The sequence below is a fragment of the Acipenser ruthenus genome, chromosome 10 (genome assembly GCF_902713425.1).
Source record: "Acipenser ruthenus chromosome 10, fAciRut3.2 maternal haplotype, whole genome shotgun sequence".
NCBI classification, from domain to species: domain Eukaryota; kingdom Metazoa; phylum Chordata; class Actinopteri; order Acipenseriformes; family Acipenseridae; genus Acipenser; species Acipenser ruthenus.
In genome coordinates, this window is record NC_081198.1 from 40,140,627 (window position 1) to 40,284,805 (window position 144,179).

At 35.9% G+C, this 144,179-nt stretch overlaps 7 protein-coding genes across 11 annotated transcripts; all 7 read right to left on the minus strand.

Annotated features, from left to right (window-relative positions):
- Nucleotides 1–61,460: 61,460 nt before the first annotated feature.
- LOC117402818 (metaxin-2) lies at nucleotides 61,461–79,293 on the minus strand. 4 transcript variants are annotated; one of them, XM_034004319.3, is made up of 10 exons: nucleotides 79,078–79,287; nucleotides 75,523–75,570; nucleotides 74,690–74,736; nucleotides 70,269–70,341; nucleotides 68,228–68,304; nucleotides 65,789–65,881; nucleotides 64,098–64,136; nucleotides 63,532–63,657; nucleotides 63,004–63,080; nucleotides 61,461–61,963 (listed from the first exon to the last, which is right to left on the minus strand). In XM_034004319.3, exons 1-10 carry the CDS (start codon nucleotides 79,115–79,117, stop codon nucleotides 61,753–61,755), a joined length of 831 nt encoding a protein of 276 aa, XP_033860210.1. In that variant the 5' UTR covers nucleotides 79,118–79,287; the 3' UTR covers nucleotides 61,461–61,752. The 4 variants fall into 4 exon arrangements, 3 of the variants coding, with proteins under 3 accessions (XP_033860210.1, XP_058888212.1, XP_058888213.1); XR_004544510.3 differs by having other exon boundaries at nucleotides 61,826–61,963; nucleotides 63,004–63,094; nucleotides 79,078–79,293; XM_059032230.1 differs by lacking the exon at nucleotides 63,004–63,080 and having other exon boundaries at nucleotides 61,821–61,963; nucleotides 79,078–79,293.
- A 14,295-nt stretch (nucleotides 79,294–93,588) lies between these two features.
- LOC117414215 (homeobox protein Hox-D1-like) lies at nucleotides 93,589–95,859 on the minus strand. Its single transcript, XM_034024026.3, has 2 exons — nucleotides 95,234–95,859; nucleotides 93,589–94,879 (listed from the first exon to the last, which is right to left on the minus strand). The coding sequence occupies exons 1-2, from the start codon at nucleotides 95,805–95,807 to the stop codon at nucleotides 94,563–94,565; spliced, it is 891 nt and encodes a 296-aa protein (XP_033879917.1). The 5' UTR covers nucleotides 95,808–95,859; the 3' UTR covers nucleotides 93,589–94,562.
- Nucleotides 95,860–98,543: 2,684 nt separating this feature from the next.
- On the minus strand, nucleotides 98,544–100,396 carry LOC117405287 (homeobox protein Hox-A2-like). The gene is made up of 2 exons (XM_034008233.2): nucleotides 99,816–100,396; nucleotides 98,544–99,477 (listed from the first exon to the last, which is right to left on the minus strand). Exons 1-2 carry the CDS (start codon nucleotides 100,153–100,155, stop codon nucleotides 98,786–98,788), a joined length of 1,032 nt encoding a protein of 343 aa, XP_033864124.2. The 5' UTR covers nucleotides 100,156–100,396; the 3' UTR covers nucleotides 98,544–98,785.
- Nucleotides 100,397–101,340: 944 nt separating this feature from the next.
- Nucleotides 101,341–112,884, minus strand: LOC117405260 (homeobox protein Hox-D3a-like). Of its 2 annotated transcripts, none has more exons than XM_034008189.3 (4): nucleotides 112,523–112,884; nucleotides 109,619–109,693; nucleotides 104,861–105,410; nucleotides 101,341–103,085 (listed from the first exon to the last, which is right to left on the minus strand). In XM_034008189.3, the coding sequence occupies exons 3-4, from the start codon at nucleotides 105,306–105,308 to the stop codon at nucleotides 102,334–102,336; spliced, it is 1,200 nt and encodes a 399-aa protein (XP_033864080.1). In that variant the 5' UTR covers nucleotides 105,309–105,410; nucleotides 109,619–109,693; nucleotides 112,523–112,884; the 3' UTR covers nucleotides 101,341–102,333. The 2 variants fall into 2 exon arrangements, with proteins under 2 accessions (XP_033864080.1, XP_033864111.1); XM_034008220.3 differs by having other exon boundaries at nucleotides 101,351–103,082; nucleotides 112,523–112,875.
- A 6,974-nt stretch (nucleotides 112,885–119,858) lies between these two features.
- LOC117405308 (homeobox protein Hox-D4a-like) lies at nucleotides 119,859–121,992 on the minus strand. The gene is made up of 2 exons (XM_034008265.3): nucleotides 121,280–121,992; nucleotides 119,859–120,744 (listed from the first exon to the last, which is right to left on the minus strand). The coding sequence occupies exons 1-2, from the start codon at nucleotides 121,686–121,688 to the stop codon at nucleotides 120,443–120,445; spliced, it is 711 nt and encodes a 236-aa protein (XP_033864156.1). The 5' UTR covers nucleotides 121,689–121,992; the 3' UTR covers nucleotides 119,859–120,442.
- A 12,241-nt stretch (nucleotides 121,993–134,233) lies between these two features.
- LOC117405316 (homeobox protein Hox-D8-like) lies at nucleotides 134,234–136,045 on the minus strand. Its single transcript, XM_034008276.3, has 2 exons — nucleotides 135,164–136,045; nucleotides 134,234–135,000 (listed from the first exon to the last, which is right to left on the minus strand). The coding sequence occupies exons 1-2, from the start codon at nucleotides 135,582–135,584 to the stop codon at nucleotides 134,711–134,713; spliced, it is 711 nt and encodes a 236-aa protein (XP_033864167.1). The 5' UTR covers nucleotides 135,585–136,045; the 3' UTR covers nucleotides 134,234–134,710.
- A 3,480-nt stretch (nucleotides 136,046–139,525) lies between these two features.
- On the minus strand, nucleotides 139,526–141,907 carry LOC117405293 (homeobox protein Hox-D9-like). The gene is made up of 2 exons (XM_034008246.3): nucleotides 141,284–141,907; nucleotides 139,526–141,002 (listed from the first exon to the last, which is right to left on the minus strand). The coding sequence occupies exons 1-2, from the start codon at nucleotides 141,840–141,842 to the stop codon at nucleotides 140,758–140,760; spliced, it is 804 nt and encodes a 267-aa protein (XP_033864137.1). The 5' UTR covers nucleotides 141,843–141,907; the 3' UTR covers nucleotides 139,526–140,757.
- Between the last annotated feature and the right edge of the window lie 2,272 nt (nucleotides 141,908–144,179).

The following is a 144,179-nucleotide window of genomic DNA, read 5'->3' on the forward strand; positions in this document are numbered from 1 at the left end:
GGCCAGGATAGTGTCCACGCACTTTGAGAACGTACAAGGAGCTAGGGAGAGGCCGAATGGCAGCAGAGCGAACTCGTAAACGCTTCCCTGAAAGGCGAAGTGGAGATACTTCATGTGCTCTGGACGAATGGGAACGTGAAAGTACGTGTCCCGTAAGTCCACGGTGGTGAACCATTTCATTAGCTTAACCTTCTATTGTTCTTTTATTATCTGTTTTACTTTGAAAGCTTATTGATAAATCATTTAAACTCCCAACTGTGCAAGCACTCCAACTGTATTTATATACTAAAAATGAGTCACCCCAAAAATGACTTAATTCTCAAATCTTAGCTCAAAAATTAGCTATTTCTACGCCAAAACCGAAAATGCAAAAATCCTGTAAAAGTGATTAAGGTGATAATAACTTTCATTCAGCCAGGACTTTTCCTTTTTAAAAGAAGGGTTGCTATGAAGAATAACTTGTATTGTCACAACTATAAAAAACTGGAGGGTTTGTTTTCTAAATTAATTTACTTACTATATACTAATGAGGTCTTGCAAACATGATTCATCTATAAAGTACCCTTGATACAGTAAAAACCTGTTCTTTTAACATTCAATCTGAAAATACTGTAATTGATTAAATTCTGAATATGTTAATTAACAACAACACATCTCATTTGCTGGATATTTTCAGAATGTATTCTTCCAAGGTTATTATTTGCTTAATGAGAAATATTGGCTTAGATATTTGTAGTCCTACTGTGACATCATAAGCATTTACTATTAGAGATAGAGTTACCAGGGCTGTGTTCGGGTGGGCATGAAACATGGAAGGGACCTGGATTAGGATTTGGATATTCCTTCTAGAATTTAGAGCGTTTTTTTTTTTTTTTATATCTAGCTGTTTAATTCCCAATCTTAACCTCAGTCCTGTTTGTGTTTCATATCCATCCACTGTATTAAACTACGTAAACAGGAGTAAACCAAACATTTAATGTTTCCTCCCGAACAGCCATGTGTTGTACTTATGGAGACACAGTAATTCAGCCATAGTACTTCATTTGTCAAAAGTAAGAAAAGCCCATTTTAATTGAGAATCCTATTTCTATGTTCTATGAACCCTAGCCTCTGCTGTGTTTCTCAACAGCACAGACATTCTCCAATTCAATCATTAGAAAAGCATTAAACAGGGAAATAAAACCGGTATATGCTTACTGTTAGAGAAATCTAATATTCAATGATTTTTTCTTATCTCTGAGAGTAACCGGAAAGTTCAGTAATGGAAGGAAGGGCAGGTAAATGATAAACTGTATTAGCTTGCTGGTGACAGAAAAATCTTTACTTTGCATTATAATGCAAACAAAGAAGATACACTTTGGGCTTCTATTCACCAGCTAATACAATTATAAAATGATATAAGCCTTCAGTACAAAATACAGAATTGAATTCAACAAAATAAATAGAAAAGATACACATCAGAGAGATAAAATGAAGAGAAAGAAAAGAAGTCCAGTTAGCTTGAGCCTTTCATTAAACTCAGTATGAGGACCGATTATGAAACAGCAAACTATGTAGTCTTTCAATGCTTTTTAACAGCTATCGGCAACAGGCAGGTCTCATCTCAGTATTTTTATGGAGCTGCTTTTTTTTGCCAGTTGGCTTTTTATTTCATTATACCTTTATAATTAATAGATAGCATACTGTATGCAGCATGCTAAGATATGACTGTCAATCTCATATAATGGTTTATTGCACATAGTTTTGTTGCACCAAGTTTATGGGAGTAAAACGTTATTGATGACTACTTTGTAAGCAATACATTTTCATAGACTTTTTCAAGGAATAAATAAAAATAAATCAAAACTTCAATGTTAACAGGTATGTATTCTGCATATATGTATGCAATGCCTTGTGTTACAAATGAGTGTTTAACATAATGTAAAACCCTCTATATTAATGTCACAATTGACAATATAGGACAAACAATACAACAGTTGTATTCCATTTATATACTGTTCTGCTCAAATGGCAGCCATTTAAATCAGTGATTAAATAGACATTAAACAGTGATAAAACAGCCAAATGAATGCCTTGCAAATAAAAGATTAAAGTCAAACTAAATTGTAACTATTACACCCTGCGTTATTAGAAGTGAAAGGCTGTAATTAGTATCCTCTGCCAACATTTCAATGCCATATTCTTAAAACACCATGAGAGCATAGAAAAATGAAACAAGAAGCATGTACCCACACTCCTGCTAAATGATTTTCATGCAGGGGTGTTGCTTTGTACAGCCATCCATGGTAATTCCACTTGGCAGAAAACAAAGGCCAACACAAAATATAAATATTAAAATAAATGCATTGATATGTTTTGTTGATGATCTGCATCACACAGTAATTATATGAATATGGACTGGTGTAAAACACTTTGTTCCAGTATAAAATAGTAGTGCATTAGGAAGAACATTGCTGTGTGGTGTTTTAGGACGTGTAGCTGCCCATTGGGGGTGGGTGGATTGCTAAAGAGCTGGACAGCCACAGGACTGGCTGCTAATCAGGTGTCTTATTCAACCAACAGTGGACATATTTGAGGTAGGAGCTAGTTGTGGGGGTAGGGAGCGAGTCTGTGATCAATTAGAAATGACATCCAAGATCTATTGTACAGATCATTTTGTTCTGCTTATGGGTTAAATCATGAATTGCATTATAATAAAGAAAATCTGTTTACTATACAATGCAGGCTTTTGCAGCACAAATATATATATATATATATATATATATATATCTATATATATATATATATATATATATATATATATATATATATATATATATATATATATATATATACACACACATATATATATATATATATACACACACATATATATATATATATATATATATATATATATATATATATATATATACACACACATATATATATATATATATACACACACATATATATATATATATATATATATATATATATATATATATATATATATATATATATATTCGTTTATTAGTTTTAGCCTACAGATAAAATACCTTTTAGGAATATAAACAGGAACATAATGTTGCTGAGGGGAAAAGGGCCTGCGTTCAACACAAATGTTTATAACATTCCAGCGTGTGATAAAATCTCTTCACCAGATGCACTATCTGTCTCCTGTGTAGTTTGTAGGAGCATCTTCAAGGCTCTGTGCCCATTTATTTCTTATAATTGCCACCAGTACATACACCTCGGGGTGCTCTAATTCCCTGCTTTATTTCAGCCACTGCAAGGGATACCATCTGTCCTCTCTGCACTCTCTTCACTTTATTGCCACTGCAGAAATGAACAGTTTAGCCCTGCAGAACACACAGGCAGTTGAAAGGGTTTGTCATTGAAGGCTATTTCCCCTGCCTTTGTCTGCAGTGTTTCAGTTAAGGGAAATAAACTGCCATCAGTAGATGTATATCACGAATCACCTAAAGAACCATTACCCTTTTCTGACTATGTAGCAGATTAACTGAAAAGGGAGTTACACTATTTAATTACAGGATACACCACGATGGACATTTTGTGACCAAATGTAGAGTTATAAAGAGTAATACGTATAAGGAAAAATAAGGTAGCCCTCAGAGATGGTAAATATGTGTTTATATATAAACTCTTCTGCATTTGAATGGGTCCAGGATTCAAGGCCAGAAAGTGATGTGTATAGTGATTAAGTATAATTTTGGCATTTAATATCTTTCTTACTGATTTAGGCAATAATAAAAAGAAAACTTCCTGGTCTGTGGTCAGAGTTGAAAGCTAGTGTCTCCCTGACATATCTGTATGGAATTATGCAGGTTTTAATTAAGATTTTTGTCAATATTTTAAACTCTAAAATAAATAATGAACTCAACAAAACCGCATCTAATAGCATTGTAATAGACTGATATTGATAACAGGCTTGATTGCAGTGTAAGGCACTTTCAAAATACCCAGAAGATGGCAGTAGACTGTTTAAATGGACTTTTATTCGTCAGATAAAATTTAAATATATATAGAAGACTCTGCTATTGATGTGATACAGCCATCTGAAATTTATTTTTTATTTCAGATACTTTGTATCAGATGGAAATGACATTACATTAATAAACTAATGCAAACTAACACAAATATTTTTACTAGTTGTTTTTTCTTTCCAACATTTGGGATCGACAAACCTGGAGAAGCATATATTACTACAAGGTCTGCTTTTTATACTGGAATCACAGCAGTAAATCCCAAATGGCTGGCTATTATATTTGCTTGTTTATTTGTTAATTTCTCATTAGTTTTAAGCCCTTATGGCATACTTTCCAGAATTTTTCAGAAACTATCAGCCACAAAATATGAATATTAACATAAAGAGTTAAGGCAGATAAAGCCAATGGCTTTTCTTAAGTGGCTTGCTTTGCACCAGCCTTGAAGGTTCATTAATGTTTCATTCAAGGACTCATATTTACTTCAGCCAGCAATATCTGCAGTCCGCTATGTTTTACAATATATTATTCCCTTAAAAATAATTATAAGTACATATTCTTGAGAACATAAGAAAGAGAACTTACAAAAACAAGAAGAATGTTATTAAATATAATATAGACATACAAAACCTACAATGTTAGTCAATGTCACAATTTCAATGACTTTTTAAAAATCTTTTACATGTTTCAAATACTGTACATGTAAACTACTGATTTATCTCTGTACTTGTTAGGTATTCTATTTACTCACCCTCCTTTACGGGTTTGTAGATGAATTGTTGATACAATTACCATATTACATTGACATGCTGTACTTTCAGGTAGTCTGCACATGCGCACTATTAGGTAATTTCATCTCAGAAATGTCTATGGGATCATCAGGCGAAGTTTTAACAATTCAATTTTTTCTGCTGATGTGTTTTTACTATCTTAAAATATACAGGCATCCCTGTTTTTTTTTATAACTGAGAAATGTACAATACAATTATTTCTCAACAAAACTGTTCTCCAAGGGCTTAAAATGCACCCTCCTTTTTTGGAAGCTGCTCATTTTAATTATTAACTTTATATTTTTATAATTTATAGAATATTGTCCGATAATACAGCAATATGTTTTTTGCTTTAAAAATATGGGGGTTGGTCAGGCTGCAGAAATAGATCTTAAACTCAATGCGAAATATTTACTGTATTATAAAGAGATAACTGTAAGGCAGAACCATTTCTCTTAAAAACATTTCCGACATTAAAATAGACCCGATAAGTAAAAGCAGAGGTGTCCTACAATCGTATTTGTTTTACATAAAAGTACAATTTTTTGGTGTGAATTGTGTTTTTGTTATAATGATCATGTTTTACAGGAAGGGAAGAGCCTTCTTAATTTCGTAAGGCTGTTTTTAAAATCACAAGGAGAATTGCACCTTTAACTAGCAATAGAATTGAATCTATATTCTGTATGTGCTTGTCTATTTGTTGGACTATTAACAATGTTATAGATCTATCTATCTATCTATCTATCTATACATACATAAACTAATCAAGAAGCCACACCTGTGTATTTCCTCATTGAAGCAGTTTGTTTATACTACTGGCATTTTCGAAAATAAAAGAACAATTTGCATATTTAAAAAGTCTTTAACAAAACTGCAGGCTTAGTTTATTCTGAATGGATCAAAAATATTTGTATGAAGTTATACAAATTCATGAATACATTAACATTTGGATCAAAATTCTCCAGCATGTCAGGCAATAAATTGTATAAATGCTCTAGATTTGCGATAAATAATTGTCCATTAATACCCTGGCATGGTGCAGCAAATTAAAGTCTCGCTTCAATGAGCACAGCTGTAGCTCCCTGGATTTAAATACTGCTGGGACAGAGAAGTGTAAACTTTCCTTATTAACTTTTATTTTTACTCATGTGTAACTTGGATTACATCTTATACTATTAAATCTTTTGAAAAGAAAGTAAACTTGTTTGTCATAAAAGTTTCTGCTTTATGGGAAGCCTGAATTCCCACATACTTTATATTTTGCATTTACTGAAGATTGATATTCTTAGGTCAACACTGAATGTAATAAATGATTTTACTTATTTGAACGGGTCAGCTTTTCAATACCTAAGCCTTCATTAAAATATTGAATGAAATATCAGCAATTGTTTTTTTGCTGTTCATGCAATGAACAGTTCAGGCACATGGATGAGTTAGGTTTGACACAGCATTAACATTTACAAACCAAAAATAATAAAAAGTCATATAGTACAGTTCTATGCACATCATTCATGTTTTCCTATCAGGAATATGAAACCAGTAAGAGCTTCAAATCTCATTTCAAAACTAGCTCCAATCACCCTGACACATTATGCAAGCAACACTTTCTGCATATCAACGATCTTCAATTGTGCCAAAGTCTGTGCTTAATAACACTGCTGAGGAAAGGGAGGAGGGTAACTCGGCAAAATCTGGAACAAACTGAGCCATGAGCAAGATTGTCCAGGAAATGAAAAAGCAATAACATCTCACTCATGTAGTTTTAACATTAAAAAGCTATCATCAGTCATAAACTTATCTGCATCTTTACTTGAAAGAGAAAAAAAGGATTGTACTTTTTTTCCTTTGAATTTAAATGACCACATTTAGCAGGTCAAATTTGTGATATTTTTCACAATTTAGGGAAAAACTGCAAAAAAGAATACGCAAATGAAGTTATATAAACATTGATTTGTAAAAACAGTAATAATTATTGTGGGCTTTCTGTTGTGTATAATCTGTTATAGAGCAATACTGGTTTTAGTGAAATGAGTGTGAAATATTTTGTTGAAACAAGCATACTTAGAAAAACAACACTAATGCATGGACAGGTTTCACTTTTTCAATCAAATTATTTATTCCATAACGATATTTATTCTAGTGGCTTAAACAAAGAAGTTATTATTGTAATAACGGTCTAGTTCATCTTATTTAACTCGTTTTAGAGGGATATATATATATATATATATATATGTTGGAAATTATCAACATGCTGGTGTATTGTTCATTTTTAAATATTAGCATCATCTTCTACAAAATCTGAAGCAGCCCATCACAGCTATAGGGCCAAAAAAGCTATTAAGGGTACAATCTTCAAATAGCCTTTAGCTCGACACTGATGTCTTACTGATGAAGCAGGTTGCTTTTCTTGTATGCACACCATGACCTCTTTAAATTCACATAATCTAATAATACCAAGCTGCATACATTATCTCGCAATCTCAATGCTGTGATGAGGCAGCCATCTGGTCTAATACCACTGCGGCAGATATAACATTGCATGCTTGGTCTACTGTATAGAAGAGAGCATATTTTAAAATGTCAGGATGAATCAGCTCTGTATTTTGTATTATTTGCATTCATGAAAATGAATTGTGTTGTGTATACATCACAATCCGAAGCCCAATATTGTACAGTATGTGGCTTGAAGATACATTGATTTTATTTTTTGTGGACCCTATAACATCTATACGTTGCAATGTAAAGGATGTAGGTGTTCAATGTCTAATACAGCTATACAGCTGAGCATTTAAAATATATTACTCTGCATGGTTAAAGTGTGTGTGTGTGTGTGTGATGATGATCCATGTTAGTACCACAATTCTTCCCCTTTACTTCTCAACCTTGTGCTGCACTGGTTCCCTAATCGGTTATGTTGGTCTACATTTTTCTGTCTCTGTCTGTTGCTGTGCGTAAGAGTTGATCACATTTCTTTTGTGTTGAATATTTGCTGTCCTCATTTTGCAAAGTTTTATTTTCTTTTTTTTAGTTGTGTTGCTGTTTTACTATTGGGAATATCTCATTCCTATTAGTTATTATCTATAATATGTTATAAAGTAAGCTATAAACTATCAGATGAATAATTATAGCATACTTTATAACATATTTATAGATAATAACTAATAGGAATGAGATATTCCCAATAGTGAAACAGCAACTAAAAAAAGAAAATGAAACTTTGCAAAATGAGGACAGCAGTGTGGAGTGGTGGTTAGGGGCTCTGGACTCTTGACCGGAGGGTCGTGGGTTCAATCCCAGGTGGGGGACACTGCTGCTGTACCCTTGAGCAAGGTACTTTACCTAGATTGCTCCAGTAAAAACCCAACTGTATAAATGGGTAATTGTATGTAAAAAAATAATGTGATATCTGTATAATGTGAAATAATGTGTATAATGTGACATCTTGTAACAATTGTAAGTCGCCCTGGATAAGGGCGTCTGCTAATAAATAAATAATAATAATAATAATAATATAGCAGGATATAGTGGTACACATATGTAACTTAGCCAAGACAGCATCCATAATGTACACATACTGGACACTTGTGAAAATGATATTGAACACTGGGATTGTGCTTCTCAGTGAATGTCTATTGTGAAAAATCTGCCAGTATTATTAATCTGATTGGGTTAGGCTTTCTTTGAAGTGATACTGTTTAACCGACCCTATAAGAGAACACTGTACTCATGCCTGTCAGTATTTTATAAGATATTAAGGTTTTTTTTTTTTTTTTTTTTAAATAAAACAAAAAAATTATATACAGATATGCTCAAATTTGTTGGTACCCCTCCACAAAAAACGAAGAATGCACAATTTTCTCTGAAATAACTTGAAACTGACAAAAGTAATTGGCATCCACCAATTGTTTATTCCATATTTAATAGAAATCAGACTTTGCTTTACATAATATTGTAAATAATAAAACAAATGAAAATGGCATGGACAAAAATGATGGGACCGCTAACCTAATATTTTGTTGCACAACCTTTAGAGGCAATCATTGCAATCAAACGTTTTCTGTAGCTCTCAATGAGACTTCTGCACCTGTTAACAGGTAGTTTGGCCCACTCTTCCTGAGCAAACTGCTCCAGCTGTCTCAGGTTTAATGGGTGCTTTCTCCAGACTGCAAGTTTCAGCTCTTTCCATAGATGTTCGATAGGATTCAGATCAGGACTCATAGAAGGCCACTTCAGAATAGTCCAATGTTTTGTTCTTATCCATTCTTTGGTGCTTTTAGCTGTGTGTTTTGGGTCATTATCCTGGTGGAGGACCCATGACCTGCGACTGAGACAGAGCTTTCTGACACTGGGCAGTACGTTTCGCTCCAGAATGCCTTGATAGTCTTGAGATTTCATTGTGCCCTGCACAGATTCAGGGCACCCTGTGCCAGTCGCAGCAAAGCAGCCCCAAAACATAACCGAGCCGTCTCCATGTTTCACTGTAGGTATGGTGTTCTTTTCTTTGAAAGCTTCATTTTTTCGTCTGTGAACATAGAGCTGATGTGACTTGCCAAAAAGCTCCAGTTTTGACTCATCTGTCCAAAGGACATTCTCCCAGAAGGATTGTGGCTGTCAATATGCATTTTAGCAAATTCCAGTCTGGCTTTTTTATGTTTTTCTTTCCAAAGTGGAGTCCTCCTGGGTCTTCTTCCATGGAGCCCACTTTCGCTCAAAAAGCGACGGATGGTGCGATCAGAAACTGACGTACCTTCAGCTTGGAGTTCAGCTTGTATCTCTTTGGCAGTTATCCTTGGTTCTTTTTCTACCATTCGCACTATCCTTCTGTTCAATCTGGGGTCGATTTTCCTCTTGTGGCCGCGCCCAGGGAGGTTGGCTACAGTTCCATGGACCTTAAACTTCTTAATAATATTTGCAACTGTTGTCACAGGAACATCAAGCTGCTTGGAGATGGTCTTATAGCCTTTACCTTTACCATGCTTGTCTATTATTTTCTTTCTGATCTCCTCAGACAACTCTCTCCTTTGCTTTCTCTGGTCCATGTTCAGTGTGGTGCACACAATGATACCAAACAGCACAGTGACTACTTTTCTCCATTTTAAATAGGCTGAATGACTGATTACAAGATTGGAGACATGTGTGATACTAATTAAAGAAACTAATTAGTTTGAAATATCACTATAATCCAATTATTTATTATATTTTCTAAGGGGTACCAACAAATGCGTCCAGACCATTTTAGAATATCTTTGTAGAATAAGCAATAATTCATCTCTTTTCACAGCTTCTTTGCTTTATTCTATGACATACCAAAGGCATGCAAGTATACATCATAAAATAGCTTTTAATTTCATCACTTTTCAGGAGGAATGAAGCATTATTTCAATGAGCTGTAAGGGTACCAACAAATTTGAGCATGTCTGTATATATATATATATATATATATATATATATATATATATATATATATATATATATATATATATATATAATTAAGTATTACTATTGACAGGAACTCATTTCCCCAAACTATTTTTCAGGTTGCCACGGAGACCCCCTCCTGAGATTGAAAATGCAATTGACTTCTACATCCTGTTTCTCCTCATCTCCTACTGTTCAGGAGAGGTATTATATTAGTGAAGAACCTAGGGTAGGCTCTGGTCTTTATCAAAACAACTTTTTTTACAGGCAAATGACAGGACCAATACTTTCTTATGGAGACTGTCAGTTCTGAGGTTCATAAACATCCTCAAACATTTGCAAAAAATTATAGGCCAAACGATGTCTCAGCAGGGGGCTGAGAGACCCCTTAGTTAGGAAACCTACAGACATGCCTGTGTGTACAAAATGTATTAGCCTTAACCCTTGCATGCATGGAATATTGAAAGTAGCTGAAAAAGAGTAGCGTTGGACACGTAATACATATATTTTTCATTGAAAATGGCTTTATATGGGGAAGAAATGGCATCCTCATATGTCTCCATAAAGACTAGAAGAGAGTTTTTCTTTCCGTCCCCATATGAGGTCACCATGCATGACAGGGTTAACTTAAGGGATATTACACACATATAGCAAAGACACAAAACAATACAAATAGCTATATAGTATTTCATCAAATAAACAATATTAATTTATTTTTAAATGGTAATTTATTTGTGAATACAGCTATCGATTAAAACAATGTAAATCCCCACACAGTTCAGTGTACTATATGTTTTCCTCTCACAGTTATATATTTTTCCTCAGAGTCTCTAGTGTCTAGTTACATTGTTTGGTCAGCATTCTAAACTAAATGCATCCTTCCATTTTGTCATGCAGTTTCTGTAACCAAGAATGCTTAATCATTATAACTTAGTTTTAATGAGATGCTGTACTGTACATACAATCCCAGTGGAAATCCACTGACTGCCTTACCTAGAATTCTTCCACATGTTATCCACTGCATGGAATAAAAAGGAAGAAGAAAATCACTTTTCACTGTTCACATTACAACTATACATTTAAACATTAAGGTTAATGATACATATGCAAAAACAGAGAAAGTGTTAGTTTAATTAAGATATTTACTCATTTCTATTTTGAGAAAGTAAATAGCTTTTCTATAACAGAATGTTAAAGAAGAACACACAAATGAGAGATTCTTTGACTGTGGAGAAACAACACATTGGAACTATGGTGGACCTTTCCTTAAAGTGAAATACCAAATGTCAATAACTATGATCATGCTGTTTCTTTATTTAATGCAAACTCGGCATCATAAAAATAGAGACACAATAATTCACAAGTCCAAAAAATGTCGTTTTCCATGGATTTCAGCCACTAAGGTTAGATCTGGTCATCAGTTTGTTGTTATGGTCAATGTCCTAATATATTTTGAAATATTTATAGCCCACCAGCTGGTGAATGAAAACAGAATCCAGGCTCTCGGTTTATTGTGATTTGTTGTACATTCACAAAATGTCAAAGCGATGTACTGTATTAGTAAACTGATATTGTTGAAAAAAAAAAGTATTACCTTAGAGTCAGCTGCTACCTCACTCACCATCAAAACCTTCACCGGTGGTCATTACAAAAACAGTGCACACAGGATAAGAAGTGTGGTAAAGGGTCTCGAGAACAAGCAACAGCTCAAATGGAACATGTGTTTGAAAGAATGTAGCACAGTTTTACATTGTCTTGTCTTTCTGCACCAGGTAAAGAGCGTGACCTGTCCTTCTGCACCTATGCCAGAAAACCATGGAACCATGGTTCAGAAAACATGGCGCGTTATTTGCAAAGCATTAACCAGTGAACCAAGTCTACTGTAAACCAGTTAGAAAACGCTGATGTTAAAAAGATTAAAATAAATAACTCAGGAGGTGAATGTAATACTTCTGAAACATTAACATGGTGATAAATGCTTGTATGGTCCAGCATCTGTTATAATAGACTACAATGGCTGCATTATTTTCTACATCAGACTAAAATCTGAACTCAAATGCTACAGTACAAACAATACAGTGCATTTTAGATTGCATCAGTATTCATATTACTTGCAGTATGGTTCAGTTTTTTTTTTTTTTTTCAAATGGTCTCAATATTAATTTGATAAACATATTGTAAACCCCAACTTCAAACTGACATTTTTTAATATGCATGTCAATTGATAGTTGACAATATGCCCTTTTCTTTAACCACTGGACCACATTTTTTTAATAAATTAATGATTTATATATATATATATATATATATATATATATATATATATATATATATATATATATATATATATATATACAGACACTGTCTAAAGAATAAGCATGAATTACACCAAATCATTGATTATATATAAAGGAAAACTCATGGTATTTAAATGGAAAAATAGGTCGCAAGAGACCCAAGGTGGTTTCAGGTAAGGCTGTAAAGGGATTATGAGGGTTAAGAGCTAATATGAATTACTGATAACATTTTTCCATGCACTGCTAACCAACAAGTTAATATATTTTAAACAAGAGTAGATTGATAGGTTTTATGAGTGACATATTGGGGTCATGGTCGCAAACCACTGGGACGCATGGTGGTAATCTGATTAGATTACGGAAAAAAAATGGAAAATGTCGGTTATGCCCAATGTTAATAGGAAATGAAAGGTCCTGGTACACTCCTTGTTAGCTATTCTTTGTTTCCAAAGGCCATGCATTGCTGACTGCCATGTGAACACGTTCTAGTTAATTATTATTTCCACAAGCAAGGTACAGGAAATAATTGTATCACGATTTTTTTTAACCCAATTATTTATGCAGCTGCTATTCCCTAAGGACCAGACCAATTTGTCGAGCTCAGAAATAAGGGTCTCCGAATCTTTTTTCCACAGATTGTTGAAAAAAAAAACTAACTAATGAAAAGAACACACAGGAAGCTTATTATTATTTCATCATTCTCACCTACTGGGATCTGGCAGCTAAGGAAGAACCTTTTTTTGTACTGAAGCATTCTATGGTGGTTTGCCACATTGAGATTTCCTCTCCATTCATTGAGTAGGAATTTGGCTCCCATTTCCTGCAAGAAATGGCCCAGTATTCAACACATGCAGTGCCAAGCTTCTATTTATGTAACCACATACTGGGATTGATTCATGTAGAACAAGCTATCACTGTAAACAGTATTCCATTAATGTACTATAACAGTTCATTATTCAAATACAGCAACATTTAATTTAGATGCTGTTTAATGATAAATATCCCTTAAAAGATTCATAAATACAATAATAATAATAATAATAATAATAATAATAATAATAATAATAATAATAATAATAATAATAATAATTTGGTTTAAAATATCCACACCATGGCATCAATCAATCAGATAAAAAACAGTTAAATAATGACTACACACGTACATACATAAATGGCAATTTGGAAATATATAATAAACAATTTAAACATCTGACATTTTACAAGAGACAACCCAGAAGAATGCTACCTGCAATTCCACAAAATGATTTGAACCCCCTTTGCAGTAGTTACAGTATATATAGTATTTATTTATTTATATTTATTTATATAGCGCCTTTAACCAAGGCGCTGAACAATTTTTAAACTAAACGGTACATTCAAAAGAAAAGGCTGAAGGAAGAAGGTACGTTTATTGGGCAAGGGTGGGTAAGTAGAGTGGTGCTACAGTGAGAACAGAGGCTAGGGCAGGGTTGAGCAAGCAAGCAAGAGTCCTGACCGGGGGTTAGGGGCTAGGACACGCAGTGGGATGGGCTAGGGTGAAAAGATGAGTTTTAAGGGAGGAGCGAAAACTGCGTAGTGTAGGGGACTGTTTTAAATGAAGTGGGAGTTTATTCCAATGAAAGGGAGCCAGGAGGGAAAAGGAACGGAAAGAGGATTGGGCACAGGGCGAGAGTGGGACCGAGAGGGACAACAGAGTTTGAGAACGTAAGGGACGGGAGTGAACATAGTAAGTGATAAGTGCAGCTAGATAGGGTGGGGCGAGACCATGGAGGGATTTGAAGACTAGGGTAAGGAATTTAAATAAGCAGCGATAGTAAACAGGAAGCCAGTGTAGCTGGTGGAGAAGAGGGGAGGTATGAGAGGAGTGGGGGAGGTTGAATATGATACAGGCAGAGGCGTTTTGAATTTGCTGTAGTGGTGTGAAGGCGTAGGAGGGAAGGCCAAGGAGGAGGGAGCTGCAGTAATCGAGGCGGGTGAAGATGAGAGTATGAACCAGGAGTTTAGTGGCAGATAAAGAGATGGAGGGGCGTATTTTGCGGATGTTGAATAGGTGGAATCGGCAGGTGCGTGTAGTGGCCGAGATATGATCAGCAAGGGAAAGGGTCGCGTCAAAGATGAAGCCGAGGTTGCGAGCAGAATTAACCGGAATGAGGGACAGGGGAGCAAATGAAATGGTGGGAGTGGGAGGGGGAGAAGAAGGGGAGGGGAAGAAAAGGATTTCAGTTTTTGATGGGTTGATGAGGAGGAATTGGTGTGCCATCCAAGATTGGATAGCAGTCAAACAAGCAGTTATACGGGCGGAAAGGTCAGGGGTGAAGGAAGGGAAGGAAAAGAAAATCTGGGTGTCGTCAGCAAAGAAATGGTGGGGGAAGTTAAAAGAAGAGATTAGAGTTTCAAGAGGTGAGGTGTACAGAGAGAATAACAAGGGTCCGAGGACAGAGCCCTGGGGAACACCAACAGTCAGAGGGGAGGGGGGAGAAGTGAAGCTGTTGAAAGCAACAGCAGAGGTGCGGGAAGATAGGTATGAGTGCAGCCAGCTAAGGGGTGTTCCAGAAATGCCGAGGTTAGAATATATATAGGTATATATAGAGTATATATATAGGTTGTGCAGAACCTGTGAACAAGTATTTGCAATGAGATTTGATTTAACATGTTGTCATCAGTAATGTGTTTTTACATCTATGGACATGGATATGTATGTTACACTTTATTACTACAGTGAATCACTCCAATGAAAAAAAAAAGAAAACCTGGAATTAGAAATATTAATTAGCGTCAAGGTTGCCCAAAATCACCACAAGTTCTACTGTTCACAGGCAGTTTTAGAACTGGCAAATGTATCTAAATGGAATCTTGTCTTACATATAATGACCTGTTCATTAAACACATATGTATGTAAATGAAACAAAAACAGGTATTACAGTTACTGAAACTACAGTCAATCAAATGCCTGCTGGAACAACATGTTGTAGCATCAACAACAACATGAATGTGTGTTTCCCAAGAAAAGATAGTGGCTTAATATGCTGCCAACATTAAGCAGTGAACTGATTTACAAACACATACTGTTCTCCAGATGTGATCCATAGCTTCTGTTCTGTGCCTGTAAATCTGTAAGCAACATTTTAGTCTACTCCTGCATTCCTGCCTACAGCATGCAGACTGGCATCTGACTAAAACACTGTGTCTAGTCTGTGCAGATGGCTTCATCACAGTGGAATTCCCCTTAACTCAATGAAGAATCGTAATAAATCAACAAGCCCCCCTCTGCTTGATTTCATTGCCACACAGACATGCTCAAGATTTTTCAACACTAACTAGTTAACCAGCAGTCAAAAGCATATGCATTTCTTTAAAGAGTTCTGTTTCTAATGAGTCTTGTTTCTTGTGCAGTGCAGAATGCACACCTCACACTGTTACCTTTCCACATAGTTAGTCAATACTGCTAGGCCTACATGTGTTTGGGTTGGTTGTATCCGACTTGTCCTTCATAGATTCCACAAAAGAAATATGTATCACACAGTTATGAAGGTACACAAAACTTTATTATAATCATAAAGCTACTGCGGTAGGAATAATAATAAAAAAAAAGTACAATGACATCACAATCAATAACCTCTGTAGAAATAACCTTGTCATGTTTTATGTTGTTATATGGCTTAAAAAATATATATTCTCCATAAGGTTTTTCATTCAGTCGTACTGCATGCTGATTCCACTTCAACAGTAACTAGATGGTGCAAGTGTATAATACAGGAAAGTAATCAAATTCCCAGGTGGATGAAGAAACAAGGGTGACTTGGGATAGTTGACCACCAATATCCCCCAATAATAATCTTTTTTTTTTTAATATACAGTTCTGGAATTATATGTAACTGTGTTATAAACATGTATAACATAGTTTGATATTTTGCTAAATATTTAGACACTTTAAGGGGATCCAAATCCCATTATAAACATATTGCTATTTAAAATATTCATACTAGAGCATGATATACTATGGAAAATGATATTTCAGGATCATTAAATACAATATAGCATTGATAATGATGCATCTCTACACCCTGCTTTAATGCTATCATTCTCCTTAATTCTACATGTTATATAACTCAATATTGTAAAGTTAAATAGGTTTGTTTATTTCTCGAAAATAATAATTCCAGTCCTCTTGATGTGATTTTCAATAAATACAGTTCAATTCTGAGACAAAAAGGAAATCCAGTGTACAGAACGTAAACATGTATGAACTGCACGGACAAATCTTCAAACAAAATAATACTGTAGGTTTAACCCTACAGGACCCTTCAGTGCCATCAGGTGAGCTTGATTAAAGAGTACAGAAATAAATAGGTTTAAATAGAAGGCAAAACCAGCCCCCCTTCTTGGGAGTCGTCCAGCAGAAGTCTTTGAAGATCATGCCGAGCCAGGCTTGAGACTTGTACCTGTGATCGTAATCAGTATTTTAATTAGCAAAGCAATTTATACATGATCAGGGGTACTCAGCCCAAGGTAACAACTACTCTTTATGCCATAAAATAAACCAGTTATTTGGTGTCATGGTAACAACACTAACAAAACAAAAGGTCCATTGAACCATCAAAAGAACCCGATCTTATCCTGTGTTACAGACAGACCTTTTAGCTGTGTGCGAGGTTACTTCTTATAACCGGAGAATTGTAAAATGATTAATACAATATTTTAAATCTTACAATATAGTACAGTATGTTAGCTTGTTTTTGTTGCACAAACTCCAGTCCATAGCTTGAACAAACAACATTACAGTATTACATTGTAATCTAGTCATTTTATATTATATAACATTGCTATTAACTTAATCTGAGCATAAACTGTTACATTTAATTTTACAAAGTATACAAAAAATGACATAGTTTAAATTCCATGTTAAAATATGCTTCTGAAGGTTTATTTAACACTTCCCATTAAGTAGCAATATAATGGTTTATATTTTCATAATTGCAGATCTATTCATCATCTATGTAAAGCATTTTAGTGCCAATTTACAGTTTGTTCTATAACGCTTTATTAGTAAACTATAACACATATATTAAGCATCTATAACATGTTAATACATCATTTTAAGACACCTTAAATGACTAATTAAGGTTTCACCAGCTTTCACCAAGATAAACTGAGATAATAGTGGAGCGAACCAACCAAGACATAGCTTTGCTTTAATAGACTTGCCTTCAGTAATGTGGATTTCCTATTGATGACTGAAATGTAATGCTGGCTCCAGGGATCAGCCTATTTGTGGCCTCCCTGGTGCATCAGCATAGCAACCATCTGCAATGGGCTCAAAAACAAATTACTGCAATGCAAAGGCTTTGCTAGAAAGCTTGTTAAGTTCCATCGATGTCCAACCAAAAAATGATAACTGACTACTATTTCGATTCAACCTTATTTGTTGTCTATTTGTGTTTGTATTACATTTTTGTAAAAAAAAAAAAAAAAAAAAAAAATGAAAGACATAGCAAAAATGCTTTGCTAGCCATAAACCATGAACAAGCTATATACCAGTATAAATTCTTGCTCCCGTAAGTTCTTCCTCCTGTGAAGTTCATCTTTCTTGGCAGGCTAGATGCAATCTCGTCTACCTTAACAACCTGCCCTTTTAATCACAGTGGCTGCTGCTTGTGTTGTTTTGACCAGGCCTCACTATGTAGTAAAATGTCATGTTCTCTACTGCTGAAACGTTCATCAAATCTTATTGCTAGGCATGGTGCCAGCATTTTCTAATGTCAGAGGGTGGTTCTTGTTGAAAGATGGATGGCATTTTTACAGTGAAATTTTCCTAACCGATTGCAGGGCAGGATTAATGCATAGACAAACTAGGCATGTGCCAAGGGCCTGAACTCAAGGGGGGAGGGGTCATGTTTTTTTGTTTGTTTGTTTGTTTTGTTTTTACATATACAGATTTGCACCTAAACTGGAACAAACTTCACTCACTGACATTCGAACCAAGGCATGCATCTCAAAATCAAATTGTTCTGACAGATTTATGTAACCACACATGATTCCTTGCCTCTGCAGATGCAGTTTTTCAAAGATCGCTGGATCAATCAATGACTCAATCAATATTTATTTTATATAGCGCCTTTCATAGTGGACCACCATCACAAAGCGCTTTACAAGATAGTGAGGAACAATGCATAATACATTAAATACAGTGAAATACAGGGCATAGTACATTAAATACAAACATTAAAAAAACAATGCAAATACATTAAATATAGGCATAATACATTAAATAAAAGGATGTGCACGCGTGATATTTCTGTGCCCGCACCCTGATGTGCTCTCAAGCACTGCCATTGACTTCTGCTGCAGCTTGCAACAAATATTGTAAACAAGACAAAACTAATTCTGTGCAAAATAAAACATTTAACACCACTGATTTTCTAGATATACAGTACGTTCAGTCTCCTGCATTGCTCAATACACGAAACCCTTGATTTAAAGTAACCTTATAAAAGTTTTTTTTCTTTTTAAAACACATTTTCATTTTATTACATGTAAATACTGTTCAGAAACATCAAGCGTTCACGTCCAGCCATCTTTGAAAAAATGCAGCTGTGTCTGCGTGGAATCATCAAGGGTACAGAATTCTATACGGTACAGACCTCTACCATATGTAACACCTAAACTTACTTGTATGACAAAACATTGGCGATTTCTCTGTTCTGGAGAAAAATGCATTTTCTTTAATGAAGCGAGTCAAAACCCATCTGATCAACAAAAAAAAAAAAACAAGGAAACATTATTGCCGATTTTACATTCAGTAAACTGTAACGTACTTGACTACACAACAGGTATGTTTGTTTTTTACTATTTATTTTTGTGGACTATTGTGGAGCTACTGTTAGTGAATAAAAGTTTGAGCAACCTTCTATATATTACCCTTTTTCAACTTCCTATGGTGTTCCTTGTTTGTTTGAACTGTTGCCTTTTTATTCAGTAAATCAGGAAAAGTCATTGTCCAGCGGTGCTACAGGATTTAACATAGGCTTCAGTTTTTTCCTGCTTTATTTTGAAATGCATTTAGCACATCCCCTACATTTTAATTTTCTGTCAGATTCATTCATAATAACTTAAAACTGAGAAGTATACCTGTTGTAAGAGGGAGGAGGGCTAATTATAAAGGCTATGTATATAGAGGTATGTGTGTATGTGTATGTGTGTATGCATATGTGTGTGGCTGTTTTTTCAGGGGTACCAGCCCGCAAGTTTATGCTTGCCTGGGGCCAGTGATGGGTTAATCCGGCCCTGGGTACACGTCTAATTTACTCTAGTGTGTGGATTTTAAAATAAGACTGCGTTAACAGTGGTGATTTATCTAAGCCCTTCACATCTCACACCGAATCTCAGCTTTCAAGGATAAGATCACAGGAAAGGGTTTCCTTTTCATAATATGATAATATGGTACATTTCACATTTGACATTTTTAGATGCAGAAACTAGAATATAACCGGGCAACATTAAGTATAATCACATCGGTCCCACTTTATAAAATATCTATAATTGTGTGATTAAAGATATTGATGATTATCAACAAGGAATGACAGTTTATTACTATGAATGACATAAGTCATATTATACAGTAATTCTGAGGTTTTTTTTATCAATGCCTTCTTATAACACTGTCTAGCCTGTTAAAACTATCAACTGTATAATAATATGTTTCCTGAAGACCCTACTGACTTTGTACTTATTTATAAATGACTTTATTTCTGAATAGATCCCCATTTTCTCCATTGATATCCATTTTTGGATCACTTGCCCACAAAATTCCATTGATGACTAGAGCTTCGACATTAGGGTCTATTCAATGTATGTAAATTGTGGTGAATCTAAATACTTAAGGACCCATCTGGTGTTTTCCATTTTTTACAGAGAGAAATGCACTGAATAGATTCCCATACACTGTTGAATGTTAGATTTTTGTAATCTTGTTACACTCATCTTAATGATCCACCAATTTTTATGATCAATTAAATAGACCCCACTTGGCAACTGCAGTACATTAACTGTATAATAACATAGACAATAGGGATGTATTTTATGATTTTTAACTTATTTTACCACAAGACTAATTTTTTATATATATATATATATATATATATATATATATATATATATATATATATATATATATATATATATATATATATATTAAACTACATTTTATAGGTTTGATAAACAGCATGCTTAATATTCACAGATAAATATTGTTACATTTTATGGCAGCTTTGCCACAAAAGTGCAAGTTGTTTAAAGAGACACTGTAAATGTGTTCTTTATAAAGTAGTATTACTTTGTTGCAGCATTAGGTCACATTACAATAAACAGCTTGTCAAAATGTTTTATTTAAGACTGAACAAATACAGTCCTTTAGAAATGTTTATGATCATGACTGGGCAGTTATGTACAATTGCCATTTTATAACAAAAAATACAGTATAATATTTACTTCAGTACTTCAGTACTTCAGTAGTATAGATAAAGGCAGTGAGCAGTCATTAAATCCATCAACCACCAGGGGGAGGTCAACAAACCTTCATGTACCTTCAAGTCTAGACCAGAGGTGGCAAACTGTGGCTCACGAGTATGAGGCTTTAAGCCAGAATGGGAGGAAGAGTTTGCTTTCACTGAAAACTGGTAAACCTGTGTCTCATCTCCAACAAATCGCTTACACCGTAGTCTGCACAAGGCGAGAATCCTCAAACGTCATTATGAAACATATCACAACACATTTTCAGCTGAATATGCTCTTGGAGCAGACAAGGAGAAACAAGCTAGGCTCTTTAAAAGCAGGCCTCAGCAGCCAGCAGATGCTCCTTTCGGCGTTCAGTAAAGAAGCTGGTTAAAAAAAATGTAAAACAATGCTAGTATTTACAATGCCTTGCTCACAAACATTTCACGTTTTACAGTATGTGTCTTGCGGCTCTCAGCCATATGAAAATGTTGGTATGCGGTTCGTAAGGTCAGGAAGTTTGGCCACCCCTGGTCTAGACCTAAGCTCAAGCTCATGCTTGACTGATGGATGGCAAAGGAATTTCATCTCACAGCGGTCTGACACAGAGTTATCACTCTCTTCACACACTGCTACACTGCTGTCTTTAGTCAATGTGCTGGATGTAAAACCTTTATTATAGGTAAAATGTACCATCGAAGGAGTTTCAGTGGAGGTGGCTATATGCATTTACGTTGTACGCATTGTATGCTGTTGTATATCGAACTGCTCATCAGATTGGGATGAAACTAGGTTGGTTTTCTTTGGCACAAGATCATGACAACTTAAAGTGTGGTCTCTAATTGGATGGACTAATAAAAGCTAAAAGTTGAAGGCTATAATGAAGACAAGCTATGTTACCTACAAAATGTGTTATTTTTTAAGCAGCTATTAGTTTCTAGAAAACAATCATAACAATTGGTGAAACAGATGAAAACAGTGCACTCACATACAGAAGGTCCTCATAAGCGCATACAAGTTGCACAGCCAAATGAAATATCGAAGTGTATGATAAAGATTGCTTTGGTGAAGACTGGTGCAAAATACAGGCATGTTCACCTTATATGACAGACAGACAGGCAGGCAGACAGACAGAAGAATGGACACCATCAGTACATAAGAGTTTGAATGAGGACCCTGAATATGTCAAACTAAAACAGCATGGCAGACAACATAGTTCTTAGAGAAATTGTTGAGATAATAATTCATGTTGCAACATGATATTAATATTGTTTGTGGCACTAAACAACATATATTTTCTTAAAGTGCATAATTGGTTACAAGCTACACAGCTAGGAATTGTACTGATTCATATGAAATATCAAATCTGCAATTACATTGCTATGTTTAGAAATATTCGGCACATTTGAATGTCTGCAGTTTCCAGAATATTGTTATTAAATTGCTTTGCAATGCACACACTTAAAATCCTAACAGTTTGTTTATTATTTGAATTACATTTTTGCATTTTTATTGTATGTTCAGTATAGCTTTTCTCTTACATTCAGAACAACAAAGAAATAACAAGTAATTACTGAATAAAAGCAGTGTAATATATATAATCTGAAACAGTGAGCTAGCTTTATTGAAAAACAAATCTTCCTTATCATCTAACAGTGGTATCACCCAAGGCCTGTGGTTAATTTATATGTTAATGCTGCATTTCACACAGTGGACTATTTATCTCCAGGCTCCAACTATTTTATTTAATTGTTCTGTGAAAGAAAAAAAAATACAGCAGTTACAGAACTACAGAGACCAGCATGTATATGTATCTGTTCCTATGTAACAAGATCATTTGCAGTTTTCTTTCGCTATTACGAGCGTGCTCTTTCCTACACGCTGCTATGCTAGTACCATGGTATACTGCAGTAAGCTTGCAGCTTGTCTCCTCAAGATGGGGTCCCAAGTTTCAATGTGGTCTTGGCTGCAGTAATAAAAAGCTATGCTGGACTGTTGGTAATTTGGGTAAGAGGTCATCCTAGAGCAGCTCAAAACCACACCCTATCTCAGAGCTTCTCTCAAGTATGCACTAGAAGACTAGCTCTACCTCCGCTACGCTCCCCTGCCTCCAGAGCCCGCTCCTTCTCCACCCTTGCTCCGCAGTGGTGGAATGACCTTCCTACAGATGTGAGGACTGCCCAGTCCCTGACCACATTCCGGCGCCTCCTTAAGACTCACCTCTTCAAAGAGCACCTGTAGAACTCCTCTGTTTGTATCCTGGGACACTATCACCCTTCATGTAAATGTGCTTTATTTTGCTCTTATCTGCCCCCTATTTTACTGCATTTAATCCTGTACTTCAGAATACTGTAATCTGCCAAGTGTTTAACCTGTAGTACTTTGTATTTAATCATATCCTGATGTAACTATCACTATTTAATCATATCCTGATGTAACTATCACTATTATCTGCTGTATTATTGAATTGTGGTTTGTCACACTTATACTTTGCTTGAACAAAAGTTATTGTATTTCTTGCTCTTATTGTATTACTTGTATTGTAACACTTGAAATGTATTTGCTTACGATTGTAAGTCGCCCTGGATAAGGGCGTCTGCTAAGAAATAAATAATAATAATAATAATAATAATAATAATGTCATAAATAAACCAGGAGTGGAGTGTAACATAGCAAGGCAGGTATTAAGAGGGTTGTGGTGCATTGTCTGGAGAGACTCCCCACCCACAATATCTATACCCTAAGGTTTCCACTGCTATCATTCCTGTTTTTATACACTGTGGTTTTTCACATTATTATTGTTATTTGTTTATTTAGCAGACGCCTTTATCCAAGGCGACTTACAGAGACTAGGTTGTGAGAACTATGCATCAGCTGCAGAGTCACTTAAGACTACGTCTCACCAGAAAGACGGAGGTTAAGTGACTTACTCAGGGTCACACAATGAGTCAGTGGCTGAGGTGGGATTTGAACCGGGGACCTCCTGGTTACAAGCCCTTTTCTTTAACCACTGGACCACACAGCCTCCTATGCATGTGGCACGACAGAAAGCACATGGATATCAAAAAGTTTTTTTTTAAATCATTAAGGATATTGGTTTATATACTTTCTGTTACCAATGAAGCAGGAAATCATGTTTGCAATGTATATCTGATAAATGCAGAAAAAAACTGTAGGTATTTTGGTGCAAATGTATTGAAACAGTAATACGTTTAGTAGAAAACATGCAACATAATCTGTTGTGCCTTGAAGGTACCCCAGATATAGATTCACACAGATATAAAAGAATAATTTAATTTGCGGGTCTCTGTTGGAAATCAATTTTTCCAATATTTACGAAAATAAACCAGCAGAAGAAAATGCCTCGGAGACCTAATGTGACAGTTGAAAGCAATATTTTGAGAATTGCTTTAACGTGGCATTAGGTTATCATTTTTAAGCTGTTACTTTATTACTTGTTTCTCAGTCTGTTAGCTCTGCTGCTAAAAGCCCACTGTTTTCAGTGTCTGGCAGCAATGATTAGTGTTTTGCAAACTGACCAATTATTCAGAATTAATTCCCGAATTTTGCCACAAGGGGGTGCAGTGCTACAGCCAAATTAGCAGCTGCAAAAGGAACAGGCTTTGGACAGCTCAACTGCATATGTTATCATATGCAATAAAATACTCATCTCATAGAGGTAGAAAAACTGACAATCCCTTTAGTATTATTTATAAGGAGGTACATGGAATGGTTAAGGTAGACTTTTTCCATCTTTATTCATAACATAAAATATTTTTATTTAGTCATAGTTAGTGGTATTAATATGTATTATTTAATAGGTAAGGCTTATAAGGTATCCAATTTGTTTTCGTACTGCAATTAAAACTAACACATAACTGCCTTTCTCCATACAAAGAGAACTGATTTATGTGCTGTTTATTAAGTCAAGAAGTCCAGGGCCTTCAGCAGAGCAATAATCATGTATTAATCATTATACAGTAATACTGAAGGCACAAGCTGAAATGTTAGCTTGGCGACTAGATGCCATCTTGATGTAGTCATGTGACCTTCTACTGATGCAACATATGCATTCTTGTTTCTTAGTTCAATCTAAATTGGGTAGCAATATTTTAGCTGTTCTGAGATCAAATATATCTAAAAAATGTTTCCAGTTTCACATTTATACTTCATACATGTAATAATCTGGTCCCATTTAGTTTACTGTCTGCATATCATATTGTATTATTTTAATAACAATGCTTTTGTATGCAAATTAACAACTGCTTTCAGTTTAAGCCGTTTCAGCACATAACATCTAAAGCCAAATATGCATAAATACTGTAAGTTCATACCTATACACATTGGGGATGAATCTAACAAATGATCCTTCATGAAAATCTGCTGAAAATGTATATGAAAACCAATATAAACCAATGACAAAAAGGTACAGATGCAGGCATCTGCAACACTAGCTATATGACAGCCATATAATTGACAACACTGACCAGATAAGTAAGAAAATACAGTATTGGTTTAATAAAAAGTTCAAGTGACTAGATTTCAGTCTTCCTGCAAATAAACAAAAAAAAAAACCCCAAAAAACAAATTGGCAGCAGTTTAGCTTCCTGTGCATTTCAATGGGATGAGAAAGCCATCCATTTTGGTGAACAGGTCCCATCTATCGAGCTATGAAAGCTCTTTCAACAAATTGTTCGAAGAGCGGCATTGTTACCAGTGTAATCAGGGAGTATGTTGCCTTCAGATAAGTACGTGCTGAAATGTTCAAGACTGCAGAATACTGCTTTGGAATACTCGTGTCAGTGCACTTTGTAAAACAGAATGCTATACATTATATTTAGTTACGGTTTAAAATGTATGTTACACTTTATTATCCTTTTTATCTGTTTTATGTAGCATAAAGAAAAAAACTTTAAGCATGGTTTATGAACTTAATTGGGTTCTATGACTTGTGTTCATACTGGCATTTGTTCCCTTGAATACTACTACTACTATGACTACTACTACTACTACTACTACTACTAATACTACAGTAGTTCTGTACAGAATGATGAAAAGAGACTTCCTGTATTGCAAGACAAAAAATGCAACTTCCTTCTTGTGGTGACATTTCTACAGAAATATGTGGCAAGTTGTTGATCAAGAGTGATGAAAATTTTGATAGAGATTTTATAAGGCCATAATCCCAGCGGAAGTATACATTTTAACAAAGGGTGAACAGTTGCTGATTAGTCTTGGGCAACAAGCGAAAACAGACATAGGTCTTGAATCTAGTCGTGATTCTGTATTCTTAAGTCAAAGATACAAAGATGTTGGGCCCTTCATGTTGCAACAGGGAGCATGATGGGAATGAACCAGTCAACATGCACTCTTCAAGCAACCCTTTTAATCACTGCACCAAAGAACCAAGCAAAAGAGCATTTACAGAGCATAAAAGGGCATGACTCCCTAACAGGCAGTGCAACAGACAACAACACCTATTGCAACGACCAGCCAATATTTTTCAGCAGACATTTTCATACTTTTTGTGATGTAGTATTTCTGTCAGTGTACAATGTGGAGATGATGGAGGCTGAAAAGGAAACAGATGCATAATTTCAGCCAACACTAAAAAACAAAAAATGTGAGAAAAGATGAGAGGAATACATTTGTCCAGCTCTGTGTCTGAATTGGCAAGATGAATTCATACTACTATAACCAACTGCGTTCTTCTTTCTATAAAACAAGATTACAATCAAGCGATCAGTAAGTCAGTACCTCACTGTATGTGGAAAATGTCTTCTTAAGCCACTTAGAGAAAGACAAGATAACTAAAAAAGTGTTGAGAGTCCAATCAAAGTACAAAGGTCTATGCAACTGCGTTAAATTGACAAGCAAAAAGATTAAAAATGTGACGTATGTAATAGAAACATTGAGATGTACAGGTACAAGACACATGCAAAATTGAAAACAAGCACAGAACCTGCACTCAGAGCAACCTGATAACACCTGATAAACAGTTGTGAAGCTAAAAACATTCAGTCTTAAATGTATAAAGTCTGTATCAGTGACTTAGGAGAAAAAAAAAAACACTTCTACCAAAACTGTGGAGGTATTAAAACATTAAAATCATTTTTGCCAAAGGTTGTTTGTGTTGCACAAATGCTTAAGGCTGTTTTACAATAAATGATGTTTTAGTACCAGTAACAGGCTACATTTATTGTTATTTTTCTGAAGAGGTTTAAGTAATCAGACTACCTTCATGACTATTCCTATTACCGCACTTAACGTTATGTACATTTCTAATTGTATCTGTTTCTTTCATTACAGTAAAACCTCCTTGGTGTGTGTGCCGCATTCCTGGGTATGTGTTTCCCCTGTGATTGACAGCAGTGTCTTGGCCGGTCAGTCAGCCTGTCAGACTCAGCAAATGGGGCCTACATGACAGGCTGTGTAAGTGAAGAGCACATAAACAACAGCATCCACTACAAAACAAACAGTGCACTGATAAGAAGCATTTAGTGAGGAAACAGAACCCTTTGATAGTCCTGAGCAGCCCTTTTTAGCAGACACACACAACCCCAGTGACAGTTTTCTTCCACAATCACTATGATTTTACACATGCTTGATTAACCACGTACATTTTAACAGAATGTATTTGCATAATGTCAATAAATTCCATTATGTGTCACAAATAGATTTTCACCATAACAATAATAAAGCAAATATTTACCGTTTTTGTTAGGATTGGGACTACAAAAGCCTGGAGCACTGTATTAAAACAACAACACATGACTCTTAGCAAGGTCAACCATACGCAAGAATGTAAAAAAAAAAAAAAAAGGAGCTTACCGTATTTCTTGGAAAAAAGTAATACACCAAGTAATGAAATATTTAAAATGTTTGTAGAAATGTAAAAAGTCACATTAACAAATCGCTGTACATTTATCTGCTATTTAATTGGGTTAATGCAGTTGGAATACATAAGGTTGTGGGGGAGGGACCACTGTTGTATAAAGTTCCATTAATCTTTATTATCGCCCCATAAGCGACAGGTAAAAGAAGTGTTTACTATAGGCTTGTGTGTTTACTTAGATGCAATATAATTCACTGTACTTGCAAATAATAACAGTTGTATCACATAACTATTGCCGAGCTATATGTGTGAATCGCTATTTCCCTATTTCTAATGTAGCACGTCATCACATCAGTGAGGATTTTTTTTCTGGACATTCTTTTTTTCATAGGTGGTATATTTCACCAGGGCCATACAAAAAAAAAAAAAAAAAAAAAAAAAATTAAAAAGAGAGACTACTGACAAACTGCCAGGAGTTTTGTAGGCTTGTAAACATTAAAGTGCACCAGTAACATTTTATTAAGTGCTAAAACGTCATATAAAGTCCAACAATGCAAACTCTCATGTTTTTACTGTCCCCACCAAATGGTGAAAATGCTGTCCATAGTAAAATTTTATTAGCATGTAATAGTTAGTTAAGCAATACAGTCAACGTTGTAAAGAGGATATAATAAAGATTTTACTAAGTGCATAACAGCAGGACTTAATACACGGAATATTATATAGCAACCTACTTCAGAAAGGCGCATGTTACACAAAGGAAGCACTGGGCGAGTTTGTACTGCATGCTTTACTGCCAGGATAACAAAAACTGAGCCGTTTCCTATTCAGAATGAGTTTCCGGCATTTATCTTTGTGTCCACTAGGTCGCGCTGCAAGTCCAACAATCTGCATGAAACCAATGCACTGCTATACAATTAAGCATTTTTAGGATTACCAATTAAATATATTACAATATCTTAATCACAGTATTACATTATGTAGGGTAATGTATGTTGTAAATACACTTCGTAACATATTGATTTTACAGTTCTCCATAAATGCTTATTTTCATTTTATTTCAACAGCTGATCGGTATCAGTAGGTCTACAGCACGTCTTATATGTGTATAAGCACTGGTAAACAACAAATGACCAGAAAAAAAACAACAAAAACAAGCAAATCGATTTTTTTTTTTTTTAGGATCCGTATGTGTTTTTCTTTATTTGCTGATTTATATAGTAAACTGGAATTCTAAACACATCTAATTCTATTTTTTTTTAAAACGTATTTATTTATTTATTTATTTATTTATTTATTTAGTTTTAAGCAACACGTTATTGGAGAATGCACACACCTGAAATTAAGGTAAAGACCAGTCTTGTACGAGATCACGCTTTACACAAAAATGATTCAAATTCTGTTACTGTTAATTTAACTTGATCATTATTATTTCAATTTACCAAGTTCTGTCATTCAGTTTTTGTAAATAAATACTGAAGTGCCAGACTTTGCATTAAGTTTTTTTTTTTTTTTCCTTGCAAGAAGTATCGTTATCTGTTTCGTGTATTTAACATTTTTCTAGCTGGAAAAGTTCTGTTAAACCGCATAAGGGAGCATAGATATTCATTTTCAAAATTATTCCATTATATAGTATTTTATTGAATATATATATATATATATATATATATATATATATATATATATATATATATATATATATATTAACCTCTAATTGTTTCTTAAAACAGCGTCTAAATAAAAACAAACAAAAATAAAGGAAACGTATTTTCCTTATACGTGTTTCCTCTGGATCTGTCAAGACTTTAACTCAGTCTTAATAGCATCTTACTCTTTTTGAGATTAAAAAAAAGAATAAAACAGGATTTGCAAACTGACAAATAAGTCAATATATATATATATTATATATATATATATATATATATATATATATATATATATATATATATATATATATATATATATGAGACAGATCATCTGTTTAATTGTATTAGTTTCTTCCTGTGAGAGTCAGAGGTTGGTACTGCAGGTGTAAAATACATGCATGCCACAGCCAGCAGCTGAATACTGCGCTTTCTTGGTGATTTGATCCAAGTTCCTCAGAGCAGGGCCTAAAGCCATAGGGCCATCTGGGCCTGAGGTGGTTGGAAACGAATGGAATGACTTAGTGAATTGCTGTAAATCAACGCGTTTAGTGAAGGAAAAGCCAGTTACTGGGGTTGACTGAAGCACTGCACTTAAAAGCAATATCCTACACTTAAAATACTACTACTACTACTACTACTATATAATAATAATAATAATAATAATAATAATAATAATAATAATAATAATAATAATAATAATAATAATAAAACCTGTAAAAAAATCTGGATAAATGAAGCAGTTACAGACAAGTATTTTATAGTATGTAGTTATGTAGTAATATAGTTTCCAATTGTGTAGCAGTCATATATTATTGTTGCTTCTTGCTTGCTTTTGCTAGTTTGCATTGGATTCAAAATATCAGATACATTTAAATGAGTTTTGATCAACCAAATGGACACAGTTATCAAGAATGTAACTGACGCAGACCTGTCCTTGCTATTAATAATCTAGAGCATTGAGGCACAATTCTGAACTGGCATATTTATTTCTACTAACATAAAAAACAAGTAAATATCAACTGCATTACATTAACCACTTTATAAAGTGTCAACATGAACATCTCATGAAAATATACCAGTAGCTAAATGAATAAGGGGGATCAAGTAAGTTACATTCTACTATTCTACTATCAAAAGGTAGCTTAGCTTACCATACTAATCAACATATAAATCTAATTTCCTAAGACTTAAGTATGTATATTTGCTTTTTCCAGAGCAGAAGCTAACCTTTGAATGTTTGCAGGTATCCTTTTATGTAAAAGATGAAAGTAGCAGCACAGAGAATAGCCAGAACAGAACAGTTCAAATGATTTGATTTGAAACACCAGAACACCATACACATACTCGTTACACTCTGTCGAAGCATAGCCCTGTGCTGCTCATTATCTTAGTAAACGTAATCAAAACATCTCAATTAAAAATGACTCCTTTAAAACCTGTCGGGCAATATTTCTTGAGTCTTTAACTCCTATTTATTAAAAAAGTGAAAATTCAGTTTTAATGTTATAAGACAAAAGACAAAAGTGAGAGTGCTTAAGAGGCAGTGCATTCGTTTGGTTCAAGTTTTTGTCAAACAAACAACTGTTTTTTTCCATGGTTTGCACTGTGTTTTGTAGAACTCCTCTGTGGAAGTTTGCTCTGTATCCACTTATCCAAGTAGAAAAAGTAGAATCTATTTTATGCTAAGCAGATATGAACATATTTCTTAATAAAACACATAGTACATTCATGTATTTTGTAGTTAACAGTAACATCTGTTACTCCTGGGAGACCTACTGTTACAACAGTCAGTGGTTTGTCATGGTAAATCCAGCTCATAATGAATGTAGCTTTAGACTGTGAAGAATTCTATAAGCTTTCAATAAAAAACCAAAAAAAAACAAAAAAAAACTAATCAACTGATGAAAGACTTATGTGGTTTCTTGGTACATGTTGCAAATATTTGGCTGAAACCACATGCTAGGAACTATGTCTTATCTCTTAAATTATTGCAATTAAATTGAAGCCATCAAAGGAAGTGCTCAACAGTTGGGACAGGACACAAGCCCTTTTTGTGGGTATAGTGCTCAAATACTGGCATCTGTCATCTAACATCATCATTGTCTGGTAAGGATGTGACTTTCACATTAGGCTGAGAAATTAGACTTTAGGTAGGTTGGGTTGCTATTTGTAAAAAAGTGTTTACAAGTATATGAAACCTGTGCTGATGATACAGGCCGTCCCTGGAGGTAAATAGTAGGTACCTGATCATAGCACACTATCTTATTATGACAGAAATTATGGTTCCTAACAACCAAAGTAAAGATACTTTATAAAAATGACAACATTTGATTTATCACACAAGGCATATAAATGCATGTTATTACCAGCACTCTTTCTGTGAGCTAAACCTATGCCTATCGCTTACCTCTGATCACAAAGAGAACCAACATAAAAATTATGTTACTTCTGCTTTCATGTACTGTATCGGCATTTACCATCAACTGAAATTTTAATACACAGTAATAATGCTACATATGCAAGCATTTCTTTAATGAAATTTGCATTGATTCCCAACAAGCATTCGTTGAGCAAAGCGAGCAAAACAAGTGAAATGCATTTTTTACAAGAAGCATGTTGAAGCAACACATTACTGGTATGCAAAGTTACATCGTACCGGATCTGTTGTTTGAAACATGAATGGGTCTTTCATCTTCCAGGTTTGTAAAGCTAAGTCATTTAATAAGACTAATAAATGATTGTTCTGTCTTGCTTTCTATTAATCCAATGAGTCTATTTCACCAGCAAGACCTGGCCCTAATTTACCTATCCAAACCTCGATAAAGGGCTAGGTGTTAAAGGCACTTACTGACCAGATCCCATTTACCAGACAAACCCACTGATACAATGTGCGATCCCTGTGTTCACTCAAAGGGCACTGCTGCCGTGATGTATGACCAGTGTCAGGTACAGAATTCCCTTTTTGAGATGAAGGCATGCCACCTCCACTACAGTAGCATGATGAATAACTGAAAGCAGCAATTTTCCTCTCCTCTGTCTCGTTAAATTTGTCTTGCTTTGTGGGAGCTATCAGTATTTAAAGGCGTAGCATTCTCTGTTTTCAAACAGTACAACTCATTCTAAAATAAAGTATTTGCTGGTTGAATTCCTTCTGCTGTACATTCAACCCATTTTGTTTAGATGCTGTGTTTTGCTGGTATCTTCAGGGTATGTTGTTCCATGACCTCCGAATGAACCCCAAAATGGTCATTTCTGCACAATATGAAGATTGATGTGCTTACTGTAATTCATGAGTAATGATGTCAACACAGCTTACAGCACTAATAGCCTTTATTATTATCTCCACTTTGAACTGACAAGTATGTACAATCTTATATTAAATATACCAGAATTTATAAAATGAACAGTAGGTGGATAATGTACAGTATTTCAAAACTAATAAATGTGAGTTAATGCTGTGTTCAAATCTTTGGCTACCATCTACTTATTATGAACTACAATTTAAAGTTCAAATTCACCACCTGTTACTGCTTTATGAATATCATGGGCTGTATTTAAAAAAATATTTACCACCGTGCAAAGTATAGTATATTCTATACATAAAATAAAAAACATGAATGTTAAAAAAAGCTTCAGATATATGACACAGGAGGGTTGTTTAAGAGGTGGTTGTTTAGCTGTTTCTTGTTAGTTCTGTAGCATAGTTTTATGTTTGTTTGTTTTACAATAAAAGGTGAAAACTTCACCATGGAAAATGCTTTCTGATAGTGGCCCTTGTCTTTATACTGTATTCCCCTTCAAACTTAGCAAATACATTTTTTATTAAATAAAGTTTATTTTCATTCTTGAAATAAATACTGATGCTTTTATATAAATTGAAATCTGAACATTATGGGCATTAGAATGGAAAAGTGGTTTGACTTACCCAGGGGCGCTGGAACCAGGGGTGCTTGGGGTGCGGTAGCACCCCTGGCTTTGCATGGCTTCCATCATATACAGGGGTTACCGTTTTGTTCAATGGCTTTCAGCACCCCACTATAAAAATTGTTCCAGTGCCACCTGACTTACCTGTGTGAAATATAATGCTGCTCCCATTACATTTGAGAGTATGAATGATATCCTCAATCTGGTCTGCTGACAAGCTGCAAAACATACTGTGATGAACAGGGAACCTTAATCTCAATACATATCACAACTAGGCAATCGATCAGGGATGTTTTCAGGTGAGATAATGTATATCACAATGAAAAAACAGCAGCAACAACATAGAAAATGTGTTTAATGTTTTATGTCATACTGCCACTCTGTTCAATGAACATAAGAGATTTGTGTCTTGATGCTCAGAATGGCTCCTAGCAGACTCATCACAGTGCAGTTCAAAATCAAACTTTCATTTTAAGACCTGATTTATCTTAACATGTGATGTAAATGCAGACTTCATAATCCATATTCTTTTTGAAATGTGCAATGACAATGGAAGGCATCCCATATAGATCAATAGAACAGACACGTCCACATAAACAGAGGCAGTCAAAGCAGCTCTGTGACCCTTTCGTGAACTTTCTGGGAGACGAAAAGACCATTTGAAATGGCAAAGGTCAGTGTTCATGCTGGTCACAAACAATAATCAGAATTACCAATGCAAAGAAGGATGGCAACTGCAGGATACTCATTTGAAACAAAATGCAATTATGGTTTTTTTTTTGTTTGTTTTTTTTCCAGTCCTCGTCAGATAAATAGATTGCAGTTTTTATTAAACATTATACATTATTTTTGCTTACACAGAGAAACAAATGTCTTCACCTAGGAGGCATCTAACACAAAACAAAACACATTTTAGTAAATAGACCACAGACCTGAAAGACTAAGCATTATACCAATTACATCTGATAATTTCAAAGAAACAGATGAAGAGTAAAATGCTCATAATATCTAGTTGACATGGACTGTTATGATTTTATATCGTGACACTAGTACTATATATGTAAGAATGTGTACATTTTGCATTTGCTAAAATCTTTCAAACACATCAATTATTTGTTGCTTTTACAGCCATTTTCTCAATTGTATTCAAATATACACCTATCATTACCCCAGTAGCTCAATTCATCAGGATAAAGTTTACTTTTTTTCTTATGTCAGCAGGCTTATTTGGGAGCAAATGTATTTGTCCCACTGAATCCACCCTAATGACACACAAATCTAAATCTTGCCATGAAGACAGACAGTTCTAACACACACAGTAGACCTGGGACACTCTAGATGTCTGTCAAAAAGACCACATACTTAGACCTGTAGAACTGATTGTGATGTCATAGCCAAATCATTGCAACTTCAAATACACAGCTTCTTAAACACTTGAACCAATGTAAGTACCTTATAACATGGCTTCTAGAACAAAACAGTGGTGAAAGTCCTATTTCCCATGAATCTGTAGTTTTCCGCTGATGATGGGATCCTAGTGGCCTTTGCATTTACTGTTTGCAGTCAATGTCAGAGTCAATCAGTGTTCGAACTGAACATATATCACTCTACTGTGAGATACTAACAAAACCTGACAGAAGCAGACAAAGCCTAATTGTATCTGTCTATACAAGTTTACAGTAAACTATTTGAATGCAGTATGTCACAGTATATTGACAATGATTCTACAGTATATTCTATCTTTTTTTTTTAATCTATGAATACATAATAACACAATGTTGCTACTGTACAACACCACCAAATGGCTGTTAACTAATCATATTTCTCTATCCTTTACCATGCTTTATTATACTTTGCAGTACATTTGTATTACTGTGGAACTCTAAACTTGTTAAGTTGCATTAACCATTAACCATTCTTAAATGTTTCATGCTCAACCAAGTGGGTAAATAATTCTGTTTCTTTTCCACAAATGGTAATCCATGTTAAAAATCCTCTAGTGAGGAAAGGGAACGAGCTTTTCCAGAAAACAAGCATTCTTCCCCAATTTGTTTCAACTGGGCCTCTTTTTATGGTTGTAATTTTAAACCCCCCTTTTTTTACAGCTTAATGGGAGCAGGATGTGGAGGTAGCACAATGAATTCTGAAAGGAAACCAATGCTTGAATAATACTTTCAATAAAACAAAAGTGAATTTCAACTAAAGACCCAATAAACCCAATAAACATTTGACACTGAAGGGCTGAATGTTTCAAATCTTATGAAGTTCTAGCAAGCACAATTTCTATAAGGAAATGCTTTGACTGCCTTCCATGCCAGGACTCTAAGTACAGCTCTGCATTTTTATTTAACATTCATACATCTATTTAAAATGCTACAAAAGCTTTTGAATGTGTTTTTAATACACTTTATAATAATATAACATTATTTATATAACAGTTACCAAAATAATTAATACAAAAAAAAAACATTGCCTTAAATCTTTGAACTGTGTTTTCAAGGCTGCTTTACTTATTTATTGCACGACTGCCAGATATTTGTAACTGAAGGTATATATTTTTAAATCACAGTAAAAAAATAAATGCAAATCCAACAGTTGGGACAAGCTAACAGAACAAATCAATATTTACATCTGTGACTGCTGTAACTGAAACTCAAAAACAAACCTTGCCAGTGGTTACTTCATGAACCACTAGGGGGAAAAGCATCCCATGATAAAATAAAATGTCATGCTCCTTGCAATAGCCTGGGCTAAGGTAATCTTCAGCAGAGAAGGATGGTTAAGTACTACAGTTAGTACAATTAGTCCCCTCATCTCTGCCCCTTGCTAGAAATAAATGAATAGTGAATATGTATGTATGTGTGGATGCATGTATGTCTATATTACCTTGTTTGTACAGATCATTTCATATGCAACATCTAAAATATTTTTTAAACATCTATGCTTGTGTAACGGCAATGTTACATATGTGGGTCGTCACTGAATAATACTGAATCAGACACGGAGTTGACATGCCGCACAGCGCAGATTTAATAAACAACACAGGCCCCAACGCTAGGGTACCAGCAATGGTAATCCTAGTGCCAGATTTAATAAAGAAAAGAAAATAAAACAAAGCAAAAATAAAAGTTTGCCACACAAGGCTGGTTCTAGTCCCACTAAAAGGAACGTCCCACTCCAGGAACCTACTACACTACTAATCCTCACTGTACTTAGTTTGGGATTAAATCCCCTAAACTGACCTACTTCTGGGCTCCCAGATCCTGACATCGTCATGGCAACTCCGGCCTTTTCAAATATCCTGGGCTGGGCAATGCCTTCATAAGCACCGTCTTGGAGTGGAAGGGTTACGTGTAGTAGTTCTCCCCTCCTCAGTGTCAACAAGTGCAAGCTTTTGCTCAGCTGTGGCATTGCAGTCGTTCTCAAACGTTGTCGCTGCTGCCTTCTTAAACAGACGTAAGCTCCCCGGGCCCCCCCACCGACCAACCAATCAGGACCTACCAATCAGCTCAGCTCTGGCAAGCCTTCCTGTTAACCAGGTCCTCCCTGTCACAGAAGGCTGTGTGGTGTGTTTGGTAGCTTTAAATGACAATCTAAATGGATATTAAACATACACCCCAGTGACTGCCCTATTGCTGTCTATAGTGAAGAAAAAAACATACTTTTATATTCTAGGTTTTATTGAAATTCAATAACAGCTGTGTTTTTGGCCTACCTTCACCAAGCAGTGAACTCTGTAGTTATTATGATGCGGCTATGATTTTATCATCAATCAGGAGAGAGCAGGCCACACTCTAACCTTGCAGCACTGCCTTACAATCTAATTGTGCCAAAGCTTCATCAGTTTTCAGAACAATCAATTTATTTTCTCCTGTCACAGGTTTTGGCCTACTGCACATCCCTTTATTATCAGCTTTATCTTACAAGCACTTTTAACAAGAAAGAGAGAAGGCTTTTCTGTTGACCGGTGGGCCATGTTACACTGTGTTCCATCATTTGTTGCTTGTGGTATCTTAGCTGACAGGCTTAGCTCTGTACAGCTTTAGAAGAATGGAGGAGAATATTATGAGATCCCAGAGGAAATATCTGAACTTTTGAACTGTCATTAGAGAAACTATAAAGAGTTCACCACTTTCTGGAAATCAAGCGTTTTGCTGTTGATGAAGAAATAATTGTAACATATAAATATAGCTGTTGCAGATAATCATTTTGTTGTATAACACAGTAGTATTTTATTTTACAAAATATTTTTTCATTCAACTGCATTTAAGCAAACTCCTGCCAAAGTCTCTCGTAGTTCCTAAAAATAGATTTACCTGTAATATCATCTATGTGTTCTTTTTACAATGCTTCTCACTTAGAATTTAATACTGGGTCTGTCTGTTATTAAACACTGACATTCCTGTATTAATGAAATATGATTTAATGAAGCAATTAGTGTTCTGTAAATCTACAATCCATAAAATTCCAGGTCTTTGTGACCTAATGCTTGGTAAATGAGGCACTACAGTACATGGCCTTGTTTAGAATTAAGAGATCCTTACAATATTGAGTTTGCACTTAGATTTTAGAGAAACCACAGTGACGCTGCAAATATTTGACTCTAAAATTACCTTAAGATTCCTTTAGCACATAAGTATACCGTGCTCATTTTTGTTCTGTAGTGCAAGAAATGTTGATTTGTGGCAGTTTTATTTCTATTAAAATCACGAATGTACCTGAATAGTACCATAAATCAGACCGATAGAGATAAGCTACCAGAGGCATGTAATCCAGCCATCAAAGGGCTCTTCTGTGCTTTTTATAACCTATTGCATCTGATAGTGACAGGACTGAAAACTGCAGTCTTGGTACTGCAGAACCATGAATGCACATATGTGAGTATTTACAACAAAGCTTATAAGGTTAGATCACTTTAGCAAGAGATCAGAATCTACTCACAAGTAAACAAACACATCATATACATACTTACATACATACATACATACATACATACATACATACATACACACATACAGTAAACACATACATAGATACAGGCCTGGCGGCAGCATGAACACTTTGGGGGGGCATCCCCTTATTTAGGGCGAACTCATTTTGGAAAAGACAAATCAATTAGCTTGTATTCTCTACTATTTGGAAGCTGGCGGTACTGAATCAATTTAGAATCTGAAAGTGGAGGGGCACTGGACCGAAACTGGATGGGCCAGGCCCCCTAAGGCCTGCATAGATACATATCTGCATATATACTTACATACATACATACATACATATATACATCAGTATACCGTATACCATAGTATACCATAATATACAGTATACCACTATATTTACTAATTCATTAATTGTTTTTGCAATTTATTTATAAATGATTATAAATTATTTTGTTATACCACAGTGAAATCAAAGCAAGCATAGAGCAAGCAACTGCAAGAACTGAGACATATGGGAAAATACTGAATTGTCATGCAAATTTATCAAGGCCAACTTTTGTAAGGGATACATGTTGTTTTTTCAAATCATCTGTGTAAGACTTGATTACACCACCTGCCTTAGAAAGATGTGAACACGCTCCTGTTACACTGTGCTCTCTTTCTCGTAACCCACCAACTGCAAAGTCTTTCTACCATGAAGTACAAAAGAAAATTACAGAACCCTGCTGTAGGAATGATAAATGTAATAGCAGACACACCAGATTACTTAATGAAAAGGAATGGCACGCATCTGGCCTGTTGATTGAATATTAAAGAAATATATAATTTCCTTGATTATATCAATGGTACCAATTGGTGTAGAAAAAAAACAACTGTTTCCCAATGTGTAGAAAATGTATTTTGATTTGCCAAAATACAGTAACTTACATAAAGTATGGACCAGGTTCAAAATACACAGTATTACAGTATATCCTGACTTAACTTGGATGCCAACAGGAAGACTAACAAAATATGTTTCAATGGAAATTGGCATGCTTTAGTGATTTTGTATTATATAGCCTAGTTATGAAACCTGTTATATCCTGAAAGAAGGAAATGTTAGTTTGTCAGTAAATGCCTCATGAGACTGAGAGCACGAAGGGTTACTGAAAGACAGGTTTCCTTTCTCTAGTATTACAACATGTTGTTTTAATGGAGACAATTACACAAATATATATATATATATATGTATATATATATATATATATATATATATATATATATATATATATATATATATATATATATATATATATATATACACAGACGTGCTCGAATTTGTTGGTACCCCTCCACAAAAAACGAAGAATGCACAATTTTCTCTGAAATAACTTGAAACTGACAAAAGTAATTGGCATCCACCATTGTTTATTCCATATTTAATAGAAATCAGACTTTGCTTTTGATTTTTTATTCAACATAATATTGTAAATAAGAAAACAAATGAAAATGGCATGGACAAAAATGATGGGACCGCTAACCTAATATTTTGTTGCACAACCTTTAGAGGCGATCACTGCAATCAAACGTTTTCTGTAGCTCTCAATGAGACTTCTGCACCTGTTAACAGGTAGTTTGGCCCCCTCTTCCTGAGCAAACTGCTCCAGCTGTCTCAGGTTTGATGGGTGCCTTCTCCAGACTGCAAGTTTCAGCTCTTTCCATAGATGTTCGATAGGATTCAGATCAGGACTCATAGAAGGCCACTTCAGAATAGTCCAAAGTTTTGTTCTTATCCATCCTTGGGTGCTTTTAGCTGTGTGTTTTGGGTCATTATCCTGTTGGAGGACCCATGACCTGCGACTGAGACAGAGCTTTCTGACACTGGGCAGTACGTTTCGCTCCAGAATGCCTTGATAGTCTTGAGATTTCATTGTGCCCTGCACAGATTCATGGCACCCTGTGCCAGGCGCAGCAAAGCAGCCCCAAAACATAACCGAGCCTCCTCCATGTTTCACTGTAGGTATGGTGTTCTTTTCTTTGAAAGCTTCATTTTTTCGTCTGTGAACATAGAGCTGATGTGACTTGCCAAAAAGCTCCAGTTTTGACTCATCTGTCCAAAGGACATTCTCCCAGAAGGATTGTGGCTTGTCAATATGCATTTTAGCAAATTCCACTCTGGCTTTTTTATGTTTTTCTTTCAAAAGTGGAGTCCTCCTGGGTCTTCTTCCATGGAGCCCACTTTCGCTCAGGAAGCGTCGGATGGTGCGATCAGAAACTGACGTACCTTCACCTTGGAGTTCAGCTTGTATCTCTTTGGCAGTTATCCTTGGTTCTTTTTCTACCATTCGCACTATCCTTCTGTTCACTCTGGGGTCGATTTTCCTCTTGCGGCCGCGCCCAGGGAGGTTGGCTACAGTTCCATGGACCTTAAACTTCTTAATAATATTTGCAACTGTTGTCACAGGAACATCAAGCTGCTTGGAGATGGTTTTGTAGCCTTTACCTTTACCATGCTTGTCTATTATTTTCTTTCTGATCTCCTCAGACAACTCTCTCCATTGCTTTCTCTGGTCCATGTTCAGTGTGGTGCACACAATGATACCAAACAGCACAGTGAATACTTTTCTCCATTTAAATAGGCTGAATGACTGATTACAAGATTGGAGACATGTGTGATACTAATTAAAGAAACTAATTAGTTTGAAATATCACTATAATCCAATTATTTATTATCTTTTCTAAGGGGTACCAACAAATGTGTCTAGGCCATTTTAGAATATCTTTGTAGAATAAGCAATAATTCATAATTCATACAGCTTCTTTGCTTTATTCTATGACATACCAAAGGCATGCAAGTATACATGATAAAATAGCTTTTAATTTCTTCACTTTTCAGGAGGAATGAAGCATTATTTCAATGAGCTGTAAGGGTACCAACAAATTTGAGCACGTCTGTATATATATATATATATATATATATATATATATATATATATATATATATATATATAAACAAGCATATACTAAAAAGCAACAAATAATAAAAACAAAGAGCACCTACAAACCTAGCAAATCCCTTAATAAATCCACTGTCTTCACAATTATTGATTTCACTGAATTTAAATATATTTTAGAAAATATATTTAACAGTAACAATCAAGAAATACTATTTTTCCGCATTGCATTACAAGATAGTACGTGTTTAAGTCATCCTTAAAATAAAAATAAAAAAAAACATTGGATAACAATATCCATGCCAAAATACCTGAAATAAGTCAAAGTTAATGTTACAACAGTCAAACTAAACAAGTCAGCATAATTGCATGTCTGACATCTTTTAAAGTGGTGACAGGATGATCAGGGCCTGACAGTAGCTGCAATGTGGGTAAATGCAGAATCTGCCCTGCTTCCTAATGTATGTTTTTTATTTAACTTGCATCAATCTTATATTAACATCACGATGTGCAGTAAAATATTGTTGCCACTCTTTAGATGCCTGTGATGCAGTTCAGGTCTGTGTTTTGAATAAGCAGTTAAGTGATTGCAAAGAGTTATGTACTGATAGTTACACTGCCTGGGCAAAGAGCCATTGCTGGAAGCGTCATGCTGGCTTGGGTTGTGGCTCACTCCCCTGGTTGACACAGGATTTTCACTAGGGCTGTCCGCCCAGTATGGGTGTGCCTAGGTCACAGCCTCACCACTGGTGGGAGATCCTGTGTTTATGGTAGTAGCCACACTATTTATGTTGGCTCTCCTAATGATTAGCCCTCCTGTCATTGCTCCTCTTGAAATGATTACAGCAGGCTTACTTTACAACAGCCAACAATATTAGTATGGCAATTTATTTATTTATTTTACTTTCAACCGATATGTATATGTATATATAAATACAATTGAAATTTATTTTTTGTTTACAACTGTAAGTCGCCCTGAATAAGGGCGTCTGCTAAGAAATAAATTTTATATATATATATATATATATATATATATATATTCACAAAATATTAAGGACTGTTTTTTAACATTCTCATAGGTTAAAATGGTGCTTTGAAAAATGAGAATAAACTAATAATCTTTCTCTGTAACAGCTGAACTGGGTTCCATGAACTGCACAATTGATTGAATTGATCAACATAGGTTTTAAAACCATCCTTAACAAAACATCGCTTAACATTTTCTGAATAGGGGCCTATATTTCTGTATGCCAACAACAACAACAACAACAACAACAACAACAACAACAACAATAATAATAACAATAATAATAGTAATAAATCTAACTGTTGAGTTTAATGCGGCTATGGTGAAAGCAAGCATTTCAAACAGTTTTAAATGAATTATTTGTTTTGATAAATACAGGCATTATAGCATACCAGCTGTCAAAGAAGTCTTCACAACTGAACCCAGATGACTGACTCTCCCTTAAAACCAGGGTACGCTGCCTGTGGCTTTCCTATGCTGTACATTCCAGCACTTATCTTTATTGCCATTTGCTCTGGCAGCTCCTACAAATCTCTGTTTTACGTCAGCATGATGGCATGTCTGTGATTCCAGGGCCGCGGTCGTTGCATGTCATGTACAGTTGGAGAGGTTTGTTTCTTTTTTTTGTTGTTGTTTGTTTTTGGAGGGGGGGCTATTTATTTATTTATTTATTTTTTATCCTCACGTACAATATGAATGGTTTTAAATGGCCTGTCATCCAGTGTTCTGGACTACAGGGCGATGGATATAATTTAATAAATAAAATATAATTATCTAATTAATAAATGTATTTTGATTTTCTTTCACTGGTTCACAGGAATATTTCAGCGACAGCAATGTTTAGGCACAACTCGCATGCTTTTGATAAAGTTACATTTAAACATCATCGTGTGATGTATATACTTCATTTTAAGAACAATATTCATCATTACAGACATTTCCCATACAATATTTTCAAAACCCCAAACTGCCATAAATATTATGATCAGATATCACGGTGGTGGCAGTGTGACTGAAGCAGTGACGTAAACGGGGTGGGGGTGGGGGTGGGTGTGTGGGTGGGGGTGGGGTGAGGGAGGAAGGATTGGGCTTAAGCCCCTGCCTTCCAGCCCTTATGCCCCAAAAAGTGCACCTTTTCTAAGTCTTGCCATGGCTGAAAATTGCCATTTTAATGTCCTCTGCACGTTACTGGACTGAATGTTTTGGAAAACGAATTTGTTTAGGCTGTACTATGTTGTGATATCACATTCACATATTATACTTTTGATACAAATTCTGTAATACGTAATTTGATTGCTTCTCCTGTTATTTTACAAACGTATCGGCAACATAGTAGGATATATTGGAAATACATATTCTCTATTACAAAAATGTAACTCAATATAACATTAATCTGTGCTATTTTCTGCGCAATTAACACATGTAAAATAATACATGCTTTATTATTATTATTATTATTATTATTATTATTATTATTATTATTATTATTATTATTATTATTATTATTATAAAACAAATATACAAAATTAAACACACACACATTCACAGACATCCAGGAATTGAAAACTAATCCTCTTTCAATATGTTACATAGACATCCTCTGTGTGACAAACCTTGCCAAAAGCTTGCAACGGAACACATAAGCCTACAATAGCGTTTTTTGTTCTACCACTGTGGCATTGAGCAAATAAATGACACACAATTTCATGGTGCAATAATTAGATTTGCCAGTAAGGGGCGCCCCCTCGCAGCTAAACGGCTAAACGTGAGTGAGAGGACAACAACGAAATACAAAGAAACGTGGTCCTAGAAGGGTTTTAAATTACCTTCAGTTATCACTGTACGTATTCCTCTTTTCAAGCAAAAATCTCTTATAAAATAATAATAATAATAATAAAAAAAACACGCACCACGCGAACTGACGCTTTCTTCAATTCAGTGGAATGAAGTAAACGTACTGCATAGCCGTCTTTAGCAAGCCCTTTCCCAAGACCATTCATATTTAAAGAAATGTATTAAAAAAAAATAAATAAAATAAAATAATAATAATAATAATAATAATAATAAAATAATAATTTAGACTGCTATATGGTGGCCAAACATAAATCCAAGTGAAAAGGGGAGAGCCTGCAAAAAGGTAAATTAATTGTATTGTTATGATTTAGTGCAAAAAGTTATCCTGTAAGACATAATTAGGGCTATTATCAAGAAAAATTGGAAGGAAAGCTATAATGTTTGCATGTAGCTGACACTTGATTGGATATCATAGCTGTCATGATCATTGTGACTTGTGAATTATGAACCTCAAGTGCCATAGCATGGAGATGGGTGATTTCCTCTTACTTATAACTGCTGACAAGGTCAAGTTATGTTTACATTATGATTCATTCCTACAGCAATTGCTATCTGCATTTAGACTTTCAACAAAGGCTGGTTACAGTTAAGGATTACAACATGACTTGGCTGGCTTTACTTTCTTTTAGCGCTTGACATACATGTAAGTGCACCTCTTTAATGACCTCTTCTAAGCTCCCTATACATTCGGGCTAAGCACTTAAGAGCAGTGAAACCCAGTTGGCTTTGTAACATAAATTGAAGTATAATACTTAAGTGACAGAATGAGAGTAACACTTGGTGCAGCAATACATTTAATAGGTTATCCCAAGGTCTTCCTACAATAAAGATAGTTAACTATAAATTAGGAGCTTGTCAGTAGTCTAAAAGTGTTCCTTATAACGTTTGAAAATAAGGTATACAATCTGTAATTGATGTTTGTTTGGGGTTTTTTTCAGAAATGTAACAACAGTCCTACGATTACTATGGGGCCAGCACAGATGAATGTTCGCCTCATCTTGTGATTTCATTAGAAAGGAGACAGCACTTGAATTCTATCAGATATAATGCTTGGTGGATTCTGATACAGAGAATCAAGATTGAAATTCCATATTGGAGCAACAGAACTCAACTGAATTTTTTAAAACATATATCTCAATCTTCCAATTCTAGGTGGTGCAAAACCTTTGGTCATAGATTTACATTGGCAATACATTTCAAGCTACATACATTTAACAGTATAGGCCTAAGCATCCAAATGATATCCAGTGAAAGAGAAGTTTAACAGAAACAGAGTTAATTAAGCTGCTTCCATTATGATTTAATGCTGCCCGTCACAGTTATCACCCAAGAGATATGCTGCGGCAACAGGAAACATCACTTTTTATTATTATTATTATTATTATTATTATTATTATTATTATTATTATTATTATTATTATTATTATTATTATTGTTGTTGTTGTTGTGAAATGTTTAACATTATACAAATGTTTCAATGTTTCAATGTTAGTTTGGGGATAGAAAGAGATTACAGTATTTTTTTTTGTATGCCTACCCTCCGTACATACACAGAAGACAATCACACAATCATAAAAAAAAAAAAAAAAAAAAAAAAAAATTGTTTTGTTTTATATAATTGAACCTAGGCTGCCGGTTATGGGTACACACATATATTGTTTTAAATTTCAGGTAAGTGTAATAATGTTAAAATGTTATCAGGGGGATTCTGTTTTATGTTTTAAAACCTGTTTATTTTATTGGAGTTGCGACAATTAATCTTGGTAGTTTCTAGATTAATTACCACACTGTGGTTAAGTCCTTCAAAGAGCCTTAAGAGATTTTATTAGCAGAACATTTGTTTCATAATATGGGAATTAGAATGTAATCTCTATAATCTAACTGGTGAAAATGAAAACCAGATGTGCACTACAGTTTCATTTTCCTTACTTTCATTGAGTTTATTTTGTATTAGCTGATACATTAACTGTACAGTATACAGTCCTGGCAATGGAGTTGCTGTACATCATTAGGAGGTAGAGATTACTTGTGAGCAAACCAGGATAATGAGTGAAAAACAATAGCAATACAGTTACACTTCTGCCTGTGTTTTCATTTTATTTATTTTTTATTTAGATTGCTTTTTTTCTGGAAATCTTAAATACCAGATGATGAAATCAAGTCAACCAGTATCAGTAATGTACTCGCAATTCTGTAGTTAATGGGTATATAGAAAAGTCAAAGATATTTCAGGCTTATTTGAATTATTTTATTCTTTGGCCTTGAATTTATTTAGCGGTTTTACCCTAATACAAATGTATGCATTGATAATGGAATGTGTAGTTGTTAGATGTCCTATACATGTTTTTTAATTGTCTTTTTGTTGTCTTCGATTCCTTATTTAAGGTGTGTGCTGGAATGTTATTCCAATCTGTGACAGAGCCACAGCTCTCAGTTAGAAATGGAGGTAAATTAATTGGTAACTGAATTGTCAGCACAATTGGATTAAATGTACATACAGACAGTGTTGTGTGTGTGCGGCCTAACCCCACTTTCTGGAAATAATTAAATAAAGTGGATATCCAGACTGTTTATCTAACATGTACAGAAGCAATGTACTCACTTTACCGCAACAAAACAATTACAGACCAAGCAAAAACTGTAACAGGGTAATTAAAAAACACAATGAATTCCAATAAAGTATGATGTGCAGTACATTAAAAAATGTCCTAACAATGATGTATCATTTTCATGCAATAATGATGAAATTACTAATTTTGACTTGGTCTGTCCCTTATCAGTTCCCTTTATGTGTATATCTTTTGTGGTTTCTGCATTCCAAGTCGTAGCATTATTATTGCACAATTCATGTTAAACTTGTAGTGAGGGTGACCTTAACCTTTAGGATAAGAAGGTCAAAGCGTCACTCTTTCTGAGTTGGTTCATGACTTTGCTGGTGACCGGGTTGGAAGCTATAGCACAGAGACGCCAGTGGACTCAGGAAGTTTCAGGGTTCACATTGCCATTGATTGGAGACAGAGCACAGAGTAAGAAAATACAAAGGGTTCATTCAAGGGGAGAAATGCTTAGACTTGGTCACAGGGTCCAGGGCTACTAGCTAAAAAGACACAAATACTAAAATAGCTTTATATGGTTGTAGCCATATGCAAGACTGAAGTCAGCCTATCATGTATTCTGCCCGTGATTATGTATGTTAACCACGAGAGTCACTTCCCATGACCATCACCTACATGCACAGTGCTTAGACCAGAGATCTAGCAGTTTTTGTCTTACTGCCCATAGGAGCTGGTAGAGGCTAGTGAGGCTAGTGTGCTTATGCAGTGGATAATCTGGATATAATAAAGAGAGCGAATACTAATGTAAAGCAAAGACAAGGATAAGCGTGCAAGACAAAAAGCCAAGAATCCATAACTGGCAAACAAAAACAAAACAGAACTCTTTAATTGTGTGGCCTTTGATCTGGGTATGAACAACAATATGACAACATTCCAATTCTTAGATGATTGAGTCAATTGGCCCTCATCACTCATTAAATGTGCCTTCAGATATCTGTGGTTACTGTATGCCGGTATCAATACAATGAATCCACAAATATCTATGGACATTATCTATCAAATATTGCATCTGTCTCAATTGTAGGGGTTCACTGCACTGCCAGGGATATGACCACTCTGTGAACTCTTGCATTCCTAAAAACACAGCTATCTCCAGTCTGCAATTTGTCATTTCGGTGGTTGACTGTCAAAGGTCATTTACTCCCATTGCTGGAAGCAAGAAAATACTCAAATAATATGCAGATATATACAGTTTATAACAAGCTGCTTTTTCCATCCAGCTGAAGAAGTAGTCCGAAACGTCCTGATAGAATTGATTTTTGATCAATTATTCACATTTTTGTCTACCTACATTGCCTTTTTCTTTTTGAAATGTTTTGAAATATGTATGTTGAATATTTATGAAAGATATGTTGTTCTCAGAATTATCAAGGGACATTAGCAAGGCAGTAAATTACATGGCAAACTTGTATTTTAATAGTCACCTGAGTAGACCTTACAGAAAATGTATTCTGTGCTGAAGTTAGATATTTCATATTTTCTTTAAAACATGAAATATAATTGTTCTACTTTAAGGGTGTTTGTGTGATTCAGACTGCAAAAACATCTTGATGAAGCTTCTGTTACACACTACTACATATGTAAGTTGTCTCTTTATTTGTATTCTAGCTATTAGAATGATTTCCAAGTTCAAGTAGAACAGAACCAAGAAACACACTGACAGTATTAAGAGCAAGTCTAGCAGAGGGGCTGGGGTAATAGCTCATTTCCTGGCCATTAATTCAGACATCATGCAATCACTCACAGGAATCCATTTTCCTCTGCTGCTATTTTGGAGACTGCTGCTCCATTGTCACCAGTGCAGGGGACCCATGACTCAGTCAAACGAGCCTTCCTCTAAATTAGAACACCTCTGACATCCCACAGACAGGATCAGTTTGCCAGTAGCAATCTATCATGCAGCTTTAGCACACTGGCATCAATTGATTTCCGACTATAAACAGAGCATCTTTGATATAAGGGCAGCTGGAATGGGTAGGCTGCTTGAGGAAACAGAAGCTTGTGTATCATGGGCAAATGGTCAAGTTCCTGTCTACTGCCTCCTCACAGGCTGGCATGGTTTAGCTCGGTCCCATGCTTCCTGCCATTATTTTGCTTCCGAACCACAACACAAGCAGAGACTGGTGCCTTGACACCACAAGCTCATCACTAATGATTCTTGCGGCTCATCTCTCCTTTATGAACAATTAGCCTTTTGCCTTCACCCATAAAATTGTACCTCACTAAAATAACATTGTGATGCAAACAAATATGCCACTAATAGCCAAAGGTTAAAAGGGACAGGTTTGGTATACAGTTTCCTCTGTTACAGTGTATTACTTTACTGCTTGTTAAGAAAGAAAAAAAAGCACACATGCATAATACATTGTGGTAAATCACCAGAACCTCATGTAAAACACACAAAGGTCCTCTTGATACACAGACAGGACATGACTTCCAGTTTCTCAGGCCTTAAATGTGGTCACGGTCGATTTTCACTCAGTGATTTTGTCTGTATAGGGCGTGGAGGGTGGCATATTATACAGGTATAGTTTCAGAAAAGTGTGTTTTGCTAATGAATGAAAATTGCGTCCTCCAAAAAGATTTGATTTTGATGACCTGGTTTTCAACCCAGTAACACTTGCATTGCACGCTGAGCCCTTCTAGATCTGCATTTGAAACCAATACATTATCCTCATGTGTGTGAGTGCAAATTATTCTTGTAAGAGATGAGTGACCACAGAATGTGGAACCTAATGCCTCATTAGCAACTCCTTGGGATTAACTACTCCCATCAACCCTGGTGGTTTCATACTCTGCTGCCTCTCTGGGATTCATGGTGAAAAACAAGATCCATTTTGGTATTACCGCATGACAAAGAGGAAATTAGTATATATATATATATATATATATATATATATATATATATATATATATATATATATATATAGAATGCAAAGAATCTGATTCATATATATATATATATATATATATATATATATATATATATATATATATATATGAATCAGATTCTTTGCATTCTAATACTATATATAGGATGTTGAGATGACATATGTAGGTACTGTATACAGTACATTTATGTTAATTAAATGTCAGTATTTTAAGCCGTTTCTGTTCTTTACTAGGTTGTATTTGAATCTCAAATCTAATTTTAGTAACTTTGCAGAGTATTTACATACTGAATACATACACTTTCATATAATCAGACCTCATCTCCTCCAAAACATTATAAATCATTAAAAGAAAAACTCCAGAATTGGTGTTAATGCTGAGGCAAATGGAAGCAATTAAAAGAGGTTACTGACTGTCTGCGCATTACAGTGTGACCTACCGTCATCCAAGCCACAATACAAAGACAAGGATACTAGTGCTACAGCAATTCAAAGGGGTTTCACATTCAATTTATAAGGCATGCATTATTCTTCGCACTAAATGTTCCTACCTAAGTGCTCTGGGTTTTGCTTATATCAGCTTTATAAATTCATAAGGTTGGGGGAAGATGTTACAGGACACTTATGGATGTGATAATATTATTGCCATTACAATTCCCCTTTGAAATTATGATGTCTAATTAAGGTTAGTATGCCATGTACTTTAAGAATAATACATCTGCATTATGTTAGACATGCATTCCCCAAGTCCATAACCAGATCAGGTCCTCAAGGTTCTTAGCATCAGCCCCCATTAAGTACTATTAAAAAAGAGTCTGTTTGGATCCACCATGGTGGCACAGTAAGAGTGAATAAATACCTTAACTTGTCATGGAATATTTGATCAGTTTTGCAGAGAGTTTATTAACTATATTTTAATTCATGGCCTACAAGCAACACATAGTAGGAGGTGAGCCCATAAGTATATAAAGATCAGTGTATTATACAAAACGCTTAAGGTGAACTAATTGAGGAATTAATATAAATAAGTTTTGACTGGATTCATTTGTAATTCAATGGTAAATAATGTTAAAGAATACAAAATTAAATTAGAAATGATGACACCAATTATAATGTATAACATTCATTTCAGCTATTGCTTTTACATGATGTAATTCTCTTAAACATCTTGCCTGGGGCTATGCTGTCTATTTTAGCTTCGTTTTTTTTTTTTTTTTTTTTTTTTTAATCACAGGTTGGTTGCTACTAATTATGATGTACAGTACACACAAATGTCCAATAATCAACATGCAAGTAAACCATGAACTATTTGTAAATCTGTGTTTACATTTGAAATGATGTGATTTATGATCTCAATAAAACACTGATACCTGCTTGAGGGAACTAGGAACTCATAACTGGGTCGCCACACTAGAATGGAAGGGCTGGGTATACTGTAGATTTCAATGGACAATTAGCTAATAACACCATCCTTTGATTTCAGGGAGAAAAGATCAAACTTGATGTGGTGTTCTAGTGAATATGCTGTTTGAAAGGCTGTGGTTTTGGCAGGGGTGCCTGTAGCTTTGGCAAGCTAAGTACTGCTCTTTGTATAATTAATTTGCTGCTCCAACCTCATAGCCTGCCAGATGAATGCTAGCTCTCTTTGTATAAAGGGCTCCACTGCAAGAAAATGTATCTTTGACAATGCAAGCCTTTACTATAGATTGCTTTATCAGCAGCCAGCCAAATGGTGTTGGGGTTAAGGTTTAACATTACCACCTTTGAATTGGCAGTGGGAGTGTTGGTTTCCTGGCCAGGGTTCAGTCAGCCTTAATATTAGTTTAAAATTAAAACTGTGAGGTAGTTTGGCCACCCGCCTTTTGAAAATTATACAATTTTCTTAAAAATATTTGTTGAATTTTTATCCTCATAATTTTATTTTTAAAAATAGCAAGTTGTTATATGTAATGAGGTTAATTCAATATTGAGATACAATAGACAATATACAAAAGGGTACGCTGAAGTAGACCATTTCTCAAGCAAACATTTACAAACTTTCTCTAAATGTAACTACATGCTCCAATTCTTTCTTGTTTTTATTATTTAGAATATTAAGAACATAAGAACATAAGAAAGTTTACAAATGAGAGGAGGCCATTCAGCCCATCTTGCTCGTTTGGTTGTTAGTAGCTTATTGATCCCAGAATCTCATCAAGCAACTTCTTGAAGGATCCCAGGGTGTCAGCTTCAACAACATTACTGGGGAGTTGGTTCCATACCCTCACAATTCTCTGTGTAAAAAAGTGCCTCCTATTTTCTGTTCTGAATGCCCCTTTATCTAATCTCCATTTGTGACCCCTGGTCCTTGTTTCTTTTTTCAGGTCAAAAAAGTCCCCTGGGTCGACATTGTCTATACTTTTTAGAATTTTGAATGCTTGAATCAGATCACCGTGTAGTCTTCTTTGTTCAAGACTGAATAGATTCAATTCTTTTAGCCTGTCTGCATACGACATGCCTTTTAAACCTGGGATAATTCTGGTTGCTCTTCTTTGCACTCTTTCTACAGCAGCAATATCCTTTTTGTAACGAGGTGACCAGAACTGAACACGATATTCTAGGTGAGGTCTTACTAATGCATTGTAAAGTTTTAACATTACTTCCCTTGATTTAAATTCAACACTTTATTACCAAGCATTGACTTATAATACAAAGGAAAGTGTAAGGAAAGACTGTACTGTATTTTACATACAATGTCCTGCTGTTTCTGGATATCTTAGACCAGCTGTGAAAGGTTCCCTGTGCTTTTTAAACTGGTCAATGAAATCTTGAAAATACAATACAAATTTATTTTTGTACAGCACACATCACGCCATGGCATCCCAGAGCGCCTTACAAAGTTAAAAACAAAACCAAATAACTCACATGTACAATACACTCCAGCTACAACCAATTATATAAAAGCACATTCAAAAAAGTATGTTTTCAATTTATAAAATAGAACAATTTTTTATAGTGGGGGTGCTGAAAGCCATTGAACAAAACTGTAACCCCTGTATATGATGGAAGCCATGCAAACCCCCAGCACTCCTAGTTCCAGTGCCCCTGCTCACTGGTTACCAATGTAAGGACAGTACTGTAAGCACTGGAATAATATATTGAGAAAGACAAGTATGAGACAAGTATGACAGAGCAGTCCCTTACATAAACGTTTGAGCATTGCCATTCAAATGCTATTATAATACTAGTGTATTACGCACACTAGAAGAACCATTAGAAAAAACATTTTACACAGCAGTCCTGATATGGTCACACCTGGTACTGATATCGTACCATAGTACTGCAATGGATTACCAGTGTGTATCAGATCATTATGGTGCTGTTGATATGACTGAGTCATACTGTACATTTGTAGTTACCCTTGTGCTTTCACTGACCTTTAGTACAGAACCACTGTCAAGGTATTCTGGAATATCACCTTGATCTTCATAATCCCTGGGTGTCAATTCAATTGATTACCAGGGCAGTGTGTGCAGGCACTGTGCCTTATTCTAACTGGCTTGTGCTGGGAAGGAGAGCGTAAGACTAAAGTGAACAGTGAACAGGCAAAATGTTGCTAAAGAACAGCAAAAAACCATTTAAATAAACACCCTTCTTGAAATGCTTGTCCCAACTTAGATTGTTATTTTGTGAAAGTGCTATTTATTCCCATGCTGGATCTACACACAGAAATGAAAAACAAAATAACACATATAACAGCTACCTTTACAAGAGAGACAATATCTACACCTCATGCCATTCGGCTCCGAAGGAGCTCCCCCGGGGATTTGAGATTGCTATAATAGCGTATGTTTTGTGACATTCCCTTTTGATGGAGGATATCATTTCTCATGAGACTTCACATTACAGCTAGACTGGGAGGATTCAGGTCACTTTGGTTTAAGATGGATTTCAAAATGTTCTCTAAGGACATTATAGCAGAAGAAGAGCATTATAGTAAGGTTGGGTTATATGGTAGAAGCAGTACGTGAAAGCAGACATGCTGTACAAAATACATAGCAATGAGAACAATATTGAAAGTCTCATGCTGCCACTTGCATAAGGTTTAGGGGGAAATGCTGTTAGGAATGAAAACAAATACAAGCTGTTATTCTCAGACTAAAGGCAGTATAAAGGCACTGTTAGTATTATTTTAAATTTCAACTGTTCATTTTAATCACATTATATATGGATAATCTGTTTACAGTATCTATGTGTGTGCAACTGATTTTAGAATGCACGACATGTTGTTTCAGTATAGCAAATAAGCCTTTTGTCTGTCTACACAGATTGGCAAAAGTTTGGTCTCCTGCAGATTGGCTCTCGTTCAAGGGCACTCCTGGAATAGTTCCCATTGGGCTCCTACTGAGTGATACATTGAAATGTGACAACTGCAAATTGAGACAGTTAGGAAAGCAGTGTGTGGAAGTCCTAGCGCTTATTCAGAAATCTGGCTGCAAACAAAATCGTTTACACGATTTGAAACAATCCCATAATGAACTCCTAATTATAACACATAATGGGGGAAAAAAGCTGGTTTATATATGCATGTTATCTGCTTGTCTGTCAACTGCTGTATTTCATTATAAACTAGTATCACATTTTAAATGCCATTGAAATCATACCATATTGATTTTAGAATGGCAAAGTACACTGCTACACAGCGTTCCAGATAAGGTGCTGGGTCTGGGACTAACTTACCCTCTAATTTTAACACTGAGAGTAAAATGTATTTTTGCTCTCACGTTTGTTCAGGTCTGAAATATTTAGGTCAGACCTGAAATAGTCAGTAACGGTAGAATCTTCTCCCAAATGATTACGAGTCACAAACCTGACCGGGAGGAACAATGCCCTAGCACAAGGTATGGCTGTATATATGTGAGCCACTGGTTTCACTTTTTTCTTGTACCAAAAGAAAAACGAGGTTTGAGCGTGCACCTCTCATCTCAAGATGACCGTAATAAACCTGACAGTCATTTTTAGATATGTCTATAGGAGAAGCAGTGGCTGGGTGCCTGTGGAGCATTGTCATTGCAATCCTATAATTCAAATAAATTACAATTACATAAGATTTGGTTCAAGGGCTTTCAATATAAGCGGAGGGGTGCATTCAGTATTGCATCCACAGCACAGACATGATGGGGATGGGTGGTTTTGCTCCTAGTGGGAGAACAATTCTTGAAGATATTATACAATTCAATGATTTATTACCAAAGGATTCCAAGCAAATTGTCGCCAATGTAAATTGATAGCAGGGCATGCAGATTAGCAAACAACTCAGATATAATAAATGTGTTTACCTTTATGGTGTTTACAACAATAGTGACCAAATACACCAACATATGTTCCTTAAAATGTTGTATATTCTGTGTGGATGTATCTGTCTGGGAGACTGTTATATATTCACTTATCTTTATTTTAGATTATTTACTTTATCACTAAACTTAGTCTGTCTGTTTACACTGCATAATGCTATAGCTGTGGTGATGATCCTATAAGAGGAACTAGATCCTATAAAGTAATCAGTAATGGACTAATTCAGTTTTACTAAATTCTACCACTGATTATGTCACAAAACAGTATGTGCAACATTATATATATGCATTCATATTAGAAAATATTTTAAACATTTAAATCAATGCAGAAAACAAACAAACCCCAGTATCAAAAAGCCAAAGCCTGGAGGCCATGTTTTGAGGATATTGATAAAGTATTATTGCAATGTGCCTTAACATCATCCAAGACTGTATTGTGCCCGCTTTCTTTATTATAAGAACTGATGCTCTTTTAATTCATTGATTCAGTGATGTGTTGCCTCAGTGTCTCCGTCAACCAGGACAAACATTATTAAAACCATCCAATTACAGCACAGTTGTTAAGGGTTGTTAAGCACGTAAGATGTATTATCTACTGACAGGAATAGTAATTTCACAACACATAACTACAGTAAAAAAAAGAAGATGGGCTTTCATTTCTATATGCAATAAATACCATACAGTAGCTTATGCCCTTGAATATACCAGACTCTGTTGTGTGTTCATTAACTTGCCTATAGCATATCCAACTACATGTTATTGTTATTAAAAAAAAATAGGAGCACCATATAATGCTATCAGTTGGGTCTCATGCAATATTAGTTTTTGGATATGTGTGTATCCATTGCAAGAACTAGTTTGAAATTATATTTTGCTATTAAAATGTTAACACATGTAATATTTTAAATAATGTAAAGCTCTCCATGCCTCTCAAGTTGCCCCCCCCCCCCCCCCCCCCCTGCATTTTTGTCTTCAATAATGTCTTTTTTTTCTATGGATTTAAGTTTTTCAATGCAGTTGTTGTGTTTCCTTTCTTTATGTTCGAGAGAACCTGCCTATGTCATAATTTGAAATCTACAGTATTCTGAAACATCATTTTAGCTTGTGTATCAAGACATTTTGGTTCAAAAGGCATAACATTCTACTATGCCATATAAGCTGGAGCACCAGTGAAATTAGCAAAAGAGAAATTTCAAATATTATCCATTTTGAAAATGCTGTGAAAAAAAATAACTAGCATTGTACCTTTAAGATATACAGGTGTTTTACTGGTATTTTCCATACCATTGTTATATATCACTATCACGTTTAATAAATTCAATTATTCTCCACTCTGTTATAGTGATATGGTTATACTCGCACCAAAACATAAAACAAACAAACAAAAATAAAAAAATAAAAACCTACAGCATTAAAAGGCATTTGGTATGACATAAAACAGCAGTGGCATCCTTCATATCTTAAACTGACAGTGCAATGATGATTATTGCAAGAACAACGCCCTGCATATGTAATTTATATCATATTTTCAGCTCTTATTTTCACAGAGCACAAAAACTGTTGTCAATATTAAACCTTGCCAACAAATAAAAAAAAAAAAGAAAGAAAGTCAAGTTCAGCTTTTCCCTGACTGAGGATGCAGAGATAGACGTGCATTGGCCATCATTTGTCCAACATCTTACATGATGTGAAGGCTTTTCACTTGGAATGCCAGCCTATGTGGCAGATGATGTATGTGTTTCTTCAGTCCTGTGATTACTAGCACGGAGATGCAGTGCAATGCTCTTCACCTCATCAGTTCCACAAGCTGCACTCCAAGGTGGGTGAAGAATTTGCAGCAAGATGGCTTCTGACATGCAGCCCAACCAAGGCGTACTGCCGTGAATAATATACACTAGATGTCGTTTCAACCACGGAATGCAACCAGACCTGTATGAATTGGGGTGGGTGAAGGAAATTAGAATTTTAATAGAGCGCCCAGCTTCAGTAATTAAAAAGAATGATTATATTTTTCCAAGATATGCAGAAAGGACATTTCTGTTGATCCCTTTTATGTTTAGATATTCCAATGACTAGAATTTAATCTTCAAACACCTTGAAAAGGGAACAGAAGTTTGTATTAAAAAAATACAGACACTTTAACACAAGGAGCACACCAGAGAAAAAAATAATAATAAAACACATTATATATACGATCCAGAAGGGTCCATAACTACCCTGAAACTGCCTGAATGGTTTCTATAGTGTGTGATGAGCTGGTGTTTGAAATCAAGCGCCTGTACTAACATATTTACATGGTTTGGAATCCTTTTCAGCCTTTATGAGCACATATTTTACAAATGCCATTTTATAAAGAATGGATACATTTTCACAATCAACTCACTTAATATGGGATTTAGCAGCTTTTCATTTTTTTTTTGTGCAAACACATATTTTTATTCAAATTTTTACCACTCACTAATTCATTATTTTGTCTGTTTAAGGACTTAGACAAAAAAAAAAGACTACTGCATAAAAACAATCACAGAAGTAATGAGTTTTCTCTAGATTCAACCACGCAATACTGAAAATGTGCATGTTTCAATATAAAGATAATTTTAGTATTAGGGTCTAAGTTTAGTTTTTTTATATTGGAACATTTTGTTGCCACAGTACTCTAGGAGGTGGTTTGCTTTTTCTCTTTGCTTCCCTGAGGAAGGCAGAGCTGACATTACAGATAGCATCCTTTTCTTGCGACGAATGCTCTGGCTTCTAGTGGTTTGTGAAACAGCTGAAAATAAACTAGGAGCACTTAAGTAAACAATGTAAAGTAATATATAGCCTTCTTGGAACCTTCATCTGCAAATCCCAATTTGGACAGATAATGAGCAGCACTTTTCCTTCGTAAGGAATCATTAATCAGAGAAATGATCCTTGCTAGTGTTTAGATGTTTTACTTAATTCGGTTCCACTGGCCTGCTGCCCCACTCGTGCCAAAATTATTATTTCTCACCCAGCAGGTGATAAATAACAACGTTAGCCATGATTAATACAGCACATTTCTCAGCCCGGCTAATGTAAAAAAAAAAAAAAAAAAAACTAAAAACAAAACAAAATACAAAACAAGTGGGTGATAATTGTTGTGAGAGCCATGGGAGCTGTGCTCTGCTTGTAAGAAGAAAAAAAAATATCTGCAGGAAATGAAGCATGCACTGGCAACCCAGCTGATCCTAAGAGGCTTCATTAGCCACATCCCACTAGCACAATCCATTTGTACATTTTATTACCCTTTTGCTGCAGCGAGTTTTAAATATCTTTAGATAAAGTGTCCTTTTTAAAAAATCTGCAACACAACTGGCAATACAATTAATATACCAACAACTAAAAATAATCCTCTGCATTAACTCTGATTAGTCATGATAAGCAATTAAAATAATGATTTACTGTATTTGGTCTGTAATAATGGAATTTGTCTGTATCTAAAGTACTTTTGTAGTGTACTGTTTAGCCAGTGCATCAACTACTACTGTATGACATCCTACAGCAGCATTACCGCCTTGTACTGAAGAGTGGGGCTGCAGGGCCTTTCAAAAACATGGGCAGGATTGTTTAACTTGTTATTCCAGTGTGTTTACTCCTAGAAGCAATGCAATTATCATAATCTTCCTGAGACACAGTGATGTTGCATATCTGTGAGGTGGCCAAAACATTGATTTTCCTTCCAGTAACTTTATTTAGGTCAACTTTGTATTTTGTGTAAATCTTCAGGCTTGTGACGAATATATTGTGGCTGTGTTAAGCAGATAAAATATACTGTATATTAATAAAAAATAAGCAAAGAATTATATTTTAAGGTCACTGCCCTACTTACATTTTATTTACACTAATGTAATGTAATATTAAAAACGTGTTATTGAGTGCAATTTTAGTAGATTGCTGTGACAGCAAGTGTCTGCAGCTGTAGAGTGTGCATCAAGACACATTCAATTATTATTATTTTTAACATAAACAATGTAACAGCATCAGACCAGTCCATGTGGAGGTTGTGTGTATCTCTTACTGAATATGACCTGGGTCACTAATGACCATGCTGACAGTCACTAACCTTTGCTAAGTTTTAGGAACAGACCGGAATTTTAGCTAACTGCTTCACTGCTTTAGGACAAATATAACTTTGCTAATTGGGCAGTGTCTTAAGTTTACAAAGTGCCAGGAGCAGTTTGCCTAAACAGATATGCATTGTATTGACGTTACTGTGTAGCCAATGTTGTGGCAAGATGACCTGGGCAACACTCACAGGTCAATTGGTGTCAGGCAGCTAGGGATCCAAATTGTCTTAAGGAGCAATCCTAAACAAACCCCAGTGTATCCTAAATAACCCAGTGAGATACAAAGATAACTCGAGGTATCGAGCAGCTCCACAAACCTTCAACTCATTTAACAAAAATCAAGATATACAGACCAGACCAGACGATGGTAGAACAAGCTTTCTTCTCAGTGTGGTGACCCAGCACACATCTGATTTTTAGAAGAGACATCATTTGAATGCAAATGTGTAACAGCGGCTAATCACCTTGTAAACACAAAGCTCCTCTTTGAGTGTACACTTGTTAAGGCCTGAGAAAAGAGCAGCTTTACCAGTTTGGGGCTACATCAGCTAACATGATAATCCTCTAATGTGTAATGCAAATGTTTTGCCCTTTGTTCTTCTGTGGTGGAAGCTGAAGGCTCTGTGTTGCCTACATGTGTGAAAGGCCCAGTGCAGATCCTTTGTGCAAGATCAAAGACAAGGAAGAGTACTTTTTATACATTAGGCTTTAATGCATTGTATGCAGATACAGTGGAGTCCAAAGGCTTTTCAAAAGTGTATTAAGTGAAAAACAGAGCAAATCAACAATTCCCAAACGGCAAATGATGTTTATGATCAACAACACGTGAGTAGAATTAGTTACGTCGTACATGATAGTCAGATTCAGATTATTATTATTACACTGTGTAACAAATTTTTTTTTTTTTTTGGTTCCTGGGTAGTAAGTGTTATTTCCTAATTGCTTATGCCTCAAAAGTATAGAAAATGGCTATTATTCCCCACAAACTTTGCTTTTGTGACCAGGACAGTGATATTTTGAAATTTACCTATTTTCCAGAACATTCCAGATAGATTCAGTGCTGAGTAAACTTGGAGTAACTTCTAGAACTTTCCAGTAATATAAATAGTAGTATAAATACAGGGGCCTTAAGCCCACCAGTTCAGTTTAGTTCCAGCTGCCTAAATGGATACATATCTGCATTTTTCTGAGATGGCATCAAGAGGCTACAATGGTGGCATTCCTGATGGGTCTCCAAGGCGGTTTTACCAAGTTTCCCTGCTATCTTTGCCTTTGGGACAGCAGGGACACCAAGGCTCACTACCACAGGCGGGACTGGCCACAGCGGACCGAGTTCTCTGTGGGGAGGAACAACGTCAAGTGGGAGCCACTGGTGGACCCCCGGAAGGTGCTGATGCCACCACTGCACATCAAATTGGGCCTTATGAAACAATTTGTCAGAGCTCTAGATAAGGAGTCGGCAGCCTTCAAGCACCTTCAAGACTTCTTCCCTAAGCTGTCTGAGGCAAAGGTCAAAGCCGGTGTCTTCGTCGGACCACAGATAAAGAAGATCCTGGAGTGCAATGAATTCCCCAAGAAGCTCACTAGTAAGGAGAAAGCGGCTTGGAACAGCTTTGTCGCAGTGGTTCGGGGCTTCCTGGGCAATCACAAGGTCGAAAACTATGTGGAGCTGGTTGAGACTGGTGAAGAACTACAGCACAATGGGCTGTAGGATGTCCCTCAAAGTCCATATCCTTGATGCTCATCTTGATAAATTCAAGGAGAACATGGGAGCGTACTCTGAGGAGCAAGGCGAGCGCTTCCACCAGGATATACTGGACTTTGAACGCCGCTACCAAGGACAGTATAACGAGAACATGATGGGAGACTACATTTGGGGGCTGATTCGTGAAAGTGATTTACAGTATAATCGTAAATCTCGAAAGACTACTCACTTCGAAATCTTTTGTAGTCATTTTTGTATTACTTTAGTATAAATACATGTTAATTTGGATTCATATGTTGTTTTTTTCTGACTTTATGTGACCGAAAAGACACAAAATCGCCCGTTTTCTCATTGGAAATAGGTAAATTTCAAAATATCACTGTCCTGGTCACAAAAGCAAAGTTTGTGGGGAATAATAGCCATTTTCTATACTTTTGAGGCATAAGCAATTAGGAAATAACACTTACTACCCAGGAACAAAAATTGTGTTACATAGTGTTATTATTATTATTATTTATTTCTTAGCAGACGCCTTTATCCAGTGCGACTTACAATCGTAAGCAAATACATTTCAAAGTATCACAGTACAAGTAATAATACAATTAAGAGCAAGATAAATACAATGACTGAATTAAAAGTTTCCTCAAATGCGTCACCTTTAAAGCTGCATTCTCTTCGTGCTTACAACCAAATGGTTAAATCTTTTTTTTGTTAAAAAAAACAACATATCTAGATATTTTTAACAATCATTTTAACAATTTAACAATCATTTTTGTTATACAAAAAGTAAATTAATCATTACTTCACTAGTATTGTAACATGTTTAATTATTATTGGCGGCAGACACTTTCCTTTTCACGAATAATCCTGAAAATGTTTTCTACACAATGTCATAGACCACCATGTGCCAGTGTTATATGTACTGTTGTGTTGCAGGTACCATAGTCTAGCTATTTGTGTGCTTCATTATTAGGCAATGGAAGGGGATCTTACAGCTGTGAAGTGTTTACATTAAGGAAGAGCCTTTTGATAAGCGAGAGGTTGAACTTGTAATGCTGTCTTTGTCATGGTCTTCAAAGTAGTTCTGCTCTATCCTCCTGCAGAATGACAACAGGTTACTGTAGTTCTTCACTTTCTCTCCCAATTCATCACTGGTGAGCTGAGTTGTAAGAATTGTGAACAGATGTCCAAAGACTAGAGCATCCAGTTCAGTAGGCCTGGAACGAAGAACATTATTTTAGGTGACTTTTCCTTTTTTTTTTTGGTTTAAAATACTTTTCCCTGCAGTCTTGGCCAACCCTATCAGATTCAGACCACAAGTCAAAACAATGTGCATTCTCAAGGTAGCACTTCAGATGCCCAGTCAGCTGCTGGCATTTTTTAACTAAATTAAATGAAACCTCCAAAGGTTTCACTGATGCATGCAATCGAAATTTTTATTACTGCAATTTATTATTCATTCCCCAAGCTTGTAACAAACCCTGCTGCCATTAACAAATTCATTATAATATCCCAATGCACTAAAAATTTAAGAAAATATGTGAACACAGCCGACTGACAAAAAGAATGTAAGTAGGGTACAGTACTTTATCATTTTGCCTGGCTACCCTTCACCCATCAGGCAAAATAAAAAGAAAAGGGAACTAGAAGTCTGTTCCCTTGGTCTCCCCTGCAGCTAGCATGCATAACAAAACCCCCCCTTTGAAGGACGGGTGCACTTCAAACAGGAAAATGCCCTTCTGGGCTTTTCATCTGCCAAGCAGCCTGACACCAGTGAAAATGAAACCTACATGGTGGCAGTCTTTGGTTCCATTTCTTTTGTACCAAAGGCTAAACAAATGGAAATAAACATGACAGCAAAACCAAAGGAAGACAGTGCATGCTTGAAACACGTCCCTGTCTTTACCTATGGACCCCTCCGTCATGAGCTGACCTTTTGCTAACTCCTACCTAACTGGAGTGGTCGCTTCAACTATAAATCTGCTACAGGAGAAGCTGACAAATTGAAAATATGGTATATTTAAAATGCACTGGAGGCTTAATAAAAAAAAAGAAAATAATAATTAAAAAAAAAAAAAAAACACTAACCCCCCCCCAAAAAAATGATAAAACATTCTGATAACATTTAAATAGCAATAAATTGTTTCTGGACATGACAGGTTGTGCAAATGAATAAACAAACAATGTGTTACAAGACAAGCAAGTCCTCCATTACATTTGCTGGATAGTCATAACTTTTGCATAGACATAAACTTACTGTTTGTTGAAGAAATAAGGCTGTGTCCCCAGTCGCTGTGACAAAGCTTGGCAGCACTGACTTACATCTTCATAAACCTTATAAAGAATGACTGCAACAAACAACATATCTCTTAGGAGGCAGACTCTACAGTAGAACCTTTCTTGGCTACAAATCTGTACCTGATTCAGGACTTCATATTTTAATTGTAATGTGCCAAGGGGAAATATTTGCTTTACAGACACTATTACTATTGTTATTTTTGGGCTGCAGTCACATGACGACAAATAATTTTTGAATACTTCCAAGACAAGAACAAGGTATGTCTGTAAATAACAGCTGTCACATTAACCTGTATCCAATGCAGCTCATAAAAAATGCCTATGGGCATGAAAAGACCAAGGGACAATAGCTAATACTTACTTAGGCAAGGAGCCAGCTTCAAGTAACAAAACAAGGTGGCATTAAGACAATTAATATTTATGATTTTAAAGAACAGTCAGCCACATATTAACTACTTCAAGCTGAAACATCTACAGCCCAACTAACCTGATCAAGAGTCTTCCCTGCCCATCCAATCGCTTTCATCTTACGTCGAACTTCCCACTGCTTCTGATAGGCCAACACGTGATTCAGAGGCCATGTGTATGGAGAGCTAAATCTAGGCCTAGTGATCTTCCAAAATAAAAATGAGAACAACTTGAGTCCCTATTTAAGATCAAACAAATAAAATCAAGCATTTACAGTGTCCTAAACAAATATACAGTCCTTTCAAAGATATGTAGCAGTAACACATTTCAAGGAAAACAAATTTGAATGACCGCATTGTATTCTTCGTTGCTTATAATAAGCCTGTCAACAGAATTCAATTTAAAATGTATCTTCATTGAACAGCATAATCTACAAAATATAAAAAGTCACTACTGAAAGGAGACAAAAAAGGACCACATATCTTACTGAAAATATATGTGATATATGTGCAGGCACAGTAAGTGAACACTGCATTACTAATGCTGTAAAACACAATATATCATTTATGAAGAGGGAGTTGCGATTGTGAAGAAAGCTCCCTTTCATTAAATTTTAATTAAGATAAATGCTCTAAAAGTGCTCACCTCCTTTGCTGTATTTTCATCACACCACTGTATGTACAGCTGCAAAACAAACCAGGAAAATCACAACATAAAAAAACAACCCAGAAATGAATGGACAATACAGAGCAGTATAAAAATGTACTCCTTCTGCATATCTACACTTGATTTATAGAGGGAATGCTTGGAATATTAAAAGGTGGTTACAAACATTTAATTAATGATGTTCTAGGGGCGTAGTGATTAATTAGTGCAAGACTACAGAAAAGGACATTTATTGTAAAAACTGTATAAGGTGAAATAACAGAAATGATAGGTGAAACCAATTAATACTTGGGGGGGGGGGGGGGGGGATGTCAGGGTGACCCTTTAAATTTTAAAATAAGTCAACAGCAATGATTGCTCATTTAAATTCCTGATGGAAATGATCAGTAAAGATAAACATCTGTAATCAACAGATAGACTGATGTATCACTAGCTCTAAATTATTAATGTCATATTACTATGGATATTCATACCCATGATGTAAGCAGCCTTTACAATACGTTACTAATGTTTGCTGTACCTGAAAACACCAACACTATTTATTGCAGTCCAAGGTGTGGACAATATACACCGCGTGGATGGCAATGTCATAGTAATTTAATACAAATCAGGCTGGTATAACAAGAGACGAGTTTGTTATGATTGATTGTGACATCATAGCAGCAACTGTATCACCACATCATGGGTGTTTTTCGCAAAGTGAAATTGATCGTATTGGTTTTGTCAGTTTGTCAAACTGACTGTTCATAAAGTCCTGTTTAAACCTGACACTCCAAAAAAAGTGATGTGTTTTTTTACTGATAACATTTAACCAGTATAATCTATATTATATATTATTGTATTTCTCTAAAAGACACACACATTATGGTAAACCTCTATTTGATATTTTAATGCTATTATATATATATATATATATATATATATATATATATATATATATATATATATATATATATATATATATACACACACATACATTTTAAAAAATGTGCCGATTGTTCCTTGTAGATATTTTCAATGCTGCACTCCCCCCATTCTAATTCAAGAGGTCACACAAAGGAATGCAGAGACATCGAAAGCATGCAAGTGAAGAGAGCCAATGAGTGAGGCTTCTGGGAGTTAAGAGTTCTTGTAAAACTCAGTAACCAATCACTGCTTGCCTCTGTTTAACATGTGTTAATGTTCGTGAATTCTCGCTAAGAAGTTTTTGCCAAAAAAACAAACAAACAAAAAAAAAACACTGAACATTATGTATGTGTCTTCATATAGAAAATGAAAACTAAGACATGGGAATAGCTACCAATTAAATTATTTTGTTAGCCATATGTCTTTTAAATACCATGTTTAAAAAAAAAACTGTATGGGGCACTACAGCTTCAAAATTAACACACTTGGTAGTGTCTAAGACATGATCTAGATCATTTAAAGTAGGTAACAATATTACAGGTTGTTTCTTTTGTCTGAGGATCTCTCATGAAGAACAGAAAATTCACTGTACAAAAAAGAACCCCAGGGTGGGACCTTAAATACATTAAACCTCTTTAGTCTGTCAGTATAAGAGCAAGCAATGTCAATTGCTGAGAATAAAAAGAAAGAAAAATGTGTCATAAGTTTTCATTCATCCTGCTGTTGAAAGCAATAGCCACATACGTTTGTAGAAGTTACTGTACCTCAGCTGTCAGCAGCATATTATTCACAAGTTCCATGTAGGCTTTCATCTCAGCCTTCTGGACTTCATCCAGGCCATCGCTAAGTGAATGGCCCTAAAGGGACAGAGAGTGGGAATGCACTAAATAATACAAATCAGTTCAGCTGTGGGATGGCTCCAGTTCAGAAGAGATGCATGGCTCTTCAAGCAAACAGACCAAACCCATTACGAAGTGTCGTAATGCATTCAATGATGCACATACACATATACAGTACTGTGCAAAAGTTTTAGACAGGTGTGAAAAAATGCTGTAAAGTAAGAATGCTTTCAAAAATAGACATGTTAATAGTTTATATTTATCAATTAACAAAATGCAAAGTGAGTGAACAGAAGAAAAATCTACATCAAATCAATATTTGGTGTGACCACCCTTTGCCTTCAAAACAGCACCAATTCTTCTAGGTACAAAATAAAAAACTGAAATATCTTGCTTGCATAAGTATTCAACCCCTGTGCTGTGGAAGCTCCCAGTTTACACCGATGAAAGAAAATGCCCTCCCGAGGACACAATTACCTTACCATTGGCCTCCACCTGTGAACCATTAAAGTTGCTGTCACATTTTCTGGATAAAAACCCCACTGTTGAAGGATCATTGGTCAGGCTGTGAATCTGAAGGAAAATGAAGACCAAAGAGGATTCTACAGAAGTTAGAGATAAAGTAATACAAATGCATAGATTAGGGAAAGGGTACAAAATAATATCCAAGTGTTTGGATATCCCAGTGAGCACAGTTGGATCAATAATCAGGAAGTGGAAGCTGCATCACACCACCCAGGCACTGCCAAGAAAAGGCCGTCCCTCAAAACTCAACGTTCAAACAAGAAGGAGACTTGTGAGAGAAGCCAGAGAGAGGCCAACAATCACTTTGAAGGAGCTACAGAGTTCAGTGGCTGGGAGTGGAGTAATGGTGCACCAATCAACCATATCAAGAGCTCTGCATAACACTGGCCTGTATGGGAGGGTGGCAAGAAAGAAGCCATTACTCAAAAAGTACCATCTGAAAGCACGTCTGGAGTTTGCCAGAAAGCATGAGAGTGACCCAGCTGCGATGTGGGAAATGGTTTTGTAGTCAGATGAGACCAAGATAGAGCTTTTTGGCCAAAACTCAAAGCGCTATGTGTGGCGCAAACCTAACACTGCCCATGCCTCAAGACACACCATCCCTACAGTGAAGTATGGTGGTGGCAGCATCATGCTGGGGGATGCTTCGCATCAGCAGGGACTGGGCATCTTGTTCAAATTGAAGGAAGAATGGATGGAGCAAAATACAGGGAAATACTGCAAGAGAACCTGCTTCAGTCCACTAAAAAACTGAAGCTTGGGAGGAAATTCACCTTTCAGCAGGACAATGATCTCAAGCACAAGGCCAAAGCAACATTGGAGTGGCTCAAGAACAAAAAGGTGAATGTCCTACAGTGGCCCAGTCAAAGTCCTGATCTCAATCCCATTGAGAATCTGTGGCACTATTTGAAAATTCGGTCCATAAGCGTCGTCCAACCAACCTGAACAACCTGGAGCAAATCTACCAAGAAGAATGGGCCAAAATCACACCGATACTGTGTGCAAAGCTGGTACATACTTACCCCAAAAGACTTAAAGCTGCTATTGCAGCGAAAGGTGGCTCTACCAAATATTAATGTGTGGGGGTTGAATACTTATGCAAGCAAGATATTTCAGTTTTTTATTTTTCTTAAAAATATTTCCCAACATGAAACCAATGTCACCTTACAATAATTGATTTTGAGTTTCAGTGTTTTAAAATAAAATATCAAACAGAACGAAATTTCAATGTACCATTTGTAATTCAGTAATATGAGAGAATTGGTCAGGGGTCTGAATACTTTTGCAAGGCACTGCATATATATATATATATATATATATACACACATACATACATACATACATACATACACACACACACTTTTTTATATTTGATTGCTGAAATACAAAAACAGTTAGAACACTGGAATAATAAATGACTGAGTAGAATCTCATTCTAGTACAGCCAATTTACAGCATACGCAGCTCCTCCATTTAATTTCATTACAATTCACAGCACGGTCCTAGCTTTTTAATACAATCATTTCACTTATAAAACTATTTTGTCTTAAGCTACCACAAAGAGTATCTGTTTCAATCTTTAAGTGTAAACAGAAAGCATATAATTGAGTGTTCCGGGTCATGTTCAATGGATTTTTGTTCTTGGTTTGCAAATATATACATAGGACACCTTTTTGCTTTATTTGACAAATTTCAAAGCTTGGCAGTGGTTGTAAACATTCATAATTTTTATAAATTGTCAAATCAATATGTGTGCCAGAATGTGGCTGAGAGTGATTGTTGAAGTGGCTTTGCAGTTACTGTGACCAAACGCATTGATATAGATGTAGTTTTTCTTACCTTCGCCTTGATGAACTGGACTATAGGACCAAGTTCCGATACGACTTGATTACCGACATGTATAAAAGGGACTTTACCTGGGGGGGGGGGGGCAAAAAAAGAAAAAAAATGGCATTACCCGCTTACAAAGCTCTGCAGTCAGAAATGGAACAAAGCGTAAGAGCCCCATTGTATTCTCTATGCCTCAAAGCTGGCAGAAATGAAATTGTGTCCAGTGACTTTTCACATTATAGCCACAGCATCAGTTACAATACTGCCCTGGGCCTTCACATTAAAAGAAAAGTGTCCACCCACAGACATTTTAAATCCAATACATTTCAGAGAATGCATCATAGTGAAATTGTAATTTACTAAACTTTTTTTTTTTTAATTCTGTTTTTTTTATAATAAACTATCACCAATTTCATCTAGATCCAGAAATCAATAATCTTCTCTATACAGCTTTATAACGTTAATATTATGTCAGACATGTCTGTTGGTTATAGCACAGATAGAAATGAATACATCCCTGATTGATGAAAAACACACAGATGCATGAAAAATCTTAACTTTCTTTTAAGTCATCCAGTTAGTATAATTTGACTTGCTCAGTCAGGCCACATTGGTGTTCCGCAGTTTCATATTGCCCCGGTCAATCACTTAACTAGATCGCTAAGGCCGCAAATCCATTTTCTGCTGAGCTGAAATTAATAACACTCTTTCAAGAGCCATGAAAGATGGCCCATTATGTGTGAGGACTAGAAAAAGTCTGTTAGCATCCAACAGTGTGCTCATATTTCCTATGAGGAAATTAAATCTGGTTAATAGGATTTTAAATGGTGAATTAAAAAAAAAAAAAAAAAAAATCATAATGGCAATACAAGGAAATCCCTCACACGTGTCAAAAGAAAATATATGTTGTGTGAACAGGGTATCCTGAAAGCAGGAAACTACCTTGTAAGTTACATCATGTTGGAATAAAAAAATAAATTAAAGCCATCGATTTCGAACAGAGAGTACATACCAGTGGGTTAGATTTCAATTGATAGATAGATAGATAGATAGATAGATAGATAGATAGATAGATAGATAGATAGAGATACAAAAAAAAACCCAGTTAAGAACAGACTTAAATACAAACAGAATTTTTTTCTCGATGCATGGAACCTGCTGTTTGGCCTAGTTCACTTAGAGTTCACACTAACAGCAGGTTATGTCATGGTCCTTTTCAATAGATTCATTCTCACAAACTCACAAGCAGCCTTAGGGTAATGGATGAGGTGCAATGCTCCAACAAAGACCTCATCTGCATCCATACGATAAAGTGTTTGACAAAAGAGATGCAGGTTTCTTTAACACAGAGGTCTCTGAGGGTTTTCTACTTGTGTTCCCTTATAAACAATATATAGTTTTGAATTATTATTATTTGTATTCACTTTGTAGAAAGACAGGTTTCTGATTCCATCCCCAAACTGTGTCTTTCTTAGAATATTTTTGGACTTGGGTCTGGGGTTATTACATTGTTAAGCTATATCTATACGCAGCAAAGTTAAATTAAAACAGCAGACCTGTACAAACCTTTGGCAGTTGCATGTCTTCGGTTATCCAAAACACATTAAATGTAATTTTAAAACACCTTTCATAGCTGTAGTACAAACTGCAATACCTACGTGGTAGAGTGCTGTCAAGAGATTGTACCTGTTATCCTCAGTCACTGCCTCAGCTGACCTTGCTAGAATATTATAATCAGGCATGCAGTGCCAGCATTTGAACAAGACCATTGCTGGAGTACTGTGTATAACAAAAAAAAATCAGATTTACTATCTACTACAAATGTGTTTGCAATAAAAAAAAACGAAATACCAGTACTAATATGAGTATATTCCACACATCCTGGTGTATATTGCATTCTTATAACCCTAGAAAACAGCCAAGCGTTCAGAAGAGTCAGAAAATTAGAATCACTGCATCTAATGGTGTTGCTTAATAGCTGCAAGCTGAAATATTGTTGCCATGGCACTGTAACTCCAGTGCTCCAGTGCAGAGGGTAAAACAGACTTACCAGATGGAGACATGTACTCTGCATTGGCCCTACAAACCACCTGGACTGGCAGATTGCACATTCGCAAATACGCCTGGCAAGAGAAAATACAAAAAAAATATAAATAATTACCTGACAGCAAATTCAAAACAGTGCAATGAAGCAGAGTGTACTGCGGTGACACATGTCTATACAAATATTAACTAAGAAAATGAAATGTTGAAAAGGAAAAATAATAAATAAATGTGGAAGTGACTGCAAATAAAATAAAAACAAAACAAAAAACAAAGCATAAAGAAAGATCAGAAATCCTCAAGTTTGGTTTACTTCAATTTATCATTATTTTGTTTGGCAAGCAGAATGTCATTGGTTCCCTGAAGAATTACATGACTGTACTGCAGAAGACAAACAATTTACTGGCACTTTGCCTCACCGAACAGCGCTGCCAGGCTGCCACCAGCTATTCATTTTAAGCCATACGTGTTTAAGCCAGTCAGCCTGAACAAATGTATTTGTTGGGGCACCAGCCCATTACATGTAGAAAAAGCTGCCCATGAAGGGTTTCATTTGAAATAGCCACTTCTCTAACATTGAAGGTGGAAGGACAAACATATTTGCAATGGTAGGACATGTTAATTAAATTAAAAAAAAAAAAAAAAAAAAGACTATAGATGCATTAATTTAATTATGAACCCTTATTAAAACACAAAGACTATTTCAGATTGTCAGGTTCTACTAAAACAGAATAATTACCCTTTAAAACAAATCAAACGCACATGTCTTAGTCTCTGGCTGCCTTTTTTCCCCCCTACTGACAGGAAACTGAAGTTTAATTTTGGCCAGCCTTACTACATTAATTCCCTTTACAGCAGAACTCTAAATTAACTTTAAGGCTCTGTAGCTAGCCTTAGGCAAAGTGTAAAACTGCAGTGTGCGACTCAATGCACCTTCAAGAGACACAGCCTAAATTATTCTGCAGCAGGAGCTGTGTTCGAGCCAGCTGACAGCTCTGGCCCTCAGTGGACACAGCGAGCACAGGGTCCTGTCCCAAACAACTGCCACAGTATTCTCAAGATATTTACATTATTCAAAAGACAAATGTATTGTCAATTCTGTGTCTCAAAACGCTAGATATGTGTTGCTTTACTTCTGCAGCAGCCAAAGGTCATTTCACCTCCTCCCTCCAGAAAGGAATCTGAACAAACTAAAGCGCACTCCACTTGCTTAAAAACGTTGTACATTAACATAGACCATGCATTACAAACGCCATTATTTTTAAATCTATTTCTTTATTTTGACTCTTGAAGGAATTCTATTCCTTCATATGACCAGATCTGGCATATTTTAAATCTTGTATATTCCTTTATTATTATTATTATTTTTTTTATGTAATACCAATATATTTAATGATCAAAAACTAATCAAATGAAATGTAAAGACATTCCAATGTCTGCATATTGTGGAAAAGGATTCATTTCATACACTACTGTGTAGATATATAAAGGTTTGTTCTGTATCCTTTGTCTAGGTTTTTAAGGTTGTTTAATTTGTTGTTAAGCAGAATACTTGCTAAATGTGTAACCAATATCCTACAAGCCATGAGATCCTTGTCATTAGTCTTAACATGGGATAGCATTATTTAAATATTTGGTCACGTAATAATGTTTTATATATATATATGCTATTCTACAGTATTAAGGATGCAGTACATTAAGATCTTTTTTTTTATCTCCAGATTAATGTTTTATAAAGTCATGCATGTTCACAAAGTGCACATTTTATAAAGTAGTGCATTAACAGATTGGTATCTGTTACAAAATTAAAACTTACATCACGTAACCGGCACAAAAGCTAATCCTTTGAATATTGCTCTTCCACACTGGTTCTTGGTATTTGTTACATTTTATGCTACACTTAAAATAAAAACATAAATAAATGTCTGTTTTTTGCTTTTAAATTGTATGTTAGAATTGAATATAGGTGGGGAATGTGTCAGGAACAAATTGTGGGGGAAAAATAAAAATAATAATAATTTGTCCATGCTGTATATAATTTAATATCTCACACCTTTTGTTTCCCTTGTAATTCGTCAGTATATATTAAAAACTTTTCCATGTTATTTCTTGGGTAAGTGGGACGGTACAGCAATGTCAATAAAATACACTTAAAACAAAAAGATCAAAAAGAAGCAAAATATAAAGGATTGATATAAAGATCCATATAAAGGAAGATATAAAGATCCATAAAGCCTGCCCACTGATGAAGGCACTCTGTGCTCATTTTCTGGGACCCACGTTACATATAAAGCCCCGATTGGGGCATGCCAATGATTTCTGGTGGTTTCAGCATTGACCCTAATGGACATCGCCACCATAACTATCACTAATGCACATGTATTCAGCAATCTCAGCTAAAAAAGGCATGTCCACCACCACCACCACCCCACAAAATTACTATTAATAAACAGCAGGAACTATGTCTTTCCTGTATTGGTTGACAGTGAAGAAAGATTTCTTTATTGATGCTGAATTCATAGTTGGCCTTAAAACATCCATTCCCAGCTCCAGCACTCTCAGTTCTCTTCTACAATAATGAGCACTGGGCAACCCAGAAAGCATATGTGTGTGTTTTCTATTTTAGACAGACCATGAATATTCATGCTAATTTAAATATTAACATATACAGTATTTAACAGTTTGCTTATACAGTACAATAATAATATCTATAAACATCTTAATTTTGGAGACAAAAAGTAACCGAAATACCAAATGAAATGACTGTGTTTTAACCACTATCTGTTCTATATTACATTTTTAAAACAATTGTCTGCATGACATGCATCTACAAAAGATTCAACTTAATCTTATTCCTCATCAGGCCCTACAGATTGAATTCTGTTCATTCCAATTATTGCATGATAGTACTGTTTTGCAATACACACAGCTTAGAGACATGTACTAACACTGAGATTCTTTAGAAACTATACACAGATGCAAAATATAATCTGTTCTTTATGCAGTTACAAGCCATGTCGTTTCACTATATTACACTGCACACAGAACTACATTCTCAATGCTATTCTAAATATGTCCGGGTTTATGATAAGTAGTATAATTACCAATTTTTACTTTTCTAGTACATGGAAGGACTGGCAACTTTTAAAACTGAAAACCATGAATAAAACTGTCTCTATAATAATCCATTTTTCATATCTAATGGTTACAGACTACGCTACTGAAATAATGTGTCTGACGTTACAAATGAAAACCACACAAGGTCATTCTTTATCTGGGAGACAGATTAAATTCCAAACCCTGTTACTGTAATAGGCACACTTGTAGTTTAACATAAATTAGAACTCTAATTATATTAGCTACTATTTTAAACAAAATAACAGATTCCTTAGAACCCATAGATGTAATTTATAGCAAAGCCAGGTTCATTTTCCAGAACAATCAATTTCACACTGCAGCAGAAGGCTAATTTAATGATGTAACAATTTTTTTCTGGAATGCTGCAAGGCTGGATTCACAGTTATCACTGAAAGGGTCTCGAAGATAAATGAAGACGCAATTTATTTAGTCATAATTCTATATTGAAAATGCTATAAAAGGTGTCCATACGGGCATCAGTAAAATGGAAAGGGACTATAATATATTTTGGCCTAAAATATTATGGATGAGAAAGAGATTATTTATTACTCATATTTCTTAATCACTAGGTTGTCTTAGTCAGGGAGAAAATTATGAGCTTTAAAAAAAACAAATACATTTAGGAGTCCAAGAAATAATCCATATATATATATGTACTGTATAAAATTCAGCAATCTAAAAGTTTGTTTTATTCTTGTGAGAACACTGGAATTCAAACATAGGCCTCCAGTAAGGGCTCAATAATGGTACTATGCCCTGTGACTGGTTCAAAGGCAAATCTGTCCCTTCACCAATTTTTGATATTCAGTATGTTAAGTAGGGCAATTCACTCTATTTTACCTGATGCTAACATTTCATTTGACTTGATACATTTTAACATCATAGATCACACATAATGGTAGTAGTGGTAATACCACTCTCCTGTCTTTCTTCAAACCATTTCATTATTTCTTAACGGTATCTTAGCAGCTACTTTACTACTTGTGGAACCATATGGTAAAAAGCAGTACTGGGGTAATCTGGGTGGTGATGTCATAGGCCAGTTCATCAACTTGATCATTATATATTGGAATACACTTCCATGGAGTCTTACATTGAGTGCTCTTGTTCTAGACCTTTTAAGCAGCTATTAATATCACAGTTGTATTATACATATTATTAATATTATATATATATATATATATATATATATATATATATATATATATATATATATATATATATATATATATATATATATATATTTATTTATTTATTTTTGCAGCAACAAGAACATATATTTTATTTTACCTGGACAGCAAGTGAGGAAGCATGATCTGAAAGCAATATCTGATCATCTGTAAAACAAAACATCTTCAGACATTGCATTGTTACAGATACTACTAAGAAAAGTTGCAATCTATCCGATTCACAGTACAAAAATACCACCAAACAATGACAAAAGGTTAGTGTGGATGGGGGTGGATTACACACTTTAATTTATGAAAAACAAAAGATAATCTGGATTAATTCAAATATTTGAAGTAACAGCACGGTGTAAAAAATGTCATTAATGAATGTTGCAAACCTTGTCTCACTCTGTCACAAAAAAGAAAGATGACAAGTTTGCAGCAATAAAAATTCTATGGTTAGGGGACTGGGGGCTGGTAACTATTAGTCTTCATTACTTTGCAGTCTTCCGACAACTGTAGCATGCTGCTGAGCCCCAAATGGGCGCTATAATGTGATCTTATGATATATGAAGAGCTGCTAATGGGAGCCTGAACCATCCTTTTTTTTTCCAGTTCCCTTTTTTCTTTGCCAAGAGCAATGCTTACCACAAGGCTTGAAAATAGTGCTGCCTCAGCTGTTGGTGCAGTAAATCTACCCAGTCTGCACTGCATCACTTAATACTGCGTACAGCAGCTAATAGAATGGTGGGCAAAGCAGCAGCTAACCTAAGCTATGGGGAAAAAAATGGCCAATATTGGCCTTTAAATAACAGCTTTTAATACAAAGACATGAAGGAACAACCTTTGTACTGCTCATCTTTCCAGTTAATCCATGTAATACTGTATAAAAATGCATTGTCTTTTGTTTCAGTGCAAACGCCTGCGCTGTTAATTGCAAAATGAATTACTCACCCTTCAGAGGCTGATACAGTGCTGCATTCTCAGGCCAAGGCTCTGCAGCTGAATGAAACAAATGGAATGTGTAATTACTGTAACTAGGACCTGCATAGTGCAGCAGTGTGGCACAAAGAAAGAGACAGTTTGGCATTATATTTACAAGACCTTGCAACCACATGTGCCCAACCTACAGTATTAAAAAAGTGGCATACTTTTTTGCACTGTAAATATGATATACATACTGCACAGTAATATTGGACAATATACAGTCTACATTGTATTCTAAAACTTTATCAATGGACAATTAATAATATTTCTACATTAAGAAACAGGCATTTAATTTCTAAATACACATGTGTACAATATTGCCCACATAGCCCTAAAGTTGAAAGAGAAATATTACATATACAAATTGCAGTACTTCATAACAGAAAAAGGGTAAACCCCCCCCCCCCCCAAAAAAAACAGGGTGTCTGGCTTTCTCCATATGAAAAAGACTTTTTACCTAAATATGAAAATTATATTATGTCAGTGGTCAACGTCAGTCACCAACCCATTCAGCATGCCGTGTGTATACTGCATAACCCTGCAAATACAAAGTCACTATCTCAAATGGTCTCCATGTAAGAGGCTTTGCCAGAGGGTAACCATGATCAAACTTTACCTAGAGAATCAAAGATTTTTGTGTACCAAGTATGAGGCCAATATTGCAAGCATTAGGGAACCAATAAGTTACATGATGAAAATACAGAGCCAACTTTGATAACATGTCAAAATGAAAGCTACCATTAGATTTAGCCAGTCAGAGTCAGCATCTCAAAAAGGTTTATTAGACATTATCAGTTGAACAAACCATAAGAGCATACGAAACGTTCAGAATAAGAGTAGTCTTGTGGCCCACAATTCTGATCTGGTTTGTGGTTCCTAGTTGTTGATTGATCTTAATGTTTCAGCAGTAACAACATGGCTTGGCAATCCATTCCTTATACTGACTACTCTCTGTTTATACCCTATGTCCCAGGTCTGTCTACTTTCAATTTATAGCTGTGTCCTTTGGTCCTGGACTCTGTGCTGTGCTTGAAAAAATGACTAGGGTTAACTTTGTGTAAAGATGTTGACTCCTTTGTGTTCTACGCTAAAGAGATTCAGTTCCCTCTATCTTCATAACTCATACCTTTTAGCGGTAAGATTAGTCTAGGTTCTCTTCGCTGGACTGACTCCAAGCTCACATTTCCTTATTGCAAAACAGGGAACAAAACTAAAAAAAGTTTTCTTCACCAGTGTACAATATAATCTCAATTATAACTTCCTCCTTGATTTGTAACTTTTTTATAATGAATTATTCTGTTTGTCTTCTAAATATCCTCATTAAACGGTCTGGTTGCTGACAGTGACAAGACTACTATTACACCAAGATCTTTTTTTTTTAGGTCTGTTCCAGTTCAGTCCCACTGATTCTGGTATTTGTATCTAACATTGTGAGACCTGCCTGCTACATTTATTAAGATTAAATTTGCCAAGCATCTGTCCAGTTCTGTATTGACCATACACATTACATATATCATGCCTGTGAACCCCCACCTGTGAATAGTTTGTCTGCAAAAATTGATTGAGTTGGCATGTTCACCTGCACGTTTATTGAATCAGGACAGTTAAGCATGTGCAGCTTTAAAAAAGACACTCTGCCGAAATAAAGAAAGCAGGGTAGATTCTCGTGCGGAGCAAAACGATGGAGGGGACAGCTTGTATAGTTTTTGTTTTCTAATGGGTTTCTTATGTAGTAGTCTAAACATTAGAAATTACATGTACAGAACATAAACACGAGGCTATTATTTTTTTTAAAAAAAGAAAAGAAAAAGGAAACAACGTTGCAGTGAAACTAGGCTGGTGTTATACTTATAATGGCGTACACGTTTAAAATGTAACTATTGACACTGTGGTGGTATCCTCGTTGTTGGTGCTGATTTCTTCCCTGTATCTCCCCTGTGTCAGCTTCATCTCCAAAAACCTTAAGTATATAAATGAAATACTAGCACACAAAATAAAACTAATACTTACCTGGATTAATGTTTTATTGTTTGACGAATACTCTGTACTTTCCTTTTCTATACTGCTTCTGGAATGTTCTCGTGACTCTCTTGCAAACTGTGTTCATGGACCTTCTTAAAATAATAGTAAACTACAGTACTGCAAGTATTTTATGAATCCCAGTAAAAAGATGCTGTATTAAATCCACATTTCGCAATATTGCTGTTAGTGTTAGAGACATATAACTAGGGGTCTACTTAAATCGAGGTAGATTTACGTATTTTTCACGGGTATGTTGCGGAATAAAATTTGGATTTCGCGGACCTGTTTAAACATTAAATAAACCTAAGTAGACAGTATTTCAGAACACTATAAAGTCTAAAAATAGTGGTACTACCTCCTTACTAAAACAGAGTGCTGTCATTTGTTCAAGGCAAGCATGCAGCATCCCCCAGCAGTTGACTTGCCCATACATTAAGACTGCACGTTCTGCATCCACTGAATTGGCTGGAAGTTAAGGCAAAGCTTTGCCAAGTTATACAGATGTGGAAATCGATTAGAAACAGCCCCAAAAATCGGTTACACAAGGGCATCTGGCATACTTTAATAAAGGCAATGTATGCAGCACGTTTGTTGTCATATTATTTGCCCCATCCAATAATTTATTTTATTAGTAGTACTGAGTCAAAACAAAGAAAACGTGGCTATTCAGGTCTAAAATTCCAACTACGAAAAAGTAAGCAGCAGGTTGAAGCGAGGTGGCTGTGCTGGATCGTTTTAGTACTGATTTAACTTGCAGACAGGAATACTTTTTGTCTGGGCTGACTTTCCAGTTTGGTTTCTGAAAGCTGTTTATTTTACCTTCTTAGCAGCCTCTGTAGTAACCTTTTGTTAATGTGTGATTCTCAGTCTGCATGTACAGTTTCTTTGGGAAATATCTTGAAACGATCATCAGCCTAAATATACTTTGCTTTTTTTGTCGTCCATTTCTACTATTTTACCTCCAATGCTGAAAACTAGATTTTAGCAACCTAAATCAAAGCAATGCAGCACCAACTTTGTCCCACCCCCCTACTGCACAGTAACTGGTCACATAAAAGCAGTACAGACGCACTGATAGGCCGATTAAAACTTTGTTATTTGAATAGTAAACAAGAACGTTAACCGCTTTGGAGAATTTATTTTGTAAATTTTATTTGTTTGTTTGTTTTTTGCTTAAGTGCAATGCACACAGGACGTCAAAGGAATAAAAAAGGTCTATCTGGAAGACACGTAGTTTGCGTCGCTTGCGTTGTGCAGTAGTTCATTTAAACGAGGTTTTTTTTTTTGTTTTTTTTTTTGTTTTTTTTTGCCTCTCCGTACTTGTTTGTATGCATTGGCCCCTATAAGAGGTGAATTTCGCGGTGATCCCTCAATTTCACGATTTCCACGAAATCGAGATTTGGGTAGACCCCTATAACATTAGAATGTCGTTGTGTGAACAGAACTGACCCAAAAAGGGGGAACAAATATACGTAAAATGAAAGATTATAATGTCGTTACCTGCTATCTGGGAGACAAACGCCTCTGCAGCAAGAGACATGGCGACAGCTCCAAACAATACAACAAATTAAACAATGGAATGTTCAGTAGCTCTACCAAATAAAATACTGTTCAAATGCACTGCACAAGGTTAAGGGCACAAGAGGTTTTAGGATGTGAGTGCTGAAATTGACAGGCATAACAGGAGGGACGTGAGCAACTACTTCCTGGTGCAGTTGCAGACTGCTGAACACTACTTCCGGGTTAGTTTTGCATTCATTGGTATTGTCTTTTCTCCATGCGTTCTTCTTTTTATTCGGGGGTAAACAGGTGCAAATGTTGAGGGTCGAGCTTTCATGTTTTTTTCCGATGTGCTCAGGAATGTAGTACAGTTAGCCAGGAAGATGTAGTAGTTTTGCACTGACTACAAAAAAGAATTACCTGAGTACAGTTATTCTGTCTAGACTTTTTACATATGCTGTGTGCTTATTGCAATGAGGTCTACATCTGACAATGACCGTTTACATATAGCGTAGTAAGATAGTGCATAACTGGTATTAGGCGCGGGAAAAGGGTTAACCCTTTCATGCATGGCGACCTCATATGTGTACGGATAAAAAAAACAACAACTATCTAGTCTTTGTATGGGGACATATGGAAGACGCAAATGCATGATAGCCTGATATGATGTCGTCGTCCCCCCAAATATAAAGGAACTGAGTATATTTTTTTTAAATAATATATATATATATATATATATATATATATATATATATATATATATATATATATAGTATCTGTCTAAAACTACTTTTTTCATTTATTAAAAAAAAGTAATGCATTAACGGGTTAATTGGTTAGTTCTGTCATTTGATTGTAGGTAGTTACAAAAAGGAAATTGTGTTCTTCACCCGCAAAATAAACAGGTTTCTGGATATGCAAATCTTGAAGCAAAAGCACAGACCCCAACACCAACGAGTCTACTGGTTATCATGTGCAAAGTAAATGTTATGCAGTGCAGAAGGACGTAGGGGAAAGAAGGAGCCCCCCCCCCCCCCCCTAATGTCTTCACCAGCATGTAGTCGACAGTTTAGTTAATGACAGTTCATGACTCTCCATATGAAACTGAAATAATAGCGTATTGTTCTTGTTACCCCGTGAGAAGAGAAAAACACACACAATATTTATTTAATCGTTAGTGTTATACATATTTCACATCCGTGCTGATGTTGAATAATTGTAGTTTTATGCACCTGATTAAAAAGTATTGGGAGAACAATAGTACAGCTGGGTGATTACTGTACTTCTTTAGTAGACCATGCATGTATGTAAGTTTCATATAGACTGTTTAAAGACACTTGTCTGTAATATGTATCCCCTCTGGTTGTTTCCATTAGACTTTAATCCAAAATATCTGGAGATCTAAATTGAGTTTCTGCGTCATTTTCATGATCTAATTCTCAGATTCATTCCGACATGATTTGCCTCAGGAAAGTGTGTGCTTGCAATCAAGGAACAATACACAGGAGTAATGAATCATGAATTATGTGCTACATGGATACCGTATCTTTAGGTCCAATAAAAAAAAAGACATTTGAAGACATGTAACCTTTCAAGCAGTTTTCATGAAGATGCTGGACTCAAAATTGTTTTTGTTTTTTTTTCCTGATGCAGAATTTAAATGGAGGTAAACTAGATTCTGGATTCCATACCAAAATATAATGATTTATTAGGACTGATGGAGATACCAACATCTATTTAAATTATTGAAGCAAAAGAAAAGAAAACATCCAGAAATTCTTAATAATCCAGAAACTTTTAAAATCAATGTGACTTTTGCAAACAACATTAGACGATTTAAGATTGTCTAATACTGTTAACAACAAACAAGTAAACTTGTTATACACTAACTATTACAAAAACACAACATATTAATTTGATATGTGTGTCCAGTTTGGGGTAGGCTATAATTTATAAAGAATTGATACCAAACATCTTCTTGTAGTTCAAACTCACTATAATGTTATAGCTGCTATCAGGCCATATGACCTAGAGCAAGGGATGCAGCAGTTTCTTTATAATGGTGCAGTTTGTGCAAACATTCTCACTGGGTTTAGATTCTGTTGCTTCCATATTGAGTTATTATACATTTTCTCTAAATCTGCTTTGACCAGGGGGTAGATTAACATTAAGGAGGATGTGTCTTCTAAGAAGCTGCAAAAATTGCACACAGAAATTATCTTATAGGCCTACTGTGGGCTGTAGTGTTTTTTTTCTTAATTTGTTCTATAATATGATAGACTAAAAGTTAAAAAAAGTTTTTTTTTTCCTATATTATGTTAACATAAGAACATTCTGCACTTCACTCAAACCATTGCTGAAGATTAAATATTCCAATATCTAAATAAATAAATAGTATTATTATCTCAGCTAAAAATGTTTATTTGAAATATTTGTCATACCAAGTCTACAAACTTTACATATGATGTTGGAAAGTCATTCATCAAAGGAACATTTCTAACACTTATTTGTATACAGAATGCGTAGCATCCAGTAAAACCTGTCTAACCCCGCATCGCATGGGACCAGATAAGTGTGTCAGATAATACAGTTCGCTGGTTTATATAGGTAGCTACTATAAAAACATATACATGATCAACTATTTAAACACTTTGAAAGGAGAACAGCACGGCGGCTTGTTGAGACCATTAAACAAAGTATTTGTTAGGTCGAGATCTCGAGATAATTTTTTTTTTTTTTTTTTTTGCGATGGCCTCAACGAGCCGCCGTAGAACTGTCCAAATATGGCGTGTAATTCAAGCATTGTATTAATTTCCATTTGACTTCATTACATAAACAAGTGTAGTACTGCATATGTACATGCACATGGGACATGTGCATATTTACATTGGCCACGGTCTTCATTCCAGACTACACAGTCAAGTTTACATTGGTTTAGACAGACAGAGACTTATAAACGATGGCAGATTCCAAATCGACAGGGTTCGCATTGTAGAAGGTATCACACCATTATTTTCAATAGGGATTTGGTGGGGACACCCAAATTTACCGATACAGAATACTGATATGGGGCTGGATTAAACAGGTTGTACTGTGTATTGGGTTACCGTCTCTTTAAATAATAAAAACGTAATAGAAAATACAAAAGCCAATGTATTTTCGTTTCCCTTTGTACAGTCTAGTTGTAGCTGGTACTTTGGTATGACAATGACAATTTTATTTTTATTTGATGATGTGTTATTGTTTTTAATTATCAAGAGCAATTTAAACAAGGATCTGCATTACCTAAAGTGGGTTCAGTACAATGCTTGAATAAATGTGCTTTTATTATACCACCTTAAAATGACACACCCCCTACAAGGCAAGGCGTTATTATTATCATTATTATTATTTATTTCTTAGCAGACGCCCTTATCCAGGGCGACTTACAATCGTAAGCAAAAACATTTCAAGCGTTACAATACAAGTAATACAATAACAGCAAGAAATACAATAACTTTTGTTCAAGTAAAGTACAAGTTTGACAAACCACAATTCAATAATACAGCAGGTAATAGTGATAGTTACATCAGGATATGATTAAATAGTGATAGTTACATCAGGATGTGATTAAATACAAAGTACTACAGGTTAAAAACTTGGCAGATTACAGTATTCTGAAGTACAGGATTAAATGCAGTAAAATAGGGGCTGATAAGAGCAAAATAAAGCACATTTACATGAAGGGTGATAGTGTCCCAGGATACAAACAGAGGAGTTCTACAGGTGCTCTTTGAAGAGGTGAGTCTTAAGGAGGCGCCGGAATGTGGTCAGGGACTGGGCAGTCCTGACATCTGTAGGAAGGTCATTCCACCACTGCGGAGCAAGGGTGGAGAAGGAGCGGGCTTTGGAGGCAGGGGAGCGTAGCGGTGGTAGAGCTAGTCTTCTAGTGCAGGCGGAGCGGAGAGGTCGAGTGGGGGTGTAGGGAGAGATGAGGGTCTGGAGGTAGCTGGGTGCAGACTGGTCAAGGCATCTGTAGGCTAGTACAAGAGTCTTGAACTGGATGCGAGGGGTGATCGGGAGCCAGTGGAGCGAGCGGAGTAGTGGAGTAGCGTGGGCGAAGCGAGGCAGAGAGAACACCAGGCGGGCAGCAGAGTTCTGGATGAGCTGGAGCGGACGGGTGGCGGACGCAGGGAGGCCAGCCAGGAGGGAGTTGCAGTAGTCTAGGCGGGAGAGTACCAGGGCCTGGACCAGGAGCAACAAAATCTCCTTGAATTTTTGTTTTAATACCAACATTTATTCTGATTTCCCTGAAGTGACGCTTAGAATTTAGATTTAATCTGCCCCATAGCCTACACCAAAAGGGTAGTGTATTAGTTTATGAACACCACCTCACCAGGAGATATACAGTGCCTATAGAAAGTCTACACCCCCTTTCAAAATGTTCACCTTTTGTTGCCTTATAGCCTGGAATTAAAATGCATTAAAATAGTTGTTTTTCAGTTATCTACACATCCTACCCCACAACTTCCAAGTGAAAAAATATTCTAGAAATTTGTAGAAAATTAATTAAAAATAAAAACTGAAATAGCTTGGTTGGATAAGTGTCCACCCCGCTTGTAATAGCAATTCTAAATTAGCTCAGGTGTAACCAATAGCCTTCAAAATCACACACCAAGTTAAGTGGCCTCCACCTGTGTTAAATTGTAGTGATTCACATGATTTCAGGATAAATTCAGCAGTTCCTGTAGGTTCCCTCTGCTGGGTATTGCATTTCAAAGCAAAGACTCAACCATGAGCACCAAGGCGCTTTCAAAAGAACTCCGGGACAAAGTTGTGAAAGGCACAGACCAGGGGATGGGTATAAAAAATATCAAAGGCCCTGAATATCCCTTGGAGCATGGTCAAGACGATTATTGAGGGCAGCAGTGTGGAGTAGTGGTTAGGGCTTTGGACTCTTGACCAGAGGGTTGTGGGTTCAATCCCAGGTGGAGGACACTGCTGCTGTACCCTTGAGCAAGGTACTTTTCCTAGATTGCTCCAGTAAAAAATAAAAAAAAACTGTATAAATGGGTAATTGTATGTAAAAAAAAAAAGTGATATCTTGTAACAATTGTAAGTCGCCCTGGATAAGGGCGTTTGCTAAGAAATAAATAATTATTATTAAGAAGTGGAAGGTGTATGGCACCACCAAGACCCTGCCTAGATCAGGCCGTCCCTCCAAACTGGATGACTGAGCAAGAAGGAGACTGATCAGAGAGGCTACCGAGAGGCCAATGGCAACTTTGCAAGAGCTACAGGCTTTTATGGCCAAGACTGGTTAAAGTGTGCATGTGACAACAATATTCCAAGCACTCCACAAATCTGGCCTGTATGGTAGGGTGGCAAGAAGGAAGCCATTACTCAAGAAAGCCCACCTTGAATCCCATTTGAAGTATGCAAAAAAACACTCAAGAGATTCTGTGGCCATGTGGCAAAAAAGTTTTGTGGTCTAACAAAACTAAAATTGAATTTTTTGGCCTAAATCCAAAGCGTTATGTTTGGCGCAAACCCAACACAGCGCATCACCCAAAGCACACCATCTCTACTGTGAAGCATGGTGGTGGCAGCATCATGTTATGGGGATGTTTCTCATCGGCAGGAACTGGGGCACTTGTCAGGATAGAAGGGAAAATGAATGGAACAAAGTACAGAGAAGTCCTTGAAGAAAACCTGCTGCCCTCTGCAAGAAAGCTGAAACTGGGACGGAAGTTCAGCATGACAACGATGCAAAGCACACAGCCAAAGCTACACTGGGGTGGCTAAGGAACAAAAAGGTAAATGTCCTTGAGTGGCCCAGTCAGAGCCCCGACCTAAATCCAATCAGAAATTTGTGGCATGACTTGAAGATTGCTGTCCATCAATGCTCCCCAAGGAACTTGACACAGCTTGAATAGTTTTGTAAAGAAGAATGGTCAAATATTGCCAAATCTAGGTGTGCAAAGTTGGTAGAGACCTATCCCAACAGACTCACAGCTGTAATTGCTGCCAAAGGTGCTTCCACCAAGTATTAACTCAGGGGGGTGGAGACTTATCCAATTATGATCTTTCAGTTTTGTATTGTTCATATATAATTTTTTTCTCAATAAAAACTGTTTTCCCCTTAACAGTGTGGAGTATGGCATGTAGATAAGTGGAAAAAATCCTCATTTAAATGCATGAAACTCTGAGGCACTGACATAACAAAATGAGAAAAAAGTTCAAGGGGTTGTAGACTTTCTATAGGCACTGTATAACCAAGGGTTATTTTTGGAAAATGAAATTAAATGATTAGTAATGTGGCTTATGTCCTTGTGATAGAGAGAGAAAGGATCGATGCTGCAAATCTCCCTCCCGATTAGAAAGGGCGCTGTGTAAGGGGGAAGGTAAGCTGCCGCCTAGATCTGCCACCTCGGTGGTAGGTGGAAACCGGAAGGTGACCATATTAGGAGGGGCGCGTAGCTGCAAGTACTCAGGACGATTCCATTGCAGTCAGCTGCGGGGCAGCCCTCTATTGGAGAAATCATGGCGACGCGTTGGCTGCAGGGAGGAGTTTGCTGGGTACAAAGGGGAAGCAGCTATGTCAAAACCTCCCCTTGCGCTGAGAATGAAATGCAAACGGCCGGAGCCTGTATTGTTTTTATGAGTTTGGATTACGTGTGTTTTGTGTTGCAGAGGAGGAGTGAGCCGCGGACCGGCGATTGATAAAGAGCACGTCCTTGCACTGCACAGCACAGCACAGCACAGCACAGCACCACTCACGGCACCACGCTTCTCTGGAGCGAGAGCACTGCGCGCACAGAGAACGCGGGGACGGACAAAGTCCCGTTTTTGTTTATTTTTAGAAAAGCTGCCGTGTACCCCCCCCAATACCATCGCTGGTAAAGGGGTGGACTTATTTTGTGTTTGTTGTTATTATTTTTATTATTATTAAAGTCCACAGACTGTTTTGGGAGAAAAGGATTGTGTGGACTGGATTTATTTACTGCACCACTGCACCTGATCACACTTGGTGTCAAGAAGTGGGATTATAAATGGACCCAACCGCATTGGCAGCGCTGTTGGAGGCGCAGGAGCGGAGGCATCAGGAATCATTGACGGCCATGATGGAAAGGATGCATGGCTTGTTCCTGGAGGCCAATCGGGGGAGGGAACCGGCGGTTCAACCAGCAGTACCCCTACCAAGGGTAAGGGTAGTGAAGATGTCGCTGGAGGATGACCCTGAGGCTTACTTAGTTGCCTTTGAAAGGCAGGCAACAGCAGCTCAGTGGCCTCGGGAGTGGTGGGCTACCCAGTTGGGCCCCAATTTGATCGGAGAGGCCCAGGCAGCCTACCAAGCCTTGACACATGAGCAAGCCCTGGTGTACGACCAGGTGAAGCAGGCCATTCTCCAGCGGCTGGACATCACAGAGGAGACACATCGCCGCCGGTTCCGGGAGTACCAGCGCCCCCCAGGACTGCGACCCCGCGTGGTGGCCCAGCAACTAGTGGATCATGTGACCCGGTGGCTCTGCCCCGGCACCAACGATGCAGAAAAGATCACCGAGCTGATTGCCATAGAGCAGTTCGTGAAGGTGCTGGGGCCGGACACCCAGAACTGGGTCACCAGGCATCGACCCACCACGCTAGAGGCAGCAGTCCGATTGGCTGAGGGGTATGAGGATGCCTTGGCATCAGCTCCTGTGGTCGTTACCCCCGCTCCTCCCTCCAACCGACCCCGGACAGGACCGACTCCAAGGACAGGACCCCCACAGCACTTCACCCCCTCCCCCCACGGGGCTACTTCTCATCGGCACCCCACGGGTGGCCTTCCTCCACCCCAATGGAGGGCGAGGTCGACCCCCAGCGGGGTGAGAGCAGAGAACCCCTCCCCACTGCCGAACCGGCAGCGGGACACGCAAGCTCCGTGGGCGCCCTTTCACCCCACGTGTTACCGGTGCCATGAGGTCGGCCACCTTGCGCGGAATTGTCCGGCGGCGATGGAATGTGGTGCGGCCTCCCATTACCTACCAACAGCACCAGGTAAGTCCAGGGGTAATGATTGGGAGGGGCCTTGCATTGTTGATGTACGGGTTGGTGATGTGAGTACCCACGCGTTAGTGGACTCAGGATGTGGGCAGACTTTAATTGAAGAAGCTCTGTTGGCGGGGGTACCTTGGTGGTCACGCGGGGTCGTGGTCATTTCCTGTATTCACGGGGATAACAAGGACTACCCCCTCACTAAATTAGATGTGACGATTGGATGTCATTCCCGCCGCGTAATCGTGGCAGTGGCTGCAAAGTTGCCATATCCAGTTATTTTAGGTCGAGACTGGCCATATTTTGAAACGATGATTAATAAAACGGTAACGCCAGTCTCCGGTAAGACCATGGGAGCAGCGGGGGAAACTATTGGGAAAATATTCCCGCTGCAAGCTGATTTGTTCTATTCCCGATTTCGCCCGAAAAAAAAAAAAAGAGCGAAGGGTCGAAAAATGGGAAGGAATGTCAATAAGACAAGGCTGGGGTTTGGTGGGGGAAACTTCAGAGTCTGTTAAATGTAAGGGAAAGGGGATTGGGACTCAGTGTGACCTGCGGGGGCAGGTTACTGGGGCCCCCAGTGCTGAAGCTACTGTAGCTCCGCTCGATATCCCGAAGTTCTGGGACCGAGATGTGGACCTAGCGTTGGAACAAAAGAATGATCCTTCGCTGGCACACATCTGGGGGCAGGTTCGGTCTATCGAGGGGAAGGATGTAGAGGATAACCGGCCGCTTACATATCCTCACCACATTATTGTCGGGCATTTGCTGTATAGGGTATCCCAAGCCACGAGCACAAGCCAGATTGTAACACAATTACTCGTTCCTCAGTCTTTTCGACGTGAGATCATGCGGTTGGCTCACGATGTCCCATGTTCGGGCCATTTAGGTAGCGATAAGACTCGGGAACGAATATTGGCTCGATTTTATTGGATGGGAGTCTATAGTGAGGTGACGCGATATGTAGCGGGGTGTCCGGAATGCCAGCAAGTAGCGCCGGGGCGGGTTCGCCCGGCCCCGCTGGTCCCACTGCCCCTGATCTCAGTTCCCTTTGAACGCATTGCTATGGACATAGTGGGTCCCTTGAGCCAGTCTGACTCTGGATACACGCATATTTTGGTAGTGGTGGACTACGCGACCAGATATCCAGAGGCAGTACCATTGAGATCTACTAGTGCCGCAGCAGTTGCTCGAGAGTTAGTACAGATTATAACGAGAGTAGGGATTCCAAAAGAAATCCTCACTGATCACGGAACGAACTTCATGTCACAGTGTTTGAAAGAATTGTATAAATTGTTGCAAATTAAGTCCATTCGAACCTCTGTTTATCACCCGCAGACGGACGGTTTGGTGGAACGTTTTAATCAGACTTTAAAACAGATGCTGAAGCGGTTTGTCACCCAAGAGCAGAAACATTGGGCTAAACTCCTCCCCTACCTGATGTTTGCAGTGAGAGAGGTGCCTCAGAGCTCGACTGGGTTCTCTCCCTTTGAGCTGCTGTATGGGAGGCAACCACGGGGCATTCTGGATCTTGTGAAAGAAGGGTGGGAGGAGCAAACAAAAACTTCCAAAAACATAGTCAAATACGTAATCCTGTTAAGAGACCGCCTGGAATTGGTTGGTCGTTTGGCACAAGAAAACCTAAAACTAGCTCAGCATCGCCAAGAGCAGCAGTACAACAAACAAGCAAGAATTCGGACTTTTCGGCCAGGTGATAAAGTACTGCTGCTACTTCCTTCATCAGAGTCTAAGTTGTATGCTAAATGGCAGGGGCCATATGAGGTGATACGGGGAATTGGTAATGTGAATTATGAAATTAGACAACCCAATCGCCGAAATAAGACAGAAATTTATCACATTAACTTGCTAAAACCCTGGAATGAAAGGGAGGCCCTGTTTATAGCTGGTGACAGTTTAGAAGAGGATTTTGGTCCCACTGTCAATCCATTAGCTGCAACTAACATTCCGATGGGAGAACAGTTACTTCCGGATCAGGAACGTGAGCTCTTCCAGTTGGTGGAAAGGTTTAGTGATGTTTTTTCTGATTTGCCCGGCAGGACTAATGTTATTTCTCATGCTATTATTACTCCGCCAGGTGTCAGGGTCCGAGAGAGACCGTACCGGATCCCGGAGAGTCGCAGGGGTCCCGTTCACGAGGAGGTGGAGGATATGCTCAGGCTTGGAGTCATTGAGCCTTCCCGGAGCGAGTGGTGCAGTCCTATCGTGATGGTGGGCAAAAAGGACGGCTCCACTCGGTTCTGTGTGGATTTCCGGAAGGTCAATGCCATCTCTAAGTTTGATGCGTATCCAATGCCCCGAGTGGACGAGCTCCTCGACCGACTGGGTAAGGCGCGGTTAATTTCGACTTTGGATCTGACGAAGGGGTACTGGCAGATTCCACTCACTCAGAGCTCAAAAGAGAAAACTGCTTTCTCTACCCCAGATGGCTTGTTCCATTTCCGGACCATGCCCTTCGGGTTGCATGGAGCTCCCGCCACCTTTCAGAGACTGATGGACCAGGTCTTGGCTCCTCATCATCAGTACGCAGCCGCATACATCGATGATGTAGTGATTTTTAGCTCCACCTGGAAGGAGCATATTATTAGGCTTTCAGCCGTCCTACAGTCTCTAAGGGGGGCTGGGCTAACAGCCAAGCTGGGCAAGTGTGCATTTGGCAAACAGGAGACCCAGTATCTTGGCTATATTATGGGTAATGGCCGGGTAAAGCCTATCGCCTCCAAAGTCCAGGCGCTGGTGGAGACGGCGATCCCGAGAACCAAGTCACAGGTGAGATCACTACTGGGGTTAGCCGGCTATTATCGCCGTTTTATCCCCGAGTATGCCACCATAGTCAACCCCCTGGTCGATCTCACCCGAAAGGCTGCTCCAAAATTAGTTAAATGGACAGGGCAGTGTCAGGAAGCATTTGATATGATTAAGAAGCGACTCTGTCAAGCTCCCGCTCTGATTTCACCAGATTTCAGCAAAGAGTTCATCCTTCAGACTGATGCCTCCCACATTGGTCTGGGGGCGGTCCTGTCCCAACAAGTTGACGGAGTGGAACACCCTATCATTTATTTGAGCAAAAAAATGGCTCCTAGGGAAATTAACTACTCTGTCATTGAGAAGGAGTGTTTAGCCATCAAATGGGCTACTCATGCTCTTCGCTATTACTTGTTGGGGCGTTCTTTCTCTCTTGTCACTGATCATGCTCCTTTAAGGTGGTTACACACGATGAAGGACAATAACGCTCGGATAACTCGGTGGTATCTGGCGCTGCAACCCTTCCACTATACAGTGAAACATCGTGCGGGTAAGGAGCATCAAAATGCAGATTTTTTTTCAAGGGAGGGGGGACCATTGGGGAATGTAGTGTTGGCCGAGTGTTCCTTCGGCATCACTCTGAGGGGTGAGATATGTGATAGAGAGAGAAAGGATCGATGCTGCAAATCTCCCTCCCGATTAGAAAGGGCGCTGTGTAAGGGGGAAGGTAAGCTGCCGCCTAGATCTGCCACCTCGGTGGTAGGTGGAAACCGGAAGGTGACCATATTAGGAGGGGCGCGTAGCTGCAAGTACTCAGGACGATTCCATTGCAGTCAGCTGCGGGGCAGCCCTCTATTGGAGAAATCATGGCGACGCGTTGGCTGCAGGGAGGAGTTTGCTGGGTACAAAGGGGAAGCAGCTATGTCAAAACCTCCCCTTGCGCTGAGAATGAAATGCAAACGGCCGGAGCCTGTATTGTTTTTATGAGTTTGGATTACGTGTGTTTTGTGTTGCAGAGGAGGAGTGAGCCGCGGACCGGCGATTGATAAAGAGCACGTCCTTGCACTGCACAGCACAGCACAGCACAGCACAGCACCACTCACGGCACCACGCTTCTCTGGAGCGAGAGCACTGCGCGCACAGAGAACGCGGGGACGGACAAAGTCCCGTTTTTGTTTATTTTTAGAAAAGCTGCCGTGTACCCCCCCCAATACCATCGCTGGTAAAGGGGTGGACTTATTTTGTGTTTGTTGTTATTATTTTTATTATTATTAAAGTCCACAGACTGTTTTGGGAGAAAAGGATTGTGTGGACTGGATTTATTTACTGCACCACTGCACCTGATCACAGTCCTTTTGGCTAGATTTCATCAATCAGTTATTTTAGGGGCAAACAGGGATAACCACAGATATGATACACAACAGAGAGAATCGATTTAAAATGCTCTTAACTGTGTTTTTTCTTGTGGGGAGTAGGTTGATCAACCCCTTTGTCTCTTTGGGGTTTTACATGGTTTGTGGGGGGGGGCGGGGGGGGGGGGGGCGGAGATAGGCTGCATGTTGGAAAGGAAAACATAACAAACAAAACTAGCATGATTATATCCTATTCAAAACTTCCCATTTGTGAAATTCCGACTTTTTAATGTGTGTAGACCTATTACTTGGGAGACACAGCACAGGTACCCACGCTAACACGTAGGCTAGCCTTTTTACATTGCAGCATGCTTTCCGAACCAGCCATATCAAGAACTTGCAACAAGCCCTTTTATTTGCCCCGACAGATATTTTAAAACAAAAAGCCATATTCACACTTTTGAAATGACAAGGTGCATTATTTTGAAGCATTTCAATGTAGCCCTAATAACAGTAACCTGCCCTGATACTTGTTCTCAACATAGCTACCATTATACTGTTTATTATGAAATACAGGTGATTTGGACCCTTAATTTAAAGACTGCTATTTTTAGAAATTATAACATTTAAAAAATAGAATTAAATCTGAAATAGTCATTTTCATTTTTTTTAATTGTAACGGTTGATTAGACAGCAGAATAAAATGTCTTCTTAGTTTCAATTTATATATTAAATAAAGAAGTGTCTGTTGACTTGGAATTTTTAAAAAACGATCCGTTAATAGTGTGTTAGGATAAAGGTGTCCATTCTACATATACGCTAATTTTGGTAAATTAATATCTGATAAAATATGAAAAATAAACGTATTATGTGTTAATATCCCAGTGCAATATTTACAATGCAGTTTTGTATGTAAACACATAAAACCCTATGTAAAGCGCACTTCTAAAAAAAAATAAAAAAAGTAATGTTTTGATATTCTAGCATTCTGAGTTTGCACAACGTTTCCGATTGATGTTGCGTAAAGGATGAGACTTTAGGTTTTCTCATTCAATCTGTCTTGCTTTTACAGTATGAACTTTTGTTGAACCTTCATCTTGGCGAGTGGGCGGAGAAGGGATGTGCACTATAGCTAACCCTTCCACAACCCTTCTTCAAGCGGAGCAAATATTGAAAGGTTCTTCCGCTCCACAAAAGTTAAACCTGGATATCAAACAAGTGCAACCACTGTGGCTTTCACAATACAGTGAGATCTCCGAACACTTAAAATTGAAAAAAAATGTTCTTATGGTAATCCTAAACACAACTTGGATCATCAAAGGCTTAACGAAGTATTACAGACAAGGATCAGAGGATGACAATGTAAAAGAAGACAATGGGAGGCTGACATCAAGGGCCAGTACAATAGACATGCATGTTTCTCACATGCAATCGCGGGCGGGCGGGCGGGGGAGGGGGGGGGGGGTATTCTACTTAAGACAAAATATGTTTACCTACATCACATCTGCAAATAAAACCGTTGTAAAATATGTACCTTCTTACCGATGCATTTTTTACAACAAATCTAACTAAAATGTCAATAACTCATCAGAGCAAACCAGGACCAAGGCCTGTCAAAGTCATGTAACATATACTTTGAATAATTCTGATATCACAGAATGGGAGCTTCCCAAGGAGAGCTTTACCTACCGATCCTTTGAAATGCCGCCCGCAGCATGGCGTTCCTGTTTTGATTTAGTGCAACTCATTAACACAAAACTGCTCAAGAATGTTGACTATTTAGCTTTTCAGAGGGAGATGTCGGGATACCGTTTGGCATACAGTAACTGGATCTCCTATTATAAACGCCATTTTACACAACATGCTACTTGGTAGGTAAATAATTAAAATGATGAAGTAATCTTTGAAATATGTATCAATATTCTCTTAATATATTCCACGTGTATATATTATTGTTAGACTTTGTTGATAGAAAGTCCATGCATTACGCATTACCTGCCAAAAAGTGACGAAGTAGGCTAATTATTAACGTTATTGTTTGTTTTTTTTGGGGGGGGGGGGCGTCCTGGATATTTTCATAGTCTCTTTCTGTTATTGCCCATCATACTCTTAGATACTGGTTAATAACTTTGGTATGCTAATTTCAACTTTTGTTTTAGTTCAGGTTCATCGGAGCGTTACAAAAACTCTTTATCTGGGGGGCAGTATTGTTCGAGTTTTGATAACTTGTTTATTTTTGTGTTGAGGTCATGGTTATTGGTGAGTCACGTGGGGGTTTTCATCACTCATTGTGAAAATCAACATTATTAGACTGTTGATTGAAAGGCGTGGTTTGTTTAACACTGTGTACTAGCGCCTTACAAAAACAACAGAAAGCAAATGCTGGCAATGTCATTTTATTAAAAACAAACAAACAAATGCTTACATGCGTTGGTGTTAGATTTCACCTGTAACAAAGAGGACTGCAAAACAACACTTCCAATAGAAGAAACTGAGTGATTCATATTAGATTGTAAGGATTTTCAATTACATATAAACAGAACACATATATACATCTTCATCCAGTCTCTGAAAAACATGAACTTAAAACCAGCATTAGCGTGTCGATAAATAAGAGGCACCTTGTTACTTAGCAGCAAGTTAATCTTTTAACCTGAGATTTAAATAGTGCAAATTTACCATGGCGTTTAACCTGATGCTTCTGTGGTTAGTTCAAATAGAAGTACAAACACAAACAGGTATTCTGATTTGGAAGTCTTTGGTGCTTTACATTTGGATAGTTTGAAGAGATGTTTAGCAGCTTTCAATAGCTCTTTGGCTGGCAGACAGTAAACTTCACAAGCAACTCGTTAATGCTAAGGCAATACTTGTGTTTGACATAAACAATCATTTAAAAAAAAAATAAAATAGACATGTTGTATGGGACAACGTACATAATGAAAACAAAATACTATGCCTATAGAATATTTACAAATATACAGGAATAATTTAGCATCATAACGAAACATTAGTGCAAGGAATAGGCCTAGTGGATTATTTTTTGGTTACTGTTTTTTGTTCATTGACAAAAACTAAATAAAACAATTATTAGTTAAAACAGTATTGCAAACCTGTGTATCTGACAAATGGGACGGTCCCTGAATGGATGTATTGGTCACATTTTTCAAATTGTAATAAAATGCAGATTTTTTTTTTTTTTTTTTTAGCGCTTACATAGGGAACATGCTGCATTCACATAAAATACAAGTTTGTTTTCAGCATTGTAAATCATCACGTTTTACAACTTGGCCACATGAACCCCCTCTGAAAATAACCGGAAACATATATAAACAGTTAAATATCATTGGCCTACATTCATGCAGAACTTCTCGGAGAGCAAGAAGGAGATGAAATTGGGGAACTGTTTTCTGAGGCAGAAGTGTCCGAGTTATTTGAGCTAAAGGGTGCCGAAACCGCAAGGCCATCTCTTTCCCTCTTTTTTTGTTTCATTCTCCGGTTCTGAAACCAGATCTTCACCTGGGTCTCGTTTAGCTGGAGCGTTGTTGCTATCTCCACTCTCCTGGATCTGGTTAGATATTTGTTAAAATGGAATTCCTTTTCCAGTTCTGTGAGTTGTTTGGTAGTAAAATTCGTCCGAGCTGTATTGGTCAATCCACATTCGGTCACTTTACCTGTAGTGAAAAAAGAAAGAAAGAAAGACTTAAGACATGCAGTGATGTTTTTATTTTGCATGTAAAGCCCACTCATATCATATATTTCATAAATTGAACAAACTATTATTTATTTATTTATTTATTTATTTATTTATTTCTTAGCAGACGCCCTTATCCAGGGCGACTTACAGTCGTAAACAAAAATACATTTCAAGAATCACAGTACAAGTATTAATACAATTAAGAGCAAGATAAAATACAATGACTTCGGTTCTAGCAATTACAAGTATATGACAAAATACGATTAAGAACTATGCATTTCAACAGTTACAGATACAATTTTCAGTTTTATAAAAGTACAGTAATACTTACTGGTTTTGGGATTGTTTCTTTTGATTTTCATCCACTCAAATGTATTTGCTACGACCGGTGTCTCATCTCTTGGTGAATTTGGTTTTAGGTAACTTCTTGAAAGACTTCGATAACTTCCCAAATAAATATCACGATCACGCTGTTCCTTATTGCATTGGTTGTAAAGATCTTGCTCGCCAAGGCTGTTGTAACCAGATTGTCCATGGTTAAGTGGAAATGATTCATTTCCTGGGTATACAGAAGTCATGTATTGAACCTGTTGCCCGATGTCGTCTGGTTCGTTATGACATCCATATGTCAAACCATATGCTGCATCCTGGCCCAGGTAGCTGGACTCGGCCTCATTTTGACTGCTATCGTAGGGTATTTCTAAAGTACCCGGAGGAAACCTGATTGGTGAACGAGTATGAGATTGATGCTGATCTTGGTAATTTGCACCTACGGGCACACTCCCAATACTCTCTCCGGGAACGGAATAAGTTTGAAGAGGGCCATGCCTGTGTTCAGCATGGCAGAACTTAGCTGACAATGCTAAAACGTCTCCACTTGAAAAATACTCAAAGTAAGTATTCATTTCCTCCTACTGTATGATCCGACAGACACGTTGAATGATGGCTTGCCTGCTATTGCTGATCACTTACTGTACTTTCTAGTCTCAGATGTAAATATTAGCTGGGATAGTGAGGGGGCGTGGCCGTGTGGCTGCATTGCCCAATCACTGTAAACTGTGGCAGCGCTACATGATGGCGCTGTGAGGTTTTCTCAGCAGTAGGTAGGAAAAGCTTGTAAATTAAAGACTTCTTGATGGACATAGAATGTGTTGTAATACTTAAGAAAACTTTAAAGAGGACCTATGCATGCAGGTAAGGCTACCTGCTACGCTTGTTAAGGAATCAAGTGTGAGGACAGGCTGTATTACGTTTCAAACAACATGTAGGTAAAAAATCAAATGTTTGGTCGGTGTTTCTCGGTTAACATACTGTATTCAATGTGACTGAATTTCGCTTAAAACTGCTTTTACTGTAATGTGAGTTGGCAAACAACTACAACCAGCTGTTTTTCGACAGCTTCTTCTGCAGGTAATCACAAATACATAATAAAACTAAAATACATACAATAATTCTGACTGGAGATTGATCAGAATTCATCAGTACATAGAGGTTTGTTAACTATACTATATATCATGTAAAATGTTTAGAATGTCTTTATTGTATTAAAGTTTTCATTTACAAGAAGCCTGTAGCCTAGTTAGCAATGGGCTTGTAAGCCAATAACGGGTGTGTGTGTGTGTGTGTGTGTGTGTGTGTGTGTGTGTGTGTGTGTGTGTGTAACTTTAATATAATCCACTTCACTTCGTTGTTTGCTGTTACAGGGCTGTGAGAATCTAAGTTCAAGGTGCATGGTTATGTAATCAGTGTGATAAATAAAATACCCGAGAGATAATAAGCGTTATACAGAACGCCATTTGAAATCTTCCCTAACCTACACCATGCATTTGTATGTAGTTGGGTTTATATTTTACAGTAAATATAATATTTTTTGGTATAGGAAGCAGTTCCTATAGCCTATATTAAAGCCCTATAGAGTCAGACTTTCATAATGTTGAGGGATGGGATAAAATAAATCTATAATAAGCATTTTAAATTATAGAGAGTGGACTTGTATATTTTATGAGACCCTGACAATGTACAGTATAATTTAATCGGGTACTGTCGGGTAAACTAGCATTCAAGAGTTTAACATTGTCCAACTTTTTTTTTTTGAAAGCATTATTAGGCTTATGTATTTGCTTATTTCTACTCATGCTGTTGTGGTAGATACCTCAGTGCATGGGATGCACTGGTAGTCACTATGTTTTATAGTTTCAGATTGATATATCCCACCACGTGAATTATGCATTGACTCCTTTGGCCTTTAAATACATTTAGCTAGTTAATTAGTTACAAGGAGGATACACATATTAATGCAAGGAATCTGATACCACTTTAAAAGCCAAATTTCTTTGGTGCATATGAAGTAAAGTATATAAACAATACCTAGTAATAATAAAGACTATTCCATTTAGTTAATACATAAGTTTAGCATTTGGAAACGTTTGTTATAGCTTGATGAAGATGTTAGTATCTCATATCAAAAACTGTTGAAACCAAGCGTAAACACATTGTTATGTGAATCTTGATGGCATGAGTTTATATTTCAGATCCTCTTTTTCGTGGAGTCCTGGACGCATCCCAGCTGGCCTCATCTTACACGAAAAGAGGAGGAACTATGCTGTCGAGTAAAAAGTGCACAGTCGGTGATTGATGAACTCTTAATAATACCCCACTGACAACCGCGCTCCCCGCAAAGCCAGGACTACTTCTTTCCAGCTGCTAATTTGTTGAAGTGTTGTTTCATATTAAAAGATTAACCTATATTCTGCCATAAAGCCATATCGTCTATTGATGTTATACAATCTTGTCATGTTATTTAAAAATGTTGTAATGATTTTAATTCAGTAAACTCCTAAATCTGCATTAGTTGTGGTATACTGGTCGACTTCATTTATGTCGGCCGCTGTGGTCGAGCAATCCAAAACAAAGAAAAGTGTAGGCAGACCTTTTGTGTAACATGGGTCAAAAAAAAAAAAAAAAAAAAAAAATCCGTGTGCTTTTAACTGGACTATATCTGGCAAGTGAAATGCTGAACAATGTTGAACAAACAAATTTTATCAGAAATATAATGCAGCACATAACAAAAATATGTTTACGATTTTGGAAGAACAACTTTTATAGGACTCAAATAGTCAAAAGATGCAACTAGGTAGTGTTCAAGTCTCTTTGACTTTATATGAGATATTGAATAACTAAGGCTCCATGTACGTAATTTGTACATAAACAGAGTAATGGTAATTACTCTGTTTAAATTAATACAGTTTTGTTTTAAATCTATTTATAGTCTGACTTTTCATTTACTTTTAATTTAAGCATGCTAATAGAGTAAGCATATATATATATATATATATATATATATATATATATATATATATATATAAAAATTTCGTTTTAACTATACGTTTTTCATATTTATACCAAAGCCTTTATTTAAAAAATGTCGTGCAAAAAAGATAAAAAAAAACCCATTTTTTTATATATGATATGCACAATTAAGACCCATCGTCAATAATATAAAACGGAGAGTGTGTATGTATGTACTTGTATATATTTCCTTGAATGCAAATAAACAACACAGCTACAATGAGATTGGGGGTCTTTTAGTATCAGTATTTTATGGGGTCTTTGTTAATCCTATAATTTACAGATATGTGGGCCTAAACATATAGTTATATGTATTTTTGTGCTCATTTCAATATGTATTATTTCACATATCTATTTAATGTAAAAAAAAAAAAAGTGTACAGACCACAATGTAAGCATAAAGCGTTGTTTATATCTATATGAACAAAGAGCTTGCTGTTGCTTTGTCTAATAAAGAGAACAAAAAAACGGGTGATGCGTCTTGTCATATTTATTTTGGAACACATTGACATACATTGTAACATTATAATAAACGTTAAAATGGCAACTGTTGAAAATCTGTTGTGCAAATATTTTCAACCAAAAAGTTAAAGGTGTCAGAAGGAATGTCCGTTGTGTCATAGTCAAGTATTGGCAGTTTAGGCATATCTGTTGTAAAAGGTTCGATTGAAATAGTATCTAAATCCTCTAATGTTAGCATATTAAAACTTTCGGAACTATTGGTGGGAGATGAGAAAGTCCTTGGATTAGTCAGCGAACAGTCAGTTTCATTGGAATTATGGAAGTCGTCAGGGTTTGCGTTTCCATGAATGGCAGCAGGTTCTTTCAGTATATTTTCATGGTAAGGGTTTGATGCATCTGTTTCAGTATTTTCAGACGCTAGAGTCTTTAAAGCGTCCAGGTCCATCATTGTTTGCCTGCCTCCAGTAACAAAGGCGTTGTTAACATACTTGCTTTCTCTAATCCCTTTACATAGCGGTGTCTTCCCTGCTTTAAACCGAGATTGCCTTTTAAGTTTCATACGTCTGTTTTGGAACCACACTTTGACTTGTCTTTCAGTCAAATCTAAAAGAGCTGCGATTTCTACTCTCCTTGGTCTGCAAAGGTACCTGTTATAATGGAATTCTTTTTCTAATTCCAAAAGCTGGGTATTGGTATAGGTTGTGCGTAGTCTTCTCGAGCTGTCAAATAGGTCACCGGTGTAGTTTTCCTGAAATTCTTCGTTATCTAAATAAAAAGGATTAATAGATTACATATATGAAGTGAGTGGATTAAAATGGCCGCCTGCCTTGGAGCACCATACAAAATGGCATAGCATACTAGTACAAGGTTATCCATGCACCTAATCCGACCTCAATACAACGTTTACCAGCTATTGTTCGATAGGTGCATGATCATAGGAGAATTGCAATAATGCAAACGTAAATTAGATGTTGACATTTTTTTTGTATTGCTTACAATCAAAATAAATGAATGATCATATCAGGTATTGCTCCATTTTAATGATGTCTCTTCCATATATACACACCTTGAGTAATAACGCTTTTAACTGCAGTTACACTGACCTTCATTGGAAGATCCAGAGGAAAGTGTGGCTGGAGGAGAATGTTTTTTCTTTTTATGTGTTTTCTTCTCTTTCATCCATGGGTATTCCAAAGGCTTGCTCCCTAAGACTGCTCTGTCAATATCTTGCAAAGTTTGCGTTCTCTCGTTTTGAAATGTGTTTCCAGAGTTCAGAATGCCGTGTTCAAAGGGAGGAGGAATCAGTGTCGAATCTGAAAGCGACGAGTTTTTGATTGATGAACTTTGAAATTTCTCACCGAGAGGAGGAAAGGATGTAAGGCACTCCGCTAAAGACGGCTCGCTGTTGATAAATCCAACCTCTCTGTCAAACACGCTGTTCATCTTTGCTTACTCGGGGGTTTTAGGAATTTTGTAACAAAATATTATAGGAAGTATATTTCAAATTGTATATAAAAATATATTATAAAACGGTTTAGGAGCTATAGCATTTATTAAAGTATGTGTCTATTGAATTCACAGGGACAAGGTTGAGATGAGGATGAATTTACTGTCACATGATCCAGTGGACCAATGGCATGGGTGAGAATACAAACCCTAGCTTTCTGAAAGAAATCGACGAATCGAATTGTTATTCTTTATTTTTATTTACAGTCTGAAGCTTGTTAATTGTAAACAATTAGGTCAAAGATGGTGTTAAAAATACGTGGTCTCAATGGACAGTGATCTGCAATTAATCACAAATATTTACTTGCATGGTAAAGGAAGAAAGATCAAATAAATTAATGGTATTGTCACCGGTGTCAGTCTGCAAAAGAATGTACTCAAGCTGTGGGTTCAGCTAAACGCTGGAGTTGGGTTGGCGTTGGGCCTCGAACAGATTTATTCAGATTCTTTCGATACGGTAAACAATCGAATTCGAGTATTCTACACCAACAACGGTCTATCTATCTATCTATCTATCTATCTATCTATCTATCTATCTATCTATCTATCTATCTATCTATATTAATTGTTAAAATCAACTTGGTGATCATTAAACATGGCAAATATATTGTTATTGTTTGGTTTTCTCACGTTTTATGTTGAATGCATTCTTTTGTCTGTGAAATTGTATTGTTGAAAGATGTGTGGGAGTTTTAGCTTTTGATAAGACGACTGCTTTGCGTGGGGGGCACTACAGCAGAATCAGAGGTGAACACTTTTTGCTTAAATGCTTACCAGATTTCGAGTATTTCATCATTAAATATCTACGATTTTTCTTATAATTATTATCTTTTTTTTTTTTTTTTTAGAAACCCGAAATTTACAAACCTTACTTTACTTTACACTTTACTTTACACAGTTTTTAATGTGTTTTCCATTTCAAGATGGCGTTTTGTAGTATTGTGAGAGAAAACCGAATCCATACTCTATGATACATCGCTATTATCAATTAAGGTGACAACAAATATAAAACAGCAGCTTAACCCATAAAGGTCTGATTTCATACTACAATATAGATATAAAGGAAACACTTCTGCATCTTCTGTTAAGTTAAACACTTTATTTACAAAAAAATGCTTAACACACTAAAATATAACATTTCATAAAGTATCATTAGGGTGTTCAATCGATTTATGCATTAAAGGTATACTTCATAAAGTAACAAATTAATCTGAGGTAACTTTTACAGAGACATGTAAAATGACATGCTGGTGTACTGCATACTTTAAAAAAGAAAGGACCAGTTCCGAGACAAATTCTAAGTATGTTTTCAAATAGTACCAGACAAAAATGAATATAATCTATTGTGTAATGTCATATTTCAGATTTACTATAATAATGACTTACAGATTGCTGCCAGAATTAACCCTTACATAAACTACAAACACCAGCCACTTTTACAATTGCTTTAAACTATTCTCTCACCTATTTCGAACCATTTCACTAAAGAAGAGCAATATAATGGCAAAGGACATTAATTAATCTGTCCAAGGCGTGTTGCATAAGTTCTACAAATGTTCACATAAATATATTAAGACGAGGATAAATAATACGTGGTACAAAATATCTTGTTTAAAATAATAAATACATATATAATCGAGTTTAATGCCTTTCATACATTCTTGAAAAAAATACATAAATGAAGCTCTTCGAAGTGAGACCAAATGCAGACAAAAACATCACATAATAGAGATGTACAAAAACAGCCCATTATATCGGGTTGCTAATACTGACATATCTACAGGACTTACCTTCAAGTAAAACGTTATCAAATGTTCAGTCCTTACGTTTGTATTGTGCATTGCACTTCAATATGCAAAACAGCTGGCAAGAACACCCCTTAACTGGTGCCGATTAGTCTCAAAAAGGAACACAGCTGTTCAGTCCTCTCTCTCTCTCTCTCTCTCTCTCTCTCTCTCTCTCTCTCTCTCTCTCTCTCTCTCTCTCTCTCTCTCTCTCTCTCTCTCTCTCTCTCTCTCTCTCTCTCTCTCTCTCTCTGAGCTTAATTAAAAAGTACCCTATATTATAGTGAGGTAATACAAAGCGAGGACGCCGCTTCACAACAATGACAGTCCACTACAGATGCGTAAGTTTAGGTGCTTCCTGAATCCTTCCCTGAGATGTGTGATGAGAAGTCAGATCTGTATATGTAGGATGGGGGTCACAAGGTCCGTGGTGGTGGTTACCAGGGATCTGAGCAGCGCAGCTGTAGTCCACGCTGGCGGATGAAGGATGAGGGAGATGGCCAAGGTTGAACATAGGACCCGAGGCTGGCATGGAATCAACAAAATTCCCTCCAACATACACAGGGCTGCCTTGCAAATTAGGATTGGCAAAGCCACCATTGCCTTGCATGGTATGATGTTCATATTCTGATCCTGGGTACCTCTTCTGCTGTGGGAGGCAGCTACCTAATGGTGCTGTATAAGCTGCCAAGCCATATATATTTTGATGTGACTTAGCGAATGATGTTGGGGAATGAGCATCATAGTTAAGACTGTTTACATTTGGGATCTGGCTTGAATATCCAATATGATTTGGGCCACTTAATGGTGGGCTTCTGTCTGGGGATTGTCCAATGGGAGAGTGCATTATCCCCTTGGCTTTCTGATCTTTTTTGTACTTCATCCTCCTGTTTTGAAACCAGATCTTTATTTGACGCTCTGTGAGATTCAATAAATTGGCCATCTCGACTCTGCGGGGACGACACAGATAGCGGTTAAAATGGAACTCCTTCTCAAGTTCTACAAGCTGGGCGCTGGTATAGGCAGTACGGACCCTCTTTGATGCTGGCCCTTGTGGACTTTTGTCATCACAAGTATCCCCTGCTTGCAAAAGAAAAGAAAAATGGCAAGATTTAAAAAAAATGTGAATCCCATTTCGCTATAGATGCACAGACACAGACACTTACACCATTCAATTGAACAGAGCGCCAATAAAAGCACCAACGCCTACAGTGACTGCATAATTGGATTATACATAATAAATGCAATGTATTTTGTCAGGCATTACCGGTGTTTAGGCTATATTTACTGACTGTACAAAGCCCGGAACTTTTTCCCCCGGCTCTCTGTTTTTTATATTAATAAGAACAACTTAAGAAATGTTCAGAAATATATATATATATATATATATATATATATATATATATATATATATATATATATATATATATATATATATATATATATATATATTCTTTCTTTCAAATAGTAATACAGTAAATGATGTAGCTATGATATTGGACATAATCATACTGAAGCTGCTGGTAAAAGATAATTAAAACGTTCTCAAAAACGGTGGTTAAAAAATGAAAGATACAGATTTGCATAAAGCAGATAAAGTATTCAAGTGGCCAATTTATAAACGATATGAAACACGTGACAAACGAACGTTGTTTCATCCAAAGCCCGTACACTCATGTGTTCATAAAATAAGGTTATCAAACCTTATATAGAACCATGTTGTTTATTTGTACACTCTCTCTCAAAAAGATGTATATACTATGTAAAACCACGTCGTTTATTTGGTTTCTTCTGATACACATTCTTGTATGGGCAAGAGAGGGTTCTATTGAAGGGGTTCAATGTCAAATCAAAGGTTGTTACACAACTATTAACCTACGAGTCCCTTATGATGCTTCATTGGAATCAAATACATCATTCCAAATAGAAATCAACCCCTTTGGAACAACAATTAAAGTCCTAATGGTTCTAATTAGAACCGGGTATACAGAACCCACTGTCCTTCAGTAAAGAATGGTTTCTTAGAATGAAAGGCTTGGAACATCTTTCCGAAGAGGAGTGGTCATTTTTTATGCTCTGTTATAAAGAGTTCTACATTCTCAAAGTAAACACATGTATATATTAATGGGACGAGAATGAGTAAAAAATATAAAATCACCAAAACAGGTCTGTAATTGCAGGTAAAATCGGTAATAATAAAGCATGTTTAATAGTATGGGTAGACTATGTCATAAGCGACACAGTGGAAATGGCTGCTTCGATCATCATTATGAACGTTTACGTAAAGGGCCACACCACCCTTTAGCTACAGCATATTGGCTGATCATTTGTGTTCCTGCAAGATGTGCAATAGCTTTCTTTAACATTTGGAACTGTACTGTAACCCTGGGGTGAAATAGCAGTTCTGGACTATTTCCTTACTATTTTAGAGGACACGTAATAAGACAATCTTATTTTGTTGTCAACGCTATTGGAAGAGTTTTTCCCGTTCATTTCTGCTTCAAAGGGCTAAACAATTCCTAAGCTTTTATTAATGAATATGGCCTTTGGTACAGAACATTTACTGATTTTCCTCCTGGTGGAAAATGTTCAAGTGACCTTTACATGCAATAAGGCGCCTGCTTGTTGTAACATACCAATGACACCCCCGAGGATAATCTCGGGTATAATTGGAATACATTTCCCAGATTTAATATGAGAGGCGGTTTTAAAACAAATGTCTATAGCGGCCAGTCGACAGTACTGCACACAAATACATACATAAATACTGAAATAATAAAAAAAATAAATCAAGAATTGTCACACTAGTCTCTTGCAAAATAAGAAAACAATGAAAGAATCGTGACCAAATACCGTACCTTGTGCAGCTGTGCAGTTACTTTTCTGTTTTGAGTTTTGTCGGGACTCCTTCATCCACGGGAATATTTGCTTTGTAATAACCGGGCTGGTAGAGTTAACTGAAGAGGTGGATGCAGACTTTTTTTTCTGTGTTGAAGTACTACTTGAGTTAGGCGAAGATGCTGGCAGAGGAGGTGCTTGCTGCTGTTCACTGATGTTAGCTGGTTGGCTACTGCCCTGGTTGCCACTTGTTCGCATGCAGCTGCCATTTATGTCACTGGATTTGTGGCTGGGGGGTCTAATAGTTGGTGTTTGTATAGTGCCGGTACATACCGAACTCTGAAAATCGTTCTCAATAGTGGATGGTGGGTATGGTTGGTGGGCAGAATTGTAACTGTATGCATCAGATTTAGTGTAAGAATAGCCCCCAAAAAGTCCAGAATTGTCATAGTAGGCGGCTTTCTGCATTGTGTTTTCTCAGAGGGATAGGGCCTGGATACCCTTATCCAATAGCATTGACTGTTTTATGTCACGTGGAGGGAATCTTCCAGTCTTTGTTGTGCTTCTGACCTGTAGGTGTAAGAAAACAAAGACACGTTCTAAGTTTGACTAAAAATATTAGTGTGAAAAATATGAAAAGTTGCATTATGTAAATTCTGTGGAATACAAAATGTTATTTAAACTGTAAGTCTGAAAAGGTATTTGAAATATTCGGTTCTTCAGTCGCAGTCTGTGTGGGGAAATGCTTAATTTATTGCAGTTTTAAGAATGTTATGTGTGTTGATTTAAATAAGTAAATACATGCTTGTATATTCTGATCTGGAAATGGAAATTCTGACATATCATTGTATAACGCTTTATCAGACATTCATGTTTTCTTTTTGTCACTTTCGTTTTTTTGTGTCTGGTGATGTAGGCTATGCAGATCTTTACATTAAGGTATTACTGCAGTTTCTATCACTTAAAAGCCATACAGTCTATCATTTATAAACAAAAAAACCCAAATCCATGTATTAATAAGACAGCGACTGATTTGTAGGCTGTCGGCTCTTTATTGCTCTATGGGCAATAATCTTTTTTAAGGGATTGAATGCATGATTCAACTTTTGAAACTACTTTGTGTGTATGTATGTATGTATGTATGTATGTATGTATGTATGTATGTATGTATGTATGTATTATTATTATTATTATTATTATTATTATTATTATTATTATTATTATTATTATTATTATTATTACTACTACTATTACTACTACTACTCGTAGTAGTAGTAGTAGTAGTAGTAGTAGTAGTAGTAGTATATGTCCTCTAATGATATGTCGACCCATATTTAAAATTAAAAGCAATTATTTTTTAGGAAGATTGTCCTATAATTTCAAAGATACTTGTTGTTAACCAAAATACAATGCATATCTTATTTATTTGTTTGTTTGTTTGTTTGTTTGTTTTTATTTAAACCATGTGATTCAAATCTCATTATGTTCCCATTATGTTCCAAGAAATATTACATTCATTAGTTACAGTTATATAACAGTATTACTAAACTGCAAACAACGGGAATAAGCAATACTTCACGAGTCTAAATGACTGCTGGACATTCGGTACAGAAATGAAGCACTTTTCATGTTCACTTATTCACACACTGGTTAAAGACGTGATGGATTGAGCCTATCAGAAAAAGAAACGATGTTTTACTTTTACTTTTCTTGGTTTTGTTTCTTCGGCATATGGAAGGTTCAGATCACGCAACCCCTTCCCCTTTCTGTAGGGCACCACAGAAGCAAAATAGTTAAAGTATAACTTGGCTCTTTAAAATCTCCTTTGTGTAGAAACAATCAGGAAAATGCTTCAATCAGCACTTTAAGCCCCACTATTTCTTTTACAATACCACATGCACAATAGATGTCATGAGTAAGCCTAAAGCAAAAAAAAAAAAAAAAAAAGGGAGAGAATGGGAAAGAGAGAGAGAGATACTACTACTACTACTACTACTACTACTACTACTACTACTACTACTAATAATAATAATAATAATAATAATAATAATAATAATAATAATAATAATAATAAGCTGATGTAAATCGCCAAGCCATTTTAATAAACAAATTGGTACTACTTTCTCAAAGTAGGCTTAAACTTAGGCCTGGACCAAATCAAAACTTTGACAACCCTTTAATCGCACTTAACAAAACTGTATTTAATAGCGTTTTCTTTCGTTGTCTTATTTCTTCTACTCATAAAAAGGAAACGCAATTAAATACAGTTTTGTTAAGTGCGATTAGCGGGTTGTCAAAGTTTTGATTTGGTCCGGGCCTTAGACCGGTCTTGACATTTCTGGTTGTTTGTTGTGTGTTTTAAAAAATTAATAATAATAATAATAATAATAATAATAATAATAATAATATTTTTAATGTATTAGTTTTGCTTAGTTTGTTTTCAGAAGGACACGCTACACTTAAATTATAGTCTATAAATACATAGTGTTGTCTGTTGAAATTTCACTCAAACGAGTTCACCAGTCTTTCCATTTTCATATTTAACGTGTATTCCAAACCAACTATACCAGACAAATCATTTGCTTATGGCAATTTTGGGTTGGACGGACTAGTCTTTGATTTATCGGCTAACTCGTGGGTTAATTAGTGGTACCTACATATTATACCCTGTTTAAAATTTTCACAGTGAACAGAAACACTGATGGGCGTTTAATTGGATCTTAGCATCCACAATATATAAGCATATACATCGTTAGAACAAAGACAAATATCATTGATTATTTCTTTAAGAAACTGGGGCCCGTTTTTGTTCAGATGTAGCACATGCTTGTGAACTCTGCTTGAACCTTAAAAAAACAGACATGGGCCATAAATCACTTGGACAATGGTCAAATGTTTCTAGGACCATCTTTTAGATCTTTCTTACCTTATCATTTTGTTCTTTCATTTTTTTTTTTTTTTTTGCGAAAATGTAGTAGGCCTCAAAATGCAAATATTGTTCACTGTGAGTGCAGCAGCGTGTTACTGTGATACATAATGGAAAACGGTATGATTATTTGACCTTTTATATTTTGTTTTCGTTCTTTTGCACTTCAAGTCTTATAGCATATAGGCAATCCGTTTAAGATTATTGATTCCCAATACAGATTTTGGTTAGAGTACAATGACTATTTTCAGTAATGCAAATACGAGATGGGAGGGTCCCTACGATATGCTAATTACAACGCAAATGTGCACACAGTACGACCAAGAGCATTAAACAATGGCTGCTAAAATCTGAAGATGTTAAGGGATTTATTTATACAGTGCAATTTATAAAGTGCAACACAATATCACATGAAGCCAGCTGTTGTGTTATTGGCCTTTTATTGACAGCTGTTTCTATTGCATGCTCTCTTTTAAAATCAATACCTAATATAATATAAAATAATTAATTAGGTTTTTATGAGCGGGCAGCCAAATACAGTAGTTATTAAACCTAATCCCTTGCAGTGCATAGCAATGCACCTGTCAGTGTGGGCTGCAGCAAAATTTATGACTGCTAGCACCATGGTCTTAAACGCTTGACTAAGGAATGAAAAGAAAAACACTTCCCAAGACTAGCTATCTTCAGAAGTGTAAAACAGACTGAGCGTAGGAGGAAGACCAGCAAAAGAATCCCCTACTCCGCAAGTTCTCATTTAACACACTGGAAGGGACGTTTATATAAATCGCACAAGCAGCTCTAAGGGTGTCTATTTCTTAACACAGCTCTTGCAGATTTTCGCCAGAAGCGTCTCGTGCTAAGACAAAAAAAAAAAAAAAAAAAAAAAAGAAAAGAAAATACGAAGAAGAAGGAAAAACGAAAGAGTTCACCCCGAAGGATTATCCAACTGTTGGCAAAAATCTGGACAGAATTGTGGAGTGAACGAAGCATGGGATGAAATGGACAATGATCATTTATTTCTAAAAGCGTGTATGTTATTTGGCTGTGAAGACTTCTTAAGAAATGTTGGTACTCTGCTCGTCTGTCTCGCTATGCAGACACGTGCATGTGTGGCCTATGATAAACTGCTGGAAAGTGAATGTAATAGGGGCCAGTGTAACATGCGTAATAGGTTTTAAGCCTTCGGGTATTTCAGCACTCCTTTTTTGTTTTTACAAATCTTCTTTTTTCCTAATACGCAAATTAAAACAAATAGTTTAAATCTCAGCTTGCTATTTTCTCATATCGTGTAATAGGTACATTTGTGACGGATATTGTAATGTAAACCTTTCTTTACGCACATAGGACGATTTCCTTGTTGCGGTTTTGATTATTCCACTTGGGATTAAGGATATGCATTTTCACAACCTGTGTTGTAAATGCAGATAAATACCCAAGGATTCAAAGATATAAACAAGATATTACTTAAGATAGCAATTTACTGTAACAGATACAGCGCTGTCGGTAGCATAAAATACACTGCAATGTATAGTTTTATTATTATTATTATTATTATTATTATTATTATTATTATTATTATTATTATTATTAGTAGTAGTAGTAGTAGTAGTAGTAGTAGTAGTAGTAGTAGTAGTAGTAGTAGCAGTAGTCGTAGTAGTAGTAAGTATTAACACAATAAATATTCTTCACATGTAATATTCAACTTCTGAGAATAACGTTGTGTATGAAATGCATATTGTTTTATTAAAATGGTGTGGGTTTACTCACAAACATGTGTTTGCAATGATTTTGTGAATGTACGGTATGTATAGTAATAATTCTTAACTTTTCCTATTAATGCATCAACCCTTACCCCAGACTTGCTTATTGTAGAGGGGGGTTTTCTTTTTCAAAGTTTTCTCATTACTGGGATCCCACCAACTTGGCCCTGGAAGACGAAATAAATGTTATCAACACATGAAACACAAAACAACTCTCTGCATCTTACACAATATTGAAACTCATTTGTAATATTTTGTTTATGATAGTATTGTTGTAAAAAAAAGAGTGTTTGTTCTTTGTTCATATATAATGTCGCCTATTGTCTTTGCACACACTTTCTTTTTGTGTTTAAAAAGTAATTATTAAATATTTAACTTAAACTGAGCACTTAGAACTCCAGCGTAGGCTATTTGCAGGTGTCTGTAAAAAGAAAGGCGAAAAAAATGATATTTAAAATTATTAATGAAATCCAGACTGTATTCAGAAGTCAAATGTAATTCATATTGAAGTGATATTTGTAGCCCTGTGTAAGGAGTACTGGAGAAACAAAACGAACCAAAAGAACAATATGGATGTGTTTGAATGGCCAGGCGCCATCAGCCATAACTCATAAATAATGCATTACAATGGCGGGTGAATATCTGATACATATATTTAGAACTCTTTTCTAAATATAGCCTATATTCATGTTATTACGTCATTTTTTTCGGGTATATCTTAAATGAAAGTTAGTCATGAGCATTTGCAAACATTATCCAGGAAATGTATGGGATAATTGAAACAAGTTGGTGCTATAGCTTTAATCTTAGCAATACATTTCGTGGAAATAATAGAAATGACAGAAGCAAACCTGCACAAAGGATAGTAAGCCATTAAACCGACAATATTTAGCAGTCATAAGCCTTTTTCGTGACCTTTGGCATGTTCAGCAATAACTCACCGTTTAATGAACAACGAACGGAAGCGCTTCAAATAAGTCACAATGCAAACCTTCGCAAAACTTTTCAGCACTGCCTTGTGTATTCCTACCCTGCCCTCAGGGTACAGCATTTTAAAACGAGTTTCCACAAGATGGTCATACTAACCCTCAAGTTAGGAAGAAGAGAGATGAAATGCTGTGAGCCATAAGGTCTGCGGTTCAAGGCCTGCTACATTAATGTGTTGTTTGATGTATTCACGTGGTCATACGTCAGTTTTACAGCTTTCCAATTTTTAAAAATATTTATTTATTTATTTATTTATTTATTTATTTTAGTAGTGGTAAACATACGTTTAATACATCTATCTAGTAAGACACTGGTGGTCAAGAACGCACGCGCTTGCTACAGTTTGTTTTAAATAGTTCCAGATTTTCCATAACAACAATGTTTGTCGCCCACGCATTGTCATCACGGTAAGTTCTTAACTATATTAACATAATAGGTTATGTTATTAGCTACAGTCTCCCGAAACTGCTCCGCAAACACCCTTTCTCTCTCTCTCTCTCTCTCTCTCTCTCTCTCTCTCTCTCTCTCTCTCTCTCTCTCTCAAATAACTGTAAATATTAATTGTAAATGAGGTAACAGTTATGATATTGTTAGAGTTATTGAGGTCTAGGCAGTTAAAACTCTTTGGTATATTTATGTTGATGGGATACCGGTAGTAATGTCGATCTTGAAATACATAATTTAAGTTTATTTAATAGATATTATTTACCGGGGAAGGTGTTGCAACATTTTTGAAGTTATAAGTAAGTGTATCTTTCTAGCTAAATGAAATGCTGCTCGCTATAATTGGATTCAGCTTGATAACCTGGCAGGCCAGTAGCTTGAAGCTGTAGCCTACTGCTATGAAAAATGTGCAAAGCTTCTGACTTTCTACCGAAAGTCATTACAGTACAACTTATTTCCCATGTTATTATCTAGCTTGAACACAACGCGGTGGAAGAATTATTAGTATTACCCTTCAAAGAGAAAATGCTTAGGAGTCTGCCAATATAATAACTGTTTAACATGGAGGTACTGGTCTGGTTTTATTGAATAAATGTAACATATGTTGTTCAGTCCAATTACATTTCTCAAACGTAGGCTCCTTAAAAGCAAAAGAACAAAAAACCGACGACAAAGAATATAACAACTCGGTTAATCTGTAACATCAAATTCCAGAGTCGGTCGCTTGGAGAAAATAAAGCTTCAGTCTTGATTGATTATCTAAAAACCTGTAGTTATTTATAAATACACCATGCAACCAAAATCAGTTTATATTGAAGTTATAAAAAATACACAGGTCATGTCAATTGCAGCCGAGAAATCAAAATAGATACCTAAATGATGAATGAAAAATATTTTGTCTAAATATCGTCAAAATGTAAAATGCTTTCAGGAAACGCAGGGTTTATTTTCTATCCCTTAATCAGAGATGTGTTAATTACATTATTTGATATCTATTTGTTAAAACAAACAAAGTACCTTTAAACAGAAAGCGACCAAAAATAGTCATTCAAACTGCTATCAATTAATGTTAATAAATGTAATAAAAACAAACACAAAAAAATGTAATCAAGCAGAAAATAATATACACATATGGTAGGTTAGTCCGTAGTTTACATAGCCATATGTCTTAAAATCACATAAATCAACCGCAACTACACTTTGACGATAAGACAACAAATTAATATGATTTACGATCTAACTTTTTATATGACACGGTGAAAACCTCTACTGGTTCTTTCCTCCCTTTTTATTTCGTCTTTTTTCTTAACTAAACTGCAAAATCAGCTAAATATCGACATCAAAATATATGTGTAGGACATAAGTCCAGTCTAACCTTTTGAAAGTGCCCAGTTTGCTAAAAATGGTAAACTCTGCGTATACAATATCATGTTTTGTTTTCATATGTTTCCTTGGCTATGCAGCCAAAAGCGACGTTAATAAAGATCACCCCTTTAAATGGAATAAATCATATTTATATCCTCGCATTGTGGTTAAAGGTTGCATTTTGCCATGCAATTGCTTACCTGTGTATCAATTTATCATAAACCTGTGCTTCTCAGTCTCAATTTCTTCGCCTGCAGTCTTAGAATATATCCTTCACCCTTTGTCTGCACACAATACTGTCCTAAACCCGATCTTGCGGTTTTACAGACATTTCCATATACCAATGCAGAGAGTATTCCCGATAGAATGGAAACAGACTGAGACCCAACTACCAATAAAAAGCGAATACAGTTTGTACCCCTGTCCTAAAATATTGTCTGCAATCAACCACCCAGGGATAAACGGAGTTTACAGCACCAGGTATACTTTTTAAAGTCACAAATTATGATTTTGGTACTGTATCGGAAACCTTTTATAATGACAAATAAAGGCGCTGCCTTAAAATACAAGCATATTTGTTCACGTGATCTGTATACCAGATTATTCTGATTGAGGCAGGAACTCCAACAAAGCCCTACATCACAAAGCACTTTTTATAAGGAAGCTCCTTCTGGGTTACTGTGTATATATTTATTGTTTTTGTATAGATTTCTTCTTCTTATTATTATTTTTAAAATCATATTTCCCTTTATAAAGTAATACATTGTGAAAAAAAATAGTTACAGTTAGCGCAGCTCAGCAAAAAAAGTGTCTGCATCCTCAAATAAAAATATTATGTTCTTAACGAAAATGGTTATCGTTTTTAAGTTAGTGCTTTTCCTTCCTTTTGGACATGATTTTGAATTGTGATATGGACATTTTAAAACATAAAGTCATTTCCAAAACAACAATTTAAAACGGAGGAAAACACGTTTTTGAAACGCTACAAATAAAATGGAGTATTGGGACTTTCAAACCATACAAACCGGTTTGCAATTTAAGGAATGACATTGATATTACTGTGGTGTTTCCCAACACTGGAATTTACACTATAGGCTACCGAGCTCAGTATTGTGAAGCGCGCAATGGTTGTAGAATTGCAAAATCTTTTTTTGCTTTGTTTTATTTCATTTTTGTATCCGTTCATTCATTTTATTATTATAATAATTTTCTTTTCTAGGGGACTGAAGCGGCGAGGATTCACTGCAGCTTCATTCGCGGAGATCGTTGATACAAAATGATAGCCTACTACCTTGTTATTTCTGTATTATATTCTCACCATGAAATACTGAATTTCAAACAACTGTAGCTTTATGTACATTTTGGTGCCGGTTTGAAATATAGTCAAATCCATCAAATAAAGTAAGAAATCAAGCAATTGTTGTACTGCATTTATTTAGTAAAACAGGACTTTGTTTTAGTCTAAGGTTTTAAATAAATAATAAACGCCTATTGTATTTTGGGCTTTGTGAATGATTTATCTTATTCCTCGCACTTATTGATCAAAATATTCTAAGTGTCCTACAATCCTCTGTAATTAAAAGAGGGGTAATGACAGTAACATATGACCCTCGGGTTTCTCACAGCCACTGTATCGCGGTTATCTGAATAAGTAGATTTTTTTGTGTGTTTGTGTTCATTTTTTTTTTAAATTTTTTTGAGTGTGTCTGTATCATTCACGTGCAATACTACTCAGATATTTAAAAGAAGAATGTGAATGAGCAAACCCTAACAGCAAAATGTGGTACATGCTTAATACATTTAAAAGTGGTATACATATGTTGTATATTTGTATTGCCGATTACTGTGTAAAAAAAAAATAGTATTTCTTTCTTTTTAAATATATTAAACAAAACATAAGAGGCTCACGCAAATGTATTAAATAACGAGCGTCGCATTATGAAATACTGCTATGTAACCGAACAGGAGATGGAAAAGAAGAAGGACGTCTTCGCCGGTGTTGGGAATCTTTCTATGCGGGAACTTGTCGCTATAAAGATGCAAGACTTCTTCCACCGTAGCATATGTTCATAGGGCAATAAAAAGTGAAAGATTTACAGTGTTCGCCCGGCCCCCAACAGCCTCGCACCCTTTTAGGAATTACTCGGGGTGATTTATAACAACGCTGGCAACTGTCAACCTGCTCAAATAATTCTTACTACCTTTTAAAAAGTGAACTAGTGATTAATTTCTTCATGCGTATTTGTTTGTTTTATTGCAGCTATCATTGTATTATTATTAATATTATCATTATTGTTATTGTTATTTGTCAGGGAAAGCTGTTTTAGAATTGTGTTTGGACTTAAAGATGTAATATATTGTAACATTTTTTTTTTTTCCCAAAGCCAACTATCAAAACATTCGTCCAGATTGGTTGGTTGAATGCGCAATTGCTTTAAGCATCATGGATTTAAAAACAAACTTTGCGTTTCGTCTTACACAAGAAACCAAAAAAATACATTAATTCTGTTTTGTACCATAGATTACAAATGATTACACTTATTCTCTATCTCTCTCTCTCTATACACACACACACACACACACACACACACACACACACACACACACACACACACACACACACACACACACACACACACACACACACACACACACACACACACACACACCAATACATCATTTTAGAAAAGGATATTTGCATTAGATATACATTGTACAAACCTATTTCCACGTATTTAGAATCGGTATTTTGCATTATTGTATGCATATAAAGAGTTTCCTGAAGACTTGGATGAATTTTAATCGGTTTTCACTGTCAGTGGTTCAGAAAACACACAATTTATGACCCCTAATTTCCAAGGTACTAAAGGCCCTTCTTCACAGACTCCAGGAAAAGGCAACAGATCCCCTGTCATGCTGTTTTGTTCGCAGTAAAACACAAGACCAAAACACCATAGCCATAATTAGACATGTACAGCTATAAGCCCCTGTATTAATATATTCCTCCAATCTATTCTCAATATTGCATTTTCTGTTTGTCATGCTTTCGCATGATTCCCCCCAAAAAATGTTTAAGCATAAAAAGGTCAACTCTAGACTGGCTAATGGAAACACAGAGCAGGATTCAAAGGGCGCTATTTATCACCTATGTGACAGTTAAGATCATTTACTATCTCACTCAAAATGAAACTTAAATGTTTACCTACCAAGCGTCCATTTGTTCAGATGTTATACAAAAGAGCTGGCTAGTGCAGCGTAGAATATCGGACCGTGTGTATATTATATTCTTGGGATCTCTTCAGTTTTCAGGTCTGATAGAGTCCTTTGCTTGGCCGATTAATGACGATGCCGTGTTTCTAGGGGACGTGCTGCATTAATTATTTAGCAAATCACGTGGTCAAATCAAGTAAAAACCAATTCTTTTGGTCTCCTATTTAAATCTTCGGATTCAAGCTGCATAGTTTAAATACATTTTTGAGAGCTGTCTGGCACAAGAAGATGACAATCCTGTGAACAACATGGCCGTTTGAGAACCACTGTGGGTCTTCGGTCCTAAAGCGTCTGTGTTGTTCAGTGCCGTGTCATTGATATCAGTGGCTGCCTTTGCTAGCATTTAGCTGTTAGTTCAATACAAACCAATGCCATTCTAAAAAAAAAAAAAAAGTTTCTATGTATGTTCCATAAAGACAAAACAGTTTATGAGACTGTAGAGGCCTATGTTTAATACCTGTCTGCATAGTACCCAAAACTACACATTTTGCATGAATGCCCTTATATGTAGTAAGGCAGGGTACTCACAAGGCATATGTGGCTTTGGTGCATTTAAAAAATATGATATAAAGCATATGTATCTACTTCACAGCAGATATATATATATATATATATATATATATATATATATATATATATATATATATATATATATATATATAATTTAATTTAATTACTATGACCATATCTCGAAACACTGTAGATGTAGAACTGTTTAAAATATGCATGGGAAAAATCTATCAATTTACTAATGGGTATACTGTTTCATGGTGATATCTATGTGTTTTAATATACGAAATACACATACATACATACATACATACATACATGCATGCATGCATGCATCCATGCACGCATGCACGCACGCACGCACATACATACATACAGAGCTGTACATGTAAAATTCTTATACTCCAGATAGCCATACAGCATAATGTGTTTGTGTGCGTACGTGCGTGCGTGCGTGTGCGTCTGCGTCTGCGTGTGCGTATGTGTATTTCCGAATATGTCGGTTTTATTTCTTGTAGGATGCATTTTTTCTATAAATACTTTTTTTTTGATCACACCAAAACACTTATATCTATACAATTAGTAATAAAACAATACAGTGATAAATCTCTGTTGTGCTTATTTGCTGGAGTCCCCGTTAAGTTTCACTGAAGGCAAGGGACATTGGTCACGTTTTTGATCATAACCTATTATCAGCCTATTATGTACGGTCAATATAATATATTTTTTGTTAGTTTTGAATACTGCTACTACGACTGCTACTACTACTTTGTAATAATAATAATAATAATAATAATAATAATAATAATAATAATAATAATAATAATAATAATAATAATAATAATAATAATAACATACACAAGCCTTCGTTTTGTGACCGATTGTAACGGTCGAAAAGATGTTTGCATCTAGACAAATTGCTGGGAGTCACAATTAACAGTGCTGAAGGCAAGTTCTGTGATGAACCGCGCCTGTCACCACACAATACAAACAATACATTCCTCCCCGTGTTTGTTTTACATATCAAATCATTTCATTGTAAGCCTGCACTAAATATAACAAGTCTAGTTAAAAACTAAAACAGAATCACAAATATGGCCATATCAAAAAGAAAATATTCTGAAGTATAGCTTACATTACTTTTGGTAGTAATGCTATAATTAGCAAATACGTTTATTTTACATTTAAAGATCTCGTTTAACAGCTACTTGGCAGTCGCATTATTATTATTATTATTATTATTATTATTATTATTATTATTATTATTATTATTATTATTAGCTTTAGTAAAATAGGACTTTTACTAGTCCTTGATGGGAACTGGTCATCGTTCTAACAAAAAGCTGTTAAATTACTCAAATTTTTTAGGATCTCAGATTTTGAATACTGTCAAAGTGTTTTAGGTGACCTAGTTTTGTTTATACATAGTCAGAGTTAACTATAATGGTTGAGACAATACACACGTGTATGTATAGATGTATTCATGAGTGTATGGGTGTATAATTGTATGGATGGATGGATGGCGTGTTTCTGTGTTTGAATATTTTACATACGTTACCGTTTACATAAATAGGCCTAATGATATAAAATTAAAATACATATCATTTTAAACTTAAGAGTCCCAATTTACTCAGATTTATAGCGGAGTAAAACTACATTTTGTACAAAACGTGTATAGGATAACTGTTCTAAGATATATGTTACATGGGGGTCTGAACAACATGGCGAATCCTTGAAAATGGCATTTTCTCAAGTGTATGTTTTTATGTATTAGCTCATGCAGGATATTGAATATACATATTTAGAATAAAAGCGTAACTGTATGAAAAATAGGTTTGTTCTTTAATTATTTCAAATTCAAGGCTGGCTTGTCATGTCTACAAATCGAAACAGCCATGAAATACGTATTTTTTTAATTATTATTTTTTTTATTGTAGGGCTATATTTAGAGCTGCAAATGTTACTCACTGCTTAAAGTTCTCAAATACAAAGAAGTACGGGGTTTGCTTGCCTGGTGGAAATGATATCCAATAAAACTATTGTATTACATCCCTCCTCTTTAGGATATGTACTGATTTACAAAATAATGTTTTACTGGAGGGTTTGTGTAAAAAAAACAAAACAAAAAACACAATACAACAAACTCAAATCCCCTTTAAATTAAGGAATATCTGTTCAACTCCAACAAAGAAAGCTTTGGTTGTTATGTAGAAGATCTATCCTGGTGATGTGGGTATAGAGGCTCAAAGACTTGTATTACACCAGTGTAACAATGTGCATTAGTGGGGAAAAGGGTGAAAACAAGCTGTACAGTCCACATGCTAAAGAAACTAATTTACCAAAACTGAACGTGAATCATATGTGAAACAGAAAAGGCGAAGGGTATAGGGTCCAATAGGTCAAAGGGTTAGAGGTCAGTCCTCCCGGCTGAAACACGGCTAATCGAATAGAAAATGTGTCCTCTGGATGAACCTGTTTCTGTAGCTTACAGCCGAACTTCAGTAAATACCTTTTCAGCTTCTCAACGTGAAGGCATCAGAAAGAAGGCATCTTCGCAATGCGTGAACCATTGTGATTTTTTGTCATAGAAACAATGATGCAAAGAATAGCAGAATATCCATCGTTAATATCACGACGTGGATATATTATAATGTCATGTGCAAATCCATGAAAACATCACCGATTCGAGGGAAGAACAATGAGCTGCTAAAATAGTCTATTCAGACGATCACGTTCGATACAAGAGTTTAACGGTGGTTAAAGCATAAAGGGACAGATTTTTATTTTTCAATATAGCTTCTCTCTCTTTCCCTAATGTTACATTTAAAAAGATATATATTCACCATATATTTTTGCAAAAACGTAGCTTCAGTCCGTTTTAAATCAGAGCAAATGGAGACTTTGGAGTTTAAAATTACATTTTATTTCATTTTACATGATTCAAGGTAACGTTTCTTTAGGTACATGCTTATTATTGAAATGACTTTTATTGTAAAATATTTTTAAATCGTCTACTTCTTCACTTGCAACGACCCGAGTCAAATTGCACTCGATGTATTATAGAAACAAAAAAAAAAACTATAATGCAGCACTTCATTTGAAATACTTTTTTTTTTTGTAAAGAGACAATAATATATAGCATCAAACTCTTAAGACACTAAAACCACATGTTTAATAACATATAAATCTTCCCAAAGAGGCGTGCATCCAATTTTAAATGTATAACATATCAAAACATGTCAGACAATGATTTACAATAAGTAATGCAATTCACAAGTTGGTGTGAATTGACTCTAAAGTTTTGTGTTTCTAAACAATCTAATGACGAGTACGAACATCTATTGATGTATATTCATTTGATGGACTAAAAAAAAAAATTCTCTGTTATTAAAACATGACGACTTTAGAAAATTATAGGTAAAGGTTCAAAACTGTCCCGTTTTGTCTGATTGAACACCAAAAATAGTACCCCCTCTTAATTCTTTAAAATGCTTGCAGATGTTAAGTTCATAGCCTTTGATTATGTTCTTTCATTCTTTTTTGCTATCCCCTCTTTATGCACATACACTCAAAGTCTTCTCTCTCTCTCTCTCTCTCTCACACACACACACACACACACACACACACACACACACACACACACACACACACACTATACACTAAAAAAAAAAATAATGATAAAAAAACGGAATGCGTTTTAACCCTGAAAAGTATGGCAAACATACAATTCTAAAATAACAAATAGGGAAACTGACATTTTCATATGCAATTCCTAATTTTATTATTTAAAATGATATGCATCAGTTTTGGTATCTTTTGCAAGAAAAAAAATGCAAAGGTAGATCACATAACACTAGCAATTCCATAAGCAGCACGATAGCTTCACAAATATTTTGTTTTCTTATTTAAATTAAAAAAAGGTCACTTTCTCATGCCTGCTCTTAGAACAAGAAGAGACTGGGCCAGAATTACACAGAGAACATTAGAGTAAACAAGAGTACCACAATAAAGCGCCAAACCTTCATTATAAAATTAAAAACAGCAACACTGTCCAATACAATATATTTTCATTCACAGACTACTGTACCTCTTCGAAGCAAGCGATGATTCACTCATATCTTCATTAAAAGTTATGATGGTGGGTGGACAAGATGGTATCATTTCAGTACAAAGTTCAAATATTGCAGCTTCGAATTGTTTTTTTTTTTTTTGTAGTTTTCCTTCTTAATTACACACATGAGAAGAAACTAAAAGACAAGTTTCTGGAACCTGCATTTTCTGCTGGAGTAGTGTTTTTTATGTACAGACGGAAACGTGGAGAAATGAATGTTCCTCCGCTTCTATAAAGTTGTGATATCAGTCTGGCTGTCCTTTGGAACAGTTTGTAAATGCTGGCTGGATGCAGATGAAGATCTACCTTTCGTGTTTGGAAGTTTGTGATCTTTTTTCCATTTCATCCTTCTGTTCTGAAACCATATTTTGATCTGTCGTTCGGAGAGACATAAGGTATGCGCGATTTCAATGCGACGCCGCCTGGTAAGATACCTGTTAAAATGGAATTCCTTCTCCAGTTCCAGAGCCTGCTGTCTCGTATATGCAGTCCTTGATCGCTTTGGTTCCCCTCCGGTATAATTTGGATTAACTAAAACAAACACAAAACATGGAAGTTAGTTACTTACCATTAAACTGACAGTTTTCACATATATACGTCAAATTTCTCAGAAGTAGTCAGAAACATAACAAACACACAAACACACACACACACACACACACACACACACACACACACACAAACACACACACACACACACACACACACACACACACACACACACACACATATATATAATCTGATAATTCAATAAATTTACTGTATTAATTGGATATAAATTGCCCATGTGCTATGCATATAAATATATTATTATATATGAATAACATAAAAGCAGATATAATGGGGAAAATAAATAAATAAAAAAAAAACATCATCACACTGGAGTTTTCAGTTGTAGCAAAAACTGGCCACATGGCTAGCGGCCTATTTCCTTAGCAATAAAAATTTATGATGGGCGTAATTGGCAGCCCCTTCAAAGGCGCCCATAAATTTTGCTCAACGGTTCTTTACAAAAAGATCTTATATCCGGCCCAAAATGCGTTGGAGGTAGGAAAGTGACCCTTACCAGTGGCAATATGAACCTTCTTCATCCAGGGATAAACTATTGCTGGCTGTTTGGCTGGTATCGCGTTTTGGTTCTTGGCGTTCTGTTGTTGGTTGCAGGGCCGTGGGGTGGACATTTGAACCGGTGGGCATTGCTCAGTCTGAGCGGGGAAATGGCTCGGTTGGTTGGGTTGCTCCTGCACATGACCCCGCGACTGCACTGTAGAGCCCTGATCAGTGCTACAGCCAAAAGACTGCTCGTTGTAGTTTGACCGTGAATAGATTCCGGGATGCTGAAAATCTGTGTTCTGCGATGGACTATAATACTCTGAGCCCTGGTCAGGTATATAACTGTTCTGTGAATATTCCTCGCAAGGTGGAAATTTAGGATCCACATACTTGGAGTTCACCATATACGAACTCATGGCCATTAATTTCTGAAGGTAGAAAATACTAATTTTTCCCGAGTTGTCTTTTTTTCTCCTTCCATAAAGCCCTCCTACTTGCTGTCAACTGAATAAAGTTAGGCACCCATGTGACAGGATTAGCCAATGGGGACGAAGGGAGTCTAGTAACGGATAAGTATACAGCTAGTAGCAATCATTTTCATAAACTTTACGAAATATAAATATCATGTTTAATAACATCGTACAATTGAATACGAACTCTAATTAGGACTTTTTAAATTTTAATATATAGAGTAGTATTATCCCTTTGCCTAATGAAACCCCGTCACCCTATATATCACTGTAATACAACTGATCATGAATCTGAATATATATATATATATATATATATATATATATATATATATATATATATATATATATATATATATATATATATCTTACAACTTTATGCAAAATTATAAAGATATAATATTCTAACTGGAATTTTCACAAATATAGAGACACAGAGCTAGAGACACAAAAGGTCCTTGGCACAACAAGAGGGTAATAAAGAGCGAGTACAATTGATGTGGACCGTCTTTGTCATGCAGGGGTCATCCAAAAGTTAGTAGAATCTCATCATTCCATCCCATTGTACAGAAAGCAGGGGGCTTGGTAACTAATAACACGAATGAATGTATTAAAATATGTGGATAGAATCGAAAAATCAAGGTCTTATTTCGCTATAATCTTTGTTTCTGGAAATTCGATGAGAGAATATTGTTGTTGTCTGAAAACATGAATTTATTAATAATATGAACCACCTGGTTATTTATTGTCTTCGTAAGTTAGTAAAAAAAAAAAAAAAGAGTTTTCTTGTAGCCTGTTATTGGAAAGTTGAATATGAAAAAAAACAAAACAAAACAAACACACAAACAAACAAACAAACAAACAAACAAACAAACAGCAATCAAACAAAGACTAAAACACATTTTTAAGGGACATGCAAAATATAAATTACAAATGAAGTTCTAATTTTTTGTCATGCTATAAAAATAAAATTCTCTAACTGCATAACATTTATATACTTGCATTTGAACACACATTCTTTACACTTAACTCGAAGTTTTTGCACCGACCATATACTCCCCTAGAATCGAATCTGTGACTGATAATATCACACAAAGTCGGTTCTACAGGGTATATATAGACGACGAAATGCAATTCTTAATAATAATAATAATAATAATAATAATAATAATAATAATAATAATAATAATGTAGGATAAAATAAAACAATATGAACATTTAAAAGAATACTCTGTTTCTTAATATCAACCTACGACGTTTGCACTTCATCTTAAAAGTAAACAATATTAAAACAAATCAACTGAATTATATAAGGATATGCATTTTCATTCAAACATGTGATGAACTTAACATCTATTTAACCACTGAACTCGACAAAACCACATATTTTTCGAATCCATCCTTCAAATTGTATGTAAGAGTTCTCCTTCTTCTTCTTCTTCTTCTTCTTCTTCTTCTTCTTCTTCTTCTTCTTCTTCTTCTTCTTCTTCTTCTTCTTCTTCTCCTTCTTCTTCTTCTTGCAGTTTTTTTTCAGACACTAAAACGTCTATTGAATCATTAATATAACAATGTGGCTTGTATTTAGCACCTTGTGATTTTGCCTAGGCATAATGTGCAGTTGATTTATTTTAATTGACCAATTATGCCCCAATGCCTATTAATAACTAGGTTGTAACCACAAATATAAGTAAAAGATATATAAGCAATAAATGTAGCCTATTTGTTCGATATGGATTCATACTTACTTTAGGGTGTTTCTCTGAGAGCAAGCTAAAGCAGAATACTCTCTATCAACTGTCCAAAGCTTTACTGGTGCGGTCGCATATGAAGCAGAGGCTAAGGGGCATGAAGAGTCATACTAAATCATTTACAAACATATCACAAAGTTTAATTATTTTTTTCTTTGTCGACAGCCGCGCACGAAGGGTAGAAAAGTTCATGAATTCTGCATGACCCAAGTGATAACCGATCTCTCCGGTCAATCCTGCTGGCTTGATCATCTTGTTATATTATTGCACGGGGATATTGTGGAATCGCTATGGTAAATAAATACGAGTAAGTCTGATTATAGAGACAAATAGATACGATTTAAAACGTGTTAAATTTTGACTTATATTCTGTTTGTCTTTCTTTCAAAATAAATGATTTACTTATCTTTAAATTGCTAATTCCTCGGCTCAATATTCTGTTATATAATAATAATAATAATAATTGAAATATGTTTAATAACAAAATACATCCACAATACAGGAGAAAATTTATTTCTGATTATTTTTTTTATTTTATTTTTTTAAAAAACCTATAAACTACAGCAAACGATCGCATGTTACGTCTCAGTTTATATATCGTTTCGATATGTTGTACATATCTTTCTCAAGGGAGCATATATATATATGTTATATATATATATATATATATATATATATATATATATATATATATATATATATATATATATATATATATATATATATAAGATTGAAATAGTGCTGTGAAATATCTTTAAACGAATTGAAAAACGGGCAAATAAAGCCACAGTTTGATAGTTCGCATTTTCAGATGTGACAGACCCTGTGACCTGCATTTCACCTTATTGCACGACTTGTTCAAGCGGGTCAAAGCCAAAGAGTTACCCGGGAACAAAAGACTTCCAATTTCACCTCTCGTTCAACTGCTTACACAAGTACTTTGATAAAACCCTTACATCGTGGTCTTGGGAAAGCAATACGAGATACACGAGCAAAGTGCATTTGTTTCATTGTGTTCAAAACACCAGCCTTACGATTTACAAACCGCATTTGGTAATGTATCTACACAAAAAGAAAGCGATGGAAACTTAAACATATAACACAAATTAAAACCTTCAGTTTACCCTAATTTGGTTGTCGAGAACTTGTCAAATTAGCTTTTCAGAAGCGATAAGAGAGACAGACCAAAATATCCTTGTTACAGCATACACATCATATCACTTATTACATAAATAATAAAACACATACTTTTTTTTTCAGTAAACTATCTTTGTAAATCCAATTTGATACACTCAAAATAAAATACCTGCAGGGTCTACTAATACAAGAAATAGCTTTAAGGTATTTTTTTTATGTATACCAGCATAATAATTGTATCTTACATGAATGTTATATTAAAAAAAAAATAAATCATAATTATATGTAAACGTCATTCTCATTTTCTGTAAAGTAAAATAAAAAGGAAAGAAATGCACATGCATTCGTTTTGGGTTGTATTCGCATTATAAAAGCATTATGAGCTTTAATGAGAACAACATATCTTTAATTAACTGCACCAAAAACCCATCATATATGGTTCACCGAAATGTGATTATATCTAAAAATCTAACATTACATCTGTTGCTTAACCGTCATGCCCTACGCTGGGGGGCGCTGTACACTGAGAGAACAACCAAGACCCTTGAAATAAAATTGTTCAGATAAAAATAAAGAAATAAATCGAATTCTAATATGCAATAATTGTACATTTTACCTGCATAAAAAAGGATTATATAACCACATGCAATTTTATAATGTAACCGATTAATTTCCTGTAGTGTGTAATCTAATAGACACAGTAACATTTGCTTGAAATACGCATTCTATTGCGGACAACTTTCCATTCATTCTCATACTTTGTTTGGTCATTGTTTATGTAATAAAAATCGTTTAATACAACCTATTGGATTGTCTTTATGTACTGTAAATGTGAGTGTGTGGGCATACTTTAAAGAAAGCTTAAGGTGTATAGATTATCTAAATAAAATGAACGAATTGAACCTTTGTTTTAGATAGAAAGTGCCTTTATCAATATACCACTGTGGACTCACACTGTATAATGAATATACATGCCAATAGTAAAGCTTTTCAAATGTTTGGATTTGAACGAGTCTTCGGCTAGCAATGAATATAATAACCATTAAAACAACAGAATGAAAATAAAACTATACATTGTTAGTGAGTGTGTGTGTGTGTGTGTGCGCGCGTGCGTGCGTGTGTATGTGTGTGTGCGTGTGTGTGTGAGTGTGTCTGTGTGTGGTTATGATCAATATACATTGATTGCATACAACAGTGTCCTTTCATTTATTTATTTTCTTGAAAAAAAAGATGTTGTATCTGGCTACAAAAAAGTGCATGCGCTATAGAGACCCAATGACATCAAAAGACACCCTGGACTTCCTTGCAGCTTCTGCAATATCGCTATTAAGCAAACTTACTTTGTGCGAGGCTGCTGTGAAGGTGAAGGTGGATCCAGGGATACACTGCCATGGTGCCTGCAACCAGAGATTAATCCTCGCTTCCACTTTTTCCCAAAGATCGCTCCGAAATGCTTAACCATCTGCACTTGTGTGCTAATATACATTGTGAATTATATTTTGGCTTGTCAACTGCCTAGCCATAAAACAAAGTTTAATGGAATCACGTGTCACGCTACAGCCATTCATGCCACCGCTCTGTGGTGCCATAAATAACCTCCAAACTTGAAAACTTATCCTATAATGGCGGTTACATTAGTGTGTTCTTCAAATTCAGCCTATTCAGATTTTAAACGTAGGGTATGCAGGGCGTGCTGAGCTAAATTTATTTTTGAAAAATAAAGAATGGTCTTTTTAAAAGTAAGTAGTTTAGCATCTTTAAAACAAGCTCAACTTGATTTGAAAGTAGATTAGTAGGTCTATTTTTGAAATATAATAGCTAAGCCTTCTGGACGACTGAATTTGTTCTACACTTCACAAACATTCATTTATGGCTAGTTGTTTCGACTGCTTCTATTGCTCCTTTAGGCAACGTAGCCCTTTGGTAACCCTTCGTGTGTGAAATTCTTTTTAGAGCGTTTTGTTGAGGAGCCTTTGATACCTGTAAATGTAAGGTAATAAAACAATAAAATGACCGCCGTGTGAAAACGTCTGTTTGAGAGCAAACAAGTGAGAATGTCAGTGGTCGTAAACACAGGAAGTCAAATTTCAGTTTAATTAAGCATCTGATCACAAATACAAGTGAAATGGGACTGCTTTGCCAGTAATTAGCTAAATGGGAAATAAACAAACATACAAACAAACAAAAATGTTTTGTTTCATAACCTATGAGAAATAAAAGGTATAATAAAAACAATTATTATAAAATACTGAATGCAAATTTACCACAAACAAAAAGTGCCATTTCGGAATCAATTATGTTAGCCTGTTGCCCGAACAAGGAAATATAAATTCACCACAATTTTTTTCTTACTTCGAGATAGAATTTTCATTGACAGGTTAATTAATTTCGACTCTTTTTAATAAGCACGCTCACAAGCACCGACGCGCGCGCGCGCGCGGGCACACACACACACACACACACACACACACACACACACACACACATCGAGCAGATCAACAGAGCAAGTCGAGCAGACAGCCTGTAATAGTCTATACCTTGTTATTTATCTATTAACGATACAGAGCAATTATTTATCAAACACTGCGCAATCTTGTAAGCTATGTGCCTCCCTTTGGTCAATTTGGTCAAACATTAAACTACTGTCGCCTATAAGAAAACAAATATGGAGGCCTACAATATGTATGCTGGTGTGTCATCGACCACATTTATAAAAGCTGTAAATATCATCATCAAAACTAGTCTTATTTTTATAACAATAACATGTGTCCACTTTGGGACACGTGTAAGCCTATATATACACAACATAGATGCATTAACCACCATTTATTGTCTGTCGTATAGGTGAACATTTGAGAATATTTAATCAGTGCAACCATATACTTTATTGTGTTTTTACTACACCGGCAAGTGTTTGTAATTTTCCAGAACAAATATAGTATAATCCTGGCGAATTTACTGACATCTTCCAATCAAAAATGTTTGCAGTTTTATCATGTTTTGTTAAGTGTGTATATTTTAGTGAGTATAGCTTTATTTGTATTACTACAGTATTATTATTGTAACTATTATTACCTCGGTTATGCTGTTTTCTATTATTATTATTATTATTATTATTATTATTATTATTATTATTATTTATTTATTAGCAGACGCCCTTATCCAGGGCGACCTACAATTGTTACAACATATCACATTATACATTATTTCATTTTTTTTTTTTTTTTTTTTTACAGATATCACATTATTTTGTACATTATTTATACAGTTGGGTTATTACTGGAGCAATCTAGGTAAAGTACCTTGCTCAAGGGTACAACAGCAGTGTCCCCCACTAGGGATTGAACCCACAACCCTCCGGTCAAGAGTCCAGAGCCATAACCACTACTGCCCTATGTTAAGATGCACGGTATTTTCTTTTGACAGGGACCAGGAATTGAAACATCATAGATTCTTATAGACCCAGCTTCGGTGCAATTGGATCGATTGTAACATTGCTTCGGCTGTGCTGTTGGGTTTACCCTTCTGCAAGCAACCTGAACACGATGGTCAAAATAAAGATCAATCTACAAGGGATAATCTCCGATTACTTCAAACCTGTATATCTTTAGGAATAAGAGGTATTTAAAAATGGGCATCTGATATTCACCCGTACATTGACGATGTTGGTATAATACTTGCTCAAGTGCTCAAATATTTAAGCTTGAAAATCAGTGGCTTTGTGGTTGTATCAGTACAACATTTTTGCACACAAGCAGATATTGCATCGTGTTAGAAAACATCACATGCCTTATCTCTGATTTAATGACCGCTTGTAAATCTCCCTGAAAGCTAAACATGTGTCGGATACTTGGGCAATAGCGCCTCCTCCTGGATAAACAGATGCATTTCATGATGTATGCAGATACATTTTATAATGTATTTAAAACCCTACAAGTGTGCAAAGAGGGGTCAGAGGCAAATTGAAGTTATATGCGAGTTACTTTGGTCAGTGAGTGCAAAGGTTTAATCATAATAACACGTTCTGTTTGTAAAGCACATAAACATGCCTTGAATTTAATTATGTTGCTTTTTGTGTTTGCTTTTTTTCTCTGCAAATTAAAAGCACTATGATGCACTATTTTCAATATACTTTGTGACAATACTGTGGCGTGTGATGTACATATAAAACGAAGCCTATGTGTGGCTGCTTTGTTTATTCTTCTTACAAACATTGTAATAATGTCGAAGTTATGGTATGCACACGTCTAATGTATGCATTCTAATGTATTCCTATGATACATTGCCATGTGTACGTGTAGGCAATAGCTAGGAGAAACTGAACAGAAATAGTCAGCTGTTATCATGAGAAAAGTTTATACACATTGCAACTATAGATCTACTGTAGAAACAGACTTCATTGTGTCAAAACACCACACATGATTTCAATTATCACGATTAGGCCTACAGTTTTGTTTGGATAGACTGATTTTCCAGCTGATTCTGAGAATAATCAAATGAATAAAATCTGTGTGTACTGCAGATATAAAACCAGACTGCACCCCCAAATGTGAACTAAACAAAAAATCATATTCAACAGATTTGAAACGAATCTCGGTGCTAATTATAATTGTTTGTGAATACATTTTAGACCCCCCCCCCCCCCCCCCCCAGAAACACACACACACACACACACACGCACACACACACAACCGTTGCCAAAAATAAACATCACCATGTAGTAACCTATATAAAAACTGTTTAAAATGTGTTGCATGAGGTTTATGTTTGCTTCGTACACTGTAATACCGAGTTTTTTTGTTTTGTTTTTACTTTAAAACACTTATTTGTAACTCTTTTCAAACACGTCACTGCGTTTATAATTCTAATTTAAATACCGTGTGGTGTTTATTTTGTAAACTCTTGGACGTGTTTATGATTTGTAACACTTTTTAAAATTTGTATGCGTTTATAACAGGGCTGGTGTTTAAAATCTAAACATTAAACTTAGCAAAAAAGACACACATTAAACACATAACGTTTAACAATTATTTAGAGTTCCAAATGACTAAACACCAGTGTTACACCTAACGACGTATAAACACTGCTGTTTAGGAATAGAACATTTCTATTTTACTATACACACATGCTATTTACATATTAAACGCGTCACACGTTCTTTGGTTTTACAGTGTAAACATTTGGTTTACAGCGCAGCTGGTGTGGGTTTACATGTGCGGGTTTTCGATACCATTTATATTGTAGTTATCAAAACACATAACCCTCCTCTCCAGAGTAATGCAACGTTGATTGTCGCTTTTCCTTTTTAATCAGAAGCGTTTCATGCACAGGATGTTCCCTTCTCCCGCATTCACACCCTGGGACTGCACCGGGTATCCCTTGCCGCATTGCAGTAGAGCTGTAAATACTTCAGCAGCTGCCTGCCAACCAGCGAGTGAAATACTGTCTTTGTTCTGAAACACCCAACTCCAAGCAGCTGAAATCCAGTGCATAAAAACGGTGCCTTTTCAAGCAAAACGCTTAAATAAAATACAAAAGCTAATTTAGAGCTCAACTTGATTCTGAGTGTTTTCGGGCGCAGACTGATTGTTACTTTTAAACAAGGGAACAATAGGCATATCGACTGTAGAGCTATTCAGAATATACTATACTATTCCAATCCAAAATTTGTTTTATTATTTAGACCCAGGAAATTGAAAATAAGTGAATAAATAAATGAATCAATAATAGACAACATGGGTACAAGTGAAGTATTAACCGATAACTAGTTGATTGGATATAGGCGAATTAAATTAACAGTTGGTTGAATATTCTACTTAAACCTTCTTGCAATAATACTATGCTTTACACCTACTAGGAGTGCCGTAATTAAAATAAATGTGAATGAAATACAGGTCATTCCTCTAACATTAACACATGGAAGAAAATAACTCATACCACATTTCCATTTATAAGATACAATTTTGCATATGCTATAGGCAAAATGTTTACTTTTCACTTGTTTATGGTTAAAAAAATATTAGTTTTAGATCACACAGTAAATAATAAATGCCTCTTTTTGAAATAAAAACGACATGGTTTATTATTATTATTATTATTATTATTATTTTAAACAAAGCTCTTCAAAATGCTTGAAATCCTCAGAGTTCCACGGATCTTTTTTAACAATCGAATCATTTCAGAATATTGTATTCTTTGTGAAAATGCGCTGCAAAGCCTCATGTTGCATTATTAATAGGCTATGAGCTACCTGGTAGTCATGACCCAACAAATGACACTGCAGGTTTACCTGCAGCCTAGTATGATCATTGCCGGAGGAGATTAATGCTCTTTACCATTCTTTGCGTCCATTTAACACCAAGCTATTTGTCTAAAAGGGAATTCACTGTAGAAAATACATATTCTCTTTCTTTCTTTCTTTCTTTCTTTCTTTCTTTCATTTGCAAGTTATCACCATGAACCAATGAGTTGCAAAATTCAATTAATGCAACTTACAAATATAAAGAAACCACATATGTTCATTTACAAAGACTTGTAGTAAATATAATGATACAAATATGAACAGTGACTTGGAAACAATTTGGTTTGGTTTTATCTTTGGACTCCCCCCCCCCCCCCCCGCCCCCCCCCCCTCCACCGCCCCCGCACCAAACAACAACAAAAGAAATCATTCAGAGATGTCCCATAAGCAAATGTATTTTACCAAATCAAGTTACATTTATTTCCGATGCTTAACATTTGAGTAAATATAGAGAGAGTGAACGTATGATATATAATATTTATTAACTCATATATCTGTTAAAATAAACATATATAGATTTGTTAAAATAAACCATTATACAATCTCTGAACAGGATGGACTATCTGTTTTATTTTTTTACTTTTTTGCAAACTGTACATTTCGTTGTGGAAGACATATTTTGCTAATGTTAATTTTAAACGCGAAGTTTAATAATAGCGTTATTAATTGTTAGATTTGTATCAACAAAGCAGTTTTTATGTACAGGCTAGTCCAGGTAACAAAAACATGTAAAACATACACTTACCACTTATGCCATTTATGGGGTGATTGACGTAATCCATTTCCACAAAGATGTAGTTTAACAGCAATCCGAATATACAACTCGGATTAAGCATTTTGTAGTAAGGCGGAATGAAATATTTTGAATACTGTTTTAACAAACAAGCGAAAGTACAGGAAAGTGCAGGCTATTCCCCCACTCAACATGCAGGAGATCAGGTAGCAGGGAGGAAACAACGACGAAGCGGAGGAGTCCTGGAATGGATTACTGTAGGAACACTGTCACACTGATGCTAAAAACACTAATAATGAGAGAGAAGACAGAAGGGATGGGCTGAGTGGCTTTAACAGCGGAATGCGGTGAAGAAGTCGCTAGGGAAATCAGGGCCATGAAAACGCTCACTCCATGCACATGACCAGGGCCATCCAATGATAGTCAATACTTGCTCATAAAAAACCCCGTCTATTACCAAGTTGTAAATTTTCTTCTAACAAAAAGGAATTTACTGCAATTCCTTTTCGGTTTTGCGCATAATGGTTGACAACGCCATATACTTTCCCCCCTGGAAGTGCCCTGAGTATTAGTTTACGTGTCAGTTGGTGGAAAAGCCAGTCTAAGACATTATACCAAAGTTATGTGACTGTGACTGTGACACATGCGATACACAGATAGCTAGAGATAGATATTTTAGAAATATTTAGACATAAGTTATATGCTTAGATTTTCAAGATTGAAATACAGTATTATATTTTACTATCTAGTACTGCATATAATCACAATTCTAAATCTATTATCTGAAGTATTATTATTATTATTATTATTATTATTATTATTATTATTATTATTATTATTATTATTATTATTATTATTATTATTATTATTATAGTAGGTCACATATGGAATATTTGTATACCTTTATACAGGTGTCTTGATATTGATTCAATCAGATGCTCAGATACTATGTTTGGGAAATTAAAACTAGATAATTGAAATGAAACATATGCAGGCTCAATTTTTTGCCTGTAAAATCAAATGTTTAAGAATTAAGCATAGATTTTATTAGTGTTTGTTTTACTTGTTTGAGAGAGAAAAAAACGCAATTGTTAACTATAACTCAACTTATTATTGTTGAGTATGCTGATACTATATGCGTAGGCTTTCTGGTTAGTGCCTTAATATTTATTTAGGCTAAATAAATCGCATTGCATGTGCATTTAAGGTAACATAGATTGACAAGAAATATCGACATATTAACTATTCCGAATTTTAAATTTTCATCCACAACTTACTGCATAACATTCAATGGTGTTATATGTAGCCATACTAAACGATTACTAAAGATACGATTCAATGGCAAACGTTTAGATTAGACTATAAGACTTTTTGTCTGTTGAAAACTTGTTGAAAACAAATTACATCCTACTGTGAATTTTATACAAACGTACCAATAGGGAAACTATATTTAGCCAATATATTAGCTTGCAGCCCATATAACTAAATTTATTTAAGTTATTTTATGTTATTTTTCAAATGGCTTAGCAGGCAATGTGTGCTGGTCTCGATGTCATAAACAAGAAACAGAGTCCATTAACTCCTTATCCTTCCATGTCCACATAAACTCCACTTACATTCTGCATATTTACACTCTTGACATATACTAAGGTATTTATTATTATTATTATTATTATTATTATTATTATTATTATTATTATTATTATTATTATTATTTAGCTTTTTAGAATACTTAAAATACTTTTGAACAGTGTTTGACGTCTTAAGAAACTTTCATGTATAATTTATTTAGCACGTTTCAAAGTTGAAAATAAATGCCAGACTGTATTAGCATATTTATTTATATATTTATTTTGTAAATAAATTGGAAGTAGTTTCAGGGGATCATAAATGATATAACAGATTGAATAATAATAATAATAATAATAATAATAATAATAATAATAATAATAATAATAATAATATGTCATTGTTCTTTACATATTACGTGTAATTCAACACACTTTTTCACATTATTCACTGTTAATATCATAATTTGTTATACAATAGCAGAATTGTGCAGGTCTATAATGGCAGTCAGGATAATTTAGATAACATTTGTTTTTTGCTTTCTCACAAGCAATTTGTAGGCCTAGCCTTTTTGTATTTTTAACTTAATCTATTGAATTTTGTATATTGAAACGTATAACCGTCTGAATTATTCTTCGTGTCACAACAATAAACATTTTAGGCTACAGTTTGTATGGAAAGACTCGCAAAAGTTAGAAAAAATTAAAATCTGAGCAAGAACAGTAATTTTCTATAAATTACTTTGCTACAGTTTACTATCGTATTTGTATTTAGCCTAATAAAAGACTAAGTATAAAATATAAATTAGAAAAAGATATCGAAAACAAAAAAAGAACAAGTAAAACATTCACACATTTGTTTTGTAAAATTATTATTTTTATATAAATAATCATTTTGTCTACAACGTTATAGTGGCGAGTGTGTGTCTATATATATATATATATATATATATATATATATATATATATATATATATATATATATATATATATATATATATACACACACACACCCGTTAGCTTTAATCGTGTGATGGAGGTGTAACATACATTCAAAATGAATCTTGAATTTTGATCAATTCCATTAATATATAGGCCTTATTCAACAGGGCCTACACATCATACACAATATAACATTTCACGTGCAGTTTCCTGGTAATTAAATGTTGACAATTGAAAGAAAATCTAATAATTTATTCTGGTTTCTCATTAGGAAGAATATAGGTGCAAATCATAAACATAGTCCCTTTATTTTAACGAACAACATTATTCCGTTTGAAGTAAGGCAATAGATAATTGAAAAGTGAGCTCATTAACTCACGTAGCCTACTATACCTTCCACGCTAACTGACAAACACACAGTCATTGTAACAGTGGCATATTAAGGCTGTAAGACCCTTAACAAGGACGGTCTCCTTACACTTTAATCGTCTTTTCTGTTTTCACATTTAATAAAAGTCTCATTTTAGGCAGGTTTTAAAAATCAGTCAAGCAGTCTCGTTGCCTGCTTTGTCCTGCACAGAGTTGCCAGGCTCCATTTTAACCTCTTCTCCGTCTTCTGGTCGTGAAGATGGAAATTTTTCTTTATTGTTTTCTTTTTTCCACTTCATTCTTCGGTTTTGAAACCATATTTTAACCTGTCTCTCGGTGAGCCCCAGAGCGTGCGAGACCTCGATTCTCCTCTTTCTGGTCAGATAGGGATTAAATAGAAATTCCTTCTCGAGTTCCAGAGTTTGGAATCGGGTGTATGTCTGTCTGCCTCTTCTTCTGCCAGGAGCTATGACAAAAGAAACACAGGAGCATCTGGTTAATATAATAAAACACGATTATACGAATAACACCATAGCCTAAACATACACCATATAGTACTGCAGGAGCCAATATACAAGTATGATCTAAACGTGATATACAAACAGACAAAAACAAGTATTACGTCCAACCTTGAGGTCTCATCCAGGGAAACATCTGAGAAGGAGACGAGTTCTGATTTAAGTGCTCTGGATCTTCGCCAGTATTACTACTGGACGATTTACAGTCAGGATACTGTACCAGCTCGGTCTCTTGTTGTGTCGTGAAGAGCTGCTGTCTCTGTAAGTTATCGTATCCATAGAATTTACTGGGGTCACCGTGACACGTAATTCCACAAGGATTCGGTTGATATCCCGCATTCGGGATTGCTGAGGTCCCATGATGGTAGAATTCTTGAACTTGTGTTGGGTGCTGGAAACTTGCGCTGCTGCCATACATAACGGTGTGTCTGCTATTAACATCTTGTGAAAACGGGCAGTCGTAGTACGTTGGACCTATTGTCTCAGAAGCCTTGTACTTTGAATAAAAGGGATTTACAAAATAAGAACTCATCTCTATCGCTAACAAAGTTTCTGAGAAGAACAATCAAAAACAACTTTGACTGCAGAGTTTCTCTCTTCCAGCGGTCTAGTTAATATTCATAATGGCTAATGCAACCCAGTGGTCAGTGTGATGACTTGTATGCGATATAATCGCTACCTCTAAGCTTTTGTTGTTTCCTTTAAATCACTCGACAGAATGAAAGCTCACACTGTTTGGAAAATCTTTTGCTTCGTTTTACATTTACCAGTCCTGAGGCAAACAAAGTACCCCCTCTGTGATCTGAATATATTTTTTAAAAACCATCTGAGCATAGAGATCGGGTTAAGATAATTGGCGGATTAATATATCTCACTATCGCTGCAGGAGTACAGTACAACTGAGAGCCGTGGTGCGCATAAAAAAAAACAAAAAAAAAAAACTTGCGCCTCTCAGTGTACAACCACAAACACCAGAGAAAATAAATCTATTCTTTTGTTCCTAAGGAGCAAGATCAAACTGGAATCAAGGGCAATAAGGGCGAGGAACAGAAAGACGTGATTTACACCCCACATCAACACTGTTATCAAAGGTTTCACATATACAGTACAATATGGAGCCTGTATCTCCATATTGTACTGTATATGTGAAAACTTTTAAGTAAATGATAATTTAGTTTACCCTTGACTAGGTGAGGGCAAGGCAGGGCTGAGTCTGTTGGGTTAATTGCTACCTAATGAAAAGCATGACTATGAATACGTTTTCCATTATTTCACCCTTCGGAGACGTCATTACTGAAACAAGAATGTTGTATATTCAGGAGAGCGTGACGCTCGATTCAACCTGGAATTTCAATGAGAACTCCTGACTCCTGACAAGCTGAGGAACCAAAAACAGCACAGTGATACGAACACAAGCGACCTGGCGGGCGTCTTTTAAAACCGGATTAGAATTGTTTGCACTGATAATTATGACCCAATTCAAAAGACGAGATCTCATAAACTTGTTTTGATTACTTGGATAAATTAGCATGTTATACACAACTATTAACAATCAAACTGCTGTATGTTATTGTTGTTTGACATCACTACTATATATATATATATATATATATATATATATATATATATATATATATATATATATGTATATATATATTGTCTGTGTGTCTATCTTGATGTGTGTTTCTGTTTGCAGGTTCCACATTGCAGTAACGTGAGACTATTGCATGTCAATCATAGAATACGTCTGCTGAACCTTCGACATAATAATGTGGCCTCGTTGGCTATTATATTGTCAATTATTATTTGGCTAAGAAAAATGTATTCCCAATATGGATACGCACAAGCGACAAGAAGGAATGACTATATATGCAGCAGTGGAGTAGTGGTTAGGGCTCTGGTCGCTTGACCGGAGGGTCGTGGGTTCAATCCCAGTTGGAGGACACTGCTGCTGTATCCTTGAGCAAGGTACTTTACCTAGATTGCTCCAGTGAAAACCCAACTGTAAAAATGGGTAATTGTATGTAAAAATAATGTGATATCTTATAACAATTGTAAGTCGCCCTGGATAAGGGCGTCTGCTAAGAAAATAAATAATAATAATATGTTATACTATAGGCTACTCGATAGAGATATGTAACGTTCACTTAAGAACTTAAAAAAAAAAACTATTTGACATTTTATCATTTAGGAAATTGTAGGGAAAGACATTTTTGGATAGCATGACGAAAATAAACTCCACCTGCTGTTTTAGTATTTTCTTTTACTATCCTTTTACCAGCAGTATCTGTGTTTATATGTCCGCTCTTAATTACACAGACAAAAAGATCATTTTTTATCGTGGTCTTTACAAGGCTCTACACCTTTAGCAGCAGGGGATATTCATGTTTGTATCCTCAATAATGTGTGTGTAAATTGGGTGTAGTGTTTCAGCTGCTTCTTTTCAAAAGGAGACGATGACCTACATTTAAAAGCTCATATTTCTTCTCTTACAAAAAGCATGAAGAATGTAATGTTGTAGTCAGTATTCCATTTGATAATATATTAAATTATACTTTAGGCCTATAGGCTAATTTACTGCGTAGCCGTGTTTGTTCCATGATGTTGTGGTTTTAATGCAATAACTGAAGCGTAGCCTAAAGCGCTTCGTTTTGAATATTGATTATTTTATTCGATACTGAGATTTTAGTATAACATTATTATGTCAGCACTGTATTTTTAGGTAAAGGTCCTCGTTGTTTTTAAAACTGGACAATTGATGTAAGGTTTCATTTTGAAATGCACTGTAAATGCAAACACGCGTGTCTTTATCAAATGACACTATTAACACGTAATATATATTATATTATTGTAATATATTGAATGTACTTTTGTTTATAAACCTTTCGGTTCTATTGATCACGTTCGCTTTTCCGTTTTGTACAGCTCCCTTTATATGGAACTACGGCGCCCTCGGGTGACCAAAAAATGTTATTGCTGTTGTTAAATTCTCACATTTCCATAGAAGCATTTGTTTTATAAACAATATGTCTAGCAATAAACAGGAACACGTGAGACCGTTTAAAAACTGAAATAAAAAAAATGACCCAGTAAAATTAAACCAATATACTCATATTGATATCTGTTTTTAAATAAAGTATTTTTTTCTCATATTAATTTCTGTAATAACAAAAACTCTTTTGAAACTACAGTACTACTACCACCACTACGAAGACGACTACTAGCCTACTGCTACTAAGAACAAGAAGAAGATGAAGATGATGAAGAAGAAGAAGATGAAGAAGAAATACTTGAAGTATAGGATATTATTGGATCCTTCTATTTATTAGTGTTTCATTAAACCAGTTAACACAAACGTATCTGTTCTAATTGCATAATTTTTCTATTCACATTATAGCTATTTTTTAAAGATATCATTCTGCATTTCTAATAGTTTGTCAGTGTTAATAGCCTACTATAGACGAACAGAGAATGTCGTTATTTAAAGTGTAATCTTCATATTAAAGTCAATGCAACATCCTTTAATCGGGGTAGATTGCTGGCTTTAAAATTCCCCTTTCTGTCCTTTCTGTGAAAATACAATGTGTTGACCAGACACCCCTTTACAACGTGTCTGCATTTCTGTTTGTCGGCAACAGAGACAAACACACAAATAGAAAGGTTTCAAAGGAGAGTACAATTACAACTTGCACCCATAAACTCATTTAGACCAGACGTCTAGGCGGTTCTATAGCTTTATTGTACCCCGTTCCTTCCTGTTCTAATAGCATTGTAGGTACAGGCTTCACAGTCAGTAACAATTCATGCAACACCTTTCCAATCGTAAACACTTTTAGTGGTGCACACGTAAACAATAGCTTCCAAATGAACCAGTAAACTGCACTTGTGGGATATCTGATGCTGTTGCTTTTTTTATTGTTGTGTTTTATTATTTTTATTTTACATTTACTAATGATTTACCAATAAACCTCATAACGTGCAGTTCCGTTTGTATTACTGTTTTTTTTTTTTTTGGGGGGGGGGGGGGGGGGGGGGCGGGGGTTGTTTGTGACAAAGCTAAGAAGACAGAATATGTTGTTATTTTATTTTCTATTTCAATCTTAATAGCTAAGTAAATAAAAATAGCATATTCTGCGAAATTACTGTCATATTCTTCCACAGCACACCATATACGGGCATTATAAGTTGGAGGCCTACTAATTTGGCTAGTCGATGCTAATAAGTAATGTTAAATAAGTTAAACTGTCATCATCCAAATAAAGGAATGCATTCAATAATGGGACTTAAACACTGCTGCAAATTTCAGTTAAAAAATAATGTTATATCACAGACGGCACACTGAGCATGTGTACCCCCGTATTTCAAAAAAGAAAATACATAAAGTCTATACAATACTCGAATTAAATGCATTAAACAAATACATGTTGGACAAACTTAGTATCGTAGGCCTATAGTAATGATGTTAACTAGGTCAAGTTAAATGTGTGTCTTAAAGTTTGATCCATTTTCCAAAAAATAACAAGAAACTTGAATACTCGACTGTATGGTACACAACGTTCTTGTTTGTAAATGTAATGTGGCGACATATTCACAAACAAATGCGATTTCTTCACGTTCAACCCAACATTTATTTTGCATAGGGCACTGGATATCTTCTTTGAGGGGCAAAATATAGGATACAGAGTAAATCACCTTATTGGGTACCTCTTTTCTAATATATCAAACTTTATTTATATATTCGTCGAACAAACATATTTGCTTTGCTGCTAATGTATTATTAGAAAAACTGTCCATTTATACACACATCGTTTAAAATAAAATAAATCTAAACACAACCCACATATACACACGCGCGCGCTCTCGCGCGCACACACACACACACACATATATATATACATACAGCTTTCATTTTAAACTGTTAATTCTGAGAACTTGGTCCATGTAAGAAAATCTTTCATTTACAACATTTTAAAAAAAATAAACAAACAAAAAATACAAAAATTAAAATCCATTATACAGCCGTGAGTATTGAAGAAAAAATAAATTTAAAATAAAATCCTATATGTAAACATTGATCCCTTACCGGCTCGGGTCAGGTGATGTGTTTGTTGTATTGCTCCAAGCTTATTACTGTATTGCATTGATATTCTTCACCCACTGTGGATACCTGTCTTGATTAAAACATGCTGTAAACAATACGGTTTCATTTTATTATGGTTAACTAAGGCCAGTAGATCTTACAAATTCCTGACATGTCCTAAAATATAAACGAACCCCACAGCCGATTCTTATCTATAGTCTAAGTGATTTAATATGCATTCATTTTAGTTTTGTGTTGGTATAACTCACCGGCAACCACACTATTAATCTATAACACAATTTCAAGGATGTTTCCATTCAGCATTCTTCATTTTTTTAAGCAAAAAAAACCCGACAATCATTAAACACTGTGTTTTAGCAACAAAGCATGCGTGCAGACACCATTTTACTTTTGGGTAAATCAAAATACTCTGGACAATATATCAAAGAAAACCCAACAGCTGCATTAACACACACACACACACACACACACACACACACACACACACACACACACACACACACACACACCATGAATAATACATTATATACCACACAGACATCCAGAATGGAGAGCCAAATTGTAAGTCCTCTTACATTTATTTTCTAGCAAGTCTATTCTTGCTTCAGTTAAGATCCTTGTTGTCCCTCTCTCTGTTCATTTTTTTCATTTTCATTCTTCTGTTCTGAAACCAGATTTTTACTTGTCTTTCGGTTAAATTTAAAATTCTAGCAACCTCGTAACGCCGATCTCTCGTGAGGTACATGTTAAAAAGAAATTCTTTTTCCAGTTCGAGGGTCTGGTATTTGGTATACGGGCAGCGTTTCTTCCTTGTCGAGCGGGCGTGGATCCAATTTGCAGCAGGGTTGCCTGAAAAAAAAGAGAGCGAATGACAATGATAATGTTAAACCTTCACTTTTATTATAGCACTTTAGAACGAGAATTGAATACAGTCTATTTCTCATAAGCTTTAATGTGATTTTTTATACATAGTTATTATGTATGCCCACTATAACTATTTTATAGATGCGTGTAGCTTTTTGAGCCATGTTAGGTATCTAGACACTTTTATGGTTTGTAAAACCTGCAGCTCTACACACTGGCCGTATAATTCTTGGGCTGTAAATCATAGAGCAATTTATTTTACTTACTTGGGTCAAGTTGCTGTTGGATTTCCTCCTTGAGCTCACTGTTGCTGGAAATGTCGCTGCTAAAAGGCTCTTTCGCTTTGGCTGGCTTGTCCTTACTTTCCGAAAAAGAGGCGCTCGTGAAGTCGGGGATGCTTGGAGCCTGTTCCTCAAAAGAAGAGCACTCAGTCCTCTTGGATGATGGCAAAGTTTCTGGCTTGATCCCGTAATGCCGACTGTTCGGGTGGAAGCCAGAAAAAGAAACCGAAGTGGAGAGTGGATCTATCCAGGAACGTACATATCTACTTTCTGCTGCGGCAATATGTGACTGGTGCATGTAGGGATGATAGATCCCCGACACTGCGGCACTAGACTGAGGGTGAACAGGGGACCAAGACGTGGAAAACACCGCAGATTTGGGTGCAAAGCTACAAGAAGAAAAATCAAGACTATCTCCCACACCTGATGGCCTTGAGGTCGTGTTGTGTGCTCCTTGTGCAAACCTTGCCCCATAAGCGTCCTCTGCTTCATGCCCCATGATAGCATCAACATAATAGTTACTAAGTGTACCACCGGCCGACATTTTTGGAACCCTTCGTAGTCATATAAACGGTTACACTGTTACAGATACCTTCCCTCTGAACAATCATAGTATTTTTGCAGCCTGCATCTTCAGCGATTGGTTGCCAGGATCACGTGATCATATTTACCAAATCAATCCGCAGATTATGGTATTCTTAATTTTGTCATTTTATTCAAGGCACATGAAGAGTCTAGTTATAAAAGAAATAAAACGTTACACGTATAAATTATCCAGTCACGGTATGCTTTGAAGCTTTATTGCTGCACATATGGCATTTTTGGGGACTATTTCTTTGCTTAGACAGTTAAAAAAAATCTTTATCTCATTTCCAGTCCTCATGCAGTATAGGCTACTGCTATGGGGCATTATTTTAAATGAGTATAAAATCCCCCCCCCCCCCCCCCCCCCCACACACACAAATAAAAAACAAACAGTTATATGTTTTACACTGTATGCTTGTAAAATAATGGCACAGAAAAGCAATCTTTGTGTACTGATTGTCTTTATTAAAAAGACCACCATACTGTTTTTTTTATGTCTTTCAATAAAACATTTATGAGGTGCATTTGATAATACATTAATGCGCCCTTAATAAAACTGACTCTTGGCGTAACAAAGTGGGTCTACACAGAAATGATGTACACATGGGCAGGTTGGAGAAAAATATAATTCTTTATGTACATATATTTTATCTCTTACAATATTCTCTTTATGTAAACATACTTATCTAGCCTATTGAAATAATTCAAATCCCTTTGGTTTTTTTTCACGAATTTCAATAGTTTCCAATAAAATACTATTTTTAAAGCATTTGTTTATGAATTATGGGTATTGTAACAGATAAACATATTCAGTCTTTAAAACTGAATATATTAGCTTGTTATTGATTGAACATTTTCTTTTTCGATATTTCAATTCACTTAAAATGCACCGATGCCTGTCAATTATACTTCGACTAAACTCAATAAGAATACTTTGTATTTTAACTATCTGAATACTTTTAGTTGTGTGTTCTCTATATTTTTCTTCTAAGTGTCTGAAATTGCGTATAAACCTTAAGACTGAGCTTTAGAAATACGTTAAATTATACACTATACACAACGTAAATATAACCGCTGAAAAATATAATGCTGACTGTAGTTAAAAACTGATATCACTAATTTAAATCTTGACCTGAAACATTGCAGGACGAGTAATAGCAGCGCACCTCGACAATACACCACTGAGCCCCGTTAAACAGATTACAGACTTTGTATTTTGGGACATTACGTTTGCTATAGGCCCATTCTTCACTTTCTAGATTTTCCACTTTCTAGATTTTGACGATTCAGACATTTCCTTTATAAAAAATATTTCACTTTTAACAGTAAATTGACTTATAATTTGTAATTAGCATCATTTTAAGTTTATAAAATGTACGTTTTAATTAGATGTGTGTGCAGTGTGTGTGTGTGTGTGTGTGTGTGTGTGTGTGTGTGCGCGCGCGCGCGCGTGTGTGTGTGTGGACTGTTCTCTTTCTTAATAACCCCACGTTTCTTAATAAAACAATGTACTTCTGTGTAAATAACATCGTTATAATTTAATAAATTGGGAATATAGACTTTATTGTTTTTATTTCCAGACACTTTAAAAATATATTTTCTCCAAGGATCCTACCAAGGTACATGTTTATTATTATTATTATTATTATTTTTATCTCACACACACACACACACACACACACACACACACACACACACACACACACACACACACGTAATGTAACACTTTTTTATTACACGAGATCAGCTTTTTATTTTGATGGATTCCGAAGGCGCTCAAATGTTTTGTAATTAGTTAAAGGATTTTGAAGCATATTATTTTTTGCATAAAGTAGGCTATACCAAAAGGTTACTCCACGTGCAATGCCATACTGCTCTGTTAATAATCCATTGCATGTCCCTATGCATTCATAGAACATGCTGTTATTACCACGTTGCATTAAACTGGGCCCTTTGATGCCTGTCAGTTAGGTGGCAGATAGAAATCATTACGCTTTCAGTTCAACAAAGCTTGTACAAAATATAAATTTGAACAAATAGGTTATGATCACAATGATCACTCATATTACATAAGGCTGATATATAGCGTGCACATAGTCTGATAGCCTAGGGAAGTTTAGTTTTAATTTAGTTTTATTTTTTTATTTTTTTTAAACACAGATATTATTTTAAAATTTGAGTTTTGGTTTTATTTTGTTTGTTGATTATACAATCAATATATATGAAATGGTTCTATTCTGGAACAACCAGCAGTTGTACAAATCTGATGTGGATGGCTCAAAGTTTAAAAAAATGT

What these genes read in the sequence shown, in the direction of transcription:
- LOC117402818 (XM_034004319.3), bottom strand. Translation starts at nt 79,117, where the DNA reads ATGTCTCTTGCTGCAGAGGCGTTTGTCTCCCAGATAGCAG. An exon ending in GTTTGTCTCCCAGATAGCAG is followed by an intron (nt 75,571 to 79,077) that starts GTAACGACATTA and finishes TGTTTCATTCAG; the next exon opens with CTGCAGAGCCTTGGCCTGAG. An exon ending in ACTGTATCAGCCTCTGAAGG is followed by an intron (nt 74,737 to 75,522) that starts GTGAGTAATTCA and finishes TTTGTTTTACAG; the next exon opens with ATGATCAGATATTGCTTTCA.
- LOC117414215 (XM_034024026.3), bottom strand. Translation starts at nt 95,807, where the DNA reads ATGAATACTTACTTTGAGTATTTTTCAAGTGGAGACGTTTTAGCATTG. An exon ending in AAGAAACAATCCCAAAACCA is followed by an intron (nt 94,880 to 95,233) that starts GTAAGTATTACT and finishes TTTTCACTACAG; the next exon opens with GTAAAGTGACCGAATGTGGA.
- LOC117405287 (XM_034008233.2), bottom strand. Translation starts at nt 100,155, where the DNA reads ATGAACAGCGTGTTTGACAGAGAGGTTGGATTTATCAACAGCGAGCCG. An exon ending in CTCTGGATCTTCCAATGAAG is followed by an intron (nt 99,478 to 99,815) that starts GTCAGTGTAACT and finishes CTTTTTATTTAG; the next exon opens with ATAACGAAGAATTTCAGGAA.
- LOC117405260 (XM_034008189.3), bottom strand. Translation starts at nt 105,308, where the DNA reads ATGCAGAAAGCCGCCTACTATGACAATTCTGGACTTTTTGGGGGCTAT. An exon ending in TAACTGCACAGCTGCACAAG is followed by an intron (nt 103,086 to 104,860) that starts GTACGGTATTTG and finishes TTCTTTTGCAAG; the next exon opens with CAGGGGATACTTGTGATGAC.
- LOC117405308 (XM_034008265.3), bottom strand. Translation starts at nt 121,688, where the DNA reads ATGGCCATGAGTTCGTATATGGTGAACTCCAAGTATGTGGATCCTAAA. An exon ending in GAAGGTTCATATTGCCACTG is followed by an intron (nt 120,745 to 121,279) that starts GTAAGGGTCACT and finishes TGTTTGTTTTAG; the next exon opens with TTAATCCAAATTATACCGGA.
- LOC117405316 (XM_034008276.3), bottom strand. Translation starts at nt 135,584, where the DNA reads ATGAGTTCTTATTTTGTAAATCCCTTTTATTCAAAGTACAAGGCTTCT. An exon ending in TCCCTGGATGAGACCTCAAG is followed by an intron (nt 135,001 to 135,163) that starts GTTGGACGTAAT and finishes CTTTTGTCATAG; the next exon opens with CTCCTGGCAGAAGAAGAGGC.
- LOC117405293 (XM_034008246.3), bottom strand. Translation starts at nt 141,842, where the DNA reads ATGTCGGCCGGTGGTACACTTAGTAACTATTATGTTGATGCTATCATG. An exon ending in CCAACAGCAACTTGACCCAA is followed by an intron (nt 141,003 to 141,283) that starts GTAAGTAAAATA and finishes CTTTTTTTTCAG; the next exon opens with GCAACCCTGCTGCAAATTGG.